At 40.8% G+C, this 144,179-nt stretch overlaps 4 protein-coding genes and 1 pseudogene across 6 annotated transcripts; 3 read left to right on the top strand and 2 right to left on the bottom strand.

The window, feature by feature from the left end:
• The first annotated feature begins 45,787 nt into the window (after window positions 1–45,787).
• LOC119651489 (60S ribosome subunit biogenesis protein NIP7 homolog) lies at window positions 45,788–46,576 on the top strand. The gene is made up of 2 exons (XM_038055103.1): window positions 45,788–45,981; window positions 46,043–46,576. Exons 1-2 carry the CDS (start codon window positions 45,926–45,928, stop codon window positions 46,527–46,529), a joined length of 543 nt encoding a protein of 180 aa, XP_037911031.1. The 5' UTR covers window positions 45,788–45,925; the 3' UTR covers window positions 46,530–46,576.
• A 5,458-nt stretch (window positions 46,577–52,034) lies between these two features.
• Window positions 52,035–66,735, bottom strand: LOC119651018 (peroxisomal carnitine O-octanoyltransferase). Its single transcript, XM_038054321.1, has 10 exons — window positions 66,604–66,735; window positions 54,263–54,522; window positions 54,072–54,200; window positions 53,828–54,011; window positions 53,562–53,767; window positions 53,278–53,493; window positions 53,036–53,224; window positions 52,834–52,964; window positions 52,363–52,779; window positions 52,035–52,298 (listed from the first exon to the last, which is right to left on the bottom strand). Exons 2-10 carry the CDS (start codon window positions 54,512–54,514, stop codon window positions 52,169–52,171), a joined length of 1,854 nt encoding a protein of 617 aa, XP_037910249.1. The 5' UTR covers window positions 54,515–54,522; window positions 66,604–66,735; the 3' UTR covers window positions 52,035–52,168.
• On the top strand, window positions 66,259–111,571 carry LOC119651017 (peroxisomal carnitine O-octanoyltransferase-like). Of its 3 annotated transcripts, XM_038054317.1 has the most exons (11): window positions 66,992–67,104; window positions 67,165–67,312; window positions 86,563–86,824; window positions 87,145–87,273; window positions 87,333–87,516; window positions 96,059–96,264; window positions 110,131–110,346; window positions 110,423–110,614; window positions 110,685–110,815; window positions 110,925–111,341; window positions 111,399–111,571. In XM_038054317.1, exons 3-11 carry the CDS (start codon window positions 86,564–86,566, stop codon window positions 111,526–111,528), a joined length of 1,866 nt encoding a protein of 621 aa, XP_037910245.1. In that variant the 5' UTR covers window positions 66,992–67,104; window positions 67,165–67,312; window position 86,563; the 3' UTR covers window positions 111,529–111,571. The 3 variants fall into 3 exon arrangements, with proteins under 3 accessions (XP_037910246.1, XP_037910245.1, XP_037910247.1); XM_038054318.1 differs by lacking the exons at window positions 66,992–67,104; window positions 67,165–67,312 and adding an exon at window positions 66,259–66,409; XM_038054319.1 differs by lacking the exons at window positions 66,992–67,104; window positions 111,399–111,571 and having other exon boundaries at window positions 67,117–67,312; window positions 110,685–110,811; window positions 110,925–111,097.
• Window positions 74,745–75,113, bottom strand: LOC119651019 (short-chain collagen C4-like). Its single transcript, XM_038054322.1, has one exon. The coding sequence runs from the start codon at window positions 75,111–75,113 to the stop codon at window positions 74,745–74,747; it is 369 nt and encodes a 122-aa protein (XP_037910250.1).
• A 25,052-nt stretch (window positions 111,572–136,623) lies between the features above and the next one.
• On the top strand, window positions 136,624–137,679 carry LOC119651015 (annotated as a pseudogene).
• The last annotated feature ends 6,500 nt before the right edge of the window (window positions 137,680–144,179 follow it).

The following is a 144,179-nucleotide window of genomic DNA, read 5'->3' as shown; positions in this document are numbered from 1 at the left end:
AAAAGAGTTTCAGCGGCGTACAATGGCGTGCGAACGTAGCTAATGCACACTCCCCCTCAGGGGATGATACAACGAACTATATTAAAAATAAAATCTCGAAAATGCTACCTATTTTGTTTAGAATCTGAACGGAAATACCATACATGAGTTAAATAAAAACTAATAAAGCTTCGTGATATTTAGTAAAGCATAGAAAAGGGTATGACAGAACACTTTCTTCATAGCAAACAAACAAGTCGTCGTGAAGTTTGTAGGTGAAACCGAAACATAGCCGAGAAATAAACTGTCCGATATCAATCGGCAAATCAAAAACGAATTTTGGAACTGAGATTGCCTATTATCCACAGAAAATTTAGGGATGGTCTAAATAATCATCATAGCTGACAGTAGTCAACTCAGTGACTCTTTGACGGATCTTATTCCCTGAGAAAGTTTAAACTTCATTTTCTGATACAAAACTCTGCCAAAACTAAGAAAAATTACTGTAATTATTGGAAAAGGCGCTAGTCTTAACAAGACTACGCTCTTTTTTAGAAATAAACTGCATCCCACCCATTAGGGGTTTCTTTTGAAAGTTTGTTCTTCCCCGTCACTGTATTCACATATTGCTTACTTCGATCTTCAGTATCTATACTTACTTTTAAGGTTTTTCTGTAAAACAAAATCGTCGGTCTGACTATCCGTTCATCTGTCCGCCTATTTGTCTGTCTCACCCACTTTAGTCGAAAGCCGCTGAACCTATTTTCGCCAAATTTGGTGGGACCGCGTGGTCTGTGTTTTCCTTTCTTTACAACAAATGGCACGAATTTGTGCGGAGGGGCTCCTCAAATATGGCCCCCCACAGAAGGAAACAAAGAACTTTGAATGCAGGAAGTGTCTAGCTTCCGCTTCCGACTTATTTATTAATGTAACCAAATTTTCATTGTCATCACACAGTTTGTGAGAATTTTCAGAATTTGTTAGAACTACAAAAAAATTCACCCATTTAGGATGCGCTAAGTACTATTTTGGTTGCAATAGTGAGCACTCAATTTAGTAAATGAGTAAACTGGAAAACTTTCCAATCATTCAGTGTGGGTGATACTGCTGCCACGCAATCGCTGTTGATTATTGGGTTTGTGCTTCGACTATCAGAACTTTCCTAAAAACTGCATTTCTTTTATTTATTTATTTTTCAATAGTTAGCCTCGCTGAATTAGTGGACTCCACTGCAGCGCTTTGCTTCTCACACTCGTCACATTGACATCCTTTTAAAATTTTCTTTCAAACTTACTGATGAATTCGTCCTCGGAACTGATCAGTGGAGCGAAGGTTTGAAGTTGGAACGAATTAGCTAACAAAACAGTATCTAAGCATGTATCGTCGAAGATTTCTATAGCATGACGCTTAGGAGTGTACGTATAACCTATAAAATATAGAGCAGCACTAAATACTTCCAATTAATTTTTATTGTCGTCTAACTGCATCATTTATATATATTACAACATTATAGAGAAAAATTAAGTGTGATAACGCATTCTTCAAATTATCAGACATCCTTATATGTGCTTGATGTACATATTTGACGCTGCATTACCAATTAAATATTTACGGGATTAATTAGACATTATAAATCTCATAAAGCTACTTGCAAGTAATTTAATGACAGTTCCATTACCATGTGTTATCTAAAGCATCTTTATAAGTATCATAAATCAGCATCTACATCAATTACAAATTAGAATTCCAGAGAAATAGAAAATATACAATATGTAGATATACAAGTCAAACTTCCTGCAGACGCTAACTCATTTATTTCAAATTGTGGAAAAAATGCATAGACAATATATATATATGAAACTATTCCCGTGAAATGCATTGAATGAGTAATAAATCGTCAGTTACATAATCTAGTTAGTGGTTTGGGGAAGATAAGAAACACAATAGTAGGTAGATAAGAAAATCATATAATTTATCGACAATAAACTGCGCTGGCATGCAAAAAAACATCGTAACAAATTTAACGTTTTTGAATAAAATTAAAAACAAAATATAATGGAACAGTAATGATCCCACTAAATATATATCCACGGTGTGTCTCTAACGATTAAATCAAATTGAAACAATGAGATATTTTTGTGTATTCGCTAATGCTTTTAGATTAGTTCGCATAAACCCATATTACGTCAACAATTTGTTCCCTTCCTCAGTACTATATGTGCTTCTGGGCCTAATTACGTTTTTCTGCTATTCATATACTAATGTACAGAAAATATATTAAAAAGCAGATATAAAGCACTGTTGAAGGGAACAAGTTGTTCCCAAAGTATGTCCATTCATGGGAATTGAAAACAAGTCAAGTTTTCTGTATTTCATACATGAAGATACTTGAGTGGACATTTGTCCCATTAAATCTAACCACGTACTATATACATATATTATGTGAGAATACCCACTTTCGCGTGATACTGACATTCAAAGTCATGGATTTTCACAGAAGCGGCAACTGCAACCTGTTATAAATTTGATAATAACAGCGCGATTTCAACCAAACTTTTTGCAGCCAATTACTAAAAATTATAATAATATACTATTATTAATTTTATATGAACAGATATCGTTATGTAGAGTATGTCGGAGCCTAGGCAGCCTTCCGATTTTTTTCAGATTTTTCAGTTGGGTAGTTTCTGATAATGGGTCCGTGAAAGAAATGACCACTTTCAGCCCCTCGCACTCCCCATTTTTCCAAAACTAAGACGGGCATCGGAAAGTACTACTCGAAACCTTTCATTTGATACCCCACATGACTATATTTGGAAAAAATGGAACGCATATGTGTGGTACTATCCTCTGTGCTGATAAAATTTAGTATTTCCAGGATGAAGCGGGGTTATTCAGTCAATTTCTAAAACTTGGTAATACACTATTAGTAAGTTTATTTGAGCAGATATCGAAAGCGCAGCACTCTGATTTTTTTTCAGATTTTTAATTTGGGTAGTTTCCGAAAATGAGTTTTGTCTCACTTTAAGTGTGCACAATTTGATTCCTTACTCACACACTTTACAATTCACCTCAAAACTAATATCTGTTTCATTAATTACCAATCGAGACCTTTCATTTGATACCCCACATAACTATATTCAGTGAAAAAAAAATGTACATCCCCCTTTAAACTCTTTGCTTAGTGTTAGAACACTCCTAATCCCTGATTAAACCAGAAAAAAAAAATAAAATTTGCTATAAAATCATTTCGATGTTTTTGCTCTGCTACTCAGAATATTTTATAGGAATATTCGGAGCATATGAAAATTTTGCACAAAACCTCGCCCTATTTTGCTCTGTCATTTGCGTGATGTAGATGCAGTCGCAATAGGCGCAATTTTTTCACGGTCGGTAAAATCTCATATCGATCGCGATAAATTTTAGATTTGAGAATTTCGTTGATACATCACGTCAATCATAAACGCCGCTTCTCCTAGGTTGCGCTAATCCCTCAAGTAGCAGTTCTCTATTGGCTAGTAGCATTGACTTGAGGTATCGCTTAGTTTTGGGCAAGTCACTGCCATTGACAGTTTATGGGCTGTGCAGACGGACCTTTGCCTCGACATGGGGCTCAGGCCTCATGTGGCGATGTGCATATACGTTGCTATTATTGAGCCAATGTTCGTTTACGAATCGCAATGTGGTGGGTTAAGGTGACGTAAAAAGGTTTTCACCGTAAACTAGTCACACTGCAAAGAACTGTGTCTGGATATCACTGGTGCCATGATCACCACATCCGGCGCTGATTTAAATGCATTACTCAATTTGCAGCCCCTGGATATATTTATTCAAAGCATTGCAATGACTAATTCGATTAGATATATGGGGAAACAACGGATATAGGGAGCGCAGAGCATCGGAACAGTTACTGAGAATACTGAATCCGGTTCTTTCAATGCCTTCGGATTCTTATGTCCCCGCACATCTGTTTGGTAGAAAATATGAAGTTACCCTGAAGCGTAGAGAGAACTGGGAAGGCCCAGAGGAAAGCGTGGAGGAAGAAGTGAAGTGTGGTGTAGAGGGAAATGAAATCTCCGATGCTTTAGAGAAAGAGGGGTCAATCTCCTCAATGTCGGGACCAGAACCAGCAATTGGAGTACTAGTAGCATTGGCTAAGGCTGTCTTCAAAAACTGGGAACAAGATCCCCACAATGCCAGGTGGCAGAGCCTAAATGCTGTTAGACACACCAAACTTTTTCTGCCAGAATCGAAAAGCAGGAGGACTCGCAGGTGTATTGTAGGCATTCTGACTGGCCATAATTCACTAGCTGCGCATATGTTCAGAATAGGAATTATTCAAGATGATACGTGTGCATCCTGTCATGTGAATGCCTTGCCTATGGATCCATTAGGCATCAGAGCTTTGGTGCCGATGTTCTCCAGTTGAGACGGGTAGCATCACCTCCACTAACGGAAATCCTGCGATACGTTAACGAATCCGGAATATTCCGTTAGATGGGAGTGGCGAGCACAATGGGCCAACACGACCTGAGTGTTCAATAGCTATAGCTTCTCCCCCACCACACACACACGACAGTGATAGTGACTATTCTATGGGGATTGATCGACAAAAATCTTTCCAGTCCGGAGTGGTGAGAAGGCGCTTCCTTGATGAACACCGACTGAGACAGGAAGCGGTTTTGATATATCCGTCACACTTCGAACTTTACGTTTCGGATCGTGGTAGAGCAATTTAATTAAATACAAGTGCTGTCAAAGAGTGTACCAGGTGAGTTCGTGTAGCTCACAATCAAACGCTTTCTCTAGATCTAGAAATGCAATGTAAAGAGGGCAATGCTTCCCATACTTTTTATCTGCGCGTAGCGTGTATTGCGTCAGAAATTCCACAGTTCTTGACAATCCCGGCTTGATTTGCGGTTATTTTAACGATATCTCGATTACGGTTCCCAAGAATCCGGTCAAAAATCTTCATAATGTGGGACTGAAACTGTATTGGACGGTAATTTGAACATTTTGATTGACTACTTTTTTTTCATATTGGAACTGTGGTGCTTTCTTTCCAGTCAGATGATGTTCTACCTTCCTCAGTAACCCGATTGAAGAATTCACTGAACCAGTGTTGGCTCCCAGCTTTTCGTTTTTCATTCCGTTCGTTTTATTGCTTCCTCTATTTCCGTAGCTGAGAGGTGAAATTGCTCCAAATGTTCGCACTGCGTGGGGGGGTGAAAAATGAACTAATTCTTCCGTGGAAATCTGCTCGAAATATTCTCGCTATGTATCTGTGAAGCCTCATCAATCGGGAAGCAAAGTACCGTTCTTGTCATAAGCGCAGCAAAAGTGGTCGATTCCCTGTATACGTTTGTGCCGGCTTTTAATAAATCGAGACAAATCTCTTCTACCAGCCAGATCCAGTCACCAAGTCAGATGACTTTCGTCGGTTATCCGTACGGGACCTCAAATTTCTCCCTCTCCTCATTTGGATTTTTGCATTATTTACCTAACTGCCAGGTATTTCTTTTATTATTATTTATCATTTGTTCTGGGTTTCTTTATGCGACATATGGCGATGGAAAATGTCACGTACTACATCGAAGTAAAATCTAAAAGGAATCCGAAATCCAAGATAAGGTCCGCCAGTTGGATCTTGTCGCCGATACTTTTTTGCTCGTTATCGTTGACGTCTTTCATGCTCCATTGGCTTATTTTTGCTGGCACAGCTACGGCGTCAGTATTTTGGGATGCGCATGGTATAATATTTATCGACTATCTTGAGAAGGGGCAAACCATCAACAGCGACTATTACATAGCGTTGTTGAGTGTTTGAAAGATAAAATCGAGAAAAACGGTCCCATGTGATGAAAAAGAAACTTCTGTTTCATCAAGACAATGCACCGTGTCACAAATTAATGAAAACGGTCTGGCCCCCAGCGACTTCTGTTCCCAGACCTCAAGAGAATGTTGGCTAAGAAGAAATTATGCGCCTATGAAGAGATAATTTGTAGTTGACGCCACAGCCATAGTTAGGATCGTTGTCTGCATTCCGCTGCAAGCTTTCCTTGGGCTCTTGATATCCGCTTCCTGCATGTTCTCCAATTTCAATTGATCTTTGAGCGAATTCTCTCCTTAGTGGTGACCTCGTCAATTTGTTTGCCCTCTATCATTATCATTGGCCGACTTACGCAGACGGTCGCTTGCTCGCCAAGTGAAGCCTCGATGCTTTGTTGTAGGTCATCGTAAGCCTTCTTTTTCTTTGATAGTTAAAACAGTAGTATGTCCGCCTAATTTACAAAACATTAGCGGTTTCGTTTCCAAATTATTCTCTCTGCTTTACGTCACTCCTTTCTTGATTTAACCAGACTGCAACTTGAGCTCAGATCTCTTTAGCTGTCGGCTCCTTTCATTACAGCAATACCTACCCTCCCCGCCCTTCCTTTTTAAGGTTTTATATAAATCAAAATTTTATTAGAATGGAGTCGATATATGTGAATGTGTATCAAATGAAAGGGCTCAATTAGTACTTTTCGAAACTGGTCCCATATTTGATCTCGGGTGAAATGTAGAGGAGTGAGGGCTCAAAATTTGACCCATAAAAATGTAACAAGTATTGTTCTCAGAACCTACTCACCCGAAAAATCTGAAAAAAATCGTAGTGGCTTATTTGAACGAATTCTAGGCCTCAATCCCGTTCCGATATCTGCACAAATAAAGTTAATAATAGTATATTAGCATATTTTATAAATTTAACCGGAAACCCCCTCCCCATTAAGTTCATGTTAGTAAGGTGGTAGTATAAGGGATAACATAAGGCATAACTCTGGGAAGTTTGAAGAAAATTCAACTACTATTAACAAAGTTATCGAAGGTGAAACATGTATCAGGTCAGCATAACATATTAATTCGTCAATACAACAAAGTAAACTCATATGAAAAGTGAGGGAGGTTGCAGGGAAACATTTTGTTTCAGTTTTTTAATCATTGATATATCAATATCAATTACACAAGCCAAACATATGTATGTATTTATATGTTAAAGAAAGCTTTGGGGTAGCGCCCAAGTCAGAAAGATATATTTATACATTGAACAAGCGGTATTCACTATATGTACTTTATATATACTTTTATGCACGAAGTAAATCGAAAATAGATATGCGATCAATTAATATACATGCATATGTAAGTACGGTATTCAATAATAGGCGTTTGTTTAGGATGAGCATAACATCTACTACGTCTTTAACGTCAGCGGGTTCTCTGAGATAGTTTTGTGTTTTTTGTCTAGGCTGTGACGTGACATTTCGAAGGCGGGTCTTGACTGCTGCGGAGCATCGTGGTTGGGAATGTTTGAGTTGTGCTCTTTCTGCCATTATCTCCTTTGACAGTATTAGGTAACCCTTGCTATGTTCCTCTTGGGTTTTGTTTTAAGAAGCTCTGATGACCTGTATTTGATGGCGTGATGCACATTATTCCTTGGGCTGACGTATCCCATCAACATTATAGCTGTATGCAAACCCAGCCAGATGAACTTTCCTGTTTTGGTTGAATCGGTTACATCGGTTACATCGTTGCCTATACTATAGGCCGGGTTATTTCCGTTTTTACCCGCGTCGGTTTCTCCTATTGTTAAACTTCGTTCGTCCATAGCTATGCTGGAAGTAGAGTCCTCCTTTAGTTAAATTCTCTGCCGGTTCTTGCTGGTGATCTTGTGATGTTAATGCTGAAAACAGAATCTTATTAAAATCGATTCACTGTCTATCTGTCTGTATGTTTGCCTGTCCGTCTGCCGGTCTGTTTGTTTATCTCTTTATCATACGCACTTTTCTCGGACACGGTTATACCTATTGACACGAAATTCGGTAAAAAGATTGAAACTGTGATTGCCACGCATGTGATTAATTACATTAAAAGATGGGTATAACATTTTTTTTGCGGAATATTGCCATATGGAATATCAAATGAAAGGTCTCGATTAGATCTCCGAAGCAGATATTCGTTTCGAGATTGGTTGCAAAATGAAGGAGTGCGGAGAATCGAAAACATAAAAAATCTACAAAGCCTTTCATACCTGAAGTTCCGAGCGTTCAGTTTACCGTTGATATGATCATATAAGCGGGAAACATTTTGTATTTTCGCATTATATTTTTCGAATACAAATTAAATATAACCAATGTTTCATTATTAACTAAATGCCTTTTCGCAGAAATCATCTTCACTACAACTTCTCAATGAAATACAATAAAACTTTATCATCTGACAGAAAAGGCTATAAAATTGCTATAGGTTTCTACATATTACTAAGTTACTAGTTATTATGAACATCGCAATCCAATAGTAAAATACAATACAACTTCCGTCACTATGTCACACCTGAGCTGAATGTTTAATGGAGGGACTCGTCTGATAAGGGGTTACAGAACAGGATTCACAGTCACTTCATCAAGGTCAACTACTCAAATAATAGAGCAAAACATCCGTAAAGAATGACGCAGTTGTGCTCTCAAAATCAGGGGAATCCTTCTTTTTAAATCAAGGTTGATTCCGATAAGGGCGTGCGTATGAAACTTCTTTCCCCCATGGAATGTGTATCGCGTGCGCATGAAAAATATAATAAAATAGCACCGTAGTGACTGCAGAAAAGAATTTTCCAGTTCATACATTTTCTGCATGAAAGGTATTTACACAGAACCGGTTAAGTTAATGATGAAATCTTGGGATAAATGTATTTAAATTGAGTTTTTCCTTTCTAAACAAGTGAAAAATGCAACGTTAGGCAGTAGATATTGGCGGTCATGTGATAATTCTATGACGTTGTGCGATGTATGTAAATGTAAATCTGAACGACATATCTGCATTCATCTATGATTTGTATCTAAATGCTTCCCGTACTTGCATGTTTTATGGGCATCCATTTTCAAATTAGAAAATACGAGAACTTATGTATGTAGATTCTCAGATTACAGGAAAAATAAAGAATCAAACGACCCAGAAGGCGTGAAATTGAAATAACACCATCCGCAATTTTTTTTGTTGAGTAGCATCAGCAAGATAGTTTATAAATATTGAGGCACACACGCGGTTATCACATGTATGCACACATTCGATAACAAAAAATGCGGAATTACTGTCTCATTGCGAGCCAATTATCCGACGACGAGCTAAACTAGTTATTTATCCAATGTTCCAATTTTTCCGAAAAAGCATTCAAGAGGCTTGTGTATCTGCAACTTGACTTCATTTTTTCGAATTCGAATTGTACTTGCCTTGATTGCGGTCTAGTTCTAAAGATAAATTCCTGGTCAAAACGTTTCAAAGGTGAGATCGTGAACTGATTTTGGAATCAGGAAGGAAATGTAAACCATGATAACTCCGACAAGAACCAGTCTATCTTGAACATTTAGTTAATTTTGTTGACTGCGTATAGCATGACTACCCCAAACTATTTTTTTTTATTTTTAAGATTTTATGTTTTGCCCGACATGATTTATAATCTAAGAAAGCGTGGGCGGCCTATCAAACCTGCCAAATTTGTGCAAAAAAACTGACTTCTGGAAGGCATAGGTATCCAACAAAGGCAACAAATACAGGAAAAATATTGCCAGAAGACTAGGTGGGAGATAAAAGACTGTCAGAAGGTTTGAAGATGCAAAAAACACGTAAAATTTACATAAGAAGTACTTTCGACTAACAAGTTTTATTATTTTCAGTTGACGACTAGATGTCCTAAATTTGAGGAAAATTTAGAGCATGAAATTAAATGTTGGTTGTAATTTTCTTATCTTGTCACAAATAAAATATTTTTTTTGTAATATCTTTTAAAAGTGTATATCTTGAGAACTTCCTCCTAATAATGTTGCGGATAGTTTTTTTCTATACAGGTTGAATATAAGTGCAGTTGTCACATCATCATCTGGTATCCGGTTTAGGCCTGCCTTAGTAAGGAACTCCATACATCCCGGTATTCCGCCGAAGTTCACCAATTCGAATTCCCCAAAAACTGTCTGGCGTCCTGACCTACGCCATTGCCCCATCTCAGGCAGGGTCCGCCAAGTCTTCTCCTTCTACCATAGATATTGCCCTTATAGACTTTCCGGGCTGGATCATTCCCATCCATACAGATGAGATGGTCGTGGTATCGCTCATAAATTTTGTCGTCATGTAGGTTACGAAAGATTCTTCCCCCCAACTCGGCCAATCATTGGAATTTTTCTCGCTAAGAACCCAGACCTCCGAGAAATACAGAAGGACTGGCAAGATCATCGTCTTCGTCGGATTTCATCGTCGTTGTGATTTTCAACCCAAGATAAAAGAAATTATCAACTGTCCCAAAGTTGTAGTCTCCTAACTTTATTATTTTCGTTTGACCAGTGCGATTTCATGTTGTTGGTTGGTATTTGGTGCTGTCGTGGCTACCATGTACTTAGTCTTGCCTTCATTAATGTGCAGCCAAAGATCTTCCACCAGTCACCGCCTGCTCGATCTAGATGAAAGACAGTTTGTACGTCTCGGGTCGTTCTTCCCATGATGTTGATATCGTTAGCATAGGTCAGTTGTTGGGTGGACATAAAGAAGATGGTGTCTCTTGCATTTATCTCAGCATCACGGATCACTTTTTCCCGGGAAGATACCGCATTCTCCCATCGCCGTTTACAGTTTTACCCTGGCTATGCTATCATAGTGCAACTGATGCTCATATTCCGACAGTTTTTCCATCGCTTGCCGCATAGAGAAAATCTGATCGGTTGTTAATTTCCCTTGAGTGAAGCCTCCTTGGTATAGAGCAATAATGTTCCGGGCGTATGGGGCTATCTACCCTAGTAAGATAGCGGAGAATATCTCATAGAGGGCACTCAGCAACGTGATACCTCTATAATTGCTGCACTGCGGGTATGTCCCTTTCTAAGTATGGGACAGATAATGCCTCGTCGCCAGTCGTCAGGCATCAATTGATGAACCACTTTGTGTAATTTGTCGCCTCCATATTTAACCAATTCGGCTGTAATTCCATCGGCTTCTGGCAACTTATGATTTAAGCCAATGAATTGCACGGACTGTTTCTTCTATACTTGGTGGTGGCAATATTTGTCCGTCGTCTTCAGTTGGCGGAACCTCCAACTCGCCGATGTTCTGGTTGTTGTTCATCAAAATAGAACACCCCTCACTCCTATATGTCCATTCTGTCGAAAATCAGATTTTCCTCTTTGTATTGGATGATCATCGCGGTGTGTAAGGCTTCATCCTACTGACTTGTTGGTAAAACTTCCGCTCCTGGCGCGGTTACTTCCTGTACTTTCCGAGCTCACAGACATGCTGCTTCTCCTAGGCTTTCTTTTATCGTCTGCGAAGTCGCTTCCTGTACTTTTCGAGCTCACAGACATATTGGTTCTCCTAGGCTTCTTTGTCTCGTCTGTGCAGTCGCTTCTCCGCTCGACGGAGTTCGTGATAAGTCTCTGGACGTGCCCGCGTTCTTTGAGAATGGAACGCATACCGATGCGGCATTATTCCGTTCTGTTGCTAGCATACATTCATCGTCGTTTTTGCGGCCTAATATATTTGTGACCGTATCAATGATTACGTTCTTCAGGTAGTTGTGAAGATCACTTGTTGATGCTTCAGGGCTCTGTCGACTGCGGTCATCTATTTCCCTCTTCTAGGTGTTACGGAGGCTTCATTGTGGATGGCTTCACCGTTAATTCACACATGAAGATTGTTGGTGGTGTTCGAGCCTGGAGCGCCCTGCCAACGAGATGTGATCCGAGTCTTTGTTGGCCCCCCTGTATATTCTGACATTCACCAAGGTGGCAGCTTTAGATCAACACGTGATAAATTTGGTTGGAAGCGGTCACGTCTTGAGAGGCTCACGTTTGTTTGAGGGCCGCTTGCCGTGCAAACCAGGAATCCTAAGCATCTAGGGCAATAAAACCGCCGTTTGCGCTTCGTTATAGTTTCGGTGATATCCAAATTCGCACTGCTTACTTCTTAATGATGTTTCATAATTTATGCCTCATAATACAACCATCAACATTTCTACGACTCCACGATCCTCATTTGCCGAAACGATGAGTACGTATCTCCCCACTAGCAGAAGATAATGCCGTTGTGTCACAAATTTTAACCAGTAATTCACCCCAGTTTCGTCTTTGGTTCTGCTCCTCCAAACTAATTGCTCGAAAGTCAGCTTCTACTCTACCGGCTTTGGAATCTCACTGACGTTCTCATGCCGCATTACCTCTTTCTGTATATTCACTTCAGGATATATCAGCTTTTCTTTCTTCCATTCTACAGTTTCCTCTTGTGTCTGCACACCTTTCAAAAGCGATTCTTCCAGACGCCTTCAATTTTCTGTATGCTGTTCTGCTACTTCTTCAATATTTCCCTTTTGTTCCTTAGTCACCTACAACTTTCTCGTAACATAGTTTTTTTAGAAAACCGTTGAATAGATTCAAACAAAAACGGACTGCCATTAAATCCCAAGCATATAAGGATTGACATAAATTTATGGGTCTATCATTTGTGAGATATCAAAAGCACAGTAGTTAGTACTTCAACCGGTAAAATTTCCACGTCCCTTGCAAGGAACGGTCAAAAGGTCAAGCAGGAATCATTTTCCTAGACAGACCGCAACATCTGAAAAAAATTCACTGTGATGTGTTTACACGAAATCTATGTATGTCCCAAAATACATACAACACTAAATTTTTAAAATTGCCGGGAAAACCCTTCTTAAGTTGACCCTACAAAAATCGTACATATCGCACTTCCACTAACAAAGTTTGTGGTAGCTCGAAATCATCAATTTAGTGCAAATTTGCACATTTTTTTTCAAAATGACTTTTCTTATATTTGTTATGAAATTTGGAGGTATGATTCTTTATAAAATTACGAAGAAGATGAACCAAGTTTTGGGATGGCACCATACTATTAAAGGTGCTTTTTTGTGTGAAAAAAACTGCTGAAAATTGAAATTTTCTTTTCAACAGCTGCCAAATTTTGACTTTTGATTCTTTTCACCTGCATTGTGGTGCATATTCTTCGAAAATAACTTAATAGTGGAAAATTAAAACTTTTCTGGTTTAAGATTAAAATTGGAGTCTCTACATGCAGTAGGAGACCTTTAGTATGATATTATCTTCAACGGACTAATGCCGTATACTTGCAACGCTCACTGTAATGCGAGATACTAACGATAGTGAATTGTATTCATGCAGTATTTTCGAGCGCGAATTAAAGGCAAAATATGATCTGAAAAATATTGGAACATGGAACCGTCGTGTTCATCCAGGTTTTCTCAATTGTTCCTCTCATTAAAATAAGGTTACTAGCTTAAGTCTTTTGTTTCCTTTCTTGACAAATGAAACTCCACACTATCTTTTGCAGTAACATTTTAATAAAGGATATCGAAGATTGGTTTGTAAATTATTAATCTTTCCAATGTTTATACTTAGCAAATATCCTTAAATCGAGATGATCATTAATTTTTTTATTTAGTTAGTTAGCATTACAATGTTATGTACATGCGCACGCTCGCATGCTTTTCCGCTGGATTAACTTTACAATCTGTTCAACGGGTTTTATAGGAAAAGTTTTGTGTGTTTAGCAGCATTAAGGGTCTTCCATTTGTCAATATGGGAAGCTTGTGCCCAATTTATATCTGCATTAATCAATGCTACACTCCAATTGCTGGTTTCGATCCCGGCATGGAAGAAAATGAACCCTCTTTTGCATAAGCATCCGAGATTTCATTTCCCTCCACCGTGAACAGATACCAAAAGTAATGCCACTGTATTGAATCTAGAAATATAGTCAAATCGGTTTGTACAATCCAAAACGATTTCTGAGGTGATTAAAGACCTGCTCAACGCCCTCAGTGCAGCTTTACTTCAGACTAAAAGACCGTTCCATATTGTCACAAAGTGTAAACCCACTTCTCATTTCTGTCTGAAAGGAAGAATTTTGCTGCTCTTCGGTGTTTGAGCCATCGGTGTAGATACTCCCAGTATATTCTGCCACGCATTCCTCTTTCGTCCTAGTTTTATAAATTAGTCTTAAGCTGGTGTCATTGCAGGGGCCTGAATATATGTATATGCAGGGCTTGCAAATTGAGTAATGTATTTACAACGTTAATACTTGAGGTCTAAGTCCCCAAATCAAGGCAGAAGTCCGCCTGCTCACAAGCTATGAAAGCTCGTTTCATCTTTGCCTTTATATATTTGTGCCAAAGAAGCTTCTTATCTACAGTTTATGTCTAATAATTTCCAGAAAGAAAAGAACAGACGCAAATCCTAATAATAATTAATTTCATTTCAATACAATCCCCTTCCTAATTTATTTGTGTAATTGGACTTTCCGGAATAGGAAAATGTCTGCTGGTGGCAGGTCTGTTGATATCTGTGATATCATTAATTTTATTTTTTGCTAAATACTGTTGAATAATGTGAGCGGCTTGAGTGGAGCAGAGACTAACTCCCGGATTCCTGGTATTCTAGCTGATGTTTCGTTTATAGATCAGAAATAAAACACCAGCATTCATCGCCAATAACAATTGAGTTAAAAGCAGTTTCATTTAAATCATGACTGCAATCCAAGCGAGATTACTTGGTACCGCCGTTCGAAAGTGGGGTAGAAACTGTTCACAAATTTTTCCGCATTCCAAATCTTAATGAATAATGACAGCTACGGTGTCTTTCGACCTGTCTAATTTGCCCGCGACTGCCCTGAGTATTAAGCGTAACCCAGGGCCAGATAGCAGCGACGTTTTCTTCTGTGCGTTGTATTGATGGTCAATCACTCACTTGCCAAAGGAATCCTTAGTCGCTTGGTAAACTGCAATTTAAAAAAATTCATTGAACTTTGTCCAATCCTCTTTCCGATGATTCCGTCTTTGTCTGCTCATCTGCAATAGTCAGATTAAATTCAAAGTAATGATGGTCTACCAGTGAGACTTCGTCTGGCATACACCAGTCTCTAATTGACTCCAACAACTTTAAAGTTGAAATTGTTGGGCAGTTACTTCACTTTGTCTTGGCCCAACAAACTTAGGGACGCACCCAGTCATGAAAACAACGGAAAGGATAAAATTAGATAGCTTCTCTCCTCTGGAATTGCATTTGCTACACCTCCAACTAATTCGTTCGTTCGCCTCACAACCTATTTAGAATTCATGGCACTTCACTCCGCATGCGCTACCAAATCTCTTAGTTTTTGTGTCGATGGAGGACGCAGAGAATCATTGAGTAGATACACAGAAGTAACTATGACGCTTTTCGTTTTACCATTACCCAGGAATTGTAAGATGGCCAGACTGCAGCTAGGTCATGGGAACACAGTTGCCTCAGCAAGGTTGCTTCTAACAAATTTGATATCAGGACACATGCTTATCCTAGACATCCTTGCCCCTTTACTTATGCAATTACAAAGATTTTGTTAAGCTAAAGCCATGGCTGTTGTACCAGAAAAACATGAGATGTGTCCTGAAACTTAACAAGTTAATTTGATTAACCATTATGTTTGCACATATTACCTTTGTCTAATGTGTATCCGATTTCTCTGAATATCTTGGTGTGTTGTTGCAGTAACGACCACGTCCTTATTCCCACGAAACTTTGCCATCTTTCACAATATCTTCTACTGCCGTCGGCTGAAAGCCTTCCCACATTCATGGTAGCTCGGCTGCATGAATCCGTTTTCACATACCGATATTAGATCAGTTGCGTCCATACGTTCTAATAGTCGAAGTTTAATCTGTAGTATCCTGTCCTTCAGAACTGAAGTTTCCTTCTGCCGAAAATCCCTCTCCTGGTTTCTGGAAAAAATAGGCACCAGTGCTACCGGCAAACTAGCCGTAGTCAGGTTTGAAGTTCCTCTCATTATGGGAGTTGTCGCACTCTTCTTTCTGGCTGACTGCGCCGTAAACACTTAGTACAGAGTTTCCACTGAAATGGAAAGCATATCTTCGATAGATTTCTCGGTAGGAGGACATGAATCTGGTAAGGCCTCCAAAATACGTACCTCGGCCGCGACTTAATTGCTCAAAATCATCAGTGGGTTGTTTGTGGCTCCTTACCACTTAGAGAATTAGAGAACTCTAACTTGCATATTAATGGGTTGGACATTCTTTGTGTAGTAGTGATGGACGGTGTCCGAAAGGAACTCTTTTCAGGTCATCAGGTTAATGAAAGGGGAAAAGGGTTTTTTTCTGGCTCAGAAGAGCGGCTGATCATTTGATCGTGGAGGAGAACACGATTTAGACTTAAAAGTAGAAAGTGGTAGGACCTGGATGCGGACCATTTGGTTAAGAGGATTTACAATGCACAGTTATAAAAGTTAATCGGCAAAAATTGGTTTCGTTTTGCAGTCGAATGATCCTTTTTTAAGATTCCATAAACCTCTACGCGCCATAGCGCGTCAACCATTACTGTCTGCTTCTCGCAATATGTTTCAACCCACCACATGATTTTCCAAGAAGTTAACACTGTTTTCGAGTGACTGATTTTGAAAAATTTTATCTTTGGAATGCATTGAAATCTCTTGAATCATTCAGTTCGGAACTTACGTTCTCCGGTATGATTGAAATATGGTTTACAGTTTTATTTCTTATAATTATACTAATGTGTCTAGTTAAGACAGTTTGGTGCATACGAAATCAAACAACGAAATGCATAAGCGCCTACATCACACTTCTGAAGTGAAATTCCCCAAAACTAGGAGCAGCAGTCGAATGGAATTGCACATTCCCAGAAAGTGTCATTGGTGAACAACTTAAATGAGGATTTGTTCTACATATCCTTAAATACATTTTCACTCATATTTACACGATAGAAATTGATGATAGAAATTTGCAGGAGAGTTTTGGAGTAAATTAAAGGCCATAAAGGATTTTGACATATTTAGTGGTGTATATGTGAAAGTAAATCATTTAAAACAGTTTAGAAACACGCGACTGTGGCGATTCTTAATGGATAGTCAAGGTGCAAGCAGGGCACTAGAGAGAAATGGCCCGGGATGAAAATTAAATGAAAAAGCAGTGTACAGGTGGAAGTTATACGGATCAGGGGTGAAAACTATGGGGATCCCTGTATTGCGCCTTTTATTCACTGAAATTTATATTCCTTTTGGCCCCCCTTCTCGTCAAGTCTGGGTGCAAGAATTGGAAGAAATGGATTGTTGTAATAAGATAATGAACTTTCGTAGCTAATTCTCATTTTTGAGGAATTCTTCTCTCCCTCTTCTTAAGTCTCCGTAGAATTTAGGCCATATGGCCGGAAAATGTCGAGATAAAGTGGGGACCTGAAGATCGCACCTTTTTCAGATGTGAAGCAGAAGAGACATTGATTGACGGTCTGACGATCTATTGCAGATTTTCCATCACTTTGGATTCACGTGTTTTAGTTTTAGTTTCGTGTGCATTTTTCTTTCAATTCCTGGGATATTCCTCGTATTGTATTTCAGATTTGGTGCGATCTAACGCGCAGTCTCAAAGACATTGGGACTGATGCGCGAGGCCCGGAAGAGTTCAAATGATCCGCCTCCATATTTGTGGGCCTAGCTAGCACAGAGGCGTGCAGATACATATTGAAGGGACACATCAGTGGCGTTACAGACCTTCACGATTGATTTTGTTATTTCTTTAGGTTCTTTGGAAACTTCTGGCCTCTTAGTTGATTTCCGCTAATTCAGATGGTCTTTTAAAAATGGTACACGTAAATCATTAAAGAAAATGTTGCTTCTGTATAGATCCTGTTTGGATTTATATCCGTATTCATATGTTCCAATGACTTGCATATCACTCACAAAGGGTTGCAACTTCACAGGACGTTATACGAGTATGATTCGGAATCGTCGTGAAGTGCCCGTTCCACCTTTGCAGCTACTCGAAGGCTATCGAAAACCTTACAACCACCTGCAAGTTTTTTCGTAATCCAGTGTACAGTGACGAAATCTTTGCTATGTGTAGCAGCTATTACTTCCTTTACTAGTGAAATAATAATTTCTCCTTTGTTACGGCGCACGCTACGCTTCATTGCTTGAGGTTTCCCGCGGTACCGGCGCTCAACTACATCTTTTCCACTCCTTCTCACGGCGGAAGCCGAACCTCCCTCAAAACCGTGCTTACACATCACATGTTTGAGGAAAATATTATTACAACCGACCTTGGCATTTCCCTTTAGGAAGTCCCTCCTGAACTGCATTAAGTTGCTTAAAATCTCGCAATAACTATTCTGGTTGATACCGGTTGCTGCCAGGTCACGAGGGTGCGTTAAGTGAATGTAACAAACATTAATCCAATACTGGATTCAAACTTACTTTCGGCTGGCTTGCCAGAATACAACAACACAGTACTGCACGAGAAAGAATAGCGCTCCCAGAGTCCCCTGCTCTTACCGTAGCAAAGGGGCCAAGAAAGCAACGTAGACATCAACGAAGAAAGCAAAGGAGGCATTCATTTCAATGAATTAAAAGGACAAAGACTGAGGACCTCTTGACTGAGTCTACAGCGCTTTGGGCAACTCCGAATGTAGTTACCGACGGCGGACCTTCGACTGTTGAATCGCCTTCAAGATCGCCGCTGCCTGAGGAGGAGAATTTTAAAATGTTTTAGAACATATTTTTCTCCATCATATTCTCTACATGTTTGAAAAATTTGAAGTTCAAATTCTGTCTTTAAAATAAGTCCGCAGGATGGGAGTTACTGAACTGAATTTTAGAGTTTTCCATATTTTTGTTTTTTTCAAGGAAGTGTAATGAAATTGGTCAGGAAAGAAAGAAGAACAATAATGGGGCCGAAATCATTTTGAAAATCGGCATAAGTAAATATCCTTTTAGGGATAGGACCAAAAATGCAGCCCAGCAAATAAAGTGAGTAAATTTTAAAATGTTTATGTACATTCTGAGCTACCAACTTTTAAGTCTTATGACCTACCATAACTTTTACAAAAGAGTGATCACGGCGTGCTAATACATACAAACTTCTTCAATAGCTTTCCTAACCATCCAAGATCTGCTGAAAAATCTACACAAATATAAATAATATAACAATTAATCATTTATTTAGCGTGAAAGTACCGTTATTCAAAAGAGGATCAATATTAATAGACTTCTCCTAACCGCAAACCTACCAAATCAATTAGGCCAAGATCACAAATACCATTTGATTGATTGGCACTATTGAGAACTTAACCGTAGATTTCGGCTGTTACAAATCGGGCGAAAACCTTCAAAACATGCCTGGCCCACTGTGTATGAGCCCAACTAGATAAATTAATGATTATCACATGCCACACTTCTCAATTTCTGATAAAATTTCGCGTGTTTTGTCCACCTTCAGTTGACCAAAAACAAACGGTAAATTAATCAAAATGTCGATAGTACGCAAAATGTCACGGTTACCATTTTTCTAAGGATTTTCGTTATCAAACAACATTGCGAACAACAGTGCGTTTCAGTTTGGCACGAGCAGCCTACAGCGACGGATTTGCAACATGTCACATGACAATTTCTTCAAAATCAACTGCTTCCAATCGTCAGATGCATTCTAGGCCACCCGTGGGCGTTTCAGTTCGTCGTAAGTTGATGTTAACAAATTTATCTTATACAATTTGCGCAGCTGACTTTCATGAAAAGTGCAGTGCTGACTAAATAACTGTTTTTTAACCTTGAGAATAAGCCTCTATAGTTATAGACACTCATTGGTTATTTATGACTACATAAGGGAATAACAGTTATAAAAGCTTGAAAGCCGCATTATTATTATTTACTTCTTTGGTAAAATAGTGCAGTGACCTTTGTCCTTCATTGTTTTTGGATTCGGCCATTATGAAGATTAATTGAAAAATTGTTTCTGAAAGGGTGTATAATTTCAAACTGCACACAAACAATATTATATTTAGCATCGCACAAACTTCGATTGTATACGGCGTACAAAATAATTATACAGTAAAAGTAACTAATTTTATTATAAAATCATTTAATTCATTTTACTCTTGTTTATTATTAACGGAATTAAAGTATAAATTCATCACATAATAATTACTCATTCTATTCAAATAATAATATAAAAATAAGAGAACTCCCCCGTAGCTGGTCCCAAGCCCGGTTGTGCAAAGAGGAGGGATGGATAGCTGCAGTCTGATTGCCTGTACGCCACCGCAGCATCTCAGGGAGTAGGTGACGAAAGAGCAGGAACTTGCAGTCTTGCAGGTTATTCACTGAGGGAGCTATCACCACGCCTGACAGCTAGGGATAAAATACACGACCAAAAATGAAGAGGTCCGGTACGAATAACCGGCGGAAGTCGTCTGACTTGCTGACTGGGTCGGGCTCCCGTAATGGGCAGCACGGCGCCGAAACTGCTAGTCGTGGGGCGGTTCGACGCCTACGCGCCACGACGACCAGGAGCATTGCTCTGCCACAATTTGTGGCGACCACTTCAGCAGGTTCGCGTAGGCAGCGGATGACTGAAGAAATGAACCTCTTCATCATCCGCTCCTACTACGAAATAACGGCGGGGGCGGGTACAACATCTTACCGCCTCTTGTTACACCAGAGATTCGTCGAGCATTTCCCGCAATTCGCGCACGCGACTGTGAAGTGAGTCCAGACCAGTACCGCTTTATTACTCGCAGCGACACAATCCCAGCCACCATCAGAGAACGTATTCGACTTGGGGTCATCGCGGAAACTGGTGACCAAGGTTCGATGGGGGCAGAGGCAACGGAATCAACAACATCATGCCGCACTACAGGCAACATTTTCAGTAGTCGTCGAAGCAGCGAGGTTCAGGACGAATTCCAAAGAGCGTGTATAGAATTCTCGCAAATGAATCCTTTGTATAGACCTGGTCTTCCCAGGCTCTATGCATCTCCAGCAACTCCGGGAATTCTATCTCAAATCAATGATGATATTGCATCTCGACTGTGTGCTGATATGTCGCTGCTGCAACTACAATCACTTGTGTATTGTGGTGCAGTTGCGACTTTCAGATTGCACTGTCAGAAGATTCGCTTTCCTGTTATTGACGAGTGACCAAAGAGATCCACCATGGCAAATTCATCTGGAACGTCGGTGGGGCTCACTAAGGCAGGACATTGCTAGACTGATTCCGATCAGCCCTGGCAACGCCAGGAGACATGTGAGAAATAAAGCGCGTACGGTTTACAGGAACTATGCATTCTCAGTGAAACACCCGTAGTGGAAATTCTGGACACACTGAAATGCAACTTACACGAGGAACCAGCTTTCGGTCACGGAAGCGAAAGAATATTGGGATGGACTTTTGGAGTCACCCGCCCAGCAGCACCCAGCCCAGGTCACCGCCGAAGACCATGCCACTACTCTTGACATGAATTTTACGAACAGCTCGAAGAACTGGAGGGGCCCAGGTCTGGATCGGATGCAGAATTTCTGATATAAAAAATTTACCAGCGCACACAGTCGACTGGCATATAACAAAAATCAGGTCTTTAGTCATGCGGAAGAATTTCGCAGTCCTCCCCTTTACAACCAATGTTAAAACTAACACTGGCTTCGTAAAGTACTAATCGAGGCCTTCCATTTGATACACCACACGACTATACTCGGTGAAAGAAAAATTTTCACACATGAATGGGGACCCCCACTCCCTCTCAACATGGAACTATGTTATCCCCTGAATGCAATGGGATTCTCAAGTCCCACCTTTCTACCAAGTTTCGTATCAATAGGAGTAACCCTGCTGGGCCCACTACTCTGGAACATGATGTATGATATGACCATGTGCTGCGTATCAAACTTCTGCGACAAGCCACCGTTATCGGTTATATAGACGACATCGCATCGATTAGCATCGGTCAGCAGCCGTAACTGAAAGAAACTCTACGGTTTCGTGTGGGGTAGCATGTGGTAGACTCTAAACCTTTCATCAAATACCTCGGCATTATGCTGGATCATCGATTGACCTTCAAGGAACACTTGAGCTACGCGGGGGAGAAAGCAACGAAAGTTGTAGGCACGTTAACTGACATGATGCCCAATATTGCAAGACCCAAACCACCGAGGAGGCAATTGCTAGCCAGAGTGTGTTTGTGTGCCAATTATCTGCATTATATCGTCTGAGTGGAACCACGTCAAACGAAGCAGTTTTCGTTGTCGCGGAAATGGTGCCCATCGATATTCTCATCGTAGGAGTAAGTCGACAGGGCTTTAACCTGCGCCACGATGTAATGTCCCTAGATAGTTCCGTGGAGCATAGCGGGTGAGGAGAGGTGGTTTTAGTGGGTTAAAGTCCCACACTGTGGGTTTCGATGCTTTCCACCTATATAAACAAAAACCAAGTCGGGATACCGGAAGCTGGGCGCTTCGGGTATAAAGACTTTGTGTTCATCTCATGTGAAAAACTCTCTATGCATGATTTTCCATCTGTACATAGCTAAGAATACAAAATATGCGACATCCATATTTTGCTAAATTCCAAGATTTCCATATGTACATACATATCAACGACATAAATATTGTGTTCATCTTAAATAAACAAACACTGTCTATTACCGCATGACGATGCAGACAATATATATGTGCACATATAAATTGATCTGACACATCCCACGCATTTCTTCTTTATTCCGTGCACAAAAGTATACATATATATGTTATGTAAGTAAATTAATAACCGCTGGTAACCGGGTAGACACATGTCTATTAATTTGGTTACTATCCGCAAGCTTTATTAGCACATACATATATATACCTTCCTCGAATAATTGACATTGATACGCAAATAACTAAAAAAAGCCAACAAAGGAAAACTAAAACGTCCCCATGGACCCCCTCCCCGCCTCCGTTCATATAAATTCACTTTATATGATGATGACCTCATACACTTCTTACGGTGCCATAAATTTACTTGAAATGCGAAACTTTGACCCTCTATAACTTTGTTAATAATAGTCGGATTGCCTTTTCAGAATTATGTGTTATATTATCACCTATGGTGGTCAAAGGGTAGTATAGGTCCCAGGGTGAAACGTGGATTGGTACCCACGATAAAGCGTAAAACCTGAGAAACGCCTGCTGAATCAACACCAACAACTCTGGCTGGGAGCTCTTTCTTAACGAAAAGCTGCGGACGGAGAAGGATGAAGGCGAGTCTCCCAGGTCTCAAAACGGGACATTGTACCAACTGGTACTCCAGGTTGGGGGTTGGGTAGGGCTGACAACCCTACATGGAAAACTGGAGTTACGAAACCACAACAGGAGTCTCGACGAACCCGGCAACGGAAAAGCGATAACGATTTGCGCATTTTCTCATGGAACGTGCGCTCCCTGTACATTGAGGGAGCCAAGCAGCTAGCCGATACCCTGTCCCAATATACGACTGATGTAACAGCGTTACAGGAGATGCGTTGTACAGGGACCGGTTTCCTGGAGAAGAGTCGCTACACCAAATATTATAGCGGCCATCCAATAAACTATGTGCTCGGAGTAGGTGTCTTGGTCAGCCAAAAAATGAAACCTGCTATTATCGGCTTTGAAAGCAGCTATGCACTCTGCACTTGCGAGGCAAATTTAGAAATATAAGGCTCATTAACATTCACGTCCCTACAGAGGAGACTGCAGTGTCGGAGAGAAGGATACCTTATACGAGGCAGTTGAGCGGACCCTCGAAGCCTGTCCCAAGTATGATATAAAAATCGTACTTGCGGATTTTAACAGCCAAGTATGGAAGGAGCCCGTATTCAGGCGATACGCTGGCTCCCATAGCTTACACCAAAATACAAATGATAACGGACTACGGATTATTCAATTAGCGGCGTCACACGAAATGGTTGTTGGAAGTACCTGGTTTGTGCGGAAAGCGGTCCATAAACATACGTGGGCCTCTCCAGACGGAATCACTTTTAACCAAATTGACCACGTGTTGATCCAACGCCGTCACCTTTCAGTCTTGAAGAATGTCAGAACATATAGGGGGGCCAATGTAGATTCGGATCAATATCTTGTTGGCATGGTGCTCCGAGCTCGAATAAAAACACCACCTAGAATCCCCTCTAACAATCAAGTAAGAGTGAATACTGAAACCATCCACAACACAGCCCTCCGTAGCACCCATAAAAGGGAAATGGATGTCGCAATAACCGCAGTCAACAGAGATCCTAGAGATTAAGCATTAACAAATGATCTTCAGAATCACCTGAAGAACGTTATCATAAATACGGCCACAAAGATACGTGGCCCCAGTCGCAAAAAGAGTCGGAATGGCTGGTTTGACGATGAATGTAAGCTAACAACGGAACGGAAGAATGCCGCATTCTCAAAGAACGGGGGACGCGCGGAGACTTATCACGAACTCCGTCGACCGGAGAAGCGACTTCACAGACGGAAAAAGGAAGCCTGAGAGAACCAACAGGTCTGTGAACTAGAAAAGTACAGGGAGCAACCGCACCAGGCAGCATGATGAAGCCTTACATACCCCGGTGTTCATCCTGCCGAGACAAAGTGGGAAATCTGGTTTCCGACAGAATGGGCATATTAGAACGATGGGTTGAGTACTTTGATGAGCTACTGAACAACCAGAACATCGGCGAGTTGGAGGTCCCGCCAACTGGAGACGACGGATAAATACTGCCATCACCAAGTGTAGAAGAAACAGTCCGTGCAATTCATCATAAGTCGCCAGGAGCCGTTGGAATTACAGCCGAATTGGTTAAATATGGAGGTGGCCAATTACACCAAGTGGTTCATCAACTTGTGCTCAAGGTGGGGAACAGCAAATTAATGCCTGACGATTGGCAAAGAGGCATTATCTGTCTCATACATAAAAAGGGAGATATCACACAGTGCAGCAATTATAGAGGTATCACGTTGTTGAGTACCATTTATAAGATCCGCTATCTTGCTAGGCATCATCATTGGCCCATACCAAAGAGGCTTCACTCCAGGCAAAACAGCAACATCAGATTTTCTCTCTGCGGCAAGCGATTGAAAAACTGTTGGAATATGAACACCAGTTGCACCATCTTTTCATCCACTTTAAGGCCGCCTATGATAGCATAGCCAGGGTAAAACTGTACACGGCAATGAGAGAATTCGTTATCCCGACGAAATTGATAAGACTGACTAGGCTGACCCTGACCAATGTGTGAGGCCAGATAAATGCATCAGGATCACTCTTAAGACCATTCAATATCAACAACGGTCTACAACAAGGGGATGCCCTATCATGCGTCCTCTTTAACTTGGCCCTGGGAAAAGTCATCCGTGATGCTGAGGTAAATGCGAGGGGTACAATCCTCTTAAAGTCCACCCAACTACTGGCCTATCCTGACGATATCGACATCATGGGAAGAACGACCCGTGATGTACAAACTGCCTTCATCTAGATCGAGCAGGCGGTGCGAGATCTTGAGCTATACATCAATGAAGGCAAGACAAAATATATGGTGGCAACGTCAGCACTAAAAACCAACCAACCAACACCAAACCGCACTGGTCAAACGGGAATAATAAAGATAGGAGACTACAACTTTGAGACCGTTGATCATTTCTCCTATCTAAGCTCAAAAATCACAACCGATAACAACTATGACAGTGAAATCCGCGCACGGTTGTTGCCAGCGAACAGAGCCTATTTCAGCTTACAAAAACTGTTCCGCTCGAAACGTCTCACCATAGGGTCAAAACTCTTACTGTACAAGACAATGATCTTGCCAGTCTTTATGTATTCCTCGGAGACTTGGGTTCTTAGTAAGAGAAATTGCGGACTGTTGGCCGCGTTCGAGAGAAGAATCCTCAGAAGAATTTTGGGCCGCCTACATGAGGATGGACGATTCCGTAGCCTACATAACGACAAAATTTATGAGTGATAAAACTCGGTTCAATACTTTACGGTGGACGGGTCACTTAATCCGTATGGATGAGGATGATCCAGCCCGGAAAGTCTATATGGGCAAAATCTATGGTAGAAAAAGCAGACGAGGCAGACCCTGCCTAAGATGGAGCGATGGCGTAGGCCAGGACGCCAGATAGCTTTTAGGGATATCGAATTGGTGGACCTTGGCGCAAAACCGGGATGTCTGAAGTTCCTTATTAAGGCAGGCCTAGACCAGATATCGGTTGTTGCGCCGTTGATGATGATGATGTGTTACTTGTTACCTGCCGAAGCCACTACAACTGTAACTATACAGTACGCAATTGCTCCTATACGCGTGGGGACTTTCCACAGACAAACTTTCAACTTTTATGCTATGACATAAGTCTGTGGTCCGCGGGTTCTTAGACTATTGTTTGTGCGGTTTAACCCGAAATCAATTTCACCATTGAACCCCACACTCGTATTATTACCGACGAAGGAAAGTCCGGAGTTCCTCAGCCACTCTACAAAGGATTGATACCCAGCTGCACAAAAAGGGAACAGGAGAAGTTGCATATATGGATAGACCTATAATGAATCAAAATTAGCCACTTTGCTAATAAATACAACCACAACCGCTTCTTGTTTCCACAGCAAATATTTTGATCATGAAGACAAACAATTGATTTTTTCCAATGGTTTCACCTCAATGAACACTTGCCATTGCGTCGCTTTCAGTCAATTGACGTCAAAATTGTGATATGTACGCACATATTACACTTAAGTAAATTTTCTCAGAAAGCCCCTGTAAGTCCAACAACACAATGACCACATCATGCTTTGCATTTGAACAAATAAATAACCTGAATACATGACCTAATTTATTCAGGTTGGACGTATAAGTCAAGCTCTGAATAAATGTGTACCAATCGGACATTTTTCTTCTCAAGATAAATGTTTATCTTTTTCTTAAAATCAAATGAACTCACTATCCACGTACTATATATCTACATAACACCAATACCATGCACGCCAGACGAAAATGGACAATTTAAACAAAAGATATAAATTTTGCGAAAATCCCCAAAATAATGAGACGCTTTTAGGTTTATAATTTGCTGTTTAACTTCATTTTCGTTTGTTCAATAAATTACCAATATCCAAAAATTAAATTGCAGGTGTTGCTGGTAGCAGCCAGTTAATGTGGTAATTTTTATCGCAATAATGTTCCTTTTCGGAATAGCAAAGGTGCTAAAGCTAATTAACACTTGCCACTTATAGATGTGTCATAGGAATATGGTATTGCCTTTCGAAAGTAAGTACAGGTATAGTTCGCTCTCGAGTGTTACACACAATGTACCATGAGTTATGTACATATATAAATGAATTTCCATCCAACTACCAACGGTACCGATTTAGCTGATAATTAAGAAGAAAAAATCCATATACCACGTCTAGTAGTTGTCAATATTCTACTTTGTTTGCAGGTCCATTATGTATTGCTAAGTATTGTTTTCATGCTGATTAGCACTTTTAATTTTGATTGCTAACTTTCGTTTTTTTTTAATTATACCTAGCAACGGTATACTTGCACGCATGTGCCATGGAAATTGAAGAAACTTCCTTATAATCACCATGGTAGCGGTATTTCAACAGCTTATCATATTCTTAGCAAAGTCGCTTCTTATTCCAACCCAATAAGTCTATTTCTTGCAGATACATTTCCATCATACACATGAATATAGTCTATTGATATTCACAATCAAGTAACCTTACCTTCTTCATATCGGCTCCAATATACTCAAATTTTTGGTAAACTAGGGATGAGTGTTCTCCAAGGTCAAAACCCAAAATAATTCAAATATTCCACTAGTGGGTTGTAACCGGTTCACGAGAGTTTTTTGATCTGGTTATTGCAGGCTTCCGGACTGAGAATGCCGGGAATTAGGCAGAAGGTTAATGAATCTATCACGCTACGAAATGTGGGGAAGTGCGTGGGATATTAGCTCAAAGGCACGTGATTTTCAAATAAAGTTTTTCTTCTTTCTAAAATAGGAGAGGAAATTACCATGTCGTGCGCAAATTCGCTGCTAATAGTATGATGCAATCGGAAGAATCTGATATTTTTGTTTTACTAAATTAGAAATTTTCAATGTTCCATTTGTCGGACTGGCCTTAGGGAAAGTGTTCAGTAGACATTTTTACGACCATCTTTCATCCACTTTGGGAGTTTGAAACCAGCTTGAAATGCATCCAAAAATTTCTGGTTTTGACCGGAAAAAGAAACCCTGACCGGGTGAGATAATTTGAATGTTCACATTAAATCACTTTTTCCGGAATTAGGAAAGTTTACACAGGTTTTTGCCATGGTTTTCAATTTGGTATTCGTGGGTTGTTTATGCAGTTATAATTGAGAGCAAATCGAGCGACAGTGGCGAAAATCCAAATATGTTAAATTCAACAATTTGATTATACGACGAGCAGACGATGTTATTTAAATAAGAATTAGTAGAAACCGAGGAATTAGCCACTGGAGGTGTAAAAACTTCTGTGATTACCTTCTATGTCTACATAAAATCAGAAATTTTAATGATTGCCTTGTATGTGTAATTGAGGTGGGGCAGAAGCATAGCCTTTGAACACTCAAACCGTAGTGGCTCACTGCACTTCACTACGTATCGCAAGATTTCCGGTAGTGGATGTGATGCTACCGGCTACAACTGGAGCATATAAGCATCAAAGATCTGATATATGATACAACCATTATTATTATTCTGTTAAGGGAGAGTCGCGCCGCGTCCTTAAAAAACTATTGTGCCCCTCTCACTGGTTATAGTGTACCTATTGATCAGGCCAGATAACTCTTAAGACCATTCCACATCAACAATGGTCTACGACAAGGGGATGCCCTATCATAGGTCCTCTCTAACCTGGCGCTCGAGAAAGTGATTCGTGATGCTGAGGTAAATGCAAGAGGTACGATCCTCTCTAAGTCCACCCAACTATTGGCCTATGCTGACGATATCGACATCATGGGAAGAACGCCCTGAGACGTACAAACTGCCTTCACCCAGATCGAGCAGATCTTGGGCTGCACATCAATGAAGGCAAGACCAAATATATAGTGATAACGTCAGCATCGAAAACCAACCAACCAACAACATCAAACCGCACTGGTCAAACAGGAAGAATAAGGATAGGAGACTACAACTTTCAGACCGTTGATATTTTCTCTTATCTAGGGTCGAAAATCACAATCGGTAACAGCCATAGGGTCACAGCTCTTACTGTACAAGACAATGATCTTGCCAGTCCTCATGTATTCCTTGGAGACTTGGGTCCTTAGCAAGAAGAATTGCGAACTCTTGGCCGCGTTCGAGAGAAGAATCCTCCGAAGAATTTTTGCCCCCCTACATGAGGATGGATGATTCCGTAGCCTACATAACGACGAAATCTATGAGCGATACCATGACCGTCAAGTTGTGGATAAAATCCGACTCAATAGATTATGGTGGACGGGTCACTTAATCCGTATGGATGAGGATGATCCCACCCGAAAAGTCTATAAGGACAATATCTATAATAGAAAAAGAAGACGAGGCAGACCCTGTCTGAGATGGGGCGATGGCGTGGGTCAGGACGCCAGACAGCTTTTAGGGATATCGAATTGGTGGACCTCGTGGCAAAACCGGGATGTCTGGAGTTCCTTATTAAGGTAGGCCTAGACCGGAAACCGGTTGTTGCGCCGTTGATAATGATGATTGATCATAGTATCTCAAGCAAGCCTATAACCATCAGCAACTTTAGTATGTTCCCTACTTCCTACTTCCCGCCCAATATAGTTCCCTCAACCGATCCTCTGCATTTCTCAGTGCCATAGCCATGAAACTGTTTCCGATTCCACAGAAGAGTTCTGACCCGTGTAAAGGCATCCCTGCTCCCTTCTTGGTTAGTTCGTCCGCTGCCTCGTTGCCTTCCAACCCAACATGGCCTGGAACCCGGAGTATCCAGGCCTTGTTGGACGAGCCGAGTGTATTCAGTCTCTCAAGGCATTCCCATTCCAGCTTAGTGTTCACCTGGTTGGACCTAAATGCCTTAATCGCTGCTTGGCTATCGGTGAGAATAGCAATGTTCTGCCTCCTGTAGTTCCTTTGCAGATTAAAGGAGGCACATTTGTCTATGGCATATATTTCCGCCTGGAATATTCTAGTGTACTTGCCCATTGGCTCAAAATACATTTTCCTTGGACCAGTGGCGCCGGCACCCGTTCCCTCTGCTGTGAGGGATCCGTCAGTGTACCAAGTAATGCTGGTTTAAGCCGTATGTCGCATCAACGCCCTCCCAGCTTGCCTTGTTATTCCAACGTGTTTCAAACTTCTTATCGAAGTGAAACCTGTCATGTTATCCCTTGGTGTCAGTAATTCGGGATATCGCCTACAAAGAATATCAATCTTCCTTCGGTTTAGGCAGCTCCCTGACTCACTCATACTCCCGGCATTCCTGAATATTGCCCTCCTTGCCTGCATCTGTATGTGTAGATGGAGAAGACTTAATCGAAGAAGGACCTCCAGGGATGCCGTTGGGTATGTCCTCATTGCCCCACTGAAACACACGCAAACCAGTCTTTAGAGCTTGTGTAATTCCCTGACTTGTGTGCTGAGTTCGGTTCTTTCTACCCAGATTACCGCTCCATAGGTAATCATTGGCCTTACTATAGCAGTATTTATGGGGCTGCAACCCCATTTTTTTCCTGCTATAGACTTACAAGTCATCAGAGCCCTCGTGGCTTTCCAACAATTGTTTCCAACATGTGTCTTCCAAAGTAATTTTTGGTCTAGTGTAATTTCCAAATATTTGACATATGCTTCTCTTTTCACCTCCATGTCATGTAACCTTATGGCTCTCAGGTGATCAAGCTTACGCCTCCTAGTAAATGGTACTTTAGGGTTAAATTACACATCTTTCTGATAAAGATATGCGAATGTATTCTTCAGTAAAACTATTCTTCTGAAAAACTGTAGCTAAAGTAACCAACAAATGCACGAATTGGAAATGCCGGAGATAAAGAATCTACTTTGAACGTTAGCAGTTTGACGAATTCCACGAGAAATTACTGTGGGAGAGGCGGCGAAATTTGAAATTTGAAATATAATATATATATAAATTGGTCCAATTGACTGTTATCACTATATAGTCGCCGGCAACTTCCAACCTCCTTGGTGGTTGAGACAGAAGAGACCGGCTTATTTCCATGCGGTCTTTTCTGTCCCAACCAACGGCACTTTCTCACCGCTAATCCTCCACTCCCGTGACGAGTTCTAAAACGAGTGGAGAGTTCCGCGCCATCTACTTGTCCGCATTCGCAACATTCGAAATAAATTTCGAATGCTGCGGATCCTGCTGCGCCACATCACTCCGCCCTCAGATGAAACCTAGGGGGTTTCGGCGACCGATCCCGGAACTTCGTTCATCGTTAATCCACAAAGCGGACACGACGCTGCTTCGGGGCGCAAACGGGTTTCAGTCTGGACAAAGAGACCGCCTTTTTGTGTCCACCGATCTCGAGCTGGAAGAAATGTTCTCCCCGCTCGAGAACGCGGTACGGGCCCTCATATGGAGGCTGCAGCGGCTTCCGGACGGCATCCGTCCTGACCAGAACGTGCGTGCACGTGTCCAGTTCCTTGGGCGAACAGGCAGGTGTGGACGAGTGTCGAGTGGGTGGTGGCGCTTTGATGCCTCGGAGATTGTCCCTCAGCAGACGCACCAACCCCGACTCTGTGAGACCCGATCTCTTGTCGAAGACCGGATCGCTTGGGAGTCTTGGGTTCTCCCCGTATATCAGCTCCGCGGGGCTAGCAGCAAATTCCTCTCGGGGGGTTGTACGTAGGCCGAGTGGGACGAGAGGCAAGACTTGAGTCCAGGACGGATCGTCGCGTGCCATAATGGCGGCTTTCAGCGCCACGTCACCTAACTATTTTCGTCCCCCTCAGCAGGCGCAACTACCTCGTCGACACTGGTGCGGAGGTTTCGGTTCTTCCCGTGCCCCGGCATCATCGACTTTATCCACAGCCGCTCAAACTGGCGGCAGCAAATTCCTCCCGCATCAACACATACGGGTACAGGCAAGTGGGCGTGAGTCTTGGCTTGCGTAGAACGTTTTCGTGGCGTTTCCTCCTGGCGGATGTCAGCTTCCCCATATTAGGAGCGGACGAGTTCTAAAACGAGTGGAGAGTTCCGCGCCATCTACTTGTCCGCATTCGCAACATTCGAAATAAATTTCGAATGCTGCGGATCCTGCCGCGCCACAGTACTATGCTGGTTTTGGCTGGATTGATCCGCAGTCCCACCTTCTTGCACCAGGCACTAGAAACCCTTAGTTCAGTTTGAATTCTATCACATAGGCTATCTTCATATATGCCCGTACATGCATGTCCAGGAGTTCGTCCATACATACATACATACTCCACATCAGCAGCGATAGTACCCCGCCTGTGGACAACCTTGAGTAGTGTTCATGACAATAGAATTTGTACCTGTCGGTACTTCTATTCGCCTGCTTTCTAGCATTTTGCCCATCGAGAATGGCAGGGTGTTTGTGTGCCCACCTTACCCTAGCTTCTGAGCATACCTCTTTTCCTAGTTTCCAGTTCTCCTGTCTTCTCCTTTTATTCGCTGTTGGGGTGTCAGGCAGAATGTTGTCGCCTGCCAGCGTGGGGTAGAACCCCGGGAAATGAGTTTTGAGAAGCAGATCTACCCTGTCCGCCTCATTCTCGGTAAATGTCCCATCTTCCTTCTTCAAACAGACAGAGGATATTCTCCCGCCTTTGGCTACAACCTTGTAAAACCAGGTTGCTTCTGGAATCTGTTCGGTCCCTTCACGGAATTCCCTGAAGCTGTTCCGTTTCGATTCCCTGATCGCTTTGCTATACACAGTCAGTGCATTTTTCTACCTCTGCCAGTCCCAGGTTTGTTTTGCCTGGTTGAAGAGTTTTCGTGCCTCTGTTCTCATTCTGGCCAGGTGCCTGTTCCACCATGGTACATCCCTTGATGACTTAACTGTCTTAGCCGGACATCTGGCCTCAAATGCGTCAATGACGACTGTTTTGAGGTTTTCCACCATTGTTTCTGGTTCCAGTTCGCTCCTGATGTCACCGCCCCCTGAACGTGGGCAATGTTGTTGCTCAAATGCGTTGCACAGGATTCCCAATCCGTTCTCCTGGGATTTCTTATTATTCTTTTTATTTCATACAACCATTATTATTCTGTTTGTTAGGTTCTGACAGGGAAACTTTGGTGTGTCTACCAGCATTTGGACTATGCCCCCTGGCATTGTGCGAAGTTTGTTGCCAGTTTTTGAAAACAGCGTTAGCTAATGCTTTTTAAACTGCAATTGCTGGTTGAGCATAGTCTTTACAAACCTGTAAGCAACTCTTCCGCCTAAAGTTGCGCTCGCGCTTGTCAGATCCACTACAGGCCCCAGCCTCCTAAATCAGTGTATGGTGTTTCAACTTTCGCAAATACCACGTCTAGCTCTATGGATGCTTTGATCGAACCGGCAATCTTACTCAAAAGCCCAGGCGCTGAAATTCCTTACTATGATTTCTGGCACACATTCTCTCGCATCCAAAACCAGAGAGCAGAAAGGTGGAGCATAGAAGCTGTATGCTTGAGTTCGTTTGGCCTTCATTTTGACGAATCCCTCTCTCCAACGCTCCATCATTTTCCAGAAGACTTGTTCTCCGCAAACCCATAGCGTTTCTTGGCTCATTTAATCGCTGACCCAAATATCACTACCATAATTTCGATATGGCCCACCAATTGTGCCCACGTCGATATCTCCTTCACGGATGGTTTATGAGAGTTAGTTTTGTGCGACCTTGCAGTAGTTTAGGTTGATTTGATTTCCTGCTCTGAATGAGGCCTCCACTGGTAGGCTAATGACAATGATTTGCGTCCCACTGTGGGCTGGTCTACCTTCACACTCCTGAAAATTTCCTTTGGAGATGATGATAACCTCCTTTCGGATCCTCCCTCAACTCTCCTTTTCCAAAGTGCCACCTTTATCCAGACTTGCACATCCTCCTTGCGAGATCTACTCCTTTTCTCAGATACTGCATCAACATGCCTTCTCCTTTCCACTTTCTTAGGAGTGCACGTTTACTTCTTCGGTTTGCCTTCTCCCGTGTTTTGAGTGGGCGTTACTAGTTACTTCATTTTCCGACTCGACGTTTTCACTCCATTTTCATCCTGAGCCTGGTCGTATTCCAACCTAATTCCTCTTATGATAGATATTACATAATGGTGAATATTCTGCCGTTTCTAGATAAACTCGCAGAGCTTTATGAACTTGTTACCCAGCGACGTCCAATTAGTCGCTATATCTGACTTTGTTCGGGTAATTACGCGTCAGTTACCGCTTCCTCCAGCTAAATTCTTCCAGACACAGAGAGTGATCTGTAAGTTCGCAAAACCTTAAAAATAAGATATAGCTGTGCCCTCTTGATTGGAAATATTCAACTTGGATTGATCATTTAATTGTCCCTTAACCTTGCTATTTGTTATAAAGGTGACAAAATATTCGCCTTCCGTAAAAATAGACCCCCCGATTTTGCACAACACAGCCGAGAAATATAACCCCCTATAATGATAGACTAGACATCATCAACCGCAAAACATTGATGTAGATATTTATAATCAATTACGCGCCCATGCAGTAGCAACAATATCTACACATGTTTATAGCAAGAGTGCAAAAGCCCAATAACAGAAAATAATGTCGCTTGTCGGAAAAGCGATACGACATTGCATTTCTCAGAGGTGAGTCATGATTACATTGCATTTCCCACAAATGTAATCTCACCTGCGCTGATACCTTGAAATTTTCCGTGAAAATTTGATTGGAAACAATACTCATTTCATGTAGTTCTAAGAGCTTTCTTTGCATTTGGAGATGCTTTGCATGAATTTTATAAGACGTCACCATTGTATCGTTGCTTTTGACATGTCGGTTAATAGCAAGATTTGTCGGTACTTAGTTTCCGAAATATGGTTATTTGTGCCAAATAACAAACAACAGGAATCAATTATTGACAGATTAGATTCAAACTATTTAGTCCTTTTTCTTTGAAGTAAAATTAAATCTTTCCTTAAATTAGCATTACCGAAATTTAACCTGTAAACCTTTCACGGTTTAGAATTACAAAATAGAAGAGATTGCCTGAAATATAATGACAATTAATCAGACCTGACGAAAGGCGGAGGGACAGGGGGTAATTTGATCGACTATAACGCATCGACCACAATTGTGCGCCATCGTTTGCGTTTACCTGAAATGCGTATCAGCTCCTTTAAGTCTTCCACAGATTTTCGTACTTCTCCTCTACTGTTCTGGGCCAAGTGCTCTTGGGGTGACCCGCTCCTTAGCCATTCGTGGAGAGTGGGTTCCACTTCATGGCTTAACCAGCAATGCAGTTGTCATCACCATCATCAACAACGCAACAACCCGTATCCCGTCTAGGCCTGCCTTAATAAGGAACTCCAGACATCCCGGTTTTGCGCTGAGGTTCACCAATTCGATATCCCAAAAAGCTGTCTGGCGTCCTGACCTACACCATCGCTCCATCTCAGGCAGGGTCTGCCTCGTCTTCTTTTTCTGCCATAGATGTTGCTCATATAGAATTAGTTTAAGTGACCCGCCCACCGCAACCTGTTGAGCCGGATTTTATCCACAACCAGACATTCGTGGCATCGCTCATAGATTTCATCGTTATGTAGGCTACGGAATCGTCCACCCTCATTTAATAATAATAATAATGTACTTGATGTACTTAGATGACATCAAGCTGTATGCTGGTACTGACAACCATCTTAGAAGTCTATTGCGAATAATAGACATGTTCAGCCATGATATTCGGATGGAGTTTGGATTAGACAAATATCGAATCCAAGCCATCCGCAAAGGTTATCCCGAGCCGCATGCCGGACATAGCATTGGTGACCTCCACATCGAAGCTATGACCGAGACAGACTTCTACAAGTACCTAGGAATTCTGCAAGGAACCCATGCTCGAGTTGATGATCTGAAGGAAGCTCTGCTGTCCGAATTCCTGCGACGTGTAAAGTTTGTGCTGAAATCGCATCTCTCGGGGAAGAATAAAATAAGCGCGTTGAATGTATTCGCTATCCCTTCACTGGCTTATGCATTCGGAATATTGCCGTGGACGAAGACCGATCTGGAAAACGTCCAGCGGCGGATACGGACAACTACGTCCAAATTCCGAAAGCATCACCCAAAGTCTGCGGTGGAGCGGATGAACCTGCCTCGTGACATCGGAGGTAGGGGCGTGGTTGACGTGGCGGCACAACATCATCGCCAAGTCCACTCGCTGCGCGCTTAGTTTTACAGCGAAGAGCAGGCGAGTCCCTTGCATGCGGCTGTCTGTAAAGCAGACTGTGGACTGACTCCACTTAACTTGAAGGATCGATCTTTCAATCCTCTGAGTGGGGTGAAGTCGGACCAAGAGCGGATCGATGAATGGAAGTCGAAGGCAATGCACGGTAAACACGTGAATTGTCTTTGGCAGCCATTTGTCGAACAGATGGCTGTGTGCTGGGGAGCTCTTTGCTGAGACGGAGGGGTTCATGTGTGCCATTCAGGATGGCGTGGTCGCCACCCGAGCTTATAAAAAGATCATCATGAAAGAACGGGTGGAGAACGACCAGTGCAGAATGTGTGGTTCGGCGTTAGAGACGTTGGACCATCTCATTTCTGGCTGTACTGTTATGGCACCGGGGCAATACATCACCAGGCATAATGCTGTATGTAAGGTTATCGATCAAAACCTTGCATACAAGCATGGGCTGATCACGGGAACATGTCCGGTTTACCAATATGAGCCGCAAGCAGTACTTGATAGTTCTGCTTACAGCATGTATTGGGACCGGCAAGTTCTGACTGATCGCCATACCGCACACAACAAGTCTGACGTACTGTTAGTTGACAAGACGGGTCGCTCCGCGTATATTATTGATGTTGCTATCCCCCATAACAGCAACATTGAACGGAAATACGTGGAGAAGAAGGTGAACTATAAGCCGTTGGCTCGGGAAATCAAAGAAATTTGGCGTCTCGAGCGGGTGGTTGTAGTTTCTATAATATTGTCAGCTACAGGTATTGTACCTAAATCCCTAAATCCCTGACGGCTTCCCTTAATGTCCTGGGACTTTCGCACAGTCTGGTTCAAACCATGCAGAAGTACACCATTCTGCATACGTGCTCGATGTTGCGGGGAGTACTCGACGGATTCTCCCACTGACCTACCACCGACCACCACCACCAGTGTCCCTTTAGTTTTTAAGTAGGTAGGATCGTCCGAGCCTAAATGCTTGGCACTTAGTGCTAGTATTAGGTAAAATCCGGCATCTGCCGAGATTGTGATAACTCGGAAATAATAATCGTTGGCGCAACAATCCATATTATATTTGTTATTATATGTGTTAGAACACTTCATTCAAGACCGTAACGGTACACTACAGTATATTGTAGGAGACAATGTGGTCAGCATTGCGCTCGCCCGAGATTATTACCCTGATTTAACTCAGGTACTCATTCACAGCTGAGTCGACTGGTATCCGACGTCAAATCACGATACAAATCCCACTGCCACGAGTGAGATTTGAACCGCGACCTTCCGTACAACAGCCTTGTGCTCTAACCACTCAGCTATCCGGACATCCTCATTTAGAGGGCCAGAAATTCTTCGGAGGATTCTTCTTTCGAACGCGGCTAAGACTTCGCAGTTTTTTTTACTAAGAACCCAAGTCTCTGAGGAATACCTAACGACTGGCAAGATCTAAGAGCTTTTACTCTATGGTGAGACGTTTCGAGCGGAACAGTTTTTGTAAACTGAAATAGGCTCTGTTGGCTGCCAACAACCGTGCGCAGATTTCATCGTCATAGCTGTTATCGGTTGTGATTTTCAACCCTAGATAGGAGAAATTTTCTACGATCTCAAAGTTGTAGTCTCCAATCTTCATTGTCGGATCGATGAATGGAAGTCAAAGGCAATCCATAGCAAACACGTATATTGTCTTTCGCAACCATTTGTCGATTTGCATTTGTCGAACAGTTAGTTGTGTACTGGAGGGCTCTTTACTGAGACGGAGGAATTTATGTGTCCCATTGAGAACAGCGTGGTCGCCACCCGAGCTTATAAAAATTTCTGCAGCATATTCTTGAATAGCTAATCTAACGATCTATGCATGTACATGCAATCCTCGACTTACGTCGTTTCAAGTTACGTCAAACAATGTTTTGACACTATTCTTCCAGCATGCGTCAGTTGTTTCTATTTCCGGCATAAGAGAATTCAGTTGTCGGCAAGGTCCGTGGGGCCGGCGGGGCGCGGTGTCGGCGAGCGGAGATTACCCGGCACATGCCACTGATTTTGTTTAGTTAGTTCAGAGACAACGGGCAATCAAGGCGCATCTTTAACAGTTTTTGTTTTTACACACATATTTAAGTGAATTTTAATCTGACTATGCCACCTAAATAAGACAGTCATAGTAAAGTGAAGAAGAGAGTAAAAAAGACAGTTACAATGGAGGTTCAATCTATGATTTTAAAACTCAAAGATCGCAACTGTTCAACTTCATCTATTGGACGAGAACTTAATTTATCATGCACGACCGTACAAACAATATTGAAAGATAAAGAAAAACTGTTAATAGCTCTACCTTCCGTCTCTTCAAACAGCATTATTATACTAGAATATGTGAAATGGAAAAATTCTTGTACACTTGGATTCAAAATCAAACTCAGTGACGGATTCCTCTAATTTTGGCTATTATTCAAAGTAAGGCGCTGAGTATCATCAACACACTGCAAAATAAACGTGGCGAGAATAATAATGAAGAAACAAAATCTTTTTCTGCCAGTCGCGGATGGTTCATGCGCTTTAAAACGAAATATTTGTTACATAACATTCGAGTACAAGGAGAAGCTGCTAGTGCCGATCATGTGGCTGCTCAGAGTTTTCCTGGAATATTAAAGGAAGTGGAGACTATTCACCTAAACAAATTTTTGTCGTGTACGAAACTGGTTTGTTTTGGAAAAAATGCCTTCCCTTACTTTTATATCGCAGAAAGAAAAGTCTATGCCTGGGTTTAAAGCGGCTAAAGATCGTTTGAGGTTGTCATTGGGTTCGAATGCTGAAGGTGATTTTAAATTGAAACCCCTTTTGGTTTACGTCAAGAGTACTCTTCCAGTTATATGGAAGAGTAATCCAAAGGCATGGCATGGCAATAATTTGGTTTTTAAAGCTTTACTTACTTTGGACAATGCTCCCGGCCATCCTGTGCGTATTACCACAAATCAAAATTTTTCCTGCCTCCATTCACCACTTCGTTGTTACAGCCGATGGATCAAGGAGTTATAGCGTTTTTTAAGGCCTATTTTTTCAGGAGAACTTTTTCATAGACTGTAAAGGCTATGAAAAAGATGCCATGGAGCTGAGAGATTTTTGGAAAAGTTATAATACAGGGTGCGGCAGCAGAACTTCCTTTTTTCAAAACTCAATAAAAACTATTGTATGCATCGGAAAATATTTATTTATTTTTTATAATGTAGGTACATGTCTAAAGTTTTTATTTACATTGTTTTGAAGATCAAATCTGTTCGGTGACGTCCCTCATTCTCCATACATTGCGTAAACCGATTTCTGGCGTTTGTCATGACTTTTGTTAGCATAGCAGGTGTTATGTTGGCAATTTCTTCTTGGATGTTGGTCTTCAAATTTTGTAGGGTTCTTGGACGGTTCACATAAACCCCATAGAAAAAAATCACAAGGGGACAGATCGGGATAGCGTGCCGGCCATTCCAAATCGCCTCTAATTGAGATAAGGCGCTCTGGAAAGTGTTCCCTCAAAACAGCCATCGATGCTCTTGAAGTGTGTGCTGTTGCACCGTCTTGTTGGAATCAAGTGTCCCCCAAATCCAATTTTTCTAGCCGTGGGAAAAAAAAATCTGTAGCATGTTTACATACCGGTCCGAATTCACTGTAACTGTAACCTCATTTTCCTCAAAAAACCAGGGACCAATAATTCCAGCTGAGGAAATTGCACACCACACTGTGACTTTGGGTGAATGCAAAGGTTTTTGATGCAATTCTCGAGGGTTGGTGTCAGCCCAGTAGCGCATGTTTTGTTTGTTAACCGACCCACACAAAAATGGGCTTCATCGCTAAAAAAAACAATAGCCCCCTCGGGAACGACATCAAGAAGAAGTTCACACGCGTTCATCCGAGAATCGAAGTCACGTTCTGAAAGTTCCTGCACTATCGCCATCTTATAGGGATGAAAATGAAGATGATCACGAAGAATTCTTCTCACAGAACGATCGGATAGTCCAAGGGCAGATGCGTGTTTGCGCGCAGAACGCCGTGGCGATCACAATATTGACGCTCTAACTGCTTCAATGTTCTCAGGTGATCTAACGGGCCGAGGGACTCCAGTTCTTCTTTTTGTCGCACTTGCAGTTTGTCTGAATGTAGTGACCCATGTAACAATTGATTTGCGGTCTGCGACGGGAGCCAACGGGGCTAAATTAAAGCGATTCCGAAATGCACGCTGTGTTGCAATAACCGAACATCCGCTTGAAAAGTAAACCTCAACGGCAAAGGAACGCTCCTCACTATTCCAACGCATGATGGCGACTGAACCGTGTCGGGACAAAATTTTACAGTATCCCCTCTTGAACGAGACCACTAGCGCCCCGCTATGACATCAACTAACTGAGTGACGCGCATTTTAAAAAAGGAAGTTATGCTGCCGCACCCTGTACCTTGCAATGCGTAAAAAACAGCAATTTAAAAGGAGTTTGGAAAAAGTTATGCCCACATTTTTTTAAGCCATCTGAAAGTTCTTTATCTACAGATGAACCAAATATCGATGAGACCACAACTGACATTGTTCATTTGCCTAACCGTTTGCCTACATTGCAGTTACTGCTGACAATATTGATGATCTGTTATGCTACATTCGCAAGAACTGACTGATGAAGATCTTATTGAATGGAAGACACAAGTACAAGAGGAAGCAATCGACAAATAGAATAGAATGCCATTAAAATTTTTGAAGAAAATGACCCTAATTTTGAGAGAAGTTTTAATGTTAATAACAAAATTTTTGGCAGCCTATCAGCGTTATCAAAACCTGTATGGTAGCAAAAAGAAAGAAGCGAAGTAATCTAGAATTCATAGTTTCTTTAAGCCAAAAGTTTAATTTATTATTTCTCATTACGTATTTTGATTTATCACAATCTCGGCAGATGACGGATTTTACCTAATACTAGCACTAAGTGCCAACCATTTAGGCTCGAACGATCCTACCTACTTAAAAAATAAAGGGGCGCTGGTGGTGGTGGCCAGTGGTAGGTTAATGGAAGAATCCGTCGAGAACTCCCTGCAACATCGAGCACGTATGCAGATTAATAAAGTTTTACCATTATTATTAAAATTAATAACACACAAATACCAAAAATAACTAGCAATTTCATAAGTACATGTATAATTATTTTAAGAGCTTACTTTTGATAATAAAGTATGTATAATGCCGTTTTTAAGGTTTTGTGTAAAACAAAACCTTATTAAAATCGATTCAATGTTTGTCTGTCTGTCACACATACTTTTCTCCAAAACGGCTGAACCGATCCGAATGAAATTTGGTGGACAGATGAGAAATTCCACACATACAGCGAGTGGCATAAATTTAGGTGGAGTTTAAAGAGGGCTCCCCATACATGCAAAGGGGGGATTCTAAAATTTTTTTCACCAGATATATTCGTGTAGGGTATCAAATGAAAGGTCACTTTCCGAAGCTGGCATTAGTTTTGGCGTGAATTGTAAAGTGCGTGAATAAGGAGTCAAAATGTACACATTTGAAGTGAGACAGGACTCATTTTCGGAAACTACCCAACCTAAAAATAAAAAAAAAATAGGGCGATGCGCTTCATCTAAGCATCTAGGCCTCAAAATATGTCCCATTCCCATATTTGCTCAAATAAACTCACTAATAATATATTACCAACTTTTAGAAATTTACTGAAAAACCTCCCTTAAATTCATCCTAGGACTTCCGAATTTTGCAACAACATAGAGAACATATTTCGTAAATACGTGCAAAATTTCATGTAAATCTGGCCATTGACACCAAAGTTATAGCAGTTCAAATTTAGCAATTTCGCACGAATTAAATACTCCCAAAGCTATGCAAATAAGATGCTGACGTCATAATTCACGGGAATAATTGACATTTCCGTGAAATATTAAAGTCGCATTTATGAAGAATCTACTTATTTGCAGCCCTTTTAAGGTTTTGTGTAAAACACTTATGTGAAATCTAATCTTCGTGAGATGTCCCATTCCAGTATCTGCTCAAATAAATTTACTAATAGTATATTATCAACTTTTAGAAATTGACTAAAAAACTCCCCTTAAGTTCATCCTAAGTGTACTGCACCGACATAGAGGACAGCCTCGTGCATACGCATGCCAGGTTTCATGAAAATCCAACTATTAGTGGGAAAGTTATAGCAGTTCAAACTTATCAATTTCGTGCTAATTAACAGCATTCTAAGCCATACAAATAAGATGCTGACGTCATAATTAACGAGAATAATTGACATTCGAGTGAAATATTAAAATTCCATTCAAGAAGAATCTAATTCTCCCCAGCCTTTTTAAGGTTTTGTGTAAACACAAAACCTTATTAAAATCGGTTCACTGTCTGTCTGTCTGTCTGTCTGTCCGTCTGTCTGTCTGTCTGTCTGTCTGTCTGTCTGTCTGTCCGTCACACGCATTTTTCTCGGAGACGGTTATAGCGATTGACACCAAATTTGGTAGAAAGGTGGGAACTATGAACGCTCACGCATACAGTGAATTACATCCTTTTACGTTGAATTTAAGGGGGGTCCCCATACATGCAAAAGGGAGGTGTAAAATTTTTTTTCATCAAATATAGTCATGTGGGGTATCAAATTAAAGGCCTCGATTAGTACTTTTCAAAGCCGGTCCTAGTTTTGACATTTGTTGGAAGGGTGGGAAGCGCGGGGGGTTGAAAGTGATCACTTCTTTAAGGGGGCCATTCTCAGAAACTACCAAACCGAAAAATCTGAAAAAAATCAGGAGGCTGCCACTATATGGTGCCTGGGCTCCGAAATACCTTCCATGCCGATATCTGTTTAAATAAAGTTAATAATAGTATATTACTAAAATTTTTTGTAATTGGTTAGAAACCCCCCTTAAGTTCATCCTAGTACCATGAAATTTTGTAGTAATATAGGCTATAATATAGAGCATGACCTTACCAAGTTTGGTGGGAATTGCACTATTATTAACAAAGTTACAATACCTCAAATTTGTTGCTTCTTTGAAAATTGAAGACTATAAATGTCAATATCACCCGAAAGTGGATACCCTCACATAATATATGAATATATTACGTGCTACGTACTAAGAAATACACAAAACCTTTCGTACCTAAAGCGTCCAGCTTCCGGTTTCCCGACTTGTTAGGGTTTGTGTAAACACAAAAGCTTATTAAAATCGGTTTACTGTCTGTCTGTCTGTCCGTCACACGCATTTTTCTCGGAGACGGTTATAGCGATTGACACCAAATTTGGTAGAAAGGTGGGAACTGTGAACGCTCACGCATACAGTGAATTACATCCTTTTACGTCGAATTTAAGGGGGGGGGTCCCCATACATGCAAAAGGGGGGTGTAAAATTTTTTTTCATCAAATATAGTCATGTGGGGTATCAAATTAAAGGTCTCGATTAGTACTTTTCAAAGCCGGTCTTAGTTTTAACATTCGTTGGAAGGGTGGGGAGCGCGGGGGGTTGAAATTGATCACTTCTTTAAGGGGGCCATTCTCAGAAACTACCAAACCGAAAAATCTGAAAAAAATCAGGAGGCTGCCACTATATGGTGCCTGGGCTCCGAAATACCTTCCATGCCGATATCTGTTTAAATAAAGTTAATAATAGTATATTACTACAATTTTTTGGAATTGGTTGGAAACCCCCTTTAAGTTCATCCTAGTACCATGAAATTTTGCAGTGATATAGGCTATAATATAGAGCATGATTTTATCAAGTTTGGTGGAAATTGCACTATTACTAACAAAGTTATAATACCTCAAATTTGTTGCTTTTTTGAAAATTGAAGACTATGAATGTCAATATCACCCGAAAGTGGATACTCTCAGATAATATATGGATATATTACGTGCTACGTACCAAGAAATACACAAAACCTTTCGTACCTGAAACGTCCAGCTTCCGGTTTCCCGACTTGTTTTATATTTGATGTAGGTTGCAATCTTAGCATTTGCCAATGATATTAAACTCAGAGTGTGAAGCGTATGAGGTTGACTATTATCAATACAGGGGTTTCCATCAAATGATTTATTTAAATCGCTTTCTAAAAAGTAGAGGGCATTGAATTTTTTAGTCATGTGACATGGAGCTGTCGTGCAATCTTCGCTCCGCACATCTTTTTCTTTAGCCTTTGTCCCGTTCACAAGCGGGGTCGGCTCGTCGTGATCGGTTTCGTCATTTTATTTTATCAAATGCCTGATTAGGATGTAACGACGAGGCCTTTAAATCCCCATCCAGCGTATCAAGCCACCGTTGTTTCGGCCGGTTTTTTGGTTGCTTACCATTGACTTCGATTTTCAGACCAATATTGGTAAGTGCATTCTCGTTAGCGTGAATTACGTGACCATACCATCGAAAACGCCTCTCTCGCAGTTTTTCCACGATCGGTGCAAACCCATATCGATCGCGATTTCAGATGTAATCAAAACGTGTCACGCCACCAGTTCAATGCAACATCTTCGTCTCCATTACCGCCAGACGTCGTTCATTGTCTTTTATAATCGGCCAACACTCTGAACTATAGAGAGCGGCAGACTGACATTGCGGTAAATTTTAGATTTGAGACGTTTGCTGATACGTCGATCATAAAGAACACCAGTTGTGGAATGCCACTTCACGCAGGTCGCATTAATGCGTGAAGCAAATTCATTCCGCAGTTCTCCATTGGCTGATAGCATTGACCCGAAATATTTAGTGCGCTCAGTTCTTGGCAGGTTACTGAAACTGACAGCACTGAGCAATTTAAATATCTGGAGTCAATACTGTCAGCCAATGGAGACCTACGTTATGCTCCTCACATAGGGAAACACAAAACCTTTTATACTTGAAGCGTTAAGCTTCCGGTTTCCCGACTTGTTTAAAATTTTGAGTCCGTGTGGCTCCTAACCCTTGAATTTTACATGTAAACATATGAAAAAATATGTCTCGATTTACGTCGCGTATTTTGAGAACCTAACATGCCGTAAGTACGAGGACTCCCTGTATGTCGAATTTGAAAGCATTCTAATTTGTTTCCGCCTTAAGGGCTAATATAAGTTATTAATTGACACTATTTTTATGAAGTAAATTGTCTGTTGCCCAATTTCCGGACTCGTGTGTATTTTTGTATACTGTGTTACCAAAAATTGTGTGAAACAGCGAATTTAACTTTCCTTGCAAAAAATTCTAATGTTTTCATTGATTACTATTACGATTGCTAATGTCATCCATCACTTTATCATATATTAAGCTTATATTATATTCTCATATTAATCCATTAGACTATCAAAAAAATAATAAAATGTTGGAGTTATGGCCGCCGGCTTTCTCTACAGTTCTCGAAATGCGTTCGTTTAAACTTGAGAGCATTGAATGGTAAATGGGTGCGCGAATCACGTCACTGCATTACACTAATTTATAATCATTCAATTTGCTTCGAAAGAATACCGAATTCTAAATATTCCGAAACGGAAGGGGAATCCCACAATCAAACCCCCTCGAAGTGACAATCTTTTCACTTAGTAAACTGCCACCTGGAGTTCATAATATGAACTAGGCAATTTACAGCAGTGTATTTGCCTGTCACTTTGCACGTGTGAAGGATTGTTGATTCGTGTTACAAGTGATATTCAGCCGCAGTTGTTTTATTCGGTTTTTGAATAAAAGGATTATTAGTTCTACGATATCTTGTTGTTGTCAAATTGATTGATTTGAAATGAAACGACTCAGTGAGGAGCGGGCAAAAATCCTTTTTGAGAAACTCGCGAAATTGTAAGTTGTTCCCTTCGAAAGTACATTCAGACGTCACTAAACGATTGCTTGATATTTACAGCATTGGTCCCAACGTCAAGCAATTAATTGATCGCCCGGATGGAACCTATTGCTTTCGGGAGCATCGGGACCGTGTCTACTACGTGTCCGAAAAGATCCTCAAGCTTGCTGAGACTTTCAATCCAAACCAACTTGTTTGCGTGGGAACATGCTTTGGGAAATTCACGAAGAGCAACAAATTGAAGCTGCACATAACTGCCTTGACGTACTTAGCACCTTACGCCCAGTACAAAATCTGGGTAAAACCATCGTTCGAGCAACAATTCCTCTACGGAAACCACGTACCCAAGTCCGGGTTAGGGAGAATAACAGAAAACACTCCGCAGTACGCAGGAACCGTTGTGTATTCTATGAGCGACATGCCTTTAGGATTCGGTGTAGCCGCGAGGTCTACAGCAGATTGCAAACTGGCGGATCCCCTAGCCACAGTGTGTTTCCACCAAGCAGATATCGGGGAATATATAAGATCGGAGGACACCTTGTTTTAGACTAAGTTAGGTTTTTGGAATTTTACAAATAAAATAAGTGAAAAGCAGCAAAGTGTATCGAGTTAGTTGTGCATGGCAGTGGCCGAAGTCCTTCATTTGTTTCTTAATAGAAACTGTTGCTAGAAAGTTTGATAATTCGGAAAGGTAAGTTCGTTTGTGAAGAAAAGAAGGTGAATGAACTTCCTTTTGAAATTTTTAAATGGCAAGGCTACGGCCAGGTTTAAGAATCAATCAATCACGTCATCGACAGCTATAATACTGCATTTGGTAGTGTGGGAAACGACAGCAGTAAACAACAATTCTTTGATCGCGCACCAATGGATAATGCCTTAAGTTTGAGCTAAAAGCTGCTTCATTAGGGGAACCGACATCGCAAAATTTTTCAAGACATTAGCATATGGCAGGGAAGTAGGTAAGAAAGGTCATTGACGGAAAAACAAACTGCGAAATCCTAACGAATATGTGAAAATAGTGGGAGTCAAAAGACCCAATGCTATGCTAGCGATGTAAATAACACGTTATTTAATTAATTTAGTGGGGGGAGCCGCCTCCCAAAGCATTCAGCGCTTTTGATAGACCTATTGTACCACCCTTGGGGATCGCCTATTCAATGGTCTCTCGCCTGCGACGTTCCCACTATTTTGCGAATCTGAGAACATTCTCCAGAGGCAAAAAGTATTCAGATTCTTCGTTGAAGAAAACCTTCCCCAGGTATCTTCGTCTGTGATCTGATATGAAGTGCAAGGCTCTTTCCTACTCCTCCTGACATTGACTGCATATAGCCGAGACCAGCACTCCAAATTTTCTCCATGTGCTAGTTCAAGAAACATTGTCCTGTTAATAGTCGTATTAGCGCTTTCATGTTCCACTTCTTGAGGAGCAACAAAAAAAAACCTCGAGCTCTTTCACAAAGATTTTCGCCTGCTGACAGACGTTAAAATTGCGCCATTCGATTGCGTGAATCCTTGCAATTTTACCCTTCAGAGTGGACTTGACAGTGAATAGCCAAATGCCAAAAGCTGACTTTGGCCCTACCATTGTGGATCTATAATACATCCTTGGCGAGCCATTCTGGCAGCTTGAATGATAATGCTGCCCGACTGTCGGAACAAATTCGAATGGTATCGCGCCAATTTCGTCACGTCTCGTGTGAGGAAGAGAGAAACTGGTCCTCGAAACACCGGTATATGAGCCATAAAAACTTTTTATTCGGCATTTAGAAAACAAAGTTTAGTCTTGTTTTCCCACCATTCTTTCCATCATCACCATTCTTTTGCTGCCAATGAAATGGCATACATACATCTCCGCCTAGAATACGGTACTAATTTTTTAAAATGTCGAGCCTGCTCTATAATCGGTTGTCCTGGAACACCCCTGCGCCCGATTCGTCTTCAATGACTGACCGGTCGGTGAAGATTGTTAAGTCTGTAATCCCAAAAGACTGGCGGTTATTTATCGACCGTTCTTCTGTTGATTGGTTGGAAGCTTTTTGTGTCCGTGTAGGTATGCTTCCTGGTTGAGGAATAAATATCATCTTCACATCACGCCAGTTAATTGGAATACAAGCGCGTGCTAGGCATGCACCCAGGGCATCTATTCCCTCTATTATTAGGGCGACGAAGAAGCCATCCAGACAGTTAGTTTCTTTACAGAAGCATCTCCATGATGATCGTTTACTCGATTTTATGCTCTTCTTAAGAACTTTTTGACCTTCTTTGCCCCGATTCCAGCCAACACTGAATCAGTCTTTAGAACTCCTTTGAGAATTACCCTTGTTATTGTAAATACTGTTTTGCTAAATTCTAGTGCCACCAGGATGTTTTATACTGCTTTGTCGTATTGAGTGAATAGCTCTCTTCGAAAGCTTCTCTCGTGCTAGTTGTAATCATCTGAGTTGTTTTCTCAATTGCGCTCAGTTCTATTTTATACGTTACCCATCTGTCTTCCGTGGATTCCGAAATGGAATTGTTGGAGGTGGATCCATGTCCATTACGAAATCAATGCGCCTGTGATGATATCGCTTGCTACCCTTCACTCTCCGACAAAAGCCGCCACGTTCAACAAAGTTGGTTCATTGCCCAAATTAACGATCTGCAGTTGGGTTCCTACCAGATACTCTAATGATCTTTATCCTTTCGCGTTGATGTTGGAACATCATATATGATGGGCGCTAAGATCACATTCTGCTGTTACCCCCTTGCTTTACTTTCGGCATATTGGGTAGCTCTGATTAATGTTCCACTGGGAACGTCGTCTGTCATAAGGGAAGTAAGCAGAGCCTCCTTGTCTCCCTGTTGGCTTTTTATGGTTAGTTTGGCCGTTGTGGTGGCGCAATCAATTAGGTCGTTAACCCAGACAGCTTGCAGGTTTTTGGAATAACCACACAGTAGAGGGGTCTATCACTTGCATTGGCAAACAAAAGATCAGTATGTCGGAAGTTTAGGTCCTTGACGTCCCCACCCATGATTTTTGTTTGAGACAGGTCTTACATCCTTCCTATCTGGATGAAGATGCCGTGGACTGCACGTTCCCTTCAATCGTCTTAGGATGCGAAATGTATAACGTGACGGTCCCAAGCCCGATGCAGAAGACTGTTTTAATATCCGATAAAGAACGCTGATTGTAGAGAAAGTTAAGGTACACGCATACCGACTTTAAGCTAAGCTTAATGCTTTGCAAGGATGCAGCTCTTACAGCTAAGAGGACTTGAGTTAGCACTGCTTGGTATCGAACCAGATGGATTCGTGTCGTCAAACAAGAGCCATCCATCGGCTTCGATAGTTGGGATCGTTAGAGGACCGCTTTCGTTTAGGCTTGTTGCAGATGCCTCAGACACTTCTTTCCCCTCAACTTAGGCACAATCCGGGGGTTATGGCTTGGCCGGAGGCGAGTTGCCCGGAGGCTGTTTTCTGCTCCAAGATAGAAGCTTATCCGTGCACAAGACTTTAACCTAAGCAGTTCAGCCGCGGATGGAGTCATAGGTCAGGAGTATTGGCAGAAAAGGCCTGTTTCGTCTCGTCTTTCAAGGACTGGGTCCCAATTGGATTGGTTTCCACTTGAATAAGTGGTCTCGACTCGGATTCTCCATCGATGGGTTTGTCGTTGCTCCTTCAATCAGGGTTGGTTAGAAATTTAAATTTTGGTTTGGTTTGGTTGGTTTTTGTGTTTTTAAATTTTTCGTACGAGTAAATTGATTTCGCCGAGACAAGGAAACTGAGGGTCGCCTAATACTCAGAGTTGGCTGTTCACAGCCTCATTTTAACCACAGTGATGTGTGTATGTGTTTTATTTTTTTTTTTACAAGAACATTCCGTATAGTCTGCTGGATGCAATGCAAAAACAATCAACGAAAAAGGATAAAATAAAAACCTGGCTAATGGCGAAAAACAAAAGAAACTCCATTTTCGTGTCCAAAATTAAAATCCGAACAGTGCCGAAAAATGACTGGTTAATACTTCATATGGAGAATTTTAGCATCACATACATCCTTCATATTCGGCTGTTATTCGAGAAGACGTTCCATCAAGTATTTTTTGTTCGAAATATAGTTAAGAACCTGCGGGATTATATCGACGGTAGGCTTCGCAAAGGTCCCACTCTTTTGAATTACTTCCTATATTTTGAATTTCTACGATGAATTTAAAAGAATTTCGGGTAATTTTCTAAAATATTGTATTATACCATTATGAACTTTATCTGTGCAGAAATCGAAATAAAATATATTTTGAGTTCTAGATTTTTCGGTTGAATAATCCCTCCTCTATGTTCCACCCAATATCAAAAATAGGACGACCAGTTTCGAAAAGTGTGCACTCCCCTTTGGCATGTACTGTAACTGTTCCTCCCCTACTATAAATAAAATGATTCACATACCACACGTTCTTACCTAATTTCGTGACAATAGGTTCAGTCGTTTCCGAGTAAACTTGGTGTGACAGACAGACATTGAATTAATTTTATTAAAGTTCTTTTCACACGAAACCTTCAAAAGGGTAAAGATTGAATTTTCAACCACATCCCTGGAGATGGTTCGAAAGCCATAGAAGGGGAAGAGGAACGTTATCAACCCCAATGAGAACCCGCAGTGGTCACCTACGTCTTTCTTAAGTTTTAGGTCTCAAATTGTTTATAATGGTCAAGCTTGAATTTAAACTTGAAAGTAGAGGACGGGATGTAGGAGAAAGATGAAGGTCCCGCATTTCTAGTTTCACTGGGGGGAAAAAGAAAACGCATTGAGAAAAAAATTGGTCCCCAATGAAAATGGCGACCTTGCGAAGCGACCGGCAGCCTAGTCTTTTCATCCAAGACTTTACGCATTACTTATTAGCAAACTGTCATGTTTTCTCGACCTTGGATCTCTCCAAGGCATGCCACCAAATCTCTGTAGCTCCCGAAGATGATCCAAAGACTGCAATTTGCATAAATTTCGGACTCTTAGAGCTCACACGGAGATTCATCCACTCCACACTACGAAACTTGGGACTTCTGTTTCCTAGAACACCATCCAAGTAGGATGGTCGCCTCGTCCGCCGAATCCAAACATTTTTCAACGTTTCCTTGACTATGGCCTAGTTCTTAACGTGCAATGCAAATTCCTTCAACCGCAGCTGAAATTTCTAAGCTATTTCATCATTCAGACGAGGTACAAGTGATCGCGAGCTTTTCGCTTAACGCCTTAAGAGGTTCTTGAGCATGGTAAACTACTACCGTCGTTTCTTGTTCAAAGCCTCTCACCATCAGTCCCTCCTTAACGCCTTCCTGGCTGAGCCTAAATCCAAGAAACCGCGGGAGGTTGTGTGATCTTCAGAATTCAGGCGTTTGAGATCACCAAGCTGCACTTTTGGCTCACTCAACAGGATGCACCCCTACCCGTGTTCGTCGATGCCTGAATCAAAGTTGGCAATCGTTGAGTTTTTCTCGAAGCAGGTGAATACCGTTCAACGGAACCACATCACCTATGATTGTGAACTATTCGCCGCGTATCTGAGTATTAAATACTTCCTTTTACCTTACAGCAAAAGCGTGACAGAGCGTTCTTTCGCCAACTTCAGCAGTTAATAGAGTGCATTGCATGTCAAAAGCGAAAGGTGACTAGGCATATTAAGGAGGAAGCGCTTCCACACCATAAATTTCGATATTGTAAGCCCTTTGCGAGATTTACACGGTATTGTTTCACGATCATTGATCGGTTTACGCGGTGGACCGAGGCAATATCTCTGAAGGACATTACATGCTCTTTGTGGAGAGGGGATTCCGCGCTTTGGTGTTCCGGCCGTAATAGTCACATACCCGCGTATACAGTTCGAATCCGCTCCTTTCTTGATTTATCGGGCATACCATTTGTAGTCTAAGCCCTGCTGATCTGGTGTGCGTAGAGAACCTACGACCCGGCTACTTGTTTCCGACAAGAGAGATGATTTTAGAGCGACTCTCTATCGCTTATATTCTTTCAGAAAGTGCACGCCAGGTGAAATTTATGGACACAGACAAAAAGATTTCTGTAAATATATTCCATCTTTGTTTTGATTTATTGGAATGAAATAATTGCACTTTACACAAAATTGAATAAAAAATATCACCTTTACCTTACACTTAAGTTTTTAAAATCTTAGATTTTCTTAAATATATTTGCATTGAATTTACAATTTCGCTGAGGCAACTTCATCGGCAATTGCTTTCATTTCCTTAAATGTCTCACAAATCATCGAGGAAAGTTTGAAGGCACTCGTTTTTTGACTAGTTCTATAGGCAGTTGTGATCAAATTGATTCTGAATATGAAGCAAAAACAATTAAGAGTTTTTAAAGATTCGTTTATTGTTATGCAATACTTACTGTTTCGTTGTGATGCTGTAGAAAAATCCATATCCATCAGTTACCATAGGTGCGACGAATCCAGCGACAACAGTGAATCCCAAGGTGCTCGTTGAGAGTACGAAATTGCCTCCTCCGCCGCTCTTGGCGTAGAGCGGATCCGAGTACAATTCTGGAATATCCCAGTTCCTTTCATACGCGGCACACCACATTCCGAACAGATGACGATCGACTCCATTTCCCTTCCGCATTTCATTCATGAGGTCACTATGCGTCTTCACGGCTTTTTTAAGCGCCTCGTATATTTCCCTCTTCGATGATTTGGGATTGGTTGCAGTTTTAACAAAATTGGCAGCATCAACGGTACATGATCGAAGTGTTTCTGTTCGGCCGTTATAATAGTGTCTCATAAGAGCCGTCTCGTATGTTGGGGCAATCCTATAGAAAAATTGAATAATAACCGCCTAAGGAATAGTTTCCATTGGAACTTACTCTCCATGCATCTTGTAATAAGCCAGTTGAAGTACCACTTGGACAAATGCATCTGGGTGGAATTGGCACTCTTTTATGGCTGATCGTCCAAAATCTGTGAACACTTCGCAAGAAACAATGACTTCCCTCGACTATATGCAGACAATTTATATAGAATCAATTTATAGAAGGAATTAATCAAAAGGTCATTCATGAAAATTACCCTTTCATCACAATCTTTAAGTACTCTTTGTATCTCATGAGTTAGATGATCATCTAAATCAAATCGTTGTTCTATAGGGACAGTTATTGTCTTAGGAGTTTCGCTCCAATCTGGTTCACCGCATTCGAGCAAGCTGAGCAGAGCAAAGAACATGAAATTCATACTGCATGTTCCATCGTAGGCAGAATGCTAAACAAAGTACAAATGTAAAGACAAGAAAAAAATAACTTTTCAATACATACTTCTCCGATGAAGCCAATGTGTCCATTCGGGTATACTATCATTACACTAGTGCGATCACCCCACTTTGAGTGGAAATCACCTGCTAAGGTTAGTTGTGAGCTTTCTGAGTAATCTCCTGGTAAATGCTCATCAAGGTATATCGCAACGACAGAACTTTCAACCACTTTGAGTAAATCTTTATTATGAGGGGACAGCTCTTGAAGGCGTTGCCTATTCTAAAGAAAGAAAGAAAAGAAACTATACTACTAATTGGCCGTTTTTATATAAAGTAATTGCAATTCACCTTAGCCCAACTAGTCCTATCGTCACAAGTTAGTACAGGAACGCAGTCACCTAGTTTGTCTGAATCTATGGCGCCTCGAATAATCTGCAGTATTTGTAGTATACTCTGTGGCGACTGCAAATTACCATTACTATCTAAACAGTCGAATATAAAAATTCGTCCTTTGCCAATAATTAATCCATGCGTGGGTCCACCACCTTCAGCCACTGATCCATAAAAGAGTAACGTTACGATAGGGAGAAATTAACAATCAAAACGAAACATACGTGTCTTGAAATGTGTTTCAACCGTGTCTAATGGATCGCCTGGTAACCTTGACGAACAGAAAAAGCGACGATATAAAGTCATTGAATACCGTATCGAACCATCAGGGGAACTTTGTTGTCGAAGATTTTCATGATACATTAAATCCCAGAATTCCATTGTGTGATAAATTAATCGTGCAGCTCCCTGTGCATTGTAGATCCTTTATTTACAACTCAATGTTTATATAATAACAAAGAAAAAAACCTTCAAGCAATATTCTGGGGTCTCTTGAATTCCAACACATTGAAGTGGTAATGCTGTAACCATAACAGTGTATGGATATAAGGGAACACGTAAGAAGAAATAGCCGTAATCTTCCCACCATTTTTCCACCTACGAAAGACGTAAAATTTACTTCCAAATAAAAGAACTACAGAACGTTTCGCTCAATTTACCCAATTTTTCTCCTTTTTGGTTTTGTCCTCGATGATTTGATGAAGTTTTTTACCAATTCCATTTTTGAATTCATCTATAATTCGGCGCGAGTTTGCTAGTTCTTCTTTGGTCCCGAAGGGTTTCAGGGTTTCGTAATATCGTTCCAAAGTATCTTCAAGTTTAGGTAATGGCAGAGGAGGCAAACCTTCGTCACAGTCAAATGTTTTTGGCTCTCCCTCCTGAGCCCAGTAAATATCCTTGCGACTCAACATATTGTATCCTGGAATTTGAATAAGAATGAAAATTAGAATTTCGACTTTAATTCTTTATGGGGTGTTAGGAAACGGCTTCATACACCAACGGTTTGATAATATTAAAATAAATTTTCCCCTTACAAACACGACGGCTCGACCGCGCGCGTGGAAAGTAGGTGAAATAGAATAAATAAACAAAATTAGAATAGGAGGAATAGAAAACTCCGTCGTAGTCGGTCTCAAGCCCGGCTGTGAAAGGAGGAGGGGTGGATAGCTTCAATCTGAATGGATGTATGCCACGGCAGCGTCTCAGAGGGTAGGTGAGGAAAGTGCAGGAACTTTGCAGTCTTGCAGATTATTCACTGAGGAAGCTATCCTCACACCTGGCAGGTAGGTATAAAATGCAAATTCACTTAATGGGAACTTGAGGTCCGGTACGGACGGGTTCCCATAATGGACAGTACGGTGTCGAAACCGCTAGTCGTGGGGCGGTTCGATGTCTAGGCGCCACGACGACCAGGAGCATTGCTCCGCCTGCTGCAGCTGTTTCGCCATAACCTGTGGCGACCATTTCAGCAGGTTCGTGTAGGCAGCGGTGAAGTGGACTGAGGGAATGAACCTCTTCATCATCCGCTCCTACTACGACATAACGGCGGGTATAACATCTTACCGCCCCTTGTTGCATTAGAGATTCGTCGAACTAATCCCGCAATTCGTGCAAGTGACTGTGCAGCGAGTCGGAGACCAGCACTGCTTTGTAACCAGCAGCGACAAAATCCCGGCCATCATCAGGGAGCATGTTTGACTTGAGGTCATCGCGGAAACTGGTGACCAAGAGTCGATTTGGACAGAGACGGCGGCATCAACAACACAACGCCGCACTGCAGACAACAGCTTCAGTACTTGCCGAAGCATTCTTCTCCACCGTCTAGCTGACGTTTCTGCTAAGGTTCGGGACAAATTCCAATGAGCGTGTATAGGATTCTCGGAAGTGGATCCTTTGCATAGACCAGGTATTCCCAGGCTCTATGCATCTCCAGCAACTCCGATAATTCTATCACAAATCAATGATGAGATTGCATCTCGACTGTGCGTTAATATAACGCTGCTGCAACTAGAATTACTTGTGTATTGTGGAACAGTTACGGCTGTCGGATTGCACGGTCAGAAGATTCGCTTTCGTGTTATTGGTTTGAGTAACCGAAGAGATCCACCATGGAAAATTCGTTTGGAACGTCGGCGGGACTCACTAAGCCAGAGCATTGTTAGACTGATCCAGATCAGCACTGCCAATGCCAGCAGACGGGTGACAAATAGAGTGCAGAGGGTTTACAGAAACTATGTTATCTCCAGTGAGACACCCGTAGTTCAAATTCTGGACACGCTAAAGCAGAAACTTTCTGTCATATGCAGTCGGTTACGACGGTATGGCAAATATCACTCCAGGCGTGCCCAGAATGTACCATACGCGAGGAACCAGCGGAGCTTTTTCAGATCTCTCAACGAATCCCAACAGAGCGTCCGACAGTGCAGTTTTCGGTAATGGAAGCGAAAGAATGCTAGGGTGGACTTTAGGGGTTACCCGCCCAGCATGCTGAGGATGCTGAGTGGATCACCGCCGAAGGCACCCGCCATGCCAATACGCCTGGCATGAATTTTGCGGATGTTACCGAAGAGGAAGTTCGATGAGCCATAAACAGCTCGAAGAATTGGAGGGGCCCAGGTCTGGATTGGGTGCAGAATTTCTGGTATACAAAATTTACCACCGTACACAGTCGGTTGGCGCACTGCGTAAATGAGGTCATGAGTTGGCCGCAGGAATTTCAGGGTGGAGGACCCCGCAGACACAAGACTGATTTCTTGCTTACCAACCCTCTACAAATTCATAACGTCCATTATTAGTGGAAGGGTCAATGCGCACCTCGAGACCAACAACATTCTGTCCGAGGAGCAGAAGGGCTGCCGAGTTGGGTCAAGGGGTTGCAAAGAGCAACTCATTATCGACTCGGTAGTTGTAGGACAAGCAACTAGAGCCCAAAGAAACCTCTTTAGTTGCTATGTCGAATATGCCAAGGCTTTCGATAGCGTCCCGCATACCTGGCTAATCGATGTCCACATCTGTATCGCATTAATCCGAAACTAATAAAGTTTTTAGCGACAGTCATGGAAGGGTGGCTTGCTTATCAGTGCGTACATCTGAGGGTGCTAATACCTCAGAGCCCATCCGTATGCGGAGGGGCATCTTCCAGGGGGATTCGTTGAGTCCCCTTTGGTTTTGCATGGCACTGAATCCCCTTTCATGGCTACTGAATGATGATAGAGGGCATGGTTTTGTAAAAAAGAATATAGTTAACGTGATAAGTGCGAGCTTATACACTTGATGTACTTAGATGACATCAAGTTGTATGCTGGTACTGACGACCATCTTAGAAGTTACGACCGAGACAGTCGTCTATAAGTACCTGGGAATTCTGTAAAGAACCTATGCTCGAGCTGGTGATCTGAAGGGTTCTCTGCTGTCCAAATTCCTGCGACGTGTAAAGCTGGTACTGAAATCGCATCTCTCGGGAAAAATAAAATAAGCGCGTTGAATTTATTCGTTATCCCTTCACTGCCTTATGCATTCGGAATATTGCCGTGGACGAAGACCGATCTGGAAAACGCCCAGCGGCGGATACGGACAACTATGTCCAAATTCCGAATGTATCATCCATCATCATCATCAACTCTGCCATAGGCCAATAGCAATGTAACTTCACACCATACATTTATCCACAAAATGGCAGCGATAATTGCATGATTCACCGACTGATAACATACCCTCTTTCGGAATGCGGCGTCAGTAAGGAACGACAGTATATTATTGACACCGCTATTAAGAATGAGTATAATCCTCAGACTATTGAGAAACTGATCGTCATCAAGGAAGCGGTAAGTAGTGCCAGGAAACAAAAGTCGTGCCGAAGATCATCGGTTGCAGGGCACATAATCGAGAAAGGTCATACCATCCAACGGGAAAATCTTCAGGTCTTGTGTCAAGCAAACCGAATGACGACCTTGTACCCTTGGGAAAGTTAAGAAACTTTGAGAGAAGACGACGCGATTATTAAACGCGGATTCAGGTAACTGCACCTCGAAACTAATGATTCACCGCGGTAATTAGCAGGTAATTAGTTTAAACGTAATTAAGTAATTAGTGAAAAAGTATAAAAGAATCTTATAATTGCAATTGTTTTCACTTTGAATATTGAGATAAAATCTTAAAAAAAACTGAATTTAATTCAGCAAATAAATTAAGGCCACATTCCTTGATTTTGAAGCGGTACGAAATTTTCGAATCAGCTAGTTAGTTAATAATTGACTTGATTACTAATTTCCTTTGAAGATAATAGTCAGGAGTCGAAGATTGTCGTTTAAGGAATTTGTAATTCTTACAAAAAATATTTTTTTTCTTAATCGGACCGCCCTGGAGATACCTGGTAACAGTTATCGTAGTAAACTGGGAGACTTGGTCTATTCAAATTGATTTGAATGCGGACTTGTGGCTTCAATTCATAGTAAATGAATAAAATTTTCTATCTACATTTCGATTGCATTCAATCTAACATGAAGAGTTTTCTTGCTGAATTTAATGAGTGAACCCGCATAGAATAGTTGCAGCAGCTCATACAATTTTTGCATTTAGGTAGCATTACAGAAGCAGCCAAGCAGAAACTGATTGCCGCATTGATAATTAGATTGAAAATTATTCCCAGGTGTTTCAAAGAATAACCTTTCTCACGTTATAATTTTATACTATTTGTGGACAAGTTTGAGTATATTTTTCTTGAGCAGCAGAGCTAGAGTTCATTTGAAGATTAATAATTTCCCTGTAATATTGGAAAGAACATTTTTTTTTTAAATTTTTCTGTAGTTTTCTGTGTTTTACTTTTAGGAAAAAATTTAGTGAACTTGAGCCCACATGATATGTGGTGACATTAGCTGAGAAATCGTTGTGCTGTTATTTAATTCAGATATTTTCAAGGTTTAAATAGCGAAAAGACATGTCACTGTCAATGTTCTTTTTGGATCCTTGACTGCTAACATTTTTTTTTGTACTCATATATGCAATCATATTGATGCATCAGCATACATGATTTATTATATTCAGTCTTATCACGAAAGTAGCAGTTAATTAGAGCCTGAAAGTAATCGAGAAGCAGTAGACGTTAACATTGTATAGCGCACTGTTATCTTCTATTGACGACCCCCCATAGCAGTGCAGAAAAAAGCAGTTCCATGTTCGATATCAATGTCGACTTCAACATCGGTAAACTGTATAATTGCGTATCCATCCAAATACAGAATAAACACGCGAAGACCGCTCAATTTCTATTTGTTTTATATTTAAGTTCTTCGTCGAGATTCGAGGCTATTTGCCTGGACTTTCAAGATTGAAAAGCACCAGCTGCCAGGGTTTCATATTTAGAAGTAGTTGGTATCAGTAGCTTAAAATTTAACCGGATATTACACAATTCGATTTAGTACCTTTTCAATTTTTTACCTTTTAAAGTGATTGAAAGCTGCCGTTGACATCTTTAACAAGTCGGGAAATCGGAAGCTGGGCGCTTCAGGTATGAAAGGTTTTGTTTACTTCTTCTGTGAGTATATTTGGGTGTAGAACTATCTCATTTGTACGTAGCCCGTTAAGAATATGCATTTAGCAGGTCAGATTTAGTACTTTGGGTTGTAAATTTACACGGTAAAGACAACTTTGAGCTATTGAAACTTTGTTACTTTGTTACTTTGAGCTATTGAAACTTTGTTACAAACTTGGACATAATATGCTTCATATTATATTTTACACTACTACCAACTTTTATAACTCAAAAATAAACTTAAGGGGGGTTTTACTTAATTTTCCCAAAAATATGGTAATGTACTATTATTAACTTAATTTGAACACACATCGATATGGAGAGTATTTTGAGGCCTTGGCACCATATAGAGGCAGACTCATGATTTTTTTTCAGATTTTTCGGTTGGGTAGTTTCTGAGAATGGGTCCGTTAAAGAAATCATCACTTTTCACCCCTCCCGCCTTTCTAATAAATCTCAAAACTAAGACCGGCTTCGAAAAGTACTGTAATGACTATATTCGGTGAAAAAATTTTTACACCCCCCTTTTACATGTATGGGCATGGGGGGAGATTATTACCCTGATTTGACTCAGGTACTCAGCTGAATTGACTGGTATCCGACATCCAATCACGATATCAAATCCCTCTACTGCGCTCTAAACACTTGAGTTATTAGGGCACAATGTTTATCAAATATGTTTAAAATATAAAATGCTGAATACCTCAAGTTGCTGTGGTTAGCTAGAACTTATTGGTGATGAAAGAAGCACAATTACGAACAACTTCAAAAACATTTGAAAACGTACAATAAGAGGCAAAAATTGAGTTTATCAAAGAACTGAATATTCCTAGAGAGTGAAATTATTTTCAAACGTTTGTCTGAAGTCTAGAAAAAAAACCGACTATGAGTTCGTATGAAATTAAACCCTGACCCTGTAGCAGACTTGAACTTTTATCCAATATGACAAGAATTTGAGACTGAGAAATCGAACGCTGCGGAGAAAGTACTGCTGAGTGCTGAGTACTGCTTCTAGAGGCGACATAACAACACATAAGACCAAAGCGCAAACAGGATGTTAATTTCAGAATCTTAGAGCTACCCTACACGGTCAGTTTCACATCAATCAAAATGACAAAAATTATGGTACATTGACCGTTTTTGGTAATGGCAGATAGAGTGAAGAAAATTTAGGCTTGCAAATAAAATCTGTCAGTCTGGCTGAACATATAATGGGCTGAGTATAGTGCAGTTGTCATTGTGTTATTAATGGAAACATGCCTTTCGACTGGTTGAGATTAAATGCATGCAACAAAAATGGTTTTTTGTCATTTTATTTATACTAAGCACGTCAGTCTATCAGTTTTTCATCAGCCAAGTTTTGATGGATTGACATATAGTAGAAAAACTGAATGTATAGGAGAGATCATAAAGGATTCTACAGGTCCGCTATTAAAAAAACGCCTCAACCACAAGTTTCTCAACGATAAAATTGCTGACTTTGGAGCCATTCCACCTGTCAGCGGCACTGAAGTCGAGCAAGCAATAGAACGAATGAAATTGGGGAAAGCAACAGGATCTGATGACATTGCTTCTGAGCTCCGGAAAGCGAAGAATTGGGACCCTATATTTGGCTCAGTGAAATCACAATCGGGTTATTGAAGAAGATAGAACACTAAAGTACCACAGTTCAAATATGGAAAAAGAAAGCAGAATCTTCAAATTACCCTCCGATCCGGTTGCGGTTCCATACCATGGAAAGTTTTGAACGCATTCTTGACAACCATGTGCGCGAAATCGTCAAAATAACCGTGAATCAAGCCGGGTTTGTCAGGTACTGTGCAACTACTGACTCAATACACGCCGCGCGGTTACTCATGGAGAAGAACCGTGAGAAACATCACCGTGGGGGACTTCTGGTACATCTGGTATGTTCTATGGTAACACCCAGTACCAGAGGCAATCGTGCGCTGGGTTAAATTGCTCTACCATGATCCGAAAAGTAAAGTATGAAGTGTAGTGGATGTATCAAAACCGCTTCGGGTTTCTATCGGTGTTCATCAAGGAAGTTCCTCTCATCACTCCTCTTTGTTTTTATACACGGGGCATCCAATGTTCAAGGCATTATACACTGCTTTATGTAGATAATGTTTTTCTGGCGTCTCGTAGCAAAAATGATCTCGAGCAGCTTGCACGATCTTAGATTAAATCTGAATTTTTGACGACCGATCCCCCATGAAACAGGCCCTATTACTGTCAATGGCAGTGACCTGCTGTCCGCCTTGTCGCCCTTTATGGTTGTGAGTGTTGGCCAACTATAAAAGACAATGAACGGCTTTATGCGGTAAACGAGACGAAGATGTTGCGTTGGACTAGTGACGTGATAAGTCTTGATAACATCCGAAGTGAGGATACCGGTGATCGATATGGTGTTGCACAGATTGTGGAAAAATTGCGAGAAAGACAAGAGAGGAACATCGTAATCAATGGTAAGTGCCCAAAAGGTCGGCCGAAACAACGGTGGCTTGATAACACTGGATGGTGATTTGAAGGCCTCACGACTACATCCAGATCAGACCTTTGATAAAATAAAATTACGCAACCGATCACGACGAGCCGACTCCGCTTGTGAACGAGACAAAGGGTGAAGAAAAAGAAAGATTTTTGCATAAATAATGTGTACATGGTGAAATTTTGGAGAGAAAATATTCGACTCTCAGCAAGCTCTCCGCGATATCTGGAGCCTCCAAAAGAAGTTTCTCCACTGCTGTAGTGGTTCTGGCTTTAACAGTGCGTGAAATAAAAAAAAATAAATAAAAAAACGTTAAACTAGAAGGTATTGTCTGCCCAATGACCCACAAGTGTAGAAAAAAAAAATGAAATTAAACAAAATGGTGGAGTTTAAAGAAAAAAATTAGAATTTTGCCCAAAAATTTGAAGGTTTTTGACATGGAAAAGTTATATTTTTCATTAAATAAAAAAAATGGGGGATATGGAGAAAGCTATACTAAATGTGTTGAAAAAAAAACAAGGCGATATGTCATCGAATTAAAACTACAAGAATTTGAAAACTGTAGTTTTGAGAAAAAACGCACTTATATCTTTAATAAGTGCTGATTTCATTGTTGTAAATTGATGAATATAATATAAACAATATATGAAAAATTCATCGCACTACTATGATTATGTATATCGGCGGCATAGCTCGAGCACACGGCTATATCGGCCTCCTTAAACCTCGGCTTCGTCTTTAATCCAACTTAAAACCGCTAGTATTTTCAGCCTAAGCCAGACTAAAACTATTTTTTTTTTGTTTGGGATATGAAGATTTCTGTTGCCACTTTCGGTTAGGGCAGAGGTGACGCAGCGCCTGACGAGTTGCCTCTGCTCTGTACGAACCCATTAGTTATTCTATTTTTTTGAATATTTGGGTGCAATGCCCAAGACGGTGGATCCGTTGCTCTCCATCTGATCTGGACCAAAATTAGATAGGTCTGGACTTAGGATCCCTCATATCATCATCATCAACGGCGCAACAACGTGCCATAATAAGGAATAGGAGGAATAATAACATCTCGATTTTGCGCCGAGATCCACCAATTTGATATCCCTAATAGCTGTCTCACGGCCTGGTCTACGGCATCACTCCACCTCAGGCAGGATCTATCTTATCTTGTTTTCTACCATAGATGTTGCTCTTATAGACTTTCCAGGTTGGATCATCCTCATCCATATGAATTGAGTGACCCGCCCACCGAAGGTTATTAGGCCCGTTTTTATCCACAACCAGACGGTTATGGTATCGCTCATAAGTGATCCTGCTGCCTTTATCTGACCTCGCACATTGGTCAGGATCAGCCTAGTCAGTCTTATTAATTTCGTCGGGATACCGAATTCTCTCATGGTCGTGGGCTGTTTTATGCTATTATAAGCGGCCTTAAAATCGATGAAAAAATGATGCAACTAATGGCCACATTGGAACAGTTTTTCCATCGCTTGCCGCAGAACGAAAATCTGATCTGTTGGTGATTTGCCTGAAGCCTCTTTGGTATGGGCCAATGATGTTCTGGGCGTATGGGCCTATTCGTACTAGCAAGATAGCGGGGAATAGCTTATAGACGATACTCAGCAACGTGTTATCTCTGTAATTGCCACACTGCGTGATATGTTCCTTTTTATGTGTTGAACAGACAATACCTGCATTGCTAATCGTCACGCATTGATTCGCTGTTGCACACCTTTAGCTTAAGTTGATGAACTGCTTGATGAAATTGGTAGCCCCCATATTCAACGAATTCGGCTGTAATTCCATCAGCTCCTGGCGACTCATCTATTCTTTGTGGTGGCAGTCTCTCCTTTTCAGTTGGCGGGACTGACTTCAATGTTAAGATTATCTAGATTATCAGAGGGGATTTTAGGTGGTGTTGTTATTCAAGCCCGGAGTACTATGCCAACGGGATAGTGATGCGAGTCTATATTCGCCCTCCTATGTGATCTGATAATCATAAAGGCTAAAAGGTGGCGGCGTTCAAACAACACGTGATCAATTTGTTTGAAAGTGGTCCCATCTGGCGACACCCACGTTTGTGTCCGAACTGCTTTCCGTACAAATCAGGTACTTCGAACAGCCATTTTCTAATTCAAGTTATCCGCAGTCCGCTATCATTATTATCCTTATGTGAGCTATGGGAGCCAACATATCCCGCCGAGCAAACAAAGCTACAGTCTTTATCCGTTTAGTCACAGCGGATGTGCTCCTGATATCCTTGCCTTGGTGGTAAATACTATCAGCTCCGTTTTGGATTTTTTTCGAGTCCGTATTTTATAGCCATTCCTGATGCCAATAATATCAAGTTATCGACATTTGCAGCCAGCATTACTCCGTTTTTGTTCAACATTGGCAGAATTTTATTTATTACTGTTAACGAAACCACCAACGAGATAGCGCTACTTTGAAAAATCCCTCTGCCCACAGCTCTAGTCAGGTAGCTACCTTCCAGATCAGATTGGATACCATGGATACTATTCATACATAAGACACGTCTACAATCTTATTCTAGTTGGAGCCTTTTTTGACTGACTTTGAAATTCATTTGGTTGAATGCTCTTCCTATATGCAGGAAGGCAGCTAAAGTAAGTAGCCCGAAATATAACGTCCACTCAACCGTATTAATTGCCTCGTGAATCTGCCTTACAGGTAGTCGCCCTGACAGTTGGGGAAGGGCGATTTCTCCATGATCGTACTTAAGTGGAAGTTTAGGGAAGAGGTGAGGTTGATTTGCCGGAAGTCAATCGCGAACTCATGATCGCTCTAGATACTTGGGGACAAGTAGATTGGAAGCGCAAAACTGATTGAGATTATGAAATTCACTATCTTAGGATGCCGGACTACTTTATGCCATGCACCTGGGCAGCAGCAATTGCTTGCAATATCCTGGTCCTAGAGAGGGAGCTGAAATACATTGGCTGGAATCAACATCAATGGCGCAGGAGTGTGGTTGACATACTATACCATCCATTTTGGTGGGTATGACTGGTATTTGCTGGATTGAGCGAGGTTCTAGGAATGGTTTTCTATGATGAATATCGGCCTTTAGTATACTGGACTATACATGTTTATGTGATAATGGACTTCCATGATCCTTGAGGTGTGTAAATTTACAATAAAAACGCATGTTTGACCTAACGCAATCTTCTTAACAATCGGAAGACTTCCACGAAACTTTCTAATATTGTTTCGAAAATTATGGTTTTGTTGTTTTTTTGCTTTTTCAGACAAAGCTATCTTCAGCATTTCAATATACTCGTATTACTGTTAGCTTTGCTTGTGTAGATGTTCCGATTAGATGTATTTTGAATCCTGTATTTCATATAGGGACAACACATCGGCTTTTTTCAATTTTTTCATTTGGATAGTTCTGACAACGAAGTAGTCTAGTCTACACATCTTGACTTCTTGTTTCTTTTTCTCGGAGCTGATCTTCAAAAAAGGATTTATTTCTGAAGGTATTGTTTGATACTCCGCATGACAGTTACCTTGGAGATATAAAAAATTAATTTAGTTGGGATGTTTATACTGATACTCAAGAATCAATCTTCTTTGTCACGTCTCCTCTCGGTATTAGCTTTCACCATAATGCTTGCTTTATAAAAGCGGAACTGAGCTATGTTTTCTACAACTTCGTACCTTCACATTGGTCCTACTGAGTAGCGTGAAATTTTCCATCTCCTTTCGAAAACTCCCCTTGGTAACGCACATTTATAACGGACGATTAGGTACTCTTAAAAGGCTGTAACTCAAAAACTATTTGAGATACGATCGTTCAAGTTTTAATATTTTTAAAGGTATAAAAAAGTGCAAAAGAAAAAAAAAAATTTCTGAAAATCTCACACTAGATGTGCTCTTTAAACTGAACATAGGATGATGTTACTCACTGCATGCAAGGGGATTCACAGTTCCCACCTTTCCAACAAATTTTAGTATCATTTCCGCGGAATCGGGTGTGGCAGACAGGCAGACAGTAAACCGATTTTAATAAGATTTTATTTTCAGATTTAAGTTTTATAGAAAGAATTTTCCCAGTGGCATGATATTAGGAAGAAATTTTTATGCCGTGTAACCGCAGATTTTCTATATCTGCTCGAGAAAGGACATCTGAGGATCAACAAGATACGGCTATTAAACAGTTTTGAGGCAATTTTAGGTTTCAGACAGATTCCACATTTCTTGATCAATTACGCAGCAGCTGGATGACTAACACTGGATCTATTATATCGTTCTGAGGAAGAACAAAGTCAAGGTCATTCAGGGTGATCTCGAAATCTAACAGATACCGCCGGATGAACAAGTTGATGATATCCTGATGAAACTATTACCACTGCACTGCAATGTTTCCGAAAGGGACTTTTGTAGAAGGTGGGGGTTGAGACGTCTTTGTGCTTCATTCATAAACTTTGCACTTTGCTTCCTTTTTATTTGGACTACATTCATACGTTTTTCAAACGTTATCGAGCGAGAGAAACGCTTGTTCAGATTGTATTATACTAATTCCTCCTCTTCCTCTCCACCAGTCTGGATTTGTATGCTGAAATGTGAAATTTACTTTCCCAGAAAGCAAGCAGCAAGATTGACGCAGTTTTGTTGCATTTCTTGTGCCTCCTACTTTGATTTAGTTAATTTCTGAGTCTTAGGATAGCGTTAATCGAACGCATATCAACTTAACCGGTGGATCACGTAGGTACATACGTGCATAGCTATTTCGTGATATCTGGCTCGGCTCTAGCCATGCAGAATACGGTAAGAAAGCTGATCGAGTAGCTAGATACCTTCAACTTGATAAAATTCAGCGATAAATAGCCAAAAGTTTATCTAGAGTATGAGTCCAAAGTACACCGGTCGATTGCGCGGCAAATTAGCAAATTATTTTCGTTTCGCGTGTCGTTCTGCCAGACTTATATCTATAATTCCCGTGACTATCTAAATGTACTTACTCCAATCTGAAGTACTTCGGACTCTCACCAAACCCCGCACAAGACAACTTGCCACAAGCTTGGTAAAATAATAACTGCCGGCGTAGTGGAGCGAAACCGACGTGCTCCTTGCTATCGTACGTAATTCTGCAACCAGATCGACCTTTGATCAAAGCTCGGAATCAATGAACTCCAGTTGCGGGCGTAGCGGAGACGGACGAGTGAACATTAAACCAGATTTCGCGCCTTGCCCAGCTTATGGAGTTGCGTACATCGTTAATTGTCACATTTCAGCAGGATCGTGGACCGCTGAATCACCTACTTGTGGAGTTTAAAAATAAAATCCTCCGGGAATCCAAAACCGCTTCACTGACAACTGGAGCAACCACTTTCACTCTTTGTTGTGTTTATTTGCCCAGGTCCCAGGTGACTTTGACAACCGAGATGGGTTGCACCAGTAGCTATCAACACGTGTTGAAGCAGCATGTTGCTGGGGTTAATTTGTTATAAACAATAAGATTAGTAAGTGTGAACGTATGTGGGGTGCAAGACTTTTTTTATCAGTAAATTCGCATTTGCCAGTTTTTCTTGATTAGGAGCTTTCGTACTGCAGACTAGTCTATCTATTTAGCAGTAATTGAGTGCGAAACAAATAGAATTCAAGTGACCGCGGATTAGTGATTTGCCGGCTTTTTGTTGCTGGAGATAAGGGAAGCGTAAAGTACGAGGGGTAAGTACTACAATATCTCAAGTTATTCTGCACCAATAACGGGAAAAATCTAGCTTTTAACAAATCAAACAATGTCGGATCGACAGTAAACACTAAAAATAGGCTCCACACAGTTGATCGGAATTGCGCGCGCTGAACTTTGGACTTGATAAGAGCTTATGATCTTTGGATGCGTTTTTTGATGATTCGTAAATTTTCGTTTGAACTTTGATTGCTCACGGTTTTAGATGAGTGAAAAATCCGTTCAAAGGCACTTCGGTGTTTACAGCTTTCTAACTTCAAACTAGGCAAAATAAAAGGGTCTACTTCGACCGAAAAATCACAAGAAATTCACTCCTCACCGTCTTTTTTTGGACTGATCAACATCAACTGACTAATCGTAATAATATTGTAAATATTTACAACTGAATTCTTAATGCAATTGTGCTCATCGTTTTGCAATTTCCTTGCAATTATAGAACTGGAACTGGATTATGATGGTATCATGAGAAATGGGTGATTGTAGCGTCGCTGTTAAAAGAATTTAACATGTCTTCTAGCCGTTGGGACAACGTTGCTTCTTGTCTTACTTTATCCTAATTTGATGCCTCGTCTACGCTCCATGTTGATGATATTTCCCGGTTGCAAATTAATACCCTGTCCGCTATTACCCCACCGATGATGATCAATGACACTACTAACCCAGCGCTAATGATCGCAGTATCATTGTGGTACTCCCTAGTGACCAGGAGGTCCTCTTCCACTTCGTTCGGTGGAGTAATGAAGACTGGGTGACCGATCCTCACTACCGTCAGGAAGCGGGGAGTGTAGCTGTTATCCTGGTTATTTTACCACTCGACAGAAGGGAACTCTTTCGTAAAAGCCCCGATATTCCTCTTGGTTATTGAAACTTTTGCTCGAAGCATCATTCCGCCAACTTGCAAAAGGTAATTGTCCTCAGTGTGGATTACGCCGACGTCTTCCAGCGATACCGTGATCCTTTCGCTGTTACAGATCACCGAAGCCCTAATTGGTTTGTTGGCAAAATACAACCAGCTGCCACGACTTGAGTTCAGAATCCGCTAGCTCAAAATAGTTCTGTTGATTAAAATCCACAGCCACTGCGGGGACATTGACGCGAGGAACCAGATACCGTCCAGCCCGTTGATGTAGACAAAGCCGGAGATTACAAACTTCCTTTCGTAAGGATATGCGGTTTTGCGGGATCCGAGGTACATCATAGAAGGATCCGATTTTCGACAGTACATCGCTGATGGTGCTGACCAGTACTTCCACCCTCACGAGATCCAGAATACTTCCTTATAACGCAGCCATCAGCTTGTATTTTGCATCCAGTTCATCATAAAAGTCCACAGCTGTCAAATATGCAGATACGACTTGGACGCCTAAACTACCATGATCGACTCTTTTGTGCCTTTTACCTATGTCACTTGCCAATCTGATCACCTCATCCGGTTTCTATGCTATGATAATTCCGTTAACTTGTGAACGCTGGCGGAATTATATGCCTCTATCCGCTTTCTCAGCAGCAGATTTTGTCATCTGTATCATCATAAGTTGTAATGCGGGAGGGTGTTGATATCGTCGTAGACTTTGTCTTTACCGCCGAATACGGTGGTCAGTACCCTTCCCACCAATCCTCTTCTGAACCTAGATGGTATTTTCAGAAGCTTGTTAATCTTGCAGGAAAGATCGTTATGTTTGAAAGCAATATGCTGCCCTAAACGATCGCAGCGGGTCGTTTGGCTTAATGCTGTAGTATCCGAAGACATCTTTCTTGTCATGTGAAGTGTTGAGACTATATCCCGACGGTGCTTCAGTGTAGCTTCAATGGTAGAGTTGATCTGCATCCTCAAACTGCCTCGGATGACTCTAGCTTTACCCAGCACGAAGCCTCCACAATTCATACTTGCTCGTAAATATGTTTTGCGCGAACATCATTCCGAACGACAGGAACAGGATTGGTAAATTTAATAACGTTCGTGCCCAGGTGCACGGTACCACCCCTGCCTTCTTCGGACGCTTCCCTACATTACCATTGGTACCAGTCTCATATTGCTACCTCGATACCTCTACTCCTGCGGTTATTACTTGGAGCAGGTTAGTTTTTCATGCTGGGCCCGATGGCCTTGGAAACCGCCTTTTCCGCTCCTGATGGATGGATGGATTCAGTTCACCCTGATGGTGGTATGATCTCCAGATCTTCTGGAATCTCGATCCACAAGGAACAAAGGTTCACCACGCCAACCGGCTGCTCTTAGCAGCCATGGTAACGGACGGTGACGGTTCGAATTTTCCCATCATCTCCTGGGTGGATATTCTAGATCTGTGCGAAGGGCCATTTCGTCGGCGGCGTGACACGTTCTCGTAGTAGAACCAGCTGTCCAGCCTCTACATTAGGAGGCTCGTCAATTCATTTTGATCTGGCCTGTAAATTATGCAAATACTCTCGAGTTCTTCAGTTGTTACCACCGCTCATATTGTTTGAGAGTGGAACTAGAGGTCTTGAGTTAAGGCAAGCCACAACCTGTCACAGTACAGTCGCCAATTCTCCAAATGTAATTATTTTCGCTTCGTCAAGTACGCACTTTAGGTGTTGTTTAGCTGACTTCACTGCTGCCTTCCAGAGCCCACTGAAGTGTGGCGTCGTTACCGGTATAAATTTGCAGGTAAGGCAGTCTTTCACAGATATAGCTGCGGCCTTCTTCGTTGCCACCTCTAACCCCTGCTGCATTTCCTTGTCTAATTGATTGCTTGCTCCTACGAAATTAGTACCGTAATCACTATAGATTTCGGAGTTTGGACATCCGTGTCCAGCATAGTCTACTCCACAATACGAAAACAAAAAATCTTCCGTCTCCTTGGCAAACTTTGTCCTCTGTACTAATTGGAGAACCCGAAGTTCATATTCCTCGAGAGAAATTCAACCTCTTAAATGAGTACCGAATCGAAAAGCGTAAGCCATGACGCTTACCAGCTTCGAAAAGCTTGAGAATCGTTCCAATAAATCAAAGAAGTTATTGGCACTGATGGAGCTGACGGCTTCCTTACTGACTTTCCTGTCTGCCAGCCATTGCGGGCCCTTCCACCATAAAGGATGATTCACCAAACTGTGAGGACCTATGCCCCTGGAGGCACAATCTGCTGGATTGTACTTTGACCTGACAATCCAAGAATCTCAACTAAGCATTTTTAACTGGGCCACATGCTTGTTGATATTTGTATCCAGCTGTGCTGGGTCCTTCTTAAACCAGTTCAAAACTACCATTGCGTCGCACCAGCAATATACCGCTACCTTCTTTATACCTATGGTGGAAATCACCTTTTTCATGAGTTCTGCTAGAAGCATGGGGCCCTTGAGCTCCAGCTCTGGGGAGTGTACTTCCTTTTCAGAGCCTTTACATAAGCCTTTGCACAAAGTAGAGATATAGACAGTTTACCAAATCCATCTATTGTCTTGCTATAGATGACCGCACCATACGCTGATTCCGTAGCATCCCAAAAACCATGGAGCTCGCACCGGTTTCTCATTGAATAATGGATCCACCGTGGTATACGAATAGGTTACAGTGCTGGAAGTTCGACTTCATACTTTCTCTACTGTTTCACAATATCTTCTGGAGGAAGGTCGACCCAACCTATTTCTGATTGCCAAATCTTCTGCATTAGTAGTTTTATTGCTATTGTCATTGTTGCAAGCCACTGAAAAGGAAGTAATAAAAACTTGTTGTTTCTTTTTCGTTGGTGTGGGTATTTATTCTTGCAATTCCCTTCATCAGTGAAAACAAGTTGCACTGATGAAGGGAACAAGTGGTTCCCGAAATATCGGTATTTGCAAGAATAAATACCCACACCAACGAAAAAGAAACACGGCGTGCGTTTTTGTTGTTGTTGGATGTCATGTGCGTATTGCTTGGGTGATGGGGAATTGCTTATCAGGTTGACGTATTTGGGAGTGAATATTAGACCGTGGGTGAATATGTAGTAAGTTTGAAAATGATGGTTTTTGTAGATTTTAAATGTACTTGGCTGATTTTGTTGTTGTTGTTGCTGAGGTTGCTGATAAGAGGCGATCGTTTGGGTGCCATGTGCTAATTGTTTGGGTGACTTGAAATCGCTTATCAAGTTGATATATGTTAGGGACTGTGAGAATATTAAACCGCAGGTGAATATATTGTAAGTTTGAAAGTGATGTTTGTCAGTTGTGAAGGAAAATTAGAAGTGTTAAGCGATAAGCCATGTTTTGGATTGAGCGGTTATCGCATAGAGATAAATATTGTATATGTGAACAAGTATGGAAGAGTTTTAAAATCATCAACGTGAAGATTGATTCGGGTTATCTGGAGGTTTATATGACACCTGAGGATGGTTCAAGGGTGCTTGTACTAAGCTTAAGGAATGGAGAGGATTGCAAACCTGGAAATTTCGATACGACATTTACATTTCAAATCTGGCAACATGTTAAGGTTGAAGTATTTGGTGAGTGGGATGGTGATGAAGGGAATAGTGTATTTTTATTGCAATTTTGGTGTTGTTGTTTCAGGTAATGGCGAAATTACTATAATGGGAAAAGTGTTGCCAGGTTTGACTAGATGTAAGACGAAAAGCCGATATCCGAAGGGTTGTCCGTTCAACGACATAGATGGTGGTGATGATGTTGAATGGGTGCAAAAATATGGAATAAATGAATTTGAAAAAGGGGAAGAGGAAAGAATTAAAGAGGTTCTTCGCCGAAATGGAAGTCATCATGATTATTATGGAGATGATATCATACGAATTCAGCGGGAGTTTGATCGATTGATTCGAAGAAAACAAAATAAAAAATCTTTATCGAGTAAAATTATTGCAAAAGAGGAGGGGGAGAATGGAAGATCTAAGAAAACGTTTCGCATAAGGAGTGGTTATCTGGAGGCTGTTGATGAGGGAAATCCTGAAGTTGATTTAGCTGAAAGAGAATTTTAAATAGTCAATGATAAATTTTGAAATGTGGGTATATCCAACCTGATTGTTTTTTTCTTGTAAATATTTGTTTATTGTTCATTCTTTTTCTTTATTATATAAGTTTAACAGGTTTTCACTTGAGGATATTTATAGATGACATGACATGACAATGTGGTTTTGAACAAAACCATCGAGACTCCAAAATGATTTTCACATTTTAATATAAGAATGGATGTAAACTAGAACAAAATGATTCATATGATAATAATCACATCCAGTAGACTAGCAAAAAAAAAAAAAAAGTTTTCTTTCTCTCTCTCTTTTTTATGGAATAGAAGCAGCCGAAAGGTTAGGTAATTTCAATCGTTCAGAGCCGTATAAATAGATCTCATGACGGTAAATATACAATTAGTTGGTTTTCGCAAATCGATTGGAATAGAATGGAGTTTTTAAATATACTTCTTGTGTTAGGTTTTGGTGTGCCTTTTCTTTTAGGTAGCCCATTGCCAGTGGTTAATCTTAATACCAACGAAAGTACAAACAATTTAGCGTTTAATCTCGTGCTACCTGATAACAATACAGCGCAAGTGACATTATCTTTTCGACTTATGACTGTTAGTACAGTTTCAACAGAAACGAACACGTCGTTTCAAAATGATGCCGATGTTGCTATTTCATCATCATCATGGCTGACGTCGACGTCACCAACAACAACAACAACAGAACCGTCTAGAAGATATGTTACAGTCGATGAAGCAATAGAAGGATTTCGGCAAGCTTTGATTAAGAAGGAAATGGAAATAGCTGGAATTATCGAGAGCGAAAATATTTTTTACAGGCACTTTAAATTAGAGTTCGATGATGACAAAATTTTAACAGTTCGATGTACATATGATAGCAACTATTCCATGCGCTCACTGAAAATCGCATGTTATGAATACCATGAGTTCGAAACCGAAAGAATACTCAGTAATGGCGAGGTTGAGTATATAAAACAGGCAGATCCAGACTATAGGAGCAATATAGAATTTCTGGACTTGAAGAAAATGAAGCAAACCTATTCTATGAGTATTGCTTGAACCGCGAACCTGTGCACAACGAATTAAAAAAAATGACGACGACGACGGCGAATAAAAACAACATCGATGTGGACGACGACCTTCAACGTTCTATTGAGGAGTTGAAACAATTTTTTTGTACCAACAGATTGCTAATTCTTACGGAGCACTTTAACCAATTTATAAGCAGCTATACGTTTTTGAAACCATACGCTGAAATGTCGCAGAAAGTCAGCCAATTTGGAAAACATTACGTGAGCTGCCCGTGGGCATATGACGATGCAAAATGCGGACCAGACACTTGTGAATGTTATAGTGTTCGTAGGAGAATAAATGAAATGAAAAACCTTGTTCAGTTTTACAAAAGATTAACTAATAAATAAATTTTATTCTTCAATCAAAATTACAGTGTTTCATTGTGAATCTTAATATATCATATCCTTGGTATTTATCCAGGAATTGTGTTTCGTTGAGAACCCTAGCCACTTCACAAACGCTTGGTTACCATTCCTTTTCAATATTTTTTCCACAAGATAAATTGACGGATGCTCAGCTTTCAATAGTTCAGGCTCATAAAAACCACCTTCAATTTTATTTCCTTCGTAATCTTCTAATAGATATGTAACGGGATTGGTAATACGAATTTCGCGAATCTTGAAAATTTCCGTGGTCCAATTGGGTGTGTAGCCCTTTTCAAATACATGCTTGTATTTACTGATTCGAACATGATCACCCACATTATATTTAAATGGACCCATCACCTTAATGTTGTTGTATACGGTAGACAGGAGTAATTTTTCATTGGAACTATTCACAGCAGACGGAGCCATTTTAATTGTTCGGTGTTTTTTATTATTGTAGGCGTCAACTATATCATCGACTTGATTGATCCACTTGTAGTTTCCATTCATACTAAACTCTTTCCACATCATATTCTTTAGGGTACGATTGAATCGTTCAACAATTGATGCCTTAAGTGGACTATACGTGGAATAATGGTTTATTTGATATTTTGTCATAACATTTTTAAAATGTTTGTTGTAGAATTCTTTTCCGTCGTCTGTTTGTAGGTTTTTAGGAATGCGTCCTCGTTGGAGAATCTGTTCAATTGCTATAGCAACTTCTTTACCCGTTTTTGTTTTGATGGAAGCCGTCCACGCAAACTTGGAAAACGTGTCGATGATCGTAAGAAGGAAACGGAACCCCGTATTGTCGCTAACATATGCTCCCATTTCAACTAAATCGGCCTGCCACAAGTCATCCAAACCTTTAATTATGACTGGTCGTCGGTTAAAATTTTTTCGAGCTGACCTATGTAATTCGTTTACTACTTGCCGTTTGCTCATTTTAGAATGAACTGAATTTCGTAATATGATTGATAGTTGTATTTGTTGTTGTTGTTTTCAAGGTATGACTTTGAACTGTCATCATCATTATAGTTTTGTAAGTTCGTCGATTTCAAGTTGAATTTGTCTGTCTATATATTCTTTGAGTTTCTCAATGTTAATATCAACGTAGTTCTTTGTAGAAGCATCAGCATCCTCAACGGGTTCTCCAAGATTCTTGAGTTGTTTGAATTTGATGTTGTAATCACCGCTTTCCGTTTTATTAAATCCCGCACCATGCAAACCTTGTAGACCATCCTTACCAGGTTTTCCTTCCGGACCTCGGGGACCCGAGGGCCCCTGCTGACCTATAGGACCTTGGGGACCTTGAGGACCCGGGGGTCCTTGAAGTCCTTGCAAACCACGTTTTCCTCCTCCAGTATCGTTTGAAAATCGACCAAATTTATCAACACCCATTTAATAAATGATGTGAGCTGCGTGTTTATTCTATTATTTGTGATTCTTTCAATTCTTCAATGATTGATATAATTTCATTGTTATGATTATTGTGACCGGCTTGCTGTGACGCAATGAGTAACCGCAATCGACTTACTAGTTCATTGGGATCATCCCAATATATATAGTCAATTTGTTTGTTAGACGTTTCCATTAAATTAGGGTTTTTGCATTTAATATTAGGGGTTCGTGTTAACCCTTTTCCTTCTTTTCTATTTAACAATTTAGAAATTATTCTTGTATATTTAAAGCTTCGATTTCCATTGACTTGACTGCTACTGTCATAAGAACGCCTGTGAGCATTAGAGTGTAGAAGAATACTTTTATAATTCTCTAAATCATCGTCGGAATATATTGTTTCATCTGGATACTTCATAAAAAGCAGTTCATATAAACCCCGACTTCCAATGTAAGATTTTTCATCTACAATTATATGATTATCATCGATTGCGAAATCTGAATTTCCTATTTTCCACTGATTTCCATTATTGTCATCCCTATATACCCCATAAACACTGTCAATTACAGATGGTTGATTTACATAGATATCTAGATATTGCTTAGCAATATCTGAAAAATGATTTTGCTTCAGGTATTCTCCCAGATATTCTTGCCCTTCCGGAGTGGCAACATATTGGCGAACAGCTTTTGTAGAAGACTTAGGAGTTTCAAAAATGTGTTCATTTTCTTCATAGACACGATCTCTCTTTAATTCCTCATCTTTACATTTAATACGAGCTGATGAAGACTCTTCTTTAAACTCTTGTTTTTTTATGTCTTGTTCCTGCAATACTTTAGCTTTCTTAACAAATTCTTTGAGGGGTTCCGTGATGGGCTTAAATGTTTCTTCCAACTGAATCTCTGTTCCGGCTTTGTTAGCTTTCAGCTGTTGATATTTTTTCCTTATTGAATCGGTTGTCTTTACAATATCTCTGAGCAACTGTTTGTCAAGCTTTGTTCTTTTCATTGTTTATGGAATCAGCAACGGATGCAATTGGTCAAATTTCGAAATATATCTAAAATGTTTTGAAATATTCTTTCAATAGGTTTTAGTTTGATTTTGAACTGATTTTTGCAGCACCTAAATCGCTTTGTTTCTTTTTTGAATTGTTTGGAACTGTCCTCACTGTTGCTGCACTCAAACCGTATTGAACTGTTATCGAACTGTATTGAACAGCTATTGAGCTGCATCAAACTGATCCTTTGAACTGCTTTGAACTGCTCCTGAACTGCTTTGAACTGATGCTTCTGAACTGCTTCTGAACTGCTTTTGAACTGCTTCTGAACTGCTTTGAACTGCTTTGAACTGCTCCTAGACTGCTAAGTTGGTAATGATGCTTTTAATAGATGGGGGGTTCTTTCCATACTGAGGATTTGCTTTTATAGTATTATGAATATATCGAATCCCTTTCGATATCGACCCTTCTCTAAAGAACTGTCTTTATCAATTACACAGAATCCATATTTATCATTCCAACATTCAGCACAAATGGTTCTAAACTGTTCGAAAGTCATGTCGGTGTTTACGTGATCATTGTAAATGTGTCTTAAATTCATATCATCCTGTTTGAATATAATCAAAAAATTTGCGTTATCTCGAATAAGGTGTTTCGGTATTCTTGTATATGTTTGACACAGATAAAAGCTATCAATATTATGATGTCGTCCCATACAGAAATATGATCGAATATTCTCTTGTTTCTCGCTGGCAATATCATCGAAAATGAAAACAGAGTCAGATTTGGCTTCTTCAGGCGAAATCACTTCACTATTATTTGAGAATGTATAGAAGCCCAATCCGGAAATAGCTTTAACAGCCTGCTTCAAATGTTCATATTTGGGTTGATGTAATGATTTCGAGTAGATGTAAATATTTTCAAATTTTATACCATTTGGGTGCTTCAATAGAGAAAGCATAACGTTAGTTTTGCCGCAGTTAGAAGGACCCGTAATAATACCCCGAATATTATTAGGCAATAAATTGCTGTGTTTAGCTATACAGCTTTCATTTGTAATGTCAGTGTTTTCCACCACCAACCTTTGTTGTTGTTGTATAAACCGCATTATCAGTGCAACTAAACAACCAGACTGAAAGTAATTACGTTGCTGCAAAAAATGTTATAGTCTGCGAGAGTTGTTGAACCGAGCAGGATTATACGCATACATAGACGCAAAGAGAACGGTCACTATAAAATGATTGATCATAAAAATAAATATACTAGTACAACACGAAAAGCGGTGAAAGGAAGAGGTGTGATTAATACCCTAATCAATAAACTTCCAATTGAACTGCATCTACCTGGTTATCAATACTGTGGTCCTGGTACAAAACTAAGCGAGCGGCTTGCTAGAGGTGATCCAGGAATAAACTTATTGGATCAAGCCTGTAAAGAGCATGATATTGGATATTCAAAATTTAAAGAAACGGCTGATCGTCATATATTAGATAAAATATTAGCTGAAAAGGCATGGCAACGAGTCAGATCAGCAGACGCAGGATTGTCAGAACGAGCTAACGCACTACTTGTAACCAACATGATGAAAGCTAAAGTAAAATTAGGAATGGGAATGAAGAATAAACCGAAATTTGGAACAATTGTTTCCAAAGTCCGAAGGATTGTCAAAAGAAAGAAACCCGACACAATGAAAGCGAGTATTAAAGTAGCCTTAGCTGCTGCAAAGAATATAACAAAGGGACGGAAGAAGACTCTCAAGACTCCAAGGATAATACCCATTCCTAAAGTTGGTGGAGTTCTACCTTTTCTAGTTCCTCTTTTCGCAGGATTATCTGCTATTGGTGCTTTATCAGGTGGAGCTGCGGGAATAGCGAAAGCTGTTAATGATGCTACCAATGCCAAAAAGAACTTAGAAGAAAAACAGCGTCATAACCAAAAAATGGAGGAGATAACATTAGGCCGAGGATTGCATTTAAAACCGTACAGAAAAGGATTAGGGTTGTTTTTGAATCCTGCTTCAAAAAACTTTTAAAAACGCTACCCAAGAGAGCATTAAATGAGAATGATTTAAAGAGATTCGCCAGATTCTTGTCAAACTTCAGAGGAGTTTTCATGCGAAATAATTTACCGAGGGGAGCTGCAAAGCAAAACGAATGTGGTATTGTAAATCTGGATAATATGCAGGGTTCTGGTACTCATTGGGTAGCATACAAAAAACAGAATCGATATGTGGAATACTTTGATAGTTTTGGAAATTTACCTCCACCGAAAGAGCTAATAGATTATCTAGGTTCTAATATAAAATACAACTACAATGCATATCAAAGCTACGACTCATATAACTGTGGACATTTATGTTTGAAATTTTTGTACAATCTTTTGTAAATATATATATATATAAATACTTTTAAAACTGAAAATCAATCATTGTTTTATATGCTGCCATGGCACTTACATTAACTCTAAGCGGAAATTCATCCATTCTTACAACTGAATATTTTCCACCAATCGATTTACAAGGTGGTTACGTATGCGGACTTGTTGATTTTCAAACATATAATTCTATACCTAACGTGGATGAAAAAAATAATTTATTTCACATTGGGAAGCACATTATAGAAATACCCATTGGATCGTACGAAATTGATGATATTGCCAACTATCTGTATAAAGAATTAGCGAAGATCAATGACAAAATAATTCTTTTAATACAGGCTAATAATAATACACTCAAAAGTGAAATAAAGTCAAATGCTCCAATTTACTTCAATGAAGAAAGATCCATTGGTCAATTGTTGGGATTCGCTAAACGAGAATTGAAAATCAATGATAAACATACTTCTGATCTACCTGTGAGTATAAGTAAAGTGAACGTAATACGGATTGAGTGTAACATAGTTGGAAATTCTTACATCAATAATATTCCCTCACACACAATCCATGAATTCTCACCTGAAGTAGGACCAGGTTATAAAATAGTGGAGGTTCCTAGTAACGTCATTTATTTACCGGTAAGCCTTAAACGAATAAGCACGCTAACTCTTAAGCTGATTGATCAAAACGGAGATATAATAAACTTCAAAGGGGAAACAATAACGATTAGACTTCATTTGAAGCCTCAGGATGCTGCTTTATAACGACGATAAATACCTGCCCGATAATGTAGATAGAACCAGTTCAATCAGAAAAATCGAACGAGCTAGACCGCGATTAACATTGCAAAATAAACAGTATCTAAAGTTATTGGGATTCAAATTGAAACAAAAATAATGAGCGATATCCTGAACGTTACACGTAAAATCAGTTTTGATAATAGTATATCAAAAATCGAATACCATAGCTACTCTCCATTCTTATCATCATACAACTCCAGTGATGAAATCCGAATACCCATACAACAACAGGATTTGTGTATTTTGCCGAGTCAGAGTTTCATTTACATTGAAGGCGCCTTAACTAAAACAGATGGAACAATATCAGCACTAGCTAAATTGACGAATAATAGCGTAGCTTTCCTATTTGATGAGATAAGATATGAACTGAATGGAGTAGAAATCGATCGAAACAAAAATGTGGGAATAACATCGACGTTAAAAAATTATATATCACTTAATGAAAACGAAAGTAAAATGCTTTATAATGCCGCTTGGTCACCGAACGAATCTATCACACCGTCAAGTGGTTACTTCAACTTTTCTATTCCGCTAAGAAAACTTTTGGGATTTGCCGAGGACTACAAGAAAATTATTGTAAACGCTAAACACGAGCTAATTTTGGTTCGCACAAGAAGCGATGAAAATGCATTTATTTCATCCACTGATAATGTACACATCAAAATTTTTAAACTACAGTGGAAGGTGTCCCATGTTAATCCCGATGGCGCTGAAAAATTGTCAATGTTGAAATATATTGAATCGGGACATCCGATTCAAATAAGCTTTCGAAATTGGGAACTGTACGAATATCCAGTTCTACCCACAACAACAGATCATGTGTGGAATGTGAAAACCACAGGTCAACTCGAAAAACCTCGATATGTTATTTTAGCTTTACAGACAAATCGAAAAAAATCTCAAAGACAAAGATGCCAGCAAATTTGATCACTGTGATTTAACAAATATCAAAATACATTTAAACTCCGAATCGTATCCTTATGACGATATGAATATTAAATTTTCCCGTGATCGATTCGCTCTTCTCTATGATATGTACTGCAATTTTCAACAATCTTATTACGGTGTACAACCTCAGCCACTACTTTCACGAAGCGAATATAAGGAATCTGCACCAATTATAGTAATTGATTGTTCACGTCAAAATGAATCCATGAAATCTGGCTCAGTGGACATAAGGTTAGACATGAAAACATCTGTAGATGTGCCTGCCTTAACAACAGCTTACTGCTTGCTCCTACATGATCGTGTGATAGAGTACAACCCACTCACTTCTTCAGTTCAAAAACTTGTATAAAAACTATGGAAACTATAAATGTTAATCCAGTATCACGTTTACATTCTGCACGCAAGCAAACTGCACCATTTCATCACCATGACGATGATTTTCGTTATCGATATGCAAGGATTTAGAGGATGCAACAATACTTTCATCATCAAAGAGTTAGCTGTCGTAAATGTAAACGAAAATTTTCATCGACACTTTATACTGAAACCTCCCTTCAGTTTTTCAACACTATCAAGAGAGCTGCAATCCCAGGCACACTGGGTATACGAAAATCATCATGGATTGAAATGGGAAGGTGGACTAACAACATTTTGGGAAGTGAAAGAATATTTACTTCTAAACATGAAAAATACAACCATCTACGTCAAAGGAACAGAGAAGAAAAAATGGCTGGATGATTTGCTGGGAAATATTGCACTAGTATTCAATGTGGAAGATCACAGCTGTCCGAATCTAAAATCACTGAAACAAAATTATCCCGACATGTTACGCTGTAATGCCCACAGCGGATGTTGCGCGCTACAAAACGCATTCCTTCTGAAAAAATTTATAACTCAAAATAATAATCAAATGTAATAAAAAGAAGTTTTCATTGTAAATAATAAATTTTGTTTTTTTTTCTTTATTGTAAGTAATTTTTCTGTGAATAATAATAATAAATGTTCACATCTAAATCTACATTTTCATGGTTTATTATTATATATGAAGATGGAATTCCAAGTTTTTGGAATTGGCCGCACCGCTGCAACTCAAGGACAACTTCCCTGTATTGAAGTCGTCCAACACATTATCGCTACATTTACTATAGCGCGATGGTAAAAATAGCCGCATAGTACCCTCCAAATCCACGACGATAGTCTGTCCATATCTATAGAAAAAGCAATGAAAAAAAGAACTTGTTAGCAGAAGCAGAGTTTAATTTTAAATTCTAACTTACCGTGTTTCCATTCTCTCGCCTCCAGTGATGTGGTACCGCTTTCCCACTTCCAACTCTGACGTTTTAATATAAATGAGCGGCTTGCAGCCCAATAATTCGTTAATCGAATCCATCCTCTACGGCAACTTTTCACTTATAACAAAATCTTTTCACAAATTCCACTATTTATATTAACTTGTCATCCAAACAATTAGCACATGGCGCTCAAACGATCACCTCTTATCACAACAACAACAAAATCAGCCAAGTAAATAAAATCTACAAAAAAAAAAAACCATCATTTTCAAACTTACTACATATTCACCCACGGTCTAATATTCACTCCCAAATACGTCAACCTGATAAGCAATTCCCCATCACCCAAGCAATACGCACATGACATCCAACAACAACAAAAACGCACGCCGCCCCGCCCCGCCCCGCCCCGGCCCGGAACGAGGATCCCCGAACCCCCGCGGACGGCGCCCTACGAACTACGCTTCCCTAAAAGTCGCCCCCGGCACGCGCCAAACCGGCCGCCCCTAACCACAACATTTTCATATGAAACTGGATTCGAACATACATGCCGTCTCAAAACCGCAAGATTTTTATATGAAAGTGGATTAGAACATACATATTTATACTACTGTAGGGAGTTCAAAACAACGGTCAACGAACCGACCAATACCTAAACAAAACCCGCCCCGGCCCGGAACGAGGATCCCCGAACCCCCGCGGACGGCGCCCTACGAACTACGCTTCCCTAAAAGTCGCCCCCGGCACGCGCCAAACCGGCCGCCCCTAACCACAACATTTTCATATGAAACTGGATTCGAACATACATGCCGTCTCAAAACCGCAAGATTTTTATATGAAAGTGGATTAGAACATACATATTTATACTACTCAGGTAGTCATTAACAGGGCAGTCGACTGGTATCCGGCATCTAATCACGATAACAAATCCCTCTGCCTCTTCTAAAATATGGTAATATACTATTATAAACTGCTACTAATTTATTTAAAGAGAAAAAGAATTGAGAATTGTTGTATTGATTCTATTGCTATTGAAATATACGGGGCTCTTACTGCTAGAGAGAATGGTATTTCGACATGTTGGCAACGTTGTCGTATTGCTTGATTCCTCCGTTTCATAATGAGACTAATTTTGAATTAATATGTGGAAAACTTTTAACACAGGATCACCTCTTACGAAACATATTGATACAATTTTCCTTCAAGTGTGAAATTCACTTCTTTATCCACTATCTTGTGTGAAGGTAAAAACTCCAGTTGAAATATTTAGGTTGAAGTTGAGGTTGAAGTTGTCAATGGGGGCTGACTACAACACATCAAAATTTTGATTGAATGTCTCGATAGATGCTGACAAAATGAGTCTGCCTGCTGCACGACAATTCCAGATCACTCCGCCAACGCCACGAGGCAACTCCAGGACTCGTCGGCCGCTTTTCGTAAGGAAGTGTTTTGCTCGGGGCACAGCCTTACGCACCTTGGCATCCGGTCAACGAACCGGCTAGTCTCCAGCAAATATTTCTGGCCATCCATGAGGACGTGAATTCTTGGGCGAGAGAGTGCATCACATGTCAAAAGTGGAAAGTCACTAGGTATGTTAGGTTGGAAGTAGGTGTATTCCCTAAGTCAACAAGATGCTTCCACACTTCGACATTGTAGGCCCTTTGTGAGACTCACACGACTACAAGTATTGCCTCACGGTCATTGATCGGTTTACGCGGTGGCTATCAAGTAATACCTGTGGCTGAGACTGGATTCCGCGCTTTAGTGTTCCTGCCGTAATCACCACAACTAAGGAATGCAATTTGGATCTACTTTCTTTTCGGACTCCGGAAAGCTCTTGGGATTCAAACGACAGCGGACAACAACATACCACTCACAGTCCAATGAGATGTTAGAACATTGGCATCGAACGCTGAAGGCAGAGATTATGGTGCGTGATGAACCATCCTGGTCGTAGGCCTTCCTTTTTATTCTGCTTAGCCTGCTGACTTGATGTAAGGAGCAATTTCCGCCATCTTGTCACGCGCAGCTGGCGGTCTACACCCCTAGGGAACTTGAAGTTTGCTACCCATGTTCTGGTGAGTGCTGATGCCTTCCGCCGCTCTGCAGCCACCATACGAGCGCCCCTCCAGTGGGAGGAGTACGGTCAGTCTGGACGTCGGTAGCAAGCTCAAGAGGATCTCCGCACAAACTGAAGCATTTTGTTCAGGAAGTAGGCGACACTGGAAGGAAAGGTTTTGATATCCGCCAGTCAGCAGGCGACACTGGAAGGAAAGGTTTTGATATCCGCCAGTCGACTGCAGCCAAGTAGCCCCGCCACAGGTTCTCTCGCCAAAATCCCTATGTTTCAGTTGGAGGCCGAATGCTGTGGGGAGTGATATCAAGCACCTGCTTATGTACAACTTGCCATCGGCCGGAAAGAGCGAGACCTATTTAAGAAAACTAGTTTCGGTCACAATCACGAATCAAATAAAGAAGGCTATGCCTTATCGTTTTTGACGTAAGAAAAAGTTTTGTGTGAGATGTTCGATTGAATAATTATACATTATTGTTTTAAATGAAAATAATTTACTAATTAATAAAAATCATTAACATAGTATAGTAAAAGTAAGAAATTACTATATGAATACTATCTGCTCATTTCGATGAATGTACATATGGGTGGAAAAAGGTTTTCGACAAACGAAGAAGCAAAGGGAGTTGCAGAAGTGAGTGAACGGGCTGGTGGGAGAAAAGGAGCTGTAGGGGAAAAACTTGATCATCTGCTTACATATGTACAAATATATTCGTTTGAATAATTTTTTTGAAGCCTACACAAATCGAGTATCTTAGCTCTCGTACATAATTCATTTCGCGGCTTTGTCGCAACCTGGATGAAGTGGAGTTCCACAACTGGTGTTCTTTGTGATCGACGTATCAACGAACGTTTCCATTCTAAAATTTACCCCAATTTTGTCCGTCCTGTCACTCTCTATGGTTCTGAGTGTTGGCCAAATATAAAAGACAATAAATGGCGTTTTGCGGTAATGGAGACGAAGATGTTTCGTTGCTTGGCTGGGGATTTAAAAGCCACGCGATTGCATCCAGATCAGGCATTTGATACCGACTCCGTTTGTGAACAGGACAAAGGCTGAAGAAAAACAAGAGGAGTTCAAGTTCTGGGCCGGTTAGCGTATGGCCTTTTGTAATAAATCACGCTATTAGTTGATTCACGCATCAAACAAGTGGACAGGCAACCTCCCCTTCAGAGTAAACAAATCGAGTGAGGACACCATCGGTGAGCCCTAAGAAGTGACTCCGTCGTGAGCCATGTTTGTAAGGATGTCTCAGTGATTTTGACCTGTGGTGAGGAGCATTCAAGCTAAGTTTAGTGGGTGAGATTGGAGTAAGTATTTGAAAAGCGCTAAGTGATGGAAAAACTGTTGGAATATGGACATCAGTTGCACAATCTTTTCATCGACTTTAAAGCCTGCTATGTAATAGGGTAAAACTGTACACGGCCATGAGAGAATTCGGTATCCCGACGAAATTAACCTAGGTCTAGGCTGACTTTGACCAATGTACGAGGTCAGATAAAAGCAGCAGGATCACTCTCAAGACCATTCAACATCAACAACGGTCTAAGACAAGGGGATGTCCTATAATGCGTCCTCTTTAACCTGGCCCTGGAAAAAATGATTCGCGATACTGAAGTGAAAGCAAGGGTCCACCCAACTACTGGCCTATCCTGACGATATCGACATCATAGGAAAAACGACCGAGAAGTACAAACGAGATGTTGGGCAATGAAGGCAAGAGGAAATATATGGTGGCAACGTCAGCAGCAAAAACCAACTAAACGAGAATAATAAAGATAGGAGACTACAACTTTGATGCTGATGATAATTTCTCCTATCTAGGGTCGAAAATCACAACCGATAACTACGACGATGAAATACGGGCACGGTTGTTGGCAGCCAACAGCCTATTTCACTCACTCACCATAGAGTCAAATCTCTTACTATACAAGACAATAATCTTGCCAGTCCTCATGTATTTCTCGGAGACTTGGGTTCTTAGCAAGAAAAATTGCAAACTTTTGGCCACGTTCGAGAGAAGAATCCTCCGAAGAATTTTTGGTTCCCGACATGAGGATAGACGATTACATAGCCTACATAATGACCAAATCTATGAGCGATACCATGACTACCTGGTTGTTGAGAAAATCCACCTCAATAATTTGCGGTGGGCTGGTCACTTAATATGTATGGATGAGGATGATTCAGGTCAGAAAGTCTATGAGGGCAATATCTATGATAGAAAAAGAAGACGAGGCAGAAGACCTTGCCTGAGATGAAACGATGGCGTAGGTCAGGACGCCAGACAGCTTTTAGGGATATCGAATTGGTGGACCACAGCGCCAAGCCGGAATGTCTGGAGTTCGTTATTAAATCAGGCCCAGACCGGATAGCGGTTGTTACGCCGTTGTCCGTATCTTTCCCCAAAGGATCATCTAATGCACTCATGGTGTTTGGATAAACGAGTATAGAGTGCAATAGCTATTCTAATGTATGTCATTCATCTACTTTAAAATTTAATGAATATCCATTCTTATAAAATGTATGTAAAATGGGTGGGTGTGTTTATATGTCGAACACTTCAAAGGTGCAATACCTTTCATTCAGAAATTTTTACTGATATGGGTAACGTCGATAATGGTGCTTTCAATGACATCGATTTTCTGTGAAAGCAAAGTGTTTTCAACATGTTTAAATACTACGTTTCTCAGTGCTATGCTATATTTATGTAAGCTTTTTCCAATTTTTCATCACAATTATCTGTATCTGTACTTCCACAATTGAATGCATTCATTGGCGGATTGCATTTTACTTTACAACCATTTATGTGAATGAGTGCCAACTTTTAGTTTCTCCAAAGCCCATAGCTTTTGAATATTCTTATTTCATAAAATGGTTGATTAATTTTATATTGCTCTATTTTTTATATATTGATATTACTATTTTCCCCAATTTTACTAATTTATACTTTTTTTTAATTTTAGGATGGATTACCATCCCAACAGGAGTAAAATATTTTTGCTAAAAGAAAATGAAGGAAAATCATTTGATCATGATCCAAACTTGCCACCGTTACCGCTGCCTAAGTTGGAAGAAACTCTTGAATGTTATTTTGAATCATTAAAGCCATTCGCAATCCCTGCGGAACTTGCCATTTCTCGCAAAATTGTGGATGAATTCAAAAATGGTTTCGGGAAAACTCTTCAAGAGATTGTCGAAGAACGCTCATGGTCGAAAAAAAATTGGGTATGTACTCGCATAATAACATAAGTGCTACATATTTGTTGGCCCGTGCGCAAGAATCTTCCAAAGGGGAATCTCATAGAAATCATCATCAGAAGGACTCCAATGAGGAGGTTTTAACCCGAATACCCTTTGAGCGTGTGCTTGCCTCTTTGTCGTTAAACGTTCATGTAAAGTATTCCTTATTTGCCAGTGCTGGTAATCATATGTAAATAAATATTCAATTACCTAATTGCACGCTTTTACTTTTGTAACGCTTGAAAGAAATGACACCTCATGATCAAATTATACCATCCTTATAACATATTCTTGAACAAATACAGATTAATGACTGGTGGGAGAAATACCGTTATCATATATTGCGCTTCCCGCTATATCCTTACGTCGTAATGGGTCTACCACTTCCACTTCAAAGCGTTGGCGTACCCGAGAATGAGGACTACAGTCTAAAGGTTCATCACATTAATTTTGCTGTAAAATGTTTATTATTGCTAACAATATTAAAGTGTAGGCAGCTGCTCGCTGTTTATATCATAAAATCGAATTTTGGGATTTATTACGTCGCGAACGGATCCGTCCCGTAGCACCACCGGATGGTATGAAATATTTCTCGATGGAGATATTTAAGCGGTTATTCTGTACATCACGGATACCTGGAGAACCATTCGATAGGCTAGATAAACATTTTAAAACAGGTATGTAAATACTTTATTGTTGCGTCCCGGTTGTAAGAGTTAATCTTAAATTATGTTTATGTTTGAGTTCATTTGTATCTGCTCAACATCGAATCGTACTGTTATTAAATCTTATGAAACGAAAGCGAAAATCTGCAAAGTTCATAAATCATGATTATGTGTACACCTGAGGGCTCCATACTTTACAGTTTGAATTCTTGAACTTTTAGAGAATCTGTTAATTTTCTCCATGCTTCTTGAAAGTTTAACATATTTATGCCAGGTGGTAAGCTCCAATGCGGGGAATTAAGGTTGAGTATAATGAATTCCAAATTCAGCTTGTTATTAAGCGAGTAATTTTCATCACATGGTTCCTAGCGTATCGTAGCGATAACTTGGTAATTTCTCAAACTCTCTCTCAACATACAAAATAAAATACAAATTCACTAACTGAGAAAGGTACACTTAGCCTGTGCATAAATTCAAATCTTATTCTACCTTTTGAATATATAATTTTTTATGATATGATAGATTGCATCCTTCGCAAATCAATAATTTTATTTACCTTATTTTTCCACTATTTTCGACAAACATTGAAGTTATCCCCAACAATTTTTCTGCTAAGTTTTTTGGGATGTCCGGGCTGTCGACGGTGCTTTTAGTAGGTTAACAGACTCTTTTCACTTTCGACGAATATTCCACTCAAACTCTCTCTCTACCTCCAAATTACATCACAAACACAAATATCACAAACATCACTTTTCATAACATTAACCGTACATAAGATGGTATATCAACAACATCAAATCTGAACACTCGGCAGTCGATACTACAAATATTACTTATTACTAGAGTGATTTGCCTTCTTACCTAGGGTTGCAAATCACAACCGATTGCATCTATGCCGATGAAATTCGTGCACAGTTGTTGACTGCCAACAGAGCCTATTTCAGCTTACAAAAACTGTTTCACTCAAAACGTCTCAACATAGGGTTAAAGCTCTTACTGTTCAAGACAATGATCTTACCAGTCCTTATGTATTCTCCGGAGACCTGGGTTCTTAGCGAGAAAAGTTGCGAACTCTTGGTCACGCTCGAGAGAAGAATTGTCCGAAGAATTTTTGGCCCCCTCCATGAGGATAGATAATTCCGCAGCCTCTAAAACGTTGGAATCTATGAGCGATACTACGAACGTCTGGTTGTGGGTAAAATCCAGATCAATAGGTTGCGGTGGGCGGGCCAGCTAATCATGCGTGGGGATGATCCAACCCGAAAAGTCTATAAGGGCTATATCTATGGTAGAACAAGAAGATGTGGCAGACCCTGCCTCAGATAGTGCGATGGCGCCAGATTGGCGAACACAACCGTCGTTTCTTATTAAGGCACGCCTAACCGAATACCGGTTGTTGCGTCGTTGATGATGATGATTTCCCTACATTTATAGCGTAAAGTACGGCAGCGCAAAATAAGTATCAATGAAGTGTAAATGAACCTTCCATGCAAGAGAAGAAAACAGCAACAGATCCCATAAAGATATCACACATTATTTTCACATGCAAACATGATTTTGCGAACGAGCATTAATTAGAAATTACATTGCTTGGAAACAAATCAATATCATCTTTTGACACCAAAGTCAGCCGAGAGAATAGATTCGCAACCGACACTCGACCATTCGACAATCAGTTCGGCCGCTTGTACCAGGAAATATTACGTAGACTAACGTCATACACACATCAATCTATAGCCGACATTCATTACCTAGCGATAACATTACAAATCAATTATGTAAAACCGAGAATCTGCATCTGCATATCCACATGCCCCCGAAACCATTTTCTAGCCCAAAGCCAACCCAAAACTAGTCCATGGCCAACCCGAAGCCAGCCAGAAGAGCAAGCAATTATAACTGCAACAGATTCGCAAGTGATACTGGGCGTTGGGATCAGTTCATCATTCCATAACTGCCGCCCGTAATTGTACTATGAAGAGTGATGATGTGTGGTAATATTCTGCAATGTAATATCACATGACAACAAATCTGCGGCGGCGCATCGGAGGCAAGAACCACATTGCCGGCGGTGAGAACCCCTGTGCCGACGCACTGAACTGACGCCTGGCACGAGGGCGGCGCGTTGCACTTCCACTTCCTTCTTGTTCCGACCGCTGGCGAGTGCGGGCGTATTGTTCTTGGTAGTTTACTAGCCGAGCAATGCACACAATTGTTTAGTATTTTTTTTCTTTCTTACTCGCAATAGTGGGTTTCTTCCGTACGTGTGTGACTGTAATTTTGATCATTGAAATAAAGAGAAAATTAAATCAGAATCCCTCTATATTTTCGTTATCGATTTGATTACGTTGGGGGACGCTAAACAGCTATCACGATATAATATCACCATCACTTTTGTAATCCGGTGATATCGTAATGTTCGGCAATGTTTGAATTGCGCTCGGCGATGGTAATGTGGTGCCACTTTTGTGATATTGCATTTTCCTCCCATCTATACTATTAATAGTGCTCAGCATATGAATATGGAAGCTACAGATTTCGACTCTGCAAGTTGCCTGGAGTCCGAATTCACGCATTTTGGAGGAATCGCGACATTCATGGTCTCCTCCGGAGAAATTTAAGGAGGACATATGGTCCACTTCTGTGGAAAGCGTGTATCTAGAGCCTATGTCGCGGAGACCCAGAAATGATTGTACGACATCTCTTATAATGGGAGAAACTGACCGTGAACTATGTTCGACCTGTGGGTCGCACTATTGTCTAATTCTTCCAGAAAACGGAAGAAGAAGGCTCGGCAGCAGGAAATTTGAGCCGCAAAGAAGACATACAGACCTGCTGGAATTTCCTTTTCCGCCTCTACAGGAAAACCGGAAGAGAAGAATGCTAGTGATGTGAACGCATCTGATCTTATCCCGGCATGTGAAAACGGGCCCATGCAAATGAGACATCGTGAAGGCTGGAAAGGCTTTCAGCTGATGACAGTGGAAGGCATTGCATTCTTGGGAAAGATGATGTTACCGTTGCTGCACCACCAGGTGTGCCAATATACAATGAAATAACGCAAGGAATTTTCTGTGGAAGATGAAGACAAGCTTGTAACCCTGAATGACAAAATGACCAAAAAGTCGGACTAGTAACGTTACGCTGCCTGTCGTCATTTTCTGAAATAGGTAGGTAGGTTTTCGGCCCCGTAAAAAAAATCAAAGTAGAAGTTTCGGGGAATTCATTAAAGGTATAAAGTAATACATAGTCGGACATAAAGAAAAACGACTAATTGAGGAAGCTTGCAATTCGAAAACAAAGCGACGTAATTCGCAAATCAATAAAAGTCCGTTTAAAAGCGCCACGACATTGGGTAAAGATGCTGCGACATGCACAGGGGAACCGTTTCAGTTTTAGAGCATACGCAAATTATTGTTGGGTACCAGCGTTCATCTCCGAAAATAAGTCCATTACTGTGAGGCGCCGTTCGTTGTCGCTTATAATTGGCCGACATTCAGAACCATAAAGGGCGACAGGGCGGACAACAATGCCGTAAATTTTTCATTTGAGATGTTCATTGATACGTCGGTCCCAAAGAACACTAATTCTGAAACGCCACTTCATCCAGGTTGCACTAATATGTGAAGCAGTATTATAACGCAGTTCACCATTGGCTGATAGCATTGACCCGAGATATTTAAATCACTCAGCTCTGGGCAGGTCACGGCCAATGGCAGTGCCTTTCTTATTCAAATTCAAATTCAATCGGAGACCGTGTTGTGTGAGGTCATTCCATTTTTGAGCAAATTACTCCAGATCATTTTTGCTATGAGACGTCACGAAAACATCTGCATAAAGCAGTGCATAGGGCACTGGACATTGGATATCCAGTGTGACAGTGTCCATAACAAGAACAAAGAGAAATGGTGAGAGGGCGCTTTCTTGATTAACACCGAGGAAGACACGAAGCAGTTTTAATATAGCTGCCTCACTTCGAACTTTACTTTTCGGATCGCGGTAGAGCAATTAGACCCAGCCCACGAGTTTCTCCGTTACTAGGTGTTGTCGTAGAGCATAGCAGATAACTTGGTGTAGCACAGGGTCAAACGTCTATCTAGATCCAGAAATGCAATGTAAAGAGGGCGATACTTGCGCAGTTCGTGACAAACCCGCTTAATTCACGGCTATTTATACGATGTAGTAAATACGGTTGATAAGCATGCTTTAAAAAATGTTCATGGTATGAGACAGCAATCGAATTGGACGGTAATTTGAACATTCTGCTGGATTACTTTTCTTTTCCCATATTGGCATGACATGTTCTACCTTCCTCAACAACCCGACTGAAGAACTAACTGAGCCGCAGTGTTAGGTCCCAGCTCTTCGCTTTTCAGAACTCAGATTCGATGTCATCAGGTCCTGTTGCTTTTGTGTATCTATTCTATAATTCTGTGTCCTTCATCTATACAAGAACTGAGGGATCTGGTAGCCTAGGTGAAGTCAAGTGGTATTGAATGCTCATTATATTTGTTGGGGAAGTAACAAATGCAATTCTAGAGAAAAAAGGCTATTTAATTTCATCACTTCAACTGGTCTCATGTCTGCGAACATTCAGCAGGCAAAAAGTGAAGTAATTCATCTAACAAGTGGTACTTTAAAATTGTTAAAGTTGATCAGAGATTGGTGGGTACCAGACGAACTCTCACTGTTAAACTACCGTCTGACTATCACAGGAGAACAGATTGCATCACAAAGACGGAGTCTTAGAAAAACGCGAAAGTTAGTACCAACGCGAGGCCTGAGAAGTCGTGTAGATTATGGAGTGTTTTATAAAGAAAGGGATGGTTTAAATATCGGTCTTTGATTTATAATGAATAAGAAAGGATTTTAAGAAAAATAAAATATAGAAAGAAAATCAACTTTATTAAATTTTTAAATATAACACTATAAAAATATTTTGCTTGAATTTTGGGGAAAACTGCGATTAATAGTACACCTATATATACCTAAATCAAAACACAAAGAATACTCTTCACAGAATAACAAAAATTAGTATTTCTTACTTAAGACTAATATAACTTTTAGAAAAGAACTATACTAGGTACATAAACCTACTGCTAAAAAAAGTGTGCACAATCGAACTACCCTTTAAATTCTAAACACAGTCAGCTCGCACTGTAAACAAACGTGTTTTCTGCACAAATAACATCGATATGCCGATTTTCCTTTGAGTTTAGGATGTCATGAAAGACAAGTCTTGACTTCTTCAGCGTTATCTTCAGATGTCTCTGGCTTATCAGAACCAAGTATTCTTGCCAAACTTACGGGACAACTTTAAGTTACAAAATACTCGCCTCATCTGCTCTAATACTAACTGCCGAGCTAATTTTTTTTATAAAGGCCCCTCAATAACTTTGTCTTCCCAAATGTACATCATCTAAAAGATGAGAATGGACTGAGCTTATATCCAAAAGCCGATAGAAAATTGTCATAGGCCAGCGTTTTGATCGGCGGCTCCAAGGGTATATAGAACACTTCTTATCAATTTCATCTACACCGCCTTTGTAGAATTATAAAACTTTATAATTTCTGACTTCCCTGAAGTCGTGTCTGCTCTTTCATTGTGATGAATTGATGAACCCAAAATGACGGCCTTCTTTTCTTGGCAACATGAAACAATAACGTTGTGTCTTTTGTAAAATCATTTAAGCTTGACTTTTTTGGGTCTTGCTTTATTTGACAAGAACTGTGGGGGAATTTCCCTTTTATTGTTTTACGTTACCTACACGAATTTGTTGAAAATATTCGATATCGGATCCAATTTATTAGTCTCTTTTCTCTGTGCTCTGTCAAGTGCATTGTCAAAACGAAGACAGTGAAGCAAACACAAAAATCTGTTTTTAGACATTACGCATCTAAAAATATCTCGTCCGATACCATCAGTATAAAATATTAAATCTGCGACTTCATGGTTAGACTTGAATACAGTGGTTACATCAAAAGTCCAATAAAAGCGTGCCACTCAATTATATCGATATCTTTTAGTTCTGGTTGATCCTGCTTCATATATTTACATCTATATTCAGCTAGCTTCTCATTGGTCCTCAGCACACTCTCCGATAACATCTCGTCATTTATATATTGTTTTCATAAAGAATAAGGATCTTTTCCATCATTTTCGGTCAAATTGATGATCTGTTTGGAGGTGATTTACACCACTTACATTTATTCTTTCCTCTAAAATAATCCTGCCCTGAAAGTGGAGCATCTTCATCTGGTGATGATGACGGCTCGTCCAGGTGTTTGGGTTGAATTTCTTCGGTATCAGATAGATCAGTGCTAGTCTCCGTATCATACTCACAATAACAGCTTATTAGAAGAAAAAATAAAACAAAAAGCTTATTTAAGTACCGGCGTGAGGTCTGAGAGGCCGCATTGGAATTTCAAATCGTAATTCTCACCAAATGCGCTCGTGACGATACCACTTCCCGCTTCAACGTCAACGTGAGCACTGTTCATGCTACTACTTAAAAGTAGGGATCGGTGTTGCGCGGGGAACGGGGTAAACAAGCAAGTCAAGTGCCTGCCGGGCCTTCTCAGACCACAGGTCGGTACTTAAAGGTTAAGTGTGTCTATGCTATGCTAATGCAGAGATTTCTGTATGCTGAAGTGGGTATTGATCGCTACATGACAGTAGGCTACCCCAAGGAGATGTGCTGTCACCACTTCTGTGGAGTATATTGATCGGCTCACGCAGCAAAATCTGCCAATATACCCCCAAGCTTATGAGGATGGCGTACGTGCTAGTCGAGATTTTGGAACGGTGTGTAGAAATATATCTAATTCAAATCAAATCACGATGATACTATAATATTTACAAAAATAAGGAATCTGAATGAAAAATCATAGACTAATTAATTTAAAATAGGTATACCTGTGGGGAAACATCGGAAACGAGGGGCGCAGAGTATTGGAAGAAATAGTGGAAGAACTGAATCCAGTTTTTGTAATACCTTCTGATTCTCAAATCTTCATACATCTGTTTAGTAGAAGATACGAGCATGAAAAAACAGAACAGGGTTCTGAAGTAAAAGCATACCTTTCAGATAAAAACGGGAAATGGGCTTTTTCGTTGGGGTCTTTCAGGCTGAAGTGTAAGCCGTCCTAAGAGGTACAACTTGAGCGGTTGGTGAGCGATTGAAGGACAGGCGTATTGCAATCTGCACCGATAGCCAAGTTACACTGAGCAATTTTTTTATCACTTCAATCATCCCGGAATATAGAAATCGGTTGAATTCTATTTCTAGATTCAATTAGCTGGAAATACTCTGGGTGGTGATGTAGAGGAAAATGAAATCTCGGATGCCTTACCAAAAGCGGGTTATATTTCCCCCATATCAGGACCGAAACTAATAATTGGAGTGTCAGTAGCATTGACTTATGCTGCTATCAAAAACTGGAAACAGTAGTACAATGGATCACTAGGATCTGACTGCTAAGAAGCTTTGCTTCTCTTCCACCTCATAGATACACACACGCCCAGGCATACTCTAGATGCCTAAACAAATTCAAGCCTTACCAGATGACATGAATATTTTGTCACGCTCGAATATCCGCTAAAGAAGTCCTGTTAAGAAACAAAGTAGGTAGGACTATAAACCAACGAGATAAAAACGAAAATTATGAATATAAACAAGGATTGAACAGCTTTGAAAGGCGGATCCTTAGGCGAATTTTTGGAGTAAAGCGAGAATGAGATCAATAGCGAATAAGATACAGCCATGAGCTGTACGAACTATTCGACAAACCGGAAATCTCTAAGACTACTAGACTCCGCGTTAGAAAAACGTGGAGGTGGAGATCAGTAGGCTGATTCTATTGCCATCACTATTCGTATTTCTCCCTGCTTGTAGGAAGCTTGAGCTCGAGAGTGACTGGGACTTTCTTTTTCCTTGTAATGTGCCCCACATTGATATAGGAGTAAGCATCATGTGGGATCCTTTCAGTTCAACATTTATTATGACATTTGCTCCTGTTTCTTTTATATGCTTATAAAAAAATCCATTTCTTTTTCCAAGCTTTTAGATCAAACTGTATAATGATGGCGTTTCTTAAAATGAGTATCTAGGGTGACTGTTGTCAATCACGAGGGCAAGATATTCAGTAAATCTGAAAAATTTATGGATTTAGATAGTCTACGTTTGTCAGTATCTAAGTGAGAAAACATAGAGCGATTCTCAAATACATTTATGGGGAAGCACGAACACGAAGATTAGAGAGCCAGGAAGTCACAGAACCGCTCCATTCTCAAGGACAATTAGGCGTCCCCTATTACAGCTTTCCCACACCCGACGTTTATTCAAAATTTAAATTTTTTATTTTGAGGATCTCCCTATGTGAACAATTCAATGTGATTCTATTTCGTCACGAGATAATTATATACTTTTGTCTTATCTAAACAATATGCTTCGCCTGGTTGAGTAACAAACATTAATTCTATCAAATTTCGTGGCTATACATTGTATTAGTTCTCTTCTATTGCTTGTTAATGATTAAGTTTATTTTCTATCAGTTTCAGAAGGCGAATGCCCAACCCACGGAATTATAATTGCAAAAGGTCGTATTTTCCAATTTAATTGCGTACGTTTGGATGGGAATTTAATAACACCTCAGGAAATCCTTAGCATTTTACATTATATTCGTGGAGTTATCGACACATCAGTTAGCAGTGATAACATTCCAATACTAACATGTGATGACAGATCCAGTTGGGCTAAGGTATGTTAAATTTATGATAAAAGTTCACAGAAAAAGTTTGACAGGTGAGTGAAATTTAGGTTGGATCTAATTGATAAGTAATTTAAATAAAGTTCCTTCTGTAGGGTTTCGGTAAAATAAACATTATGGTTTTGTGTAGAGGGTTTGGTGGGTTAGAAGTCACCGATTCAAAAACAGGGTCCACTGTCTTTTGACCCTACCCAACTGAAAAAAATCTGAAATGAGTATGCCTCTATATGAAGCTGAGATTTGAAAATACATCATCATCATCAACGGCGCAACAACCGGTATCCGGTCTAGGCCTGCCTTAATAAGGAACTCCAGACATCCCGGTTTTGCGCCGAGGTCCACCAATTCGATATCCCTAAAAGCTGTCTGGCGTCCTGACCCACGCCATCGCTCCATCTTAGGCAGGGTCTGCCTTGTCTTCTTTTTCTACCATAGATATTGCCCTTATAGACTTTCCGGGTGGGATCCTCCTCATCCATACGGATTAAGTGACCCGCCCACCGTAACCTATTGAGCCGGATTTTATACACAACCGGACGGTCATGGTATCGCTCATAGATTTCGTCATTGTGTAGGCTACGGAATCGTCCATCCTCATGTAGGGGGCCAAAAATTCTTCGCAGGATTTTTCTCTCCCACGCGGCCAAGAGTTCGCAATTTTTCTTGCTAAGAACCCAAGTTTCCGAGGAATACATGAGGACTGGCAAGATCATAGTCTTGTACAGTAAGAGCTTTGACCCTATGGTGAGACGTTTCGAGCGGAACAGTCTTTGTAAGCTGAAATAGGCTCTGTTGGCTGACAACAACCGTTCGCGGATTTCATCATCGTAGTTGTTATCGGTTATGATTTTCGACCCTAGATAGGAGAAATTGTCAACGGTCTCAAAGTTGTATTCTCGTATCCTTATTCTTGTTCGTGTTTGTGTTTGACCAGTACGGTTTGATGTTGTTGGTTGATTCGTCTTTGGTGCTGACGTTGCCACCATATATTTTGTCTTGCCTTCATTGATGTGCAGCCCAAGATCTCGCGCCGCCTGCTCGATCTGGATGAAGGCAGTTTGTACATCTCGGGTGGTTCTTCCCATGATGTCGATATCGTCAGCATAGGCCAATAGTTGGGTGGACTTGAAGAGGATCGTACCTCTTGCATTTACCTCGGCATCACGGATCACTTTCTCGAGGGCCAGGTTAAAGAGGACACATGATAGCGCATCCCCTCGTCGTAGACCGTTGTTGATGTCGAATGGTTTTGAGAGTGATCCTGCTGCTGAAAATACATCCCTTCTCGATAACTATTCAAATAAAGTTAACAGTAGTATGATACTTTAGAAATTCATAAATTTATAGTGTGACAATTTCTATGTTCGTTTTGAAATCCAAATCGACCGTTGGGCGCTACTCGTGTTCCAACTGGAGCACATCCATATTTGTTTGACTACAGCTTGCAGTACGTAATAAATGATGTTGAAGACTTATTTTATTACAATCCGCTGTGCCGATAATAGGTCGTCTGCCTAAATCCAGGCGAATACGAATGGCGGAACACCAGAAGAAAAGCCGATAAAAGGAAGTAGGACTAAACTGCCAGCTCTGCCTTTTCAATCGACGGAGGGCATGACCTTTTCAGAAGTCGTCAGTTAGATTCGGTATTAGATGAAGCCCGAAGACAATAGATTAGATGTGTTTTTCATACAGAAAACGGAAGGTTGGCGGAATCCTCATTGCCTTAGATCCGAAGACAACCGAGGGGATGGTTTCTGGAAGGCGATCAAGGGATTACTTGGATAGGCATCATCCCAACGAATTCCCAAGGTTAAAAACTTGCTTTGGTGGAAGTAGTCGAACAATGCGCATTGGAACTAATGTGATTTTTCAAATCAACATACACTGCTCACGAGAGATAAAAGTTCTAATCAGCTCGACTCATTAAGCAACACTGGCGTTTGGGAATAATAGAATTCCTTTTCCTAACTTAACTTTTGCCGTACACGCGCTAGATACTTAGGCCAAGGCCAAGGGGTTGGTTTTTAGTCGGACTCGGCATTTTGAGATAAACTTTTTTCGGGATCGCCACCGAATGAGAGACGACTTTCGAATTACATTTGACGCTTTGGACGATGCGTCTTAAAAACGGAGGAGCGGGGTGAATGGGACATTGCCTTCTCCATCCTCCAAACAGCCGCCAAAAGAAAACCAATCCTGGAGATGGCCTCAAGGATGGGCTTCTAACTAAAACTTTAAACATTGCGTGTACGTTAAAGTTCTGGTGCCCCTGTAACCTTCGCGTCATTGGTCGTAATCATTGGTATCCTCGATGGGGATGACGAGATCTGGAAACCTTCTCGACAAGCGACCATTAATATATTGTTTTTGAAGCAATCAAAGCTACCTCCCGGCGCACATCTTGTCCCTAGAACGTCGCGAAGGTGGACACTGAGAAATTTGTTTGCAACAGGCAGAGCCGCGCTAGAGAATATTTCGTAAAGTAGAGGGGCTGCAGTCGGCACTGTCGACAATTCAATAATGAATCTGAAAGGGCGGCCTGCGGGCATTCCATGCTCCACAAGGAACAAAAGTCTTAAGCGCTGCCGTCTGGTAGTACACGAGGTGGATGAGGTCCTTTGAGCATTTTGTTATATACTGGTTACTCAAAAATCGGGGCTCTGCGGAAATGCTCTTCAGTCGATGTCCACTTTTCACCATGAAAGGGTTGGAATAGGAAATCTTCTTTATGAATAACAAAAAAGGTGCCGGACCCGATGTTAACCAATGAAAGGGTTGGAATAACAAGTCTTCTCTATGAAGAACAAAAGAGGTGCCGGAACCGATGGTAAGCTGGGAAAATTATATAAGTTGGTGCCTCATATAGGCCGCATATTTTTCCTGCCGTTGGAAGATAGTGAGGCTCATGTTGGTCGGCAAAGGCAAAGGAGAGCTGCTGTCTGCATATCGAGCACTCTGTGCGCATGACGTAGCCGGAAAGGCCGAGAAACTCATTAGGAGTAGACTCATCAAAACAATATATGCTACCGAGAGACCAAAGCAGCTTGATTTTGGAACAAAGATATCCACGGTGGATACACTTGTAGATGCTGTTCGCCGAGCTGAGGAGTACAACTGGAGAGCTAATGCTCCTAGTAATGCTCCATGCTAGAAATATCTTTAATTTCGCAAGTTGGGCAGATATGCTACACACATTGGAAAATTGTTTTCATGTACCGGATCACGTCCTGCGGATATTGAGAAATTATCTGAGAAACCGTTCATTGTTCTATGAGTTGCTAGAAGGCCAGAGGAAGATTGAGATCATGTCGAGGGTAGCACAGCTAAAACTCGACATACGAGAATAGTCTGGTACGTTACACAGGCACTGTTGCAGCACTCGTTGCCTTGCACAAAATCGATCATCTTGACTAAAAATATCCCGATCTAGCGCCCTATGGTGATTTGGGGGACGATTATTGGACTGACGGGTAATGGCAATCGTCTTAATGAAACGAGGGGCAAATAGGCTGCTCGGCACATCGAAACTGAGGTTCGTAGCTGAATCGATTTGGGGATAATGCTGATCACATTGTTTTTAATACGGAAAGAAGAGTAGGATCCGTTAATATTACTAAGTTCAGGTTCTTCTTCTCGGAAAGAGGATTGAGTTCGATTGGTGAAGAAATTGAATTGAATTGAAATTGAAATGAAAAAGCTTCTTTGACTTAAAGGCTCCCTAAGGCGGCAGAGCGGCAAGAGTAGCCCTAAGTAATGTACCAAATGATTCCAGGTTAGTTTTCTGATGGTGGGGAAGCATGTAATTGGTAGTCCAGGGGCTTTCTGTCTAAGGAGTCCAACATTTAGTGCATAAACGCATTTACCCAGTCTACCTAAACAAAGTCTTATTTTATCAAAATTGGATTTGAGGAGAGCACATAAACAAACTGAAAACGGAAATTCGGCGCGTCAGGTATGAAAGGTTAGGTTTTTTATCATAGTTTGTACATAGCTCGTAAGCTCATTCATTTACTAAGTTTGACTATTTACTTTAGTTTGATATTTATATTCAATATCCTGAGTTGCAGTACAGACAACTTTGTCCTACTATGACTTCATCAGTAATAGTAAGATTTTCAGTTAACTTCGGCGTATCAAATTTATAGCTTAAATTACTGCAAAATTTTATGATTCTAGCATAATCTTAAGGTGGGGTTCCAGTTAATTTAAAGAAATATGGAAATATGCTATTATTAAGTTTATTTGAGGACTTGCGACTTTCAGATTTTTCTGCTGACTAGTTTCTGAGAATTCGGTGAAATTGTGTTGGGGTGGCACAGTGGTTAGAGGGCTAGGCTGTCGTAGCAGAAGATCGCTGGATATTGGGTATCAGTCAACTCAGCCGTACCAGAGTCAAATCAGGGTAATAATCTCGGGCGAGCGCAATGCAGACCACATTGTCTCCTACAGTTTATTGTAGTGTACCATTACGGTCTTGAATGGAGTGCTCCAGTGGAGTGATCCAATTGGATTGTCGCGCCAATGATTATACCAAGTAAAATAAGTGGTTATTTTTTAACCGCCTCATTTTCCTCCTTTGCAACTAACGCCAACGCTAAGGTCTACTTCGGAAGGTATTAATCGATATAGAATCTGGCATCCCCCTTTGCATTTATTTGAAACGAAAATAGGGGTCCTGCATAATTTTCAACGCGCTTTTTGCCCGTAATATTTCCAACCGGGTTTGATTTTTTTTCCCTATGACCCTATACCTTAGGTATCACAGAATGTAACCATCATATTAAAACAGGCATACTAAAGATTCATATTTACTGTGCGAGTATTTTTTCAACTGTAAACTACTGATCAATTACTCCAGAACATTGTCAAACTCAAGAAATGAAATGAGTTTTGAAGAATTTTCTTCGAGTTTTTTACATAAATCTCATATCTATACACCGATAGCAAGTAAGGGTGTTTTTCGTTAGAATTATAGGTTTGAAAAAAAATTCTTCATAAAGAATAATGTGTTATGTAAAAGTAATGTTAGTACAGATTTTCAAATAGGGTGTGTATTAACTTTTCTTTAAAAAAACCGTAAGTGCGTATCTTCGTTGTAAAAATTCCTTTCCTTTCAAAAGATTGTCTAAGGATTGGGACATGTGAAAATCTGATGGGGCAAGGTTATGGTAGTATGGAGGTCAGACTAACTGCAATCAACCTAACTCCACATTTTTTCTCTGAGTGAGGTCAGCGGTGTGGAGCCTAGATTTTCTCTTGAACGCCGTCGCGAGACGCTCTAGCTGGGTACAGTATGCTTTCGTTGTTAAGGCTTGGTTGCGAATAATCCCTCGAATATCACATCCAGCACAAACTTTAGGGGGGTGGGTTGAAATCTTTGCTCTTGATGTCGACGGGGGTGTTTCCATCTTCTTGCAAACGGTTTAACATTCCTGACGGCTATCTCATGGGAAATATATGTTAGTAATTAATTAATCTGCCGGTCCCAAGCCCGGTTGCGAAAAGAGGAGAGATGGATAGCTCCAGTCTGAATGGCTGTACACCACCGCAGCGTCTCAGGGAATAGGTAAAGGAAAGTGGAGCAAGTTTGCAGTTTTGCAGATTACTCACTGAGGCAGTTAGGGATAAAATCATCATCATCATCAACGGCGCAACAACCGGTATCCAGTCTAGGCTTGCCTTAATAGGAACTCTAGACATCCGGCTTTTGCGCCGAGGTCCACCAATTCGATATCCCTAAAAGCTGTCTGGCGTCCTTGCCTACGCCATCGCTCCATCTTAGGCAGGGTCTGCCTCGTCTTCTTTTTCTACCATAGATATTGCCCTTATAGACTTTCCGGGTGGGATCATTCTCATCCATACGGATTAAGTGACCCGCCCACCGTAACCTATTGAGCCGGATTTTATCCACAACCGGACGGTCATGGTATCGCTCATAGATTTCGTCATTGTGTAGGCTACGGAATCGTCCATCCTCATGTAGGGCAAGATTATAGTCTTTTACAGTAAGAGCTTTGACCCTATGGTGAGACGTTTCGAGCGGAACAGCTTTTGTAAGTTGAAATAGGCTCTGTTGGCTGAAAACAACCGTGCGCGGATTTCATCATCGTAACTGTTATCGGTTGTGATTTTCGACCCTAGATAGAAGAAATTGTCAACGGTCTCAAAGTTGTATTCTCCTATCCTTATTCTTCCTGCTTGATCAGTGCGGTTTGATGTTGTTGGTTGGTTCGTCTTCGGTGCTGACATTGCCACCATATATTTTGTCTTGCCTTCATTGATGTGCAGCCCCAGATCTCGCGCCAATCGCCGCCTGCTCAATCTGGATGAAGGCAGTTTGTACATCTCGGGTGGTTCTTCCCATGATGTAGATATCGTCAGCATAGGCCAGTAGTTGGGTGGACTTAAAGAGGATCGTACCGCTTGCATTTACATCAGCATCACGAATCACTTTCTCGAGGGCCAGGTTAAAGAGGACGTATGTCAGGGCATCCCCTTGTCGTAGACCGTTGTTGATGTCGAATGGTCTTGAGAGTGATCCTGCTGCTTTTATCTGGCTGTAATTCCATCTGCCCCAGGCGACTTATGATTTTTTAGCCGATGAATTGCACGGACTGTTTCCCCTAAACTTGGTGGTGGCAGTATTTGTCCCTCGTCTTCAGTTGGCGGGACCTCCAACTCGCCGATGTTCTGGTTGTTCAGTAGCTCATCAAAGTACTCAACCCACCGCTCCAATATGCCGAGGTGTATAAGGCTTCATCCTGCTGACTTGTTCGTAAAACTTCCGCGCCTGGTGCGGTTGCTCCCTGTACTTTTCTAGTTCACAGACTTGTTGGTTCTCCCAGGCTTTCTTTTTCCGTCTGTGAAGTCGCTTCTCCGCTCGACGGAGTTCGTGATAAGTCTTTGCGCGTGCCCGCGTTCTTTGAGAATGCAACCTTACTCGGTATGCGGCATTCTTCCGTTCCGTTGCTGGCTTACATTCATCGTCAAACCAGCCGTTCCGACTCCTTTTGCGGCTTGGGCCAAGTATATTTGTGGCCGTATCCATAATAACGTTCTTGAGGTGGTTGTGAAGATCATTTGTTGATGCTTCATCTCCAGGTCCTCTGTTGACTGCTGTTATTGCGGCATACGTTTCCCTCTTATAGATGTCGCGGTGGGCTGTGTTATGTGTAGTGATATCATTCATCATTCATTTAATTCATTAGTACCCGACCTCACACAAATAACTTACCCGACCTCACACAAATTCTCAAGTTACATAAACAATAACAATCACTCATTAACTGACCTATATTTTCTCATAAGTCACTAGAGTTCACTTTGTATCTACCGCCGAACAAAATACAAGAAATAAGATCCACTTGAGTCACAACATACCATGCATACATGACCCATATATTATACATATGATAGCTACATGACTATGCATAAGAAATGCATACAGTCATATGACCAGCACGACCCGTATGTTTATAGATTGGTAATTTGAAAGAAAGAGAAAGTTATGACGTCACGATCATATATTGTTATGTACAGACCCAATTGGTCAAGAAATTTGCAAGTAAGTAATTAAAGGAATTTGATTGGTTAGTGCATAGAAAATAAGGAATTAACATATGTTAGAATGTAAGTAAGAATCATATAAAAAGAACTAGAGCCCCGAGGCTCGACACACTTGGTTATTTGCTTTTCATAAGGATAGTTAATTGCTATACAGCGATATCTTTCCTGAGCAATTCCAGTGTCATTTAGACCAACGGCAGACTGCTGCTGATAATAGCTTCCGCAGATTGTTGCGGAGATAGGAAATCTAAAGAAGGTTTTTATTTTAAATAAAGATATAATTCTAGATTAACTTATGTAGCTCTTCTCATTTTTACTTATCTAAATAATTTCACGATGTCGACTTCTCATCCCTACTTGACGATCCTGCTTCCCTACATGGCGATCCTGCCTATTATGGACCAAGAAGAAGTTAGTAATTCCACATCATGGACGACACCATCAACATGCTGATTGAAGAAGACTTTCAAAAAGAGGTCGACCGTATATTTAATCGGATAATCAAGATAGCAGAGGAATACAAGCCAGAAAGCATCAACCAGCAAGGAACAGCACCACCACCATATGTAGCAACCCCGAAGGATGAACTAAAACATATAGGACCGAAGAAACTGACAATTCCGGAACTAAAGGCGCGAACTGAAGCGAAGAAGGAAGCAGAGGAGCGACATCAACAAAAATTTAAGAAGACAAGAGGAGGTAAACGGCAGAAATTAAGAAAGGAAAAAGCAGAGTACTACAGACTAGCAACTATCGCAACAGGGAACCAGAAGAACGGATTTATAAAGAAAGACTACTCAAGCAGAACGTTAAACATGGGCAATTGCAGCTCGACAACCAACAACAGCCTCGTGACTGAATATCGTCAGGCAATCACGACATCAGGATGTTTCGTCATCATAATTTTTTTCATATATTTGTATAATAGATATCATTCGAATTACGTTAGGAAGGTAGTTAATAGAAACAATGTATAACCATAGAGCAATTTTTTTTTTTATAAGTAACGTTCAATACAACATATTCACAAAAATATTTTTTCATGGGCGATTTAGAGACTCTAAAAAGATTATTGAGTAGCTTACAAAGAGATATAGCAAACGCAAAAAAAAGTGCGGGTAGAGGTTACAAACGTGACACTGTCCTTTCAAAATTGCAAAACTTAGAACAGATAAAGGCTCAAGCCTCGAGCATAATCCAGAACACTACTGATAGTAAAACCTTGAGCTTATCGACATCTTTTAAACAAGCGTACAATACCTTTAAAGAACTTCTTGAAATACAATTAATAGAATCAAATATGAGTGACTTCGATATTACAACCGCTGTCAAAGTAATACCAACTTTCGATGGTAAATATAAAGATCTCCATACGTTCACAAAATTAATAGAATTTTTAAACGAGACATTAAACGAACCAGGGAAAAAACAATTATTAGATTTTGTCATAAATGTCAAGTTAACAGACACAGCTCGCTTAGCTGTAGGTACTAATGTACCCACTAATATGGCAAGCTTTGTAAAATTGTTAAAACAAAAATTTGTAAGCTCGAACACAATCCAGAGCATCCAAACAACACTGAATTCAGTATCCCAGAACAAATCTTCAGTGACTAATTATCGGGACAAAATACTACACCTTACAAGTGAGTTGAGTCACCTACAAGTTGCCGAATTGGGTGAAACGGTGACAGAGGCAGAAAAGAATTTGATTACAAAAATAAATGGGCGACAAGCTCTTACAACTTTCCTTACCGGATTAAACCCTGAGATAAGAGATACCGTTTTCTCTTCAAGACCGAAAGACATGACTGAAGCCGCAAATTACGCATTAGAGTTAGAGAAACGAGATTTAGGAAATTTATTGTAGTAACTGACCACAGACCATTAGTATCACTCTTTTCACACAAAAATCCATCTTCCAAACTGACGAGAATCAGAGTAGACCTTTCAGATTACGACTTTGACATTGTTTTCAAGCAGGGGAAAATGAACACAAATGCAGACGCACTCTCAAGAATTGAATTAAACTCAGACATATTGAAGAAGATGACTCCAGTAGAGAATGACACTACTGTAAAGAAAACTTTGGCGATTACAAGGGGTATGTCAGCTAAGAGAAAGCTTGACAATATTGTAAAAAACGTGCACGAGGACGCAAAAGCAGATCATCCTAAGAAGCCTGATCAACTTCATATTTGGGATTGTTCTTCGATATCAGACGTCAGAGATATATTAAAATTGAAATTCATCTTGAATGAATCAAGTAAGAATAAAATTATGCGCACCACAGAGGGAATAAGTGTATATTGTAGCAATAAAACTAATAAGAAATCCGTTTCAATTAGTGACAAACTACATTCAACAACACTTTCCACAGATACCAAATCGGTTAACAATAGCGATAATTCTGATATGATGTACGCATCTATCATGAAGAAGTTATTGATAACAGCGGTTAAATGGAAAATTCACAAGCTAGCACTTTCGAACACAGATGATATTTTCCAGGTACTAGGTAAAAATGAATTAAAAAGTATAATTAATACGTTGCAACAAGAAAAGAACTTCGAAGTAAAAATAATGATATATGAACCCCCTAAAAGAATTGAGGATATCGCGATACAGAAAAATTTGATAAAAGAGTACCATGACACGCCACATGGAGGACATTTAGGAGTCAGGAAGACAATTTTGAAATTAAAACAACGTTATTGCTGGAAGAATATGAGTAAAATGGTAAAAGATTATATATCTAACTGCAAATCTTGCAGAATAAATAAACAAACCCGTCATACAAAGGAAAGAATGGTAAAAACAGACACTCCATCGACGAGCTTTGAAACTATTTCGATAGATACAGTAGGCCCTTTACGCATATCAAACGGTTATAGATATGTTCTAACAATGCAGTGTGAATTAACAAAATTTGTAGTAGCAGCTCCTATACAATTTAAAGATGCTAAAACGGTAGCAGAAACACTAGTAAAAGAATTTATACTAAAATATGGAATATTTAAAATTTTGAAATCAGATCAGGGTACTGAATTCACTAACAAACTAATGAAAGAAATTTGCAAACTTCTGAAAATAAACCAAAAATTTTCTACGCCTTACCACCACGAAACTTTAGGCACTAACGAACGAAACCATCGCGTACTTAACGAGTACATATTAGCATTCGCAGAAGATATGGCATGGGATATATGGATTCCATATTACACATTTGCATATAACACCACGCCTCACGTGGATAACAACTACACTCCCTACGAACTAGTTTTCGGCAAATTACCCTATTTACCAGATGACATATTACACATAAATAGTAAAGTATATAACATAGACGATTACGCGAAAGAGCTCAAGATTAGACTACAGTATTCTTTAGATAAAGCTCGAAAAATCATAGAAATGACAAAAATTAAAAGAATAAATGACAATAACAAAACAAGCCCAATAAATGTGAATATAGGAGACTTAGTCTTATTAAGAAATGAAGAAAGAAAAAAGAACCAATCACCTTATTTAGGACCATATAAAGTAAAAAGTGTAGATAATGTAAACTTAAATATAGAAATTAACGGAGTAGAAAAAACCGTACATAAGAATAGAGTAAAGAAATTTTAAAATAGAACATAAATTAAACACAAAAAAAAAAAAAAAAACACATTTATTTGTTAATTTCAACCGAATTATAACTTCACTCTTTTTTTCAAAACATCGAGATCTCACATTTCACTACGAGAAATGTTCAATCTCCCAAACCCCCGTGGTGTAGTGATATCATTCATCATTCATTTAATTCATTAGTACCCGACCTCACACAAATAACTTACCCGACCTCACACAAATTCTCAAGTTACATAAACAATAACAATCACTCATTAACTGACCTATATTTTCTCATAAGTCACTAGAGTTCACTTTGTATCTACCGCCGAACAAAATACAAGAAATAAGATCCACTTGAGTCACAACATACCATGCATACATGACCCATATATTATACATATGATAGCTACATGACTATGCATAAGAAATGCATACAGTCATATGACCAGCACGACCCGTATGTTTATAGATTGGTAATTTGAAAGAAAGAGAAAGTTATGACGTCACGATCATATATTGTTATGTACAGACCCAATTGGTCAAGAAATTTGCAAGTAAGTAATTAAAGGAATTTGATTGGTTAGTGCATAGAAAATAAGGAATTAACATATGTTAGAATGTAAGTAAGAATCATATAAAAAGAACTAGAGCCCCGAGGCTCGACACACTTGGTTATTTGCTTTTCATAAGGATAGTTAATTGCTATACAGCGATATCTTTCCTGAGCAATTCCAGTGTCATTTAGACCAACGGCAGACTGCTGCTGATAATAGCTTCCGCAGATTGTTGCGGAGATAGGAAATCTAAAGAAGGTTTTTATTTTAAATAAAGATATAATTCTAGATTAACTTATGTAGCTCTTCTCATTTTTACTTATCTAAATAATTTCACGATGTCGACTTCTCATCCCTACTTGACGATCCTGCTTCCCTACATATGGATGGCTTCAGTGTTAACTCTCACCTGATTGTCAGAGGGGATTCTGAGTGGTGTTGTTATTCGAGCTCGGAGCACCATGCCAACGAGATAGTGATCCGAGTCTATATTGGCCCCCCTATATGTTCTGACATTCATCAAGTCTGAGAGGTGGCGGCATTCGATCAACACGTGGTCAATTTGATAAAGAGGGTCCCGTCTGGAGAGGCCCACGTATGTTTGTGGACATGCTTTCCGCACAAACCAGGTATTTCCAACAACCATTTCGTGTGACTCTGCTAATTGAATAATCCGCAGTCCGTTATCATTTGTATTTTCGTTTAAGCTATGGGAGCCAACGTATCGCCTGAATACGGGCTCCTTCCCTACTTGGCTGTTAAAATCTCCAAGTATGATTTTGATATCATATCTGGGACAGGCTTCGAGGGTTCGTTCTACTGCCTCGTAGAAGGTATCTTTCTCCGACTCTGCAGTCTCCTCTGTAGGGGCGTGAACGTTATTGAGGCTTATGTTTCTAAACTTGCCTCGCAAGCGCAGAGTGCATAGCCGTTCGCTTATGTTTTCAAAGCCGATAACAGCAGGTTTCATTCTTTGGCTGACTAAGAAACCTAGCCCGAGCACATGGTTTACTGGATGGCCACTATAATATATGATGTAGCGACTCTTCTCCAGGAAACCGGTCCCTGTCCAACGCATTTCCTGTAACGCTGTTACATCAGCTCTATATTGGGGCAGGGTATCGGCTAGCTGCTTATCAGCTTCATCTCTGTACAGGGAGCGCGCGTTCTATGAGAAAATGCCCAAATCGTTATTCGGTTGTCGTTGCCGGGTTCGTCGTTGTATAATCCGTCCAGTCCGAGGCTCCGGTTGTGGCTTCGTAACAAGTAGCTTCTCGTAGCGATAAAATGCACCATCAAAAATGAGGAGAAGGAGAATTTTAAGGTCCGGTGCGGTTAACAGGCGGTAGTCGTCGGACTTGGTGACTGAGTCGTGCGCTCGTCATGAACAGCACGGCGTCGAAATCGCTAGTCGTGGGGCGGTTCAACGTCTAGGCGCCACGACGACCAGGAGCATTGCTTCGCCTGCTGCAGCTGTTTCGCCACAAACTGTGGCGACCACTTAAGGCAGGGAAATTCTGGACGGATTTTCCCATTGACCTATCACCGGCCACTACCACCAGCGCCCCTTCATAATTTAAGAAGGTAGGATCGTCCGAGTCTAAATGCTTGGTACTTAGTGCTAGTATTAGGTAAAATCCGGCATATGCCGGCATTGTGAAATCGGAAATAATAATAATCAGAGGCGCAACAACCCCTATTGGATCAGGCCCTTGAAGTGTGTTAAAGCACTATAGGATGCAATGTGGTCAGCATTGCGCTTGCCCGAGATTATTACCCTGATTTGACTCAGGTACTCATTCAGAGAGAGATAGAAATTTGAATCGCGACCTTCCGTACAACAGCCCAGCACTCTAACCACTTGAGCCATCCGGATACGGGGGCCTTCCTGGCCGCGGGTGAATTTCCGTCCGTCTTTCTCGACCACGAAAACGTCGGAACCACTGCTGATGCATACACTGGGTTGCATGTTGACGTCGGAAAACCGAACTTATGCACACACCCAATCTTTTATTCTCTTGCGGTTATTATGAATGCATAATTTAAATAAAATTTCATTCAATTTTATCCTTAATGTGTTTCTATGTATATCTCATTTATTCTATGCTTTCGCTTTCAGAATCGCAAATATCTTGAAGAACTTTCACGCCACAACGCGCAACTTTTAAAAATAATCGAGAGTTCGGTTGTAATGGCATGCCTCGACAACCATTCACCAAAAGACTATTCGGAGAGCTCACAATTAGCCCTAACCGGGGACTTCCATTCCAAGTGGGCTGACCGTAGCAATATAATGGTCATCTTTCGGAATGGCAAAATATCATTAATTGGAGAGGTATTTATGAGTATTGTAAAGAACTGCTAATAAATAGATTGATTTTCGGTTCGCATTACATTTCATCTTGGAATAGCCCTCTGCTTATGACGGTCGATGTAGTATAAGCTTTGCCTTTTTCCTTTTATTGGGCTTATTAGAAATGGGGGAACCAGATTGGTATCAAGTGCCTACTCCAATTTTATTATCACCAGTCGAGCACATATTTAATTTAGATGAACGACTCAGAAAAGAAATAGTCCGAGTGTTGAATGACTGTGAGGCTAGGGTAGGTGTCTGGGATGTGCTTTATATTTTGTGATATTGTGCACTATACTCTTATACATTCTTTATTACAGCGTGACGAAATAACAGTTTCATATAAATCGTTCGATAATTACGGCAGAAAATTTATTGCTGATAATGGTATGCACTGGGATTCTTACACGCAGATGGCTATTCAATTAACTTATTACAAAATGCATCGTAAGTAAGTTTATATGGGAAGGATCATTTTTTTTTTTCCTTTTTAAAAAAATATTCCTTTTATTTAATTTTTATTTTATAAAGAATGTTACAACAATAATTGTCCGTTTCAGGTACCCTTCAACACAGGAAACCATTCAGTTGAGAAATTTTCATAATGGGCGAACGGATGCATTAAAATATTTTTCGGAGCAAACAGCTGAATTTCTTCAGATTGCCACCAATCCTAAATCAACCAGGAAGCAAATAGTTGATGAGTTCAGAAAGGCTGCTATCAGCCATACAAAGTCAAGATCTACCGTTAAAGAAGGCAAAGGAATGGACCGACATCTGTTTGGCCTTTACTGTGCGGCTCGTGAAGGGAACTGGAATATTCCCGAGTTATTTCATGATCCTTTGTTTGTTAGAAGTGGTGGTCATCGAAAGTTTACACTATCAACTAGTACTTCGGGTTTTACCGCCATAAATATCTTTACAGCGCCAATGGTAACAGATGGATATGGGGTATTTTACAATGTTACAATTAATGGGTACATTACATATAATAGTTTCAAGAATATAAAGATTATAGAAAAGCATCTTTGCAGTATAAACTTCATAGTTACGGCGTGGAAAACGAGTCCTGAAACAAGTGCCCATAAGTTTTCGTCTTTGCTCTGCGAGTCATTGCGAGAAATTAAATCGTTAATTAAAGGTGACTTCGAATCTAAATTGTAAATAAACTTGTATGGAACCAATATATATACTTTTAAAAATATGATGAGAAATGTTTAATTTTGAAGATAATATAATTTAAAGCGAAACAACTTGAGAGTTTTCTGCTTTTAGAAATGCTATGGTCGGGCTGGTACGGAATGGGCACATGAAAATGACAATTTTGATCTGTCATATATAGGCTACTAATCATGAAAGGGGGTTCAGTGCCATGTAAAGCCCAAGGGAACTCAATGAATTCCCTTGGAAGAGACCTCACCATGTACGGATGGGCCCTGATGAGTGCACTGACAAAGAGATGTTCCACCCTGCAATGGCTGTCGCCAGAAACTTTATCAGCTTAGGATCAATGTGATACAGACAGTGTGCGGAGCCCTGTCAAGAGACTTGGCGTGAATGAAATAGCAACTAATGCGATTTTTTTGGCCTCTAGTTACCTATCCTATAACGATAAGTCGATAATAAGTTGCTCTTTGCAACCCCGTGATCCAGTTCGGCAGCCATTGCTGTCCTCGGACAGAATGTTGTTGGTCTCGATGCACACTGACACTTCCACTAATAATGGACGTTATGAACTTGTAAGCTGTTCGTTCTATTGGGGTTCATTGAGTGGTCTGAAAATGCGCCGCTGGTTCCTCGTGTACGCCGCATTCTGAACACGTCCGACTTTCACCATACTGTCATAACCGACTGCACTACACACACAACACACTAAACCAGTATGTCCAAAATTTCAACTATGGTTGTTTCACTGAGAATCGGTTAGTTCGGTTAGCACTTTGTTTTTCACCGGTCTACTGCCATTGCAAGTGTAAAATTAGTCTCCGCAAAAGTGAATCTTCACTCTGCGATCTGCACTGTTCCAAAATGATCTATAGGGTGTTGGTGTGGTCAATGCAGGAGGATGCGGAACGGAAACAAGCCTGCTTTCTGTCGATCAAGCTTTTGAGATGTTTCAGGATTATTTTTGTTATTACCTTCGCGACGGCAGAGAGCACGCAGATACCCTTCCACTTGTCACACTCAAAACGGGTCCTCTTCTTTGGGATCTTGATTGTCATCCCCTTCTCCCACTATCTGAAAAAGTCTCGAATTCCCATGATTTCCGTGTAAGTGGAGGTGGCAGATCTGCAGTGACTGCAGATAAAGCGATAAGTAATTCTGCGGTAAGACGGTCGAAATGATTTCCCTTTTGCTTCGAGGAACAGTCCGTATCCGCATGTTTCGACGACTAGCCGTTTCATCCACAAGAGGCGGAACTTCACCGGATGTAATACGGTTAAGAACCGTGGTGAAGTGTTCTTTCCATTTCTTCAGTAGTTCATCACCGTGAATGAGAAACCGACCGTCGACGTCCTTCACAGGACCCATCGAAAGATTTGCGAACACATGCAAGTTCAGCTAAAATATACTGCTCTCCAAATGTTCTGTGCTTCACTTCGCTTTCCCCTCCCTCTCACCAAATGACTCGTTTTTTTATGGTTACCCATACTTTTTCTTCTCATCCTCTGGAGTACCGAAACGCTTTAGGTTCTCTACTTTTCTTATTTCTTATTAACGACCTTCCGCCTTTATCTACTTGCTTATATTTACTTTACGCCTCTGCCTCAGGACTATGTGCTCATGTAATTTCTCTACTTGATTTTTCTGTTTTTGTAGCTCCTATCGCATCCGCAGGGCCTTGACTCAGTATCCACTCTTTCTAAAATACGCATTTCTTCGTTAACGTTTGTTAACGTATTCTGAATGGCAGTTCAACAGAATTGGATAAAAAAATCGGAACATACTTTTGGGGTGCAAAAAACGATTGAAAAAGGACCGTTTTTTCCAACCTTTCCCGCAATTTCGTTTTTACCAGTTTATCATAAACGGTGATGAATTCGCACATGAGGGACCTTGCGCTCTTGAAACCACTATATATTATTATATTATAATATTTTGTCTGAGATGCGCCAAAGCTAAAATCGGCTCTGCTGGCAGCCAACAAGAGTGCGCGGATTTCAACGTCATAGCTGTTAGTGGTTGTGATTTTCAACCCTAGATAGAAAAAATTATCTCGAAGCTGTTGTCGAGAATGTAAGTGTGGAGAAGAATATACTAGAATATTTCTAGAGAGTGAATTTCCAGATGTAATAAGGAAAATTTGTATTATATTGCAACTTATAATTATTCTGCTAAAGGAAGTTGCATCGCGTCCTAAAAGAACTATTGTGAATCTTTTACTGGCTATAGTGTACTTATTAATTACAATAAGTCAAACAAGCCTATAACTGACTGGAATTTTAATATATTCCACTTCCAGGTATTTCAACTTGGCATTTCGTATTAAGTATTCGCAGAGGTGCTTCGAACTCGACCTTTGTGCAAGTGCCGGCCACTGTCCCAGAACGTGTATGGAGGTTTCATCACATTCCGCACAAAAGCTCTAGGCAGCGTCAGTAGATATCAATAGCTTCCCCAGGTGATAGTTTAGTCGGCAGTGGCCAGCGAGTATTCACACTATAATCCGGAGGTTGTTCTTGGTGAGGTTTAAACAGCCTTTTGAGCGTTTGCGATCAGTTCGTCCCATGAGCAACCTAGATTGCTCAATTCCTGTGGATTCGCCCAGAATAGTTGTTCTCTCAGCCGCTCCTCTTAATTTTTCAGTATCATAGCCATGAACACCGTGGAAAGGCGTCCCTGCGTCCTTCGTGGCTATCTCGCCGGCTGCCTCATTGCCTTTTAACCCAACATAGCTTGGAATCCAGAGTATCCAGACCTTGTGGGAGTCGAGCGTGTTCAGTTTTTCAAAGCATTCCCATACCAGTCTGGAGTTACCCTGGTTGAACGTAAGCGCCTTGATAGCCATTCGCTGCTACTGCTCCGTCTCCTATAATTCTTTTCGAGGTTAAAGGAGGCACATCTGTCTATGGTGTATATTTCCGCCTGGAATATAATTGAGTGCTTACTCTTTGGATCACGGTCCGCTTTCTTTGGACCAATGAATCCATCGCCCGCTCCTTGCAGTGGCCGCAGCTTCCCAACGGGAACGGGATTTCATTCGCCTTGTTCGGGATTAATTCGATCAAATAGTGCATTCTATAATGTGCAATTATCTATCTATAAAATGCCACATATTGCACATTATTGAATGCATTCGGGCGAATTGATCGTGACTGATGAAGATTATTTGCCGCATCCGTCCACGCTATTGCGTATGTTGTTGGCAACATGAACTCCAGAAGTTCAAGGCCGATCATAGCGGCATCAACTGTTCATAGTGGACAGCTAATAACCGGCCGGTGAACTATCAATTTCACGAGTGAGGAGTGGATGGTGACAGTAATCTTTCGAAAAGCTGACGATTTGGAACAGTTGAGGAACTTCTGAGCTCCGCTGTTAGGTTAGTGTCCGTTGCTGAGAGAAGAATTTAGGCGCCAGCCTGGTACGGGAGTGCTTCGTATTCGAGTAGTCAAGGAGTCGTAACTCTATATAGAAGTGAAAAAATGCCCGCGAGCAACGGCGTGAGGCGAGCCAGCAGTGAGAGGCTCCCGTGAAAGTTTGAATGAGGAAGTCTTCGGAGGACAAAAAAAAAGTAGCAACCGATTAGACGGAAGCGGAATAATAGCGACATGAGGATTGCAGTTTCGAATATGGAAAAGGTGCTATTGGTTCGCTGCTACCAGTCTTTCGGCAGCGCGGGGCACGGGGCGTGAAGCTGACATTTAGGAGGTAAGAGCGCCGTCTCTGCTGGACAGCGGCCCGCTACCAGAAGTGATATTCAGGGGAGCTTTTCACGTTGGGTTTTCTTGTAGAATCGCTTGGCATCTTCCTACTATATGAATACGTTTTTTGTGTAAAACAAAACCTTATTAAAATCTGCAAATTTGGTGGATAGGTGGGAACTGTGAATGCACACACATTGGTGGGAGGGGGGAGGGGGGCGTATATGCAAAAGAGGGGTGTACATTGTTTTCGCCAAATATTGTCATGTGGGGTGTCAAAAGAAAGGTCTCGATTACTACTTTCCGAAGCCGGTCTTAGTTTTGACATTTGTTGGAAAGGTGGGGAGTGCGGGGGATCGAAAGCGATTCTTTAACGGGCCCATTCTCAGAAACTACTCAACCGAAAAATATGAAAAAATTAAAGAGCTCATACGATATGATGCCTAGACGCCGAAATACCCTTCACACTGATATATAATATATTCAAATAAAGTCAATAATAGTATATTACTACAATTTTTAGCAATTGGCTGCAGAACTCCCCTTAAGTTAATCCTAGCACTACAAAATTTTGCAGTAATGTAATACAGTAATGCTGGCTTGTACATAGAGCATGACCCTACCAAGTTTGGTGGAAATCGCACTATTGCTAACAAACTTATAATAGATTGAAGTTATCGCTGGATACTCTCACAAAATATATGCATATATTACGTCCTACGTACTAATGGGGCAAATGCCCACTCTAATGCCTTTATATAAGAAATACACAAAACCTTTCATACCTGAAGCGTCCAGCTTCTGGTTTCCCGACGTGTTTTTTATTTTTCAGGTTTTAGCTCGCGTTTTGGTTTATCTCGATAAGCTTACGCGAATCCCCTTTGTTTGTTTGAAATTTGCAAGATCTTTACGGGCAGACCTTCACGATCAACTTAGCCAATTTCTTTTAGGTTTTCGGATAGCCCTCCCCTCTAGGTATATTCCCTCTTAGTTCATTACATCCATTTTGTTTGTTTTTGTTTTAAGATATCCACCAGGTTGTCACAGCCACACTTTCCCGATTTGCCTCCTTCTTGTTACTCCAATGTGTTTCAAATTCCATATCGAAATGAAATCTAGTGATTATGTTATCCCTTGGCATCAGTAATTCGAGGTACTGCCTAGAAAGAATATCAATGTTCCTTGGATTTAGGCAGCTTCCCGCCTCACTGATACTCTTGGCGATTCTGTAGATCGCCCTCTTTCGATGCATCTATGTGTGTAGATGGAGATGAGTTAATTCCAGAAAAATTTCAAGGGATGCCGTTGGGGATGTCCTCATTGCCTGACTGATATACACGCAAGCCAGTCTTTCAAATTTATGTAACTCCTTGGCCGTTGTGCTGAGTTCAGTTCTTTCGTATCATAGGTAATCATAGGCCTTACAATTGTGGTATATATCCACAGTAGTATCATCGAAGAATGAAAGAAAAATGCGATTGTTGTTGAATGGGATTCGTGCGTGTTTGATAAAAAATTGCGGTGCGCCATCGTGGTGTAAATTCCACAAGCTCTTGCCCACAAATCCTTTTGTTGTTGACGAATTATTCCACGCAAACGTTCCATAATCCGCAAATACTCCTTGTTCACCGTCTAGCACTGCTATAATCGTACTTACTATATAAAGTCACATATCCAGTAATGACTCACTTGATGAATATTCCATTTTGAAAATTGCAAAAAAGTCGGAAATGCACACTGGAAAAGATGTACTTATCGCGGTGTCACAGAGGGTTTTCAACATACGACGAACTTGTATCTTTTCTTCTTCGAAATAATAGTCAAACATTTGCTTAATATGTTTTAATAAAATGTGAAAATCGGACAGCTTACAATTTCTGTTTTTCAGGCAATAAAGGTTAATATATTTAACTTCAATGTTGATAAAGGTATTTCAGTGAGTTTAGAAGTGGCTTTTTAGAATATTTTCATAATAATTTACGATTGTCTAAAACATCCTTCACTCGTCATTCGAAAACCAATTTAATAATTTTTTCGATTTCCTTCCTCAGCTCATCCTGCATTTCCCTCGCCTTTTTTATTAGTCCCAGTATTTCCGCGTTTCTTTCGGTTATCTTACTCTCCGTATTTTTGACCATAGTGATGTAAACCTGTCGCTCTTGGATCCCAGATAGTAGCGTCAAAAGCTTTGTTTGACGATCACGCACATTTTGGATGGTAATTAGTGGACAAAAGTTTGCATTCGTCCCGTTTTGGGCTTGCATGCATACCATAAGTTTTGTATTCATCATGTCACACTCAATTTTTTTTACATCCTTAGTTTTCTTGATAACTTCGGCTGCCGCAGAGGCGAGCGCCTCTTCTTTTGCTACCTTTTCTTTTTGACATGCTTTGACCGCGTCGTCATTGGCAGTTGCTGCGTCTTTCAAACCCTGTATTTCTTTTTCAAACCTGGCAGTTTCTTGCTCTAAGAAGGTTTTCAACTTATTTTCAGGTTCAACATCGGTGCATGTTGGGCTTACTTCGTGGGAACATGTGCAGTTTTTCGGACAATCATACCTGGGCTGATTGAAGATTGGTGGTAGAGCTAAATTTGGTGATGTTAGTTCTGCGGAAATATCTGGAAGAAGATGAGTCATGGTGGAGGAGTTGCAATTCTCCCGGAAACTGTTCGGAATTTAGTAACTTTTAGATTTAGAATAAAATGTCATAAAGGCGATATTTTGACATATTTAAGTGCATAGTTGATCGCATAATTGTGAGGGACAAACCAAGTTTTATAATTTTTGCTCGGTCACAAGTGCATATTAAGCGTGTTGCTACTCAGAAGGGTGTTTGCTAACATTACCAAAACCTTGAAGCTTAGGTGAAGCTGGATTTCACATTAATACAGACCCTATTCAACTGCGAATTGCTAAGATTCATTAGGATCGTAGGAAGAAAATCTCGGAAGAGAGAAAATTACGGTATAAGGCTTTGGAGACCCCACACCTGCGGGTTGCTATGACGCGGTGTGTATGGGACAACGAATCAATGCGACGATTGGCAACGGGGCATTCTCTGTCTCATACATAAAAAGGGAGATATCACATAGTGCAGCAATTATAGTGATACCTCTGCTGAGTAACATTTATAAAATATTCTCCGCAATCTTGGTAGGCTGGATAGCCCTATATGCCCAGAACATCATTGGCCCATACCAAAAAGGCATGACTTCGAGCAAATCAGCAACAGATCAGATTTTCCCTCTGCGTCAAGCGATGGAAAAACTGTTGGAATATGAACACCAGTTGCACCATCTATTCATCGACTTTAAAGCCGCCTATGATAGCAACGCCAAGGTAAAACTGTACACGCCCATGAGGGAATTCGGTATCCCGACGAAATTAATAAGACTGACTAGGCTGACCCTGACCAATGTGCAAGGCCAGATAAAAGCAGCAGGATCACTCTCAAGACCATTTGACATCAACAACGGTCTACGACAAGGGGATGTCCTATCATGTGTCCTCTTTAACCTGGCCCTCGCGAAAGTGATCCGTGATTCTGAGGTAAATGCAAGACGTAAGATCCTCTTTAAGTCCACCCAACTACTGGCCTATGCTGACGATATCGACATCATGAGAAGAATAACCCGCAACGTATAAAACACCCGAGAAGTACAAACTGCCTTCATCCAGATCGAGCAGGCAGCGCGAGCTCTTGGGCTGCACATCAATGAAGGCAAGACAAAATATATGGTGGCAACGCCAGCATCGAAAACCAACCAACCAACAACATCAAACGGCACTGGTCAGACGCGAAGAATAAAGATAGGAGAATACAACTTTGAGACCGTTGATAATTTCTCCTATCTAGGGTCGAAAATCACACCCGATAACAGCTACGATGATAAAATCCGCGCACGGTAGTTGTCAGCCAACATAGACTATTTCAGCTTACAAAAACTATTCCGCTCGAAACGTCTCACCATAAGGCCAAAGCTCTTACTGTACAAGATAATGACAGTCCTTATGTATTGGGTTCTTAGCAAGAAGAATTGCGAACTCTTGACCGTGTTCGAGAGAGAATCCTCCGAAGAATTGTTGGCCCCCTACATGAGAATGGACGATTCCGTAGCCTACATAACGGCGAAATCTATGAGCGATACCATGACCGTCCGGTTGTGGATAAAATCCGACTCAATAGGGTACGGTGGCCGGGTCACTTAATCCGTATGGATGAGGATGATCCCACCCGGAAAGTCTGTAAGGGCAATATCTATGATAGAAAAAGAAGACGAGGTAGACCCTGCCTAAGATGGAGCTATAGCGTTGATCAGGACGCCAGGCCACTTTTAGGGATATCGAATTGGTGGACCTCGTCGCAAAACCGGGATGTCTGGAGTTCCTTATTAAGGTAGGCCTAGACCGGATACCGGTTGTTGCGCCGTTGATGATGATTTATTTGTTTATTTGTGTTTCAATTCTATCTAAATTAGCCTACACGTTAGTCAGATTCTGACTTGCTTCGAGTGGCTGAGGTATGGTTGTCGTTCATACGTTAGTTCAATACAAGCCACATATTTAGTTCCCAGAACCTAAAAATCATCATTGGATTGGATGTCAGGTAAGCCATGGCCACTAGGTTCGAGTATGGAAATAGTTTCTCTCGCAAAAGGTTCCAATGTTTCTCTTCTGTGTGGTCTCATACCTGTCATTACAGGACCAGATTTCAAAAGCAACCTGCAAATAAGATAAGAGAGACTGAGAATTTTTTCGCGTTTATCTTTTGTCCACTAGACAATACTTCCAGGATTATTTTGAGGCAGTAGATGAAATTCGGAAGAAAATCGTCTAGCAGTGTTGCGATCGTTCGTGTTGCCAAAATTAGCCTCCCGAACACTTACCATCTTCCTCTTGAATTCACCTTGTATAGCAAGGTTCTTCTCTTTGACAGTTTGTTTTTCTCTTTCGAAAGTTAACCGCCACTTTTTTCAGGTAACTTATAGGCTAAATACAATACAGAATCAAAAAGACGAATTCTGGCATGTAAGACTGACAGTCCAAAATTTGGAACCTCCGGGTTAACTGTTCCTTTTTTTGCAAGCATCACATTGTAGATGTTGTATTAGTGGCAGCATTGTATACGTTTCCATCAATCATTGTTAGCACCATTGAGTAAGATACCATATAAGATTTATTTCCGATTTTCACTTCAGTATTTCCCCATTCCTTTATGGCGTTTTGTATGTAACTAATTTATTCTTTAGTCACATCCGAAGTTTTCTTGATAAATTTGAGTTTGATTGGGCGGCAATAACGCGGGGATGAGGGAGTCGGGTTCTGCCACGAAATTCTATTATTTTTGGAACAAACGAGACGGAGGGGCACAAAAGAACTTTGAAACAAATAATGTATTGCACTTGTTGTGGAAGGAAGAAACTCCTTTCTTCTTCTTGAAGTGTTTCCATTATTTCTTCAAAATCTGTCAGCAGTCTTAAGTTTGGCTACAGCTTCTGTAATATGAAAGGACTCGTTGTCGGAATAACAATCCTGTTTACATTGCTGTATTTGAGTGTAGCAAGGATACATGCTCAGGTTATAGCTTCTTCTAATTTCGTATAGCCTTCTTGATAGGTCAGTTTCTATGAAAATAGAGCAAGCTTATTGCGATGTCAACTGCGCCTTTGCTTTTGATTGGCTGCCACTAAAGCCCTTTTTGTACTTCCTCGCTCGATTTGGTGACGAAATTATATCCTTGAGCACTAATGAAGCATCTCTTTTCCGTTGGTGACTAAGTTTTGACTGAGGAGCGAATGTGAGCACTTCCCATTCATTCTTTCTCCGCAGTTGTTCCGGTTTTCTTCTCTTGCTTTTGCCGCTTGAATCGGTGGTCCGATTTATAGTTTTTGGTACACCAAACGTTCCGCCTAACCATAGTTTGTGCTTTTTCACAAATATTTCTTCTTTATTTTGTGAACTTAACCACCAGGTATTAATTTCCGATTTCAAACGATGTATATCTAGGGAGCAGGGACATTGAAACGATGCTTCAGACGCTTTGGGTTCAGTTATATAGCGAAGGCATGTACTATTCTGAATCACACCATCAGTAAAGATTACGGGGTTAATGAAAGTACACGCTGAACAAAATGAATGAAAGTGCGTATCATCGGCACATTATAGGCAATAGCAGCTACCTGGAGTTCCGAAGAAATGAAGCAAGAATTCAAATTTAACCATTGCCATATGGTGCAGGATTTACTTTGTCAGATCATTCTACAGAAAGAAATCAATGTGACCACAATTAATAAACTATATCCTCAGTACTTAAGCTAATTTTGGAAAAATAACAAAATATAAAAAGAATATTTGGGCACGTGATGGTTCCATTTATATATAACTCGTTGCGTATATGCGTTGAATCTACCCGATATTAAATTCGATGTAATGTTAATAATAGTACGGTTTTCACCATTTTCCAATATGATGCTTCATATTAAAATATATATTACTTCAATTTTATGAACCTGCGATGAGCTTAAGGTAAATTTCGAAAATATTATAATATACTATTATTATTTTTATTTGAGCAGATGTCATGTGGATTGTGTGTGTGTGCATGGAACACGATAATTTTATAGTTTTTTGGTAGGGGTTTGGTTTTACAACCGATGTCAAAACTAATACCAGAGAGTACTTCCTTTAATTTGATACCCCACTTGGCTGCATTTGGTGAAAAAAGTGCACTCCTCTTTTAGGTCTATGAGGATCCTCTTAATTTCAAAGTGCAGCAATGGAATTCACTTCATCCGTGTCGCTTCACAGTTCTGACCTTTCTATCAGATTCGTGACGATAGGTGTAACCGTTTCTGAGAAAAGTACGTGTGGTAGACAGGCAGACAGTAAGCCGATTTTAATAAGGCTTCGTTTACAACAAAACCTTAAAAAACAATTGGAATCTTGACCGTCTGCTCCGACAGTGACGGAAATCATCGTGGACATCGAAAAACCGCTACTGGTGAAAGCGAGCAGCGAAATTTAGATTCGGAGGGAGGATCTGTTGGTGACTGGTTGAAGCCTTCGAAGCATTTTGAAGCCACGTGCACGATTTGAAACAATTGAAGGCACTCAACAATTCATATAAAATCAAACTAGAAGATTAGAATTTACAAATTGCTATTGAGAAGTGTTTGGAGGAAAGTCGAGAGGAGCAATGGAAGATTTCTTCTGGGGTGAGTTCTTTTGAAAAATTTCGTTTATATGGTGAACGTTGATTTTAGAGTAAATTTTTCTTTATTATTGCTTTGACAGAAAAAGAAATAAAAAGAATGACGCCGCAAGAGATCGTACAAAGTTCTTTTCCTCGACTTTCTAGTCAGCGATCCGATTGAATGGGGCTTGTTGCATCAGGTTGTGCCGCTTGAGCGCCCATAAAATAGAATGTCCCCAGACAAACCTGACCTCAATAACTGCCGCGGCAGTATGGGTACCACCATTTTGCAGAATAATCCCGGAGACATGGTTCCATCAGGCTCCAGGCGCAATTTCCTCCAGTCAACGACACAATGAAGGACAGCCGGTTTAACATCACGTTCATCGGGCTAGATGAGGAGGCATTTTAGCTTGCCTCCAATATTTTGAATGACTGCTCCTAAAAAAGGCTGAATGAGCAGCTCGTTAAACGCCTATCATCATCATCAACGGCACAACAACCGGTATCCGATCTAGGTCTACCTTGGTAAGGAACTCCAGACATTTCGGTTTTGCGTCAAGGTTCGCCAGTTCGATATCTCTAAAAGTTGTCTGGCGTCTTGACCTACGCCATCGTTCCATCTCAGGGAGGGTCCGCCTCGTCATCTTTTTAGACCATAGATATTGCCCTTATAGTCTTTCCGAGCAGGGCCATCTTCACCCATATGGATTAGGTAACCCGCCCGCCCCAACCTGTTGAACCTGATTTTATCCACACCTAGACGGTCGTGTTATCGTTCATGATTTCATCGTTATAGAGGCTGCGGAATCGTCCATCCATATGTAAGGGACCAAAAATTCTTCGGAGGATTCTTCTCTCGAACGCGGCCAAGAGTTCGCAATTTTTTTTGTTAGGACTGGCAAGAACATTATCTTGTACATTAGGAGCTTTGACCCTATGGTGAGACGTTTCGAGCGAAACCCATTTTGAAAGCTGAGATAGGCTCTGCTAGCAGCCAACAACCGTGCGTGGATATCTGTTATTGGCTGATGTTTGGTGTAATCGGTTGCCTCCATATTTAATCAATTCGGCTGTAATTCCATCCGCTCCTGGCGACTTATGATTTTTAGCACTACACCGATGAAATAGTAATCCGAGTCTACATTGGCTGCTATATGTTCTGACATTTATCAAGGCTGAGAGGAGATGGTATTTAGGCCCATGTATGTTTGCGAACTGCTTTCCGTATAAACCAGGTACATCCAACAATCATTTCGTATGATACTTCTAACTGAATTATCCGCAGTCCGTGAGCGTTTGTATTTTTATGTAAGCTATGGGAGCCAACGTATCGCATGAATACGGGCTCCCTACCTACTTTACTGTTGATATCTCCAAGTATGATTTTGATTTCATACTTGGGACAGGCTTCGAGGGTCCGCTCAACTGCCGCGTAGAAGGTATCCTTCTCCGATTCTGAAGTCTGGCATGGCCTTTTACATATGTTTTCAAGGCCAAAAACAGCAGGTTCCATTTTTTGGGTGATTAGGAAATCAATTCTGAGTACATGGGTTACTGGATGGCCACTATAATATTTGGTGTAATGGCTCTTTCGCAGGAAATCGATCCCTGCCCAACGCATCTCTTGCAATAACGTTACATCAGCCCGATGTTGGAAGAGGGTATCGACTAGCTACTGAGCAGCATTCGGTCTGCACAGGGAGCGCACATTCCATGAGAAAACGCGCAAATTGTTATTCTGTTTTCTTTGTCGGGTTCATCGTTGTAAACTCCATTCTGTCCGAGGCTCCTTTCGTGGCTTCGTAACGTCGATGTTTCGTGCAGCTATCCTAGCATCGGTCGATTCTGGGTTTCTGCATTGGCCGCCACTGCCAACAAAATCCATGACATTCCCGCCCGATCCGTGGCTGCCGAAGTGCTGCAATACATCGAACTAGATCGCCCATCTACAGCAGACGGTCATAGTGCTAACAGTCAACATTTAAAAATTAACGGGAAAGCCACAACAATTCGTGTATACGTCTACTGGCCTCTACACTTTTTCGTCAAAAAGATAGATTTGCCGTGGGCTTTGGCGACAACCACCAGAGACGTAGTACTAAGTCGCCTAGCAATTTATGGCCCCTTGAACTGACGCCACTACCTTGTTGATATTAACGGTAAGTCTCGATTTTCTCCGTATCCCGGCATCATCGACTAACACCACAAACCTTAAGACTGTCGGCTGCAAATTTCTCGTGGATCCGCACTTATAGACAGGAACAAGCAGATATGAGTCAAGGACTGCGACGAACTTTTTCCTAACGTTTCATCATAGCGGTTATCATTGCACTTATCTTATTCCTCATAGACCCCATAACTTCTCATAGATTAGCAAGAATTCTGCACGCATAACAATCTTTCTATCGTTTCTGAAAACGTTGCCGACCCACGTATTCGAGCGTATTTGTTCTGAGCCCGTTAAGCAGACTGATCACCTGATCACATCAACGCTACTAGCTTCCTTATCTTTCCTAAGGTGCGTTATCTACACCGCAGAAGCTTGCAGTTGCGCGGAAAGAGTTTAAAGAGCTTCTTAAGAAAGGTATTTGCAGACCTTCAGACAGTTATTGGTCTTCGATTACAAATGCCTAATAGCCCAGACGATTCCAGACCGATACCCCATCCACTCTATCACAGACTGCCGTATTTTCTCGACCTTAGTCATGGCATATCAATAAATCCTCCTGAAGATATCCCGAAAAAGGCAATATGCACACATTTTGGACCTTTTGAGTTCACTAGGATGATTTCAGTCACGCTGTGTTGCGGAACCTCCACCTATGTTTCGTTTGTTTCAATGATTTTCTGTTTGCGTCTTCGGATCAGTACGAACATTTAGACCACCTTGAGTGCGTTTTTCAATATATCCATGAGAAATGAAAACTTTTGCAATCGCAGGTGAAAATCCTCTGCCACTTGATAATGCCAGAAGACATCTCACTAGGCCCCGTCAAATCACAGGAGATTTACAGCTTTCTCCTTGCGAAAAGTTAGGAAGTTAAGAAGATTCCTCGGCATGTGATACCTTTTTCCGTCGTTTCTTGCTCAAGCCCGCCCAATATCAATCGACCCTCAACGCTTGCTTGTCTGGGCCGAAGACTAAAGATTCCCGCCCAATTGCGTGGTCCTCAAAGGCTATCCAGGCGTTTGATACCTTCAAGCAATAGCTGGTGAAAGTTACACTTTTAGCTTTTTCTCGCCAAGATGCATCTCGTATTTGTCTATGGAGCTGCCTTTCACCAAAAGGTGAACCAAATCTAACAGCCGATCGTGAATTATTAGCCGCGTTCCTCGCAGTTAAATACTTCCGGTAATTCCTTGAAAGCAGTCTGTTCAAAGTATTTAGGAGCCATAAGATGCTCACCTTCGATTTGAAATAGAATCTCGGCAAAGTGTTTCCTCGCCAATTTCAGGATCTCCTGGAAAAAATAACGCTTTGTCACGTGTTGCAGAGGACAAGGGCCTTTTAATAATAATAATCGTTGGCGCAACAATCCATGTTGGATCAGGACCTTGAAGTGTGTTAGGGCATTTCCTTCAAGACCGTAACGGTACACTAGGAGGCAATGTGGTCAACATTGCGCTCACCCGAGATTATTACCCTGATTTGACTCAGGTACTCATTCACAGCTGAGTCGACTGGTATCCGACGTCAAATCACGATACAAATTCCACAGCCACCAGTGCGATTTGAACCGCGACCTTCCGTACGACAGCCTTGCGCTCTAACCACTCAGCTATCCGGACAAGGGCCTTTTGCTGTATCCTAAAATCTCTACACAATTTTTTAATTTATTTTTTTTCTAATTTTGACAAAATAATAAAAATAATTGCAAGTTATGTTTTGCAATAGAAAACACTATCCCAAGGTGGCTGACGAGTAGGTGACTCTAGCACTACGGTGCGTAGGACAATGGAGAGGTGTAGACTTTTCGAAAAATCGTGGAGAGAGTAAGGCATTATGGCAATTATACACATAGTATCTGCTTTTATCATATAACCCTTGGGCATTTGGCGATCATATCTACCAAATTTGATATCAACACACTAATGTCCAAAAATTGGAAAGCAATTTCTAATCCATTTACATCTAATATCTTACGTGAAAATGCTGACAAAATTCGTGCTACGTTTTATTGCCCTTTGTGGCGGGATATGCGGATAAGGAGCTTAAGATGGCATGAAGGCCCTACAATTACCAACATTGAGTTTCATCCCTTGAAAATGCGGAAAACGCACTGTCAATTTATAGCCCACGGTATGTACCTAAGCATATGGTATCTGAAATATCTGAAATCTGAAGTAATGAAAATTGCCCATTGACATACAGAATCAATGCAGAAAGCGTCGATATGTCGTATTCGCAATTTTCAAAAGGTTGCATAAAGCTCTTTGCCTCTATTCCTATTATTTCAACACAGGTATTAAGCACGCCTCACAAGAGGCCTTGACGTTTTACTCCTTTTGTGGACAAACTAAAGCGAATCTTATCGTTATCTGTTATTAATGGACTTGGAGTGCACTAACAAGTTAACGAGCTAATTGTTTCGTGTATTACCAGCTAGGTAGCAAGTTGATGAGCACTTTAGATTCACTGAGCAAATGTCTTAATTAGTCTTGAAGATTGAGTGTCATCGTGATGAAGGGGCGATGAGAAGCAACAGTTGTTGCTCTGAAGCCTGGCCCAGTTTCCTGGGCAACTTTATCTGATGGAGGCACACATAAGTCCGCATCCACATGCATCTTGCAAAGTCTAATGACTTTTGAATTAGATGTCCTGTTTTCTATCTGTAATTGTAGGTCTGGCAGCATATTAGTTCAGTATATACTCATACATCAAGCATTATCATTTATACATTATTCATGTGAAGTTTGAAGCTTCGTTATTTACAGGAGGAAGATACAAATTTTATTCCGCTTTGTCGCCGCCTAGAGGTACTTGAAAATGTCATTTGCATAAAATTTAGTTAGTAAATGTTGTACTTATGGCCATCTGAATGGCCAGACATTAAAAAGTTTGTTGAGCGAAATTAACATAAGTATACAATTTGCAAACATTTTATTGTTGTGTTGTACACTTGGAGTAATGATGATGCATCATTATTTGACTAACATTTTTTTTATTCAGGTGTGCTTCCCTCTCTTGGCAAGTAATTGCTTATTCTGCTTTGATGTACAAAGGAAAGCAAATATTTGTTTGAATGCTTGCTGTAACGAGCTCGATTTTTTCGGGGATTTTGTCAATTAGGTAAGAATTGTGTCCTTACTTCAAGGAGGCAAATTAAAATTTTTCAAATTTAATTTCTGTTGGATAAGTAATTTTATGTAACTTTAGGAAAGGAAAATTTGCTAGAGTGGGGAAAGATGTTATTATGTATTATCCTGAATATAGATATTGTTTCCTGTATACGCCCGCCTGGAATTGTTAGATATTATTGAGAAATTCAACTCTTTTGTGTAATCAAAAGGAGGACGATGATTTAAAAGAGATATTTGCTGGGACGAACTTGCATGTCGCTAATAATGTAATTTAGTTTGGTTTTTGCATTTTGCTGCGAAAAATAGGAATTAGCGGGACCGGGACCGACTGATGAGGTCAAAATTTGGATCAGCTTCGGCAGGAAGTTAAGTTTTGGAAGTGAAGGCCAGGAGAACTTTTGGAAGCAGTTACCCGTTTTTTTTTCGGTTTTCGAGTGAAACATCAGAGAAAAGGGATGTGTTACTGACGTTGTTCGCCACCTCCTCTCGGAATTTGGTTGGGATTCTCCTTGTACGGTTTGCAAGGAGGATTGTCCGCTTAAAGCCGTAGGAAGCCAGAGGATAGGGATAGGGATTTTTGTTGTTGTAGCAGAAAATTCCTAAATTGGCAATTGTGGAGTTTTCATTGGAATTCCGAGTGAAATCTCTAATTAGTGAGTAACACATATACCCGGCTCATATGAATAGTGAGTAAATCATAGGGCGAGAGACAGTGTTAGTGTTTTTGGAGAGTTGGCGCTCAATTCTGCGCGTCGTTGCAGACTCAGAAGCTCCTTATCGGTATTTTTAAGATGTTGTGTAGAACAAAACCTTATTAAAATCGATTCACGTCTGTCTGTTTGTCTGTCACACCCACTTTTCTTCAAAACGGCTAAACCAATCCGAGCGAAATTTGGGGGTAGATGGGAACTATGAAATCCCACGGCTACAGGGAGTGGTATAAATTTAGGTGGAATTAGAAGGGGGCTCCCCATGGATGCAAAGGGGATTCAAATTTTTTTTCACTGGACATAGTCCTGTAGGGTATCATATGATAGGTCTCGATTAGTACTTTCCGAAACTGGCATTCCGATATCTGCTCAAATAAACTTACTAATAGTATATTATCAACTTTTAGAAATTGACTGAAAAACTCCCCTTAATTTCATTCTAGGAGCCCTCTATGCACCTATGCCATCTTACATACGCATGTCAAGTTTCATGAAAATTCAACTATTAGTGTCAAATTTATAGCAGTTCAAATTTATCAATTTCGTACGAATTAACAGCATCCTAAGCGATATAAATAAAATGCTTTCGTCATAATTAACAAGAATAATTGACATTCGAGTCAAATATTAAAATTGCATTCATGAAGAATCTACTTCTCCCCAGCCCTCCCTCTCCCTCCCCCTCTCCCCTTTTGTGTGAAACAAAATCTTATTAGAATCGAGTCGGTGTCTGTCTGTCCGTCTGTCTGTCTGTCACACCCGATTTATTCGGAAATGGCTGGACCGATTGTCATGAAAATTGGTGAGAGTATGTAATCTGGTGTTCCCTTTACATGTAGTAAGTGGTGCCATTTTGTGTTAAGTTTAAGGGGGGCTCCCCATACATCTGAATAGAGGGTGCAATTTTTTTTTCACAGAATGTAGCCATGTGGGGTATGAAATGAAAGGTCTCAATTAGTACTTTTCGAATATGGTTCAATATTTGATATTGGGTGAAACATAGGGGAGTGAGGGTTCAAAATATGACACCCAAAAAGTGCAACAGGTCTCGTTCTCAGAACCTATCAACCGAAAAATCTGAAAAAAAAATCACAGTGGTGCATCTCTACGAAATCTAGGCCTCCAAATATATCTGGTTCCGATATCTGTACAAATAAAGTTAATAATAGTATATTTTCACATTTCAGAAATTTACCCGGCATTCTCACCCGGATTCTCACCCACTAAAACCACCCTAATTTCTCCTTCTTCCTTCCCCGCGGAACCGCCGGAAAGCATTACTTCGCGGAGTGGACTGCGCTTTAAGCGACCAAGCCTTCCGTTCTTCGCGTCCTCTTTGCGCGCTCCGCTCTTCCTGTATTCTTTTGATTGCGGAGTTGACCGCACACCAGTTTCTCTCCGACTTCAACATTTCCCCGACGATGTTCTACGGGCTTAGGTTGGTTTTCAAGGAGTCTTCCAGACTCCTCCTTTCTGAGAAAAATCGTGGACGGTGGAGCATAACATGCTCCGGGTCCTCAGGTGTTCAACCGCATTCAGGACAAAAGGGAGAATCATCCAGCCTGAATTAGTACAGGTACTTCCTGTAACCACCATGTCCTGACAGGAATTGCGTCAACAAGTCCTAATGAAACAGACGCCATCACTGTGAGTGGCAGTGACCGATCCAGAACTGAGCGAGTCAAATATCCCAAAGCTAACCTGCTTTATTGAATCATGCATTAGTGCGACCTAGATGAAATGGCGTTCCACAACTTTGTGATCGACGTATCAACGTCGTCCGCCCTGCCGCTCTCTATAGTTCTGAGCGGCAGCCGCTATAAAAGACAATGAACAGTGTCCCGCGAAAATGGAGAAGAAAATGTTGCTTTGCACCATTAACGTAACATCCCATGATCATGAAATTAGGATGTTCGCGGTCGAAAAATTGCGGGAAAGACATTTTCTAATGAAAATTCACTTCCCAAGATTGGTCTGAACATTGAAGTCGATGGGAAACGACTAAAAGGCCGATGGAAACAACGGTGTCTTGATACGCAGGATGGTGATTTGAAAGTCTCGAGAGTGTATCCAGATTGACAACAGAATAGCGTAACCGATGAAGACGAGCCGACTTCGCTTCTGAATGGCAAAAATTGAAAAAGAAGAAGCGTCTAATGAATTTTAGTCGAGGATGGGCTTCGATTATCCCTTCTAGCGTGGTATTTCATTTTAGGTTACATTAATATTTCGATACTGCCATGATAGTTGCCGTCTGGAATGTTCGTATTGTATAAGCAATATTCACGAATGATGATTTTTTTTTTTGAATCCATTCACTATGCCAGGTTTGTAGGAAACCTCAAGTGGTGCATCCTAGAGCTCCATAGCTCAGATCTGTGGATAATGGGTGTAAAATTGTCAGACAGTCAAATAGTGGAGCTGTAACGTGTTGCCAAAAACGTAGATGGTAACCAAAAGAAAGTATATTTCTCATTTTCAGAGAGACTTGTGCAAATATAGTAATTACAAAATGCAAATTGGCAGAGTAGGTTGAAAAACGCCAATGAGATTGCTAACGAATTCCCTTGTTTTGTTTTTGGTTCATCATGCTATCTTTTGACCGTTTCGTGTTTTTGTTGTCCTCCCAATTCAGTTGGCGTCGTAGAATATTGATGAGCTCTGGGCCGCTATCAACTAAGCTCTTTTCTCCGGCACTATGCAGGCGCATAAGATCTGGCTCAATGCCAAGACGAGGGAGCGGATCGAGAAGCATAGGGAATTGAAGGCTCCTATTTCCCCGGAGGGTGGGGGCGAACGTAATCCGGTTGAGCACCAGTATCGCGGTGAGTTTTGGGAGGTCCTCATCTGCGACGACCAGTAGCTTAAGAGGTGGAGGGGACATTAAAGTACGATTTTCAATTGTATAACATCTTGGGAAGTTTCACCTCTTCTGGATGAAATGGTTAGTCCCCGTAACATGCGGACACAGACTACTCCTTCAAACAATAGTTGAATCATCTCGGCCTTCAATGAGCTCAAGCTTGGCATGGCGGAACCGTTTCTTGTTGTGCGTTTTCCGAACTGACAATATCAACACCCTTTGGGCCGTTTTGTTGCAATGTCCCAAGTTTAGATTTCCGTTTCACTTGCTCTTCACCAATTCCGAGAAGGCATTTGGGTAATGTCAACAGGGAGTGTATCCGAAATGTTAACGCAGGAGGGTCATTTCGGAGAAACTAATGACGCAAAATGTCACATGTAGCATTTTTGAGCAAATTGAAATTGAAAAGGGTGTCCAACAAGGTTGCTGGCTTGTTCGTAGAACCGAGAAGACTCCAATGAGCCATGACATTTTTCTTCAAACACCTCGGTTGCGCTGATGGGTGAGTCATGAGCGTTGGCCAAATAGCTCTGGATTTAAAGAAGTTTGACTGGCCATCGCACTCCTACTATCTGCTTCAATGGGCAAAACTTCGGGGGTGTCAATCAATTTGTCTGGGTAGCGTTGTTTTTGCCGATGGTGGCGCCGGATTTGATGACAGCAGATGTATTAATGACCCTTATTCCGCCTTCCCCATTTTGTCAAAAATATGGAAATGCAAACATCTTAACATCAACTTCAAGTCGAAGAAGTAGCACTTGGAAAGGATGTAAACCGAATTAAATATATTAAATTATATGTATTAAAAAATGAAAGTTTGACGCTGTGCATCTTGTATTATCTATATTTCCATATCTGTACCAATGTCAATTAATTCAGCTTCCTCGCATAGGTTTGTTGAAAATAGATGAGTTTCTCTGATGATACTACATTGAGTTGGGAATCACTAAAACATACTATAAAGAACTGCCTCCTGTTAGGTGTTATTAAAAGCAAATGTTCTTGATATTGTCGCCACCAACAACTAAGAATTTATTACATACGGAGTGGAGGAGTTGAAAAACTTGCTCCTCTGTGATTTGATCTGAATCTCGGAAAATAGTATATGATTAGTAAATTTAGTCTTTCGACGGAGGATTCAGGACAGATAGGAGTTATTAGAAGATAATTCCAGTTAAACTCATCAAGAGGGTAGTATTTTACAGGCAGTTCAATTATAATATTGGCTTCTTTAAGTGGCTTTCGGGAAAGGGTGTTTCTTGTCAACGAGAGGCGAAATTGGTTTTGCATGCTGGATCTGTTTTGAAAACCAGCAATGTATTCCAGTGGCCAATCTTTAAATTATGCGTTTTTTCGTCAATAAAATCTGCATTGGAAAGGTTTGACTTCTAATTAGCTTCGACAACACGTTCTATTTGAAAGACATGAAGTGAGTGATGATTGCTAGGCTCTACATTTTTTTGCTGGGAATTTGATTTGGGAAGAACTGCTTCGCTAAGCCCCAGCATATACAACAGCCCGATTGACAGGTATGTCGCATTTAACTGGCATATAACCCAGATATCTTGAAAATTAGGTTGTCATTAAATTTCCCCTAGTATAGCAATACAAGTTACTGAGTATGCATCCGTTGCTTTAAGGTTTAGTAAACAATAAGCCCTTTACTGTATGAGTTATCACCATAATCGCAATTTTTCTTGGCTCTCATCTTGCTTTTATCTTTAGGGCAGTCTCCTATCTCATGCAGATTTCCACGAATAATGCATAAGCTGGGCACATAACAATAGCTTTTCGGATGACCGAATTCCTGGAAGTTTTACTATTGGACATGTCTTAGACACTTGTAGGGTTCTACGACCGTCCCGTTCTTTGGAAAAAGGAACAAAATTAATGTGTAGGGTGATATCTCCACAGTTGTAATAATATTATAACTTGACACATAGAGTTTTACCAGAAAGCATTCCATTCAAAATATAATATATTTCATCCTCTTGTTTAAACTTGACATTATTAAAAGTGGTCTTACATCTACCGGTGCGAAAGAGTCTAATATTGTACAATAAATATAGCACTTACAGGATGAGCATCCTTGGTTGCGAGCAGAGGAAGCCATGGAAACTACACCCATATTGCTTACTCCAAGTGATTTTACACTTGGTTTACTACGACTTCATTTGCGCTTTATGCATTATCATCAAAAGTTGGAAACGAATCATTCGCATTCTCTCCCCTGGTCAGTTGCACTAAACTTTTTTAACAGTGTATGAGCGCAACATATTGTTTTCTGAGTGGTGGCAATAATTAAAGTGTTGGAAATTAAAACCGTATTATCATGTTGTTGTTGTCGTCCTTGTTGATGCTAGAGAAGAAGCCTACCAAATATTCATTTCACCCACTTGACATAAAAAGTGTCCTGACGGGCGGTCGTGTAAGTTCACTTGTGGCCCTAGTTTGTTAAAAGAGCTATAAATATTAATATGTACTAGGAGATGTGCATGTGACCGAGAGCGTAGCCACCCGACAATCAACTGCCCTAACACCAACAATTTTTGAACAACGACCTGGTAAATGCTATTTTAATGAAATTCAGAGAGCAACCAAAAAAATGAAATACATTTTTTTCTGCTGACAATTTTCAATTAATTCTTTGGGATGTAGGGAGGAATACTTGTTAAAGTGCCACAGACGGCTGCTTCGTATACACATGTAACAATTCGTACTATTAGGGGCTGCTTTCTTTAGTAGGATGTATCGATCTGTTTGCAGTTTTGAAATTGTTCCGGTATTAAAGCGAATACTCTTGTAGGAAATCGGTCGAATCTAATGGCAGGTAAACATTCCCAGTTAATTCGCTAATATAGCATCTAGGGATTAAAATATTATTCATCATTCCGCTGACCATTGACCTCCAATTTTGGTTCTGCACCCCAGTCTAAACAAAAAGAGTAAGTTTAGAGGTTCGTTTCAGTAGTTGTATAGATTGCATCTTCTTGCGGTGTTCCCATGATCTTCTTTAAATATTGGGTTGGGGAAAAGGAAATGTCATATCTGTGATCGAAATTTGACGCTTAATTTAACGTACTTAGAATTATCCGATTTAAGTCAAATATGCGCCGTTTTGTTCGCATACTTGTTGCCATTTAGAAGGTAACTTCATTATCCCCGCCTTATAAGCCCCCCCCCCCCCCCCTCCTTATTTGCTAAAAACTCAGACAGCCAGTTTTTACAAGCCTCTTTTGAACCCAACGCGTTTTGCATAGACCGGAAGAGATGGTAATCACTTGATGTCAGGTCCGGATTAAACGGTAGGTGCGATAGGACATCCCATCCGAGCTCCTGTAGCTCCTGGCGGGTCGTCAAAAATGTATGAGGCCGAGCGTTGTCCTGGTGGAACACGACACCATTCCTGTTGACCAATTCTGGCCGCTTCTGGCCAATTGTCTGCTTCAAACGGTCGAGTTGCTCACAGTAGAGGACCAAATTGAGGGTGTGGCCATAGTTGAGCAGCTCATAGTGGATGATTCCCTTCCAATCCCACCAAACACACGGCAAAACCTTCCTGGTCCTCAATCCGGGCTTGGCGATGGTTTGGGGCGACTCGCCGCGCTTCGACCACGATCTTTTTCGCTTGAGGTTGTCGTACGTGATCCACTTTTCATCACCAATTACCATCCGCTTCAAAAATGGATCGATTTCGTTCCGTTTCAGCAGTGCATCGCATTCGTTAGTCGGTCCAAAAGATTTTTTTGCGTCAACTCGTGTGGCACCCAATCATCCAGCTTTTTTTTGGATTCCAATTTTCTGCAAATGGTTCCAAACGGTTTTATGGTCTCCACCCAGTTCCTGGCCAATCGAGTGAATGCTCACATGCCGGTCTACTTGGATGATTTCAACGATTTTATCGGTTTCTATGACGATTGGCCTACCTGTACAGGGTGTATCTTCGACATCCACTACACCAGAATGAAATCGATCGAACCAACGGTGTCCTGTGCGAATTGTTACAGTTTCGGGCATAAACTCCACACATTTTTTCGGCCGCCTTCGTTACATTACCTCTCAGGTGGTAAAAACGTTAAGTATGACAAATTTCTTGCTTGGTGGACTCCACCTTTGACGCGCTATAATTTGAGACTGAAACGTACGATCACAACACTATCAAGGAGATACTTGTAGCGCAGATTAATAATAATAATCGTTGGCGCAACAATCCATGTTGGATCAGGGCCTTGAAGTGTGTTAGAACACTTCATTCAAGACTGTAGCGCAGATTATCATCTTCAAATCGCCGTATAGTATGACCCGATGCGATAAGTACAACACAAGATATGTTTAAGTGTCGCCATCTATTGACCAAATGTGACATTTCTTTTTCCCCAGCCCAATATTAAACATCCAGCCGTGACTTTGCATATTCCTATCCTCCACCAAAGAAAAGAACTGGTTGAAAAGCCTATCGTGATTCTGTTTACTAGATCGTAGGTAATGCTTGCAGATTCCACACCAAAGCATGTTGGGAACTACCATGATGAGGACATGCATCTAGTTAATTTTCCCCATGCCTGGAATTTTTTTAGGGGCCAAAATAATAATTTTTCGATTATAAAAACGAATTTTCTTTTTTCAAAGGATTTTCTTTTTTTGATCCTACTCGCGCCTACCAAGGAGTATGACGGGATGCAAATCGATATTATGCAGAGAAAAGAAGAGTTAACTTAATTGCCACATTGTTGCGGGCATCGAATGGCCGGTACTGAGATAGCTGTTAACTGGAATGGAAAAATATTGTTAATTCGGCCTTAACGTTTGAAAAGTCGCTAAGGATGTGCATTCCCAGCCCAATTCGAAGTGAATTCTACTAGCTTCTTTGCAATAATAATGTATGGATCACAAGTTAGACCGATACAAGAGCAACATTTGCATGTGGAGGCGAAACGATATGCATGAAGGAGTTTTGGACTAGATAAGACAAACTAAATGCATGTCTGAATCTTATTTTGACAGAGTTTTAATTAAGTAGTTACTAATGAGCAGTCAAAAGACATGAAAGATCAGTGCATTGTTAGCTTTTTCGGAGATCAACATGATAATGGCCAAAGAAAATTATATGAATACCCACTGATGACGATTACCGTCATTTGCCTCCATCACACAATTATCTTCACTTTCTAGCTACTGGGATAGCGTGTAGGAAACCTCTAAATCCAGAACTGAACAGGGAGGCAAGCTGCCAAGGAAAGAAGATTCCCCAGCAGACTTTTCTAGATGTGTGCAGGTTACATAAGGTTCGCGTACAATGCCCAACAGAGAGAGAAAAGACAAAATGAGGTAACACATATTACTGGTCATAGTGGCCTTCGTAGGCCTCGCCATAGGTGAGGAAAAGAAGGGGAAGGAGGAAGACAAGGATATTGGAATAATCATCGGTAGCGCTTTAGGAACAACGTATTCATGTGTTGATGTCTACAAGAATGACCGGGTGTAAATCATTTCCAGCGGCCAGGATAACCAAATCACTCCATCATATGCCGCATTCACTACTGACGGGGAACGGTTGATTGGTGACGCCGCGAAGAATCAGCTCATTAGCAACCCCAAAAACTCTGTTTTCGACGGGAAGTATCTCATCGGCCGTGAATGGACTGACAGCAATGTCCAACATGACATCAAGTTCTTCCCATTCAAAGTGATCGAAAAGAACTCAAAGGCGCACATTTGCGTTTCTACCTCTCAAGGAAACACCGTATTCGCCCCCGAAGAAAACTCTGCTATGGTGTTGGGCAAGATGAAGGAAACAGCTGAGGCGTATTTTGGCAAAAAGATAACACATGCCTATTTCAATGATGTCCAATGTCAAGCTACCAAAAGTGCTGGAGTTATTGCTGGATTGAATGTGATGCGTGTCATCAACGAACCAACTGCGACCGCTATCGCTTACTGTTTTGACAAGAAGGACGGTGAAAAGAACGTTTTGGTGTCCGATTTGGGAGGTGGTATCTTCGATGTTTCAATGCTTACCATTGACAATGGCGTGTTCGAAGTCGTCTCGACCAACGACGATACCCACTTAGGAGGTGAAGATTTCGACCAACGTGTCATGGATCGCTTCATCAAACTGTGCAACAGGAAGAAGGGCAAAGATATTCGCAAGGACAACTGTGCCGTACAAAAGTTCGGTCGTGAAGTAGAGAAAGCCAAACGTGCCCTGTCTTCCAGTAACCAAGTGAGGATTGAAATCGAATCGTCCTTCGAAAGTGAAGACTTCTCGGAAACCCAAACTTACGCCTCCGGTGTGGCGCCACATCAACTTTATATAGAACGAAATACAAGTCATTGTCTAAACAATCTACATTCACCAACAAAACTAATGGCCGAATAGTGAATTCCCAAACAGTCGCCTTAACCTAAGTGCGATAGGTAAGACTGATTAAGAAGGAACCTCACGTTTGCTGTGTAGTGAAACGAGGGAGAGATTTGAAGGATTCTACTCAGAGGTGAGCGTAAATTTGTTGTGGCTTTACAGAAGGTCGCGATAATGTGTTGGAATGCAAAGTTGGTAAACTTCCAGTCGAGCCATCGTCTTATTGTCCTATATATCACTTTAGTACTCTCTGGCTGACAATGACCTTTTAGATTGACAATCTGGTATTGGTAAAGGAATCTGATTACTAAAACCACAAAACTGATTACTGACTTGGCTGAAAATGTATGGATATGAGAAATGAATAAAATTCAGCCAAATGGAATCAAATTGGGAAATTTCTAGTGACAACTGATATTTCCTATTATTCCGTTGCTTTTGTCGATAGCTGCTTGCAGAAAAGACAGTTCTCATAAGATACTAATGATGGTCTCAATAATATATCATTTTGGACTGTGAATACTATTGCGGAACATCAGGTAAAATAATGTACACAACTTCGAGGATGTAGAGTGTGCAGTACTCACGTGAAGACAAGAACTTATGAAATAGAAACCATCTTCACGATAGGAGCAACGTTTGCTTGTTTTTAAGATTATGATTTTTTTATGATTATACAAAAACTTTCAGCGACGGTGTGGCCCAGACGACAATTTTTCAGTACCCATATATACTGTTCGAGTCTGAGGACATCAGGAGAAGAGGTAATTGTTTTCGAACCCGAAGTTCTCTAGGAAGCCAGAAATTTAGCCCGGGCCCGGATTTTCCCTCTAATGCCCTCTCACTGCCCAATGGGGGAAACCATCCTCTTTATCCATACAAAGTTTCTCGCACTTGTTCTCAAGTTTTCAACTCAACACCATGAATTGGTAGCACTTAAGTTATCAAATGTCAAAAATGTCGCAGTATTGCCTAAAAGAACAACTGAAACGTTTCGAGCAGAACAGTTTTTGTTAGTTAAATAGGCTCTGTGGCCTGCCAACAATCGTACGGATATTTCGCCGCCATAGCTGTTATCGGTTGGGATTTTCAACGCTAAATAAGAGAAATGATCAACGGTCTTAAAATCTTATTCTTTTATTTTTCTTATTGTTAGTTGACCACTGCCAATATTGTCAGCATTGGCCAGAAGTTGGGTAGATTTAAGGAGGATGGAGCCTGTTACATTTACATCGATGTCACAGATCATTTTTTCCAAGCCCATTTTGCCTTGACTATGCTATAATATTAAAGGCGACCTTGAAGTTGATGAAAAGATGGTGTAACTGTAGGGAACATGCAAATGCTTCTCTGGGCTAGAGATCTGATTACCAGGGTTTTTGAAGTTGTAACTTTGCAGGTGCAGAAGGGATAGTTCTGTAAAAAGACGGTCAAGGAGATTTAATTCTTTTTGAATGCGGTGGTAACAAAGCTGATTTCGTTTCTGTTTAGAGAAGGGTACCGCATATGAATTTTAAGGAGGCTGGTCATTTCTTTCATGAGAGGTATAGCTTCGCTAGATATTATACGGTTGCGAATCGTGATGATACCCTTTTTCCCCACAATTACACACATATCACAATCTCATCGCGGACGGCAATTTCATAGTAAATAAATACTTTTACTGAAATGATTGCATCATTCAACATCCTTTTCTGTATGGGTCCAGGAGCCTTTTCGAAATCGCCCCATCCATTATACAGTTCCTACTCAGTGGCTCTTTGTAAATCCGCAGTCTTTCTCGATGAATTCACCTTCCTTCTATGGTGGACATATTGTACCTTATTCGCTAGAAAATCCAAAGGGATTATTTCTGCGATTATTCACACCGTGAGGCTAAGTAGCCAGGGGTGCTAGACAACGTGCCCTTGATCTAAAACCATTTTGCCGAACTGAAGGCATTCTAGGTATTTAGTGTCAACAGCACGTAACAGTTACCAACGGCCATTGACTCCCGAACCAGATTTATGATTGTTGCTGTCGTTTCAACCGTAGAAATGGCTCAAAAAAATGCAATCGGTCTTATATACTACTCACAAACTCGTTGAGCGAGAATAGCTTCTTGTATATGACTGCCTTCAAACTTTTACCTATAGTATTTAAAAGACTTGAACGATATCAAGGCACGCTCTGCGGTCTTTGTAGCTTCAATGGCATAACCAGTTTTTGGGTCTTTGCAGTGCCGAAATCTCTCCTTTTACCATGCGCTATTAAAGCATGCTTGAGAACCTAGCCTTAGCAACCAAAATTGAGGGCTTTGTTCAGAATCTCGACCAAATATGGAGCCTTTTTGTCTCTAATACGTCCGCAGCTTCCCCATGGCTCCTCCATAGAAACCTAAGGGATCGATAAGACCTTATGTTGAAGCGTTACTCTCTCAACTCCCTTTCTGCTGCAAAAAATGGGTTGCAATTATTTTTGATAATAGGTCGCCTTAAACACTACGCTATTTATTCACTAAACAGGTACTGAGATATGTAAACGACGAACGACGTTAATTTTTGTTTTAATGAAACCGGCACCTTTGAATAGCATTGCTCCTTCCTTGACTTGAATATACCCCAATCGCGGGGTTGTCATAATTACTGTAGGGTCTCCAAATTCTCCCCCCCCCCCCACTCGACTTTTCAACCTATCATAGTAGACGAAGTCAAGATATCTGAAGTATCTCTCTCAGCCTATCCATATTTTGCCCACGGAAATCATTACCTGTTGCTTCCAACAACGCACATGCCTTCCTCATCCTCTGTATGGCTCTCTGTCTTATATTGTTAAGATCAATCTGCTCTTTTAATAGAATACGGGAGTACTTCTGTGAAGTAAAATTGTTTAAATCCATGTTTTCTATTAGACTTTCAACCAAATTGACCAAATGCTAATTGAACGCCGCCACCTCACAGCCTTGATGAATGTCACAACATATATGGTGGTCAATATAGGCATAGTGCTACGGGGTCGGGGGCATTATCAAAGAACGCGGGCATCCGCAGGGACTTATTGGTCGAGCGAAGAAGCGACTTCAGAGACGGAAAAAGGAAGCCTGGAAGAACCAACAAACTCGAAAGGTACAGGGAGCAACCGCACCAGGCGCGGAAGTTTTACCAACAAATCAGCAGGATGAATCATTACACACCCCGATGATCACCCCGTCGACAAAGAGGGAAATCTAATTTCTGACAGAATGGGCATATTGGAACGATTGATTGACTATTTTGATGAACTGCTTAACAATCAGAAAATCGGCGAGTTGAAAGTCCTGCCAACTGAGGACGATTTGAGAGATTGAAGAAGAAGAAGATATACAGAGTGCTCTCTTCTCGGTAGAAGAGTTGATTCCCAATATACTGTATAAATGATTTTCAACAATATAATGTTCGTCAATAAAAGGAAATATTGTTCTTAACATATTTATTATTTTGTAAATTTTCCTTCCTCAAAGTATTTGCTATTCACTCTCATCCACTGGTTGCACTGCTGTGTTGAATTTTTCTGCTATTGCAGATCCTGGGGGAGCAGGCGAGAAACTATCAATCTTCTTCGCATCTCCTTTACTTCATTTGAGTAATTTCTAGTCTACTTTTTTTCTCGCGTCGCTTTGGGGTTTGAGCGTTGTTCTCGGCCAGTGGACAATCTAACACTCCTTATCAAAGGCCGGATGTTTCAATAGATCTTTTGCCTTCTGAACTCATTTCGTTCATATAAAGGTTTCCCTAACGAAAGTTGCGCTGTTCTGATTTCCTCCTTTCAAATTCCCGCTTTGCCCACTTGTGCTTGTTTATCCACTTCTAAAATTATGCCTATTTTCAGCCATTTTAACCACTTCTGACTGGGTTAGATACATATTTTCAAAGGACATCAATACTTACTCTCCGTGTACACCCCTACCTTCATGTCAAGAGATAGTCCTAGTGGCATTTTTTCCAGTGCTAGCAACACAAAACGTATTTAAAATGTGAACGTCATCACAATCATACATAATACATACATTTTTTAAATAATTAAAAAAAATCGTAATTTAATGGAAAATGTATTTTCTCTACTTTTGCTCACGTTTGCTATTTCCTTCCTTCCGGTCATCCTTGTGTGTCATGGCGTTGTAATAAACGCAAGAATGGAAACCGTGGTTACCGACAATAATGTGAACATGCAATTATTCTTTCATATTCGTCAATTTTCAGATTGTAAGCAAATATAACAGTATTTATTTTAAATGTGCTGCTACTGCATTGTCCTGTAATTTTTCCGACATCATGGAAATAGTTGTAGTGGCAGATTTCAGCCTAGCGTGAAGTATCCTTCTCGATTTAATCAATGAATATTTGCATAAATGAGCCGAGTTTATCTGGCAGTTATTACGTTTGCAATGATTTCCGAATGCCGTAAAGAATTTATTCAATTCGTTTTAATTTGAATATTGAAAGTTAATAATAAGGAAGGTCGTAGCCGTGTTTGGTACCAGCAAGGAGGAAAATATTTTCGTTTTAATTTTCCAATAACTGAAAGTGTTATCCAGCCAACAAGCAATATTTTTATTGCTCAATGAAGTCAATTAAGTTTTATTTTTAATATTTATCATGTGTATGTGTGTGTGTGTTTGAGGTGGGGGAGAGGCAAAGTCTCTGAGCCCTCAGACCTTAGTGGTCCATTGTACTCGATTCCCCCGTCTAACGGAATATCCCGGATTCGTTTTTGTATCGCAGGATTTCCGTTAGTGGATGCGATGCTATCCGCTGCAGCTGGAGCATATCAGCACCAAAAATCTGATGTCTGATGCGTCCCTAAGCGGGGCACTCACATTGAAAATGTTCCGTGGATTCCGCTTCCTCATTACAGGATGGACACGTATCATCTTGGATAACTCCTATTCTGAACATATGCCCAGCTAGTGAATTATGACCCGTCAGAATGCCCACAATACTTCCGGAAGTCCTCCTGCTTTTCAACAGGATAAACTTAGCAGAAGGTTTGTTTGGTTCTGACAGGAGAGTTTGGTCTGTCTAGCAGCATTAAGGCTTCGCCACCTGTCATTATGGGAAGCTTGTTCCCAGTTTTTGATAGCAGCATCAGCCAATGCTACCGACACCCCAATTACTGGTCCCGGTCCGAGCATGGGGAAAGTTGAAGCCTCTTTTGCTAACGCATCCAATATTTAATTTCCCTCTACACCACAATGATACCCAGAGTAAATCCACCATATTGAATCTGAAAACAGAATTCAATCGGTTTCTACATTCCTGAACGATTTTTGAAGTGATCAAAGTACTACTCAACGCTCTCAATGCAGCTTGATTATCGGTGTAGAAGACGTCTGTATCCTGACACGCATTCTTCTAGTTCGTCCCAGTTTTTCCTCCGTTTCAAAATAACATAATATCTTCAAACAGATGTATGGGGATCTGAGAATCGGAATCTCCCAATGCCTCTTCCAGGGCTGCAAATTGAGTAATGCATTCAGAGCTGCACCGGATGTGGTGCTTATGGCACCGGTGATACCCAGACACAAAGTGTGGCTAGTTTACAGTGAAAGCTCTTCTGTTTCACCTTAACCCACCACACTGCGAGAGCTCGATTCATCTTTACCTCTACATGTTTGCTCCAAAGAAGCTTCTTGTCTAGAATAACTCCCAGATATTTCACTTCTTCGGAGAGTTGAAGGGTTGTACCCTTCATCTCTGGAAGGCAAAGACAAATCAGATTCCTCCTTTTTGTAAATAATACCATTGTGATTTTATTTGGATTTACTGAAAGTTCATGTCTGAGACACCAACTGTCAATCAAATCAACGGCGCGTTGTGTATTTCTACACACCATTCCGAGATCTCAACCAACAGCCAGCACAGCCACGTCATCCGCATAAGCTTGAACGTGTATTGGCAGATTTTGCAGTTCGCATAGTAGTGAATTGATCAGCATACTCCACATAAGTGGCGATAGCACACCTCCTTGACGGCAACGTTTCGTCGATTCCGTTGTTAAGTAGCGATCAATACCCACTTCAGCACACAACAATCTCTGCGTTAGCATAGCGTAGATCCACTTTATTAGAGTTTCGTCAACACCATGCTCTCTGGCGGCATCACACAGCCTTTGGAAGGGCGCATAGTCAAAAGCCCGTTGAATGTCCATGAACTCCCCCATCGCGAACCAGTCATTGCAGCGAAAATGATGTTAGGCTGATTTGTCTGAAGTTCTTTGGATTAGAATAGTCATCTTTCCTAGGCTTTGGTATGAAGACTACCTTCACCTTCTGCCAAAAGGAAGGCACATAACCCAGAGCAAGACATCATCGAAAAATATTTCTTAGAAGTTTCTCTAAGTGCTCTATACCCTCCTTTAGCATCGTTTTCTAAGAGAGTTCAACTTGGCCTTTCGCCTTCCAGTTCCTCACAGTACGCTATAAAAAAGTCGCATTTCAAACTTTTTACGAGTCTCTTATATTCACGCTGTGAGTTCCGGAAGTTTAGCCAGTCTTCATCTCT

This window comes from Hermetia illucens, chromosome 3 (genome assembly GCF_905115235.1).
Source record: "Hermetia illucens chromosome 3, iHerIll2.2.curated.20191125, whole genome shotgun sequence".
NCBI classification, from domain to species: domain Eukaryota; kingdom Metazoa; phylum Arthropoda; class Insecta; order Diptera; family Stratiomyidae; genus Hermetia; species Hermetia illucens.
The sequence above is the reverse complement of the archived record's forward strand: the minus strand, read 5'-3'. Positions and strand labels throughout refer to the sequence as shown.

Bases quoted from the DNA above. Each gene is read 5' to 3' on its own strand.
- LOC119651017 (XM_038054318.1), top strand. From the start codon at position 86,564: ATGGATTACCATCCCAACAGGAGTAAAATATTTTTGCTAAAAGAAAAT. The intron at 87,274-87,332 runs GTTCATCACATT...ATTAAAGTGTAG, and splicing joins ATGAGGACTACAGTCTAAAG to GCAGCTGCTCGCTGTTTATA. The intron at 110,347-110,422 runs GTATTTATGAGT...ATCTTGGAATAG, and splicing joins AAATATCATTAATTGGAGAG to CCCTCTGCTTATGACGGTCG.
- LOC119651019 (XM_038054322.1), bottom strand. From the start codon at position 75,113: ATGGGTGTTGATAAATTTGGTCGATTTTCAAACGATACTGGAGGAGGA.
- LOC119651018 (XM_038054321.1), bottom strand. From the start codon at position 54,514: ATGTTGAGTCGCAAGGATATTTACTGGGCTCAGGAGGGAGAGCCAAAA. The intron at 54,201-54,262 runs GTAAATTGAGCG...CGTCTTTCGTAG, and splicing joins CCAAAAAGGAGAAAAATTGG to GTGGAAAAATGGTGGGAAGA. The intron at 52,299-52,362 runs GTAAGTATTGCA...CTTCATATTCAG, and splicing joins TACAGCATCACAACGAAACA to AATCAATTTGATCACAACTG.
- LOC119651489 (XM_038055103.1), top strand. From the start codon at position 45,926: ATGAAACGACTCAGTGAGGAGCGGGCAAAAATCCTTTTTGAGAAACTC. The intron at 45,982-46,042 runs GTAAGTTGTTCC...TGATATTTACAG, and splicing joins TTTGAGAAACTCGCGAAATT to CATTGGTCCCAACGTCAAGC.